This window comes from Macaca fascicularis, chromosome 12 (assembly GCF_037993035.2).
Source record: "Macaca fascicularis isolate 582-1 chromosome 12, T2T-MFA8v1.1".
NCBI classification, from domain to species: Eukaryota; Metazoa; Chordata; class Mammalia; order Primates; family Cercopithecidae; genus Macaca; species Macaca fascicularis.
In genome coordinates, this window is record NC_088386.1 from 4,247,753 (window position 1) to 4,390,066 (window position 142,314).

The window sequence follows — 142,314 nt, forward strand, 5'->3', positions numbered from 1 at the left end:
ACCTTTAATGTCCGTATTTCTACCAAGGCTCATCAAGACAATAGAGGCTTTTCTATCATGCGCCTCAAAATTCTTTCAGCCTCTATCAATTACCCAATTCGAAAACCACTTTCCCATTGTTAGGTATTTGTTACAGCAGTACCATATTTTCCATACCAAAATCTGTGTTACGTTCTCCAGAGAAACAGAACCAAGAGGCCCACTGAGCAAATGAGCGAGAGACATTTATTTTTAAAGAATCGCAATTGTGGGGGCTGGCAAGTTGGGAATTCAGGAAGAGTTGATGTTGTAGTCTTGAGTCCAAAGGCTGGAAACTCAGAACTTTCTATGTTGCAGTCTGGAGGCAAAATTCCTTTTTCCTTGAGAAACCTGTCTTTGCTCTTAAGGCCTTCAACTGATTTGGATGAGGCCAACCCGCATTATTGAGGGTAACCTGCTCTATTTAGGCTGAGCCAGGAGAATGGCATGAACCCGGGAGGCAGAGCTTGCAGTGAGCCGAGATCGTGCCACTGCACTCCAGCCTGGGCAATAGAGCGAGACTCCGTCTCAAAAAAAAAAAAAAAAAAAAAAAAAAATGTTGCCCAGGCTGGAGTGCAGTGGTGCAATCTCAGCTCAAGGCAGCCTTTAACTCCTGGGTTCAAGTGATTCTCCCACCTCAGCCTCCCAAGTAGCTTAGACTACAGGCGTGTGCCACATGCCTGGCTACTTTTTTTTTTTTTTTTCGTAGAGATGGGGTTTCACCATGTTGGCCAGGCTGGCCTTGAACTCCTGATCTCAAGTGAGCCACCCACTTCACCCTCCCAAAGTGCTGGAATTACAGGAGTGAGCCACCGTACTCAGCCAAAATTTTTTTTAATTAAAAAAAAAAAAATTCTTCCTTACCCATGGACTTAGGTCATATTCTCTTTCTCTCTCTTTCTGTCTCTATCAAATTTCTTTATTGCCCACATCGCTTCATTAAAATTTAAGTTCCGGGAGGATAAGGCCTTTCATTCGCGCACTACGCAGGTGCTCAACACACAGTATTTTCCTTCAGTTGTAAAGAAACGAGCGACGCCTGTGGCCGCCAGCTCCCCGCTCTTCCAGCCCCCGCCATCACGGCGCCCAGAGGCGGGACGTCCTGTGTGGACTACAAGGAGCTTCCGGATTGAGCCGGAAGTCCCCGACAGTGGATGCCGCGGCGTTGCTGCGGGAGCTTGGGCCTTCTCTGCTGCTGTAGCTGCCATGGGCAAAAGAGACCGGGCGGACCGCGGTGAGACGTGGCGCGGGCACGCTCAGCCACGACTGCGCTCGCCGGCCCTGCCCTGCGCTCTGCCTCGGAGCTGCTCTCGGCTTCTCCGCGCCGGCCGACCCTGCCGGCCCTCCCGCGCGCACCCCGTCGGGACAGGCCTTTGGGCGGGAGAGATGCTGGACCTGGGCGCAGCCCAGCGAACTCGGCCTGGGGGAGGCGGGTGAGGGGCGCAACGCCCGTGGGATGCTGGTGGCTCTTAGCTAGGAGTTTGCGGCGGCGGCACAGGTGAAATGCTGCCCAGCGGTGCGGAGGGAACCCGAGACTCCTGCTGGGCTTATTTGTATGCTGGTATCTTGCAGACAAGAAGAAATCCAGGAAGCGGCACTATGAGGATGAAGAGGATGATGAAGAGGACGCCCCTGGGAACGACCCTCAGGAAGCGGTTCCCTCGGCGGCGGGGAAGCAGGTGGATGAGTCCGGCACCAAAGTGGATGAATATGGAGCCAAGGACTACAGGCTGCAGATGCCGCTGAAGGACGACCACACCTCCAGGCCCCTCTGGGTGGTAAGCATGCCCTTAGCTTGGGCAGGGCCCGGGAGTGTGCGGAGCGGCGGCTAAATCTTGGGCATTCTCAGAGTCAAAACTGACATTCAGGCCACCGCCCCTAGAATCGGCCGGGAGAGAGCTTTCATCCACTCGGTGGAACGGCCCAGCAGTTGCGCACACGTGTGCCGGCCAGGCCTGGGCTTCCTCCGGCTCTAACCCCTCGGTTTACTCTCACTGCTTCCCCGCCCTACCCCATGCAGTAAATCCTTTCATCTGCCGAATCAATAGCATTTATCATGTAACAGTTTGTTTCCCCAAATAATGAAAGACATGTTCGGTAGCAAGCTTTTGCTCTACTTAAAATAATTAATGTTCTACATTTAGTTGAAATTTAGCCGAAAGGTAACTTGAGGATAGCCAGTAAGATGGGCTTTCTGTGTGCAGAATAGTGGGAAACAGCTGTTGACTTTGGAAACATTTTCTTCTATTTTTCTTTGCTCTTCTGTATCTGATTAAAGTAACAGGCCCCACGGTTGTCTGAAGGAGTGCTTGCAAGAATATCTGTGGTATTGGGCAGCTTATTCTTTCTTGATAATGATACGGGCAAGAGTCCAGTCGTCTCTGCAACTCATGTTTCCTTGTCCATTTTGTCCTTTTGGTGTCTCTCAGGCTCCTGATGGCCATATCTTCTTGGAAGCCTTCTCTCCAGTTTACAAATACGCCCAAGACTTCTTGGTGGCTATCGCAGAGCCAGTGTGCCGACCAACCCATGTGCATGAGTACAAACTAACTGCCTACTCCTTGTATGCAGCCGTCAGTGTTGGGCTGCAAACCAGTGACATCACCGAGTACCTCAGGAAGCTCAGCAAGACTGGAGTCCCTGATGGAATTATGCAGTTTATTAAGGCAAGTGGCAGCTGAGGTCAGCAATTCCACGTGCCCTGCTAATGTAACAATGGGCATAGTTGTTCCATATTGTCAGCCTGTGGCAGCCATGAGAATATGCCATTCAGATTTCCTGTGGGGAGCACAACGACCGATTACCCCAGCCGCTACACTCTGGATCCAGCATTGTGTTCTGGGTGAGGCCACGCTTCTCATGAGCTGCTCCCAGCCATGCGTATTAACACAGAGGGGCTACTAATTCAGGCCCAGTGTAACCAGGGAAGATTTGGGAATTGGGTGTGTTCCCCTCAGATTCTGTCTTCAAAACCTAATATCCAATGGTAATGTAATTGGAGTAAGAAAGTAGTTAAGACTAAATGAGGTCGTCCGATATGATTAGCGTCCTTGTAAGAAGAGACACTGGAGCATGCTTTCTCTCACCTGCCCTCCTTGTCATGTGAGTACACAATGGGAAGGTGGTCCATGGACAAGAGCCATCACCAGAAACTGAATCGGCTGGTACCTTGATCATGGACTTTCAACCTCCACAGCTCTGAAAAAATACAGTTCTAACATTGAAGCCACCCAGTCTGTGGAATTTTGTTATGGCAACCCAAGCTGACTAACACAGGTGGTAAAGTCTGTCTAAAGCTAAGTATCTGCAAGAGACCAACAGTCAACAAGTTCCATGAGGGAAAGTCAAAAACAACTTCAGATGTTGTTTTTGACAGAACAAAGAGGGTTCCATGTGATTAATAGTTGAACATGCTGGGTTTCTTCTGAGAGATGGGTGAATGCCATTTAAAAGAGATGGACAGTGGCTTTCATTGCCTTTGGCTGATCCAAAGGGAGTCAGATTCAGACCTTGAGATCTGGAGTGGCAGAAGAGTACCGCAGGAATTCAGTATGGCACTGCAAGCAGTCCCAGAGAAGCTGCAGGAGTCATCGAGAGAGCTCTCTTTTCCTGTGATGTGGAAGTATGCCCGGCCAGGCGCAGTGGCTCACTCCTGTAACTCCAGCACTTTGGGAGGCCGAGGCAGGTGGATCACCTGAGGTCAGGAGTTCAAGACCAGCCTGGCCAACATGGCGAAATTCCCGTCTTTACTAAAAATAACAAAAATTAGCTGGGCATGGTGGTGGGCGCCTGTAATCCCAGCTACTCAGGAGGTTGAGGCAAGACAATCACTTGAACCCGGGCGGCAGAGGTTGAAGTGAGCTGAGATCTCACCATTGCACTCCAGCCTGGGCAACAGAGCGAGACTCCACCTCAAAACAACAACAAAAAAGAAAGTGTGCCCAAGGAGAGGACCTTGTACCAACATTGTGGCTATGCTCAGTCTTGGCTGCGAATTGCCTGCAGGGATGTAGGTGTTGGCACACTGCACTGGTGGATCAGGGACAACAGCGGGAACAGGCAGCCACTTAAAGTCTGGCAAATTTTTTTTTTCTTTTTTTTTGAGACGGAGTCTTGCTCTGTCGCCCAGGCTGGATAGCAGTGGCACAATCTTGGCTCACTGCAACCTCTGCCTCCCGGGCTCAGGCGATTCTCCTGCCTCAGCCTCCCAAGTAGCTGGGATTACAGGCGCCCGCCACTACACCCAGCTAATTTTTATATTTTTGGTAGAGACAGGGTTTCACCATGTTGGCCAGGCTGGTCTCGAACTCCTGACCTCAGGTGATCCACCTGCCTCGGCCTCCCAAAGTGCTGGGATTACAGGCGTGAGCCACTACGCCTGGACTCAGTGGCAAATTTTTATTGTTGCCACACAGCCTCTACTGTATTCCTTCCTAAAGGTGGTTGGGAACCTGGGAGGATTTAAGCTGTATTCTCTGCCATCAAGATGCTTACATTCTATTTGGGGAAATAGGAGCATTGGTGAAGAGGCTTTGCGTTTTGTTTAAGCAGCAATTACTGTGCACATACTCTGTGCAAAGAGTTGTTGTAATACTGGTGTGGTCTTCAGGCTAGGGTGGGGGCTGTGGGAATAGAGAGGAAAGGCAGAATGCAAGGAGATTTTAAGCAGCGTTTTATAACTGAATGGATGTGCATCAGAATTAGCCAGGCAAGAGGAAGATTTTGTTCTCAGAAAGCAGAGGCCAATGGGAAAAGCTCAGTTTAGGCAGATCTGAACCCGTTAGGATTGTCCTAAAGTAAAATGAATTTTTCACTTGGTTGGTTGGGGTAAGATGTGACCAGTAGTGAATGTGTTCTGAGTTAGCTGCACATTTACCTATTGGGTGTTATCTCTATTTGCAGTTGTGTACTGTCAGCTATGGAAAAGTCAAGCTGGTCTTGAAGCACAACAGGTAAGAGATTCCGTGACAGGCCTGTCCCGAGTCATGGTCACTCTCTGCGCACCAGCAGGAATAAAGGGATATGGGAAGGACCTGATGTTTATGCTGTCTGCTCTGTGCCAATACCACACTCCTCTGAAGCACAGATAAGAGAAGAGGAACAAGAGGTGTGGCCCAGACTGGAAACTCGTCCACTGGCCACTGTATTTCCTCTAGCAATGGAGCTGGGCTCAGGCCCCCGCTTACTTGACCTCAAAGTGGGGCTTTGCCCACAACCCTCATATGTTAAATCATGGCCAGCAGCTCATAGTACAGATTGGGCGAAGGGTTGCGGGGAGAGTCTTGAGGCTTGTATTTCCAGACCGTCTGATTGAATGAGCAGTGGAATGAGGAGGTACCTGCTGGTCAGCAGACTGCTTCTTCCTCTCCTGCTTGCAGATACTTCGTTGAAAGCTCCCACCCTGATGTAATCCAGCATCTTCTCCAGGACCCGGTGATCCGAGAATGCCGCTTAAGGAACTCTGAAGGGGAGGCCACTGAGCTCATCACAGAGACTTTCACAAGCAAATCTGCCGTACGTGGACTCCTGGGCTACCCTTGGGTGGGGGCAGGCATTTAGGGTTTCAGTTCTCAGGTGACTTTTACCCAGCATTTACAACCTGGCAGCCCTGCTGGTTTCTACCCTTTACAACTTCACCCTTTGTTTGATACCAGCAGAATTAAATGATGTGTGCACATTCAGCACCTACCTCTCTCACAGATTTCTAAGACTGCTGAAGGCAGTGGTGGGCCCTCCACTTCCCGAGTGACAGATCCACAGGGTAAATCTGACATCCCCATGGACCTGTTTGACTTCTATGAGCAAATGGACAAGGATGAGGAAGAAGAAGAAGAGACACAGACGGTATCTTTTGAAGTCAAGCAGGTTAGTGTGAACGGACCTTCCTCCTGGTTCCCTCACTGAGTTGCTGTTAGAAGTTAGTCCAGCCCTGTGTCAACTCTGCCTGTAGTCTGTGTGAAAGAAAGGAATCCCTGTTGGTCCCTGCATTGCTTTCTACTTTTCATTATCTGTGGGCCATGGCATCACTCCTCTTGATGGATTTAAAGTCCCAGTGTCCTCTTTTTCAGGCTGGTAGGCTGGTCTTCACAAGTTGCTGAGGAGATGTGAGAAACAGTGCCTGAAAGTGTTACTAGTTTGGGTTGCTTTTCTGTGCTTTATCCCAGTTGTTAACTGAGCAAGATCTAAAACTGTAGAAGTTTAGACAGAATGCCACTTGTTTGACCATTAGACCTGTTACAAGATGTGATGTTTTTGAGCACACTTTGGAGTTAAGATTTTAAAACCTTTTTTGTGCCTACTTTCCAGGAAATGATTGAGGAACTCCAGAAACGTTGCATCCACCTGGAGTACCCTCTCTTGGCAGAATACGACTTCCGGAATGATTCTGTCAACCCTGATATCAACATTGACCTAAAGCCCACAGCTGTCCTCAGACCCTATCAGGAGAAGAGCTTGAGAAAGATGTTTGGAAACGGGCGTGCACGTTCGGGGGTCATTGTTCTTCCCTGCGGTAGGTGGTTCTGGAGTTAAGAAGGTGGCCAGGCTGCTGTGTCTGGATCTGCCAGCTGCCTCTTGCTTTCTCTCTGCGCATGTCACTAAATCACACTTTGCTAAAAAGCCAAGATCAGGTGACTCCCTGATTCATGACTTGACAAGTATTCTAGTGCTTGCTGTGCATGGGCCTTGGCCTGGACACTGGGAGTATTATGGTGGCTAGAACAACACTTCTGACCTCATGGAGCTCATTCTTCTGGGGAAGATACAGATGGTAAGCAGATGTGTACAATCTTGGGTGGTGCTAGAGGCAGTGAAGAAAAATGAGAGCAGATAAGGGGTGAGATTGTAATAATGGCAAGGGGCTGTTGCACATAGTGGCGTTAGGTTCTTGTTCTTGAATCAGCCTTAGGGGTTGTGTATTTGGAGACTCCCTAGCACAGAAACGTTGGTGTTCCTGGATGACTAGGATGGTGTGCAAGTCCAGGGAAAGGCAGGAGTGGCCCCCTGGGCACCTGTTTGACCACTTATCCTCAGTAATGTCAGATCCTAGCCTAGCTTCTTGGCCAGAGGCCACAGCAGACTCACCTTGGGACCCCACTGAGGACTTACAGAGGCAAGGTCTTCAGGGAAGGGGAGGTTCTTTTTTTCCAAAACTCCAAGGGTTTTTTGATGGTGTTTTTCTTTTTTATTTCACTTTGCAATTTTTTTTATTTGCATTTACTCCTGGTAACTCAACAGAATGTATTTTTATAATAAAGGAAGGATCTCTGTTTAATGGAAAAGCTTGATTTTTCTCTTGATCTTTAAATGGTGGATGGTGGTAAACTCAGAAGCTCCTGGAATTTCATCTTCTCTGTACACACGCAGCGCATCCCTGAAGTCTCAGCCCCGTTCGCTGTGTAATAATAATAGTGCTCTTTTGCCAAGTCCCTCCTTCTGTGGGCCAGGCATGCTGGGCCCCAGCAGTGTCACTGTCCCGTGACTGTGGGCAAGGCAAAGTACTCCTCTGCTTTAGTTTTTCAGTCTGTCTTTTTTCTTTTTGAGATAGAGTCTTGCTCTGTCACCCAGGCTGGAGTGCAGTGGCGCCATCTCGGCTCACTGCAACCTCTGCCTACTGGGTTCAAGCTATTTTCCTGCTTCAGCCTCCCAAGTAACCGGGATTATAGGCGCCCGCCACCACGCCTGGCTAATTTTTTGTATCTTTAGTAAAGATAGGGTTTCACCATGTTGGCCAGGCTGGTCTTGAATTCCTGACCTCAAGTGACCCACCCACCTCAGCCTCCCAAAGTGCTGGGATTACAGGTGTGAGCCACCGTGCCAAGGTGGCTCAGCCAGGTTTTTCTATCTTTAAAATGACAATAACAGGCATTTCTCTTTTCACCAGTTTGTTTTGAGATTTTAACATTTAAATGAGATGCATGTAAAGTGCTACAGTAGGCCCCAGCACCTGCTAATTCTCACATGTGTGTGTGAAGTGAGCATGTCTCATTATAAAGAAGAAAACAGGCTGGAGCAGGGTGTGTCACACAGATGTCAGCTGTGTGGACTATTGCAAGGCATTTTCCTAGATTGCCGTACTTGTGAGTCATTCTGCCTGTCCCTGTCCTTCATTTCAACCTGTCCTTGGGTGCACTCTTGTTTCTTGTAGGTGCTGGGAAGTCCCTGGTTGGTGTGACTGCTGCATGCACTGTCAGAAAACGCTGTCTGGTGCTGGGCAACTCGGCCGTTTCGGTGGAGCAGTGGAAAGCCCAGTTCAAGATGTGGTCCACCATTGACGACAGCCAGATCTGCCGGTTCACCTCTGATGCCAAGGACAAGCCCATCGGCTGCTCCGTTGCCATTAGCACCTACTCCATGCTGGGCCACACCACCAAACGGTCCTGGGAGGCCGAGCGAGTCATGGAGTGGCTCAAGACCCAGGAGTGGGGCCTCATGATCCTGGACGAAGTGCACACCATACCAGGTAGGCAGGCTGGAGCTGAGCTGTCCGCGTGCTGAACAGACAAACCAATTTCCAGTTGTTAGGTTGGGAGAGGGACTGCTGTGTAGCCCCCCCAACTGGCTACCTTGCTGGGTAAAGCTTTTAATAATTATTATTTTTTTTTTAGAGAGAGAGTCTCACTCTGTCACCCAGGCTGGAGTGCAGTGGCGTGATCTCAGCTCACTGCAACCTCCACCTCCTGGGTTCAAGCAGTTCTCTGCCTCAGCCTCCTAAGTAGGGGGGATTACAGGCGCCTGCCACCACTCCAGGCTAATTTTTGTACTTTTTGTAGAGACAGGGTTTCACCATCTTGGCCAGGCTGGTCTTGAACTGCTGACCTTGCGATCCACCCACCTCGGCCTCCCAAAGTGCTGGGATTACAGGTGTGAGCCGCTGCGCCCGGCCAATAATTCTGAAGTGGGATGCAGACAGGAGTGTTCACATTCATAGCTTGCTTCATCACTGGCTCAATAGTCATTTAGAAAATGATATTTTCTTCCCTCCCTCTTTCCTGTGCTGCTCAGCTTAATCCGTGTCTTAATGGCCCTCTAAGACCTGGGTTAGGGGCACTGAAAAACCCTTCTCGCGATGGGGGCGATGTGTTTTATTCGAAGCCCGGAATATTGATCCTTAGTCAATATGTAACAGAAGCCCTACTTCTCCCAGTATCATGGGCAAACCTTTTTTTAAAGCTGCTCTATTGATTTAATTTTTATACCATAAAATCACCCCTTGTAAATATATAATCCAATGAGTTTTAGTAAATTTGTGGGCCGGTGCAACCATGACCGTGATCCAAGTTTTCTTTTCTTTCTTTTTTTTTTTTTTTTTTAAAGATGGCGTCTCCCTTTGTTTTCCAAGCTAGAGTGCAGTGGTGTGATCTTGGCTCACTGCAACCTCCACCTCTTGGGTTCAACTGATTCCCCTGCCTCAACCTCCCAAGTAGCTGGGACTACAGGTGTGTGCCACCACACCCGGCTAATTTTTTTAATTTGAGACAGAGTTTCGCTCTTGTTGGCCAGGCTAGAGTGCAGGACCGCAAACTCGGCTCACCGCAACCTCTGCCTCCCGGGTTCAGGCAATTCTCCTGCCTCAGCCTCCCGAGTAGCTAGGATTACAGGCATGCACCACCACACCCAGCTAATTTTATATTTTCAGTAGAGACAGGGTTTCTCCATGTTGGCCAGGCTGGTATTGAACTCTAGACCTCAAGTGATCTGCCTGCCTGGGCCTCCCAAAGTACTGGGATTATAGACGTGAGCCATTGCATTCAGCCACCATTGATCCAGTTTTAGATTTCCTTTGTACTCATTTGCAGTCAATCTTTGTTTCTCTGTCTAGCTTCAGACGACCACTGAACTGCTTTCCATCACTATAGATTTGCTTTTTATGGAAAATTTATACAAACACAATCATACAATATATATTTTCTTATGTCTGGCTTCTTTCACTTCACATAATGGTTAATCTGTGCCCTAGCATTTATCAGTAATTTGTTCCTTTTATTGCTGTATAGTTTTTTGGCCAAATCTGTTTTGATAAAAACAGATTAAGGGATTAAGATTAACAGATTGGGGTGGGCATGGTGGCTGACACCTGTAGTCTAGCACTTTGGGAGGCCAAGGCAGGAGGATTGCTTGAACCCAGGAGTTTAAGATTAGCCTGGGTAACATAGTGCGACATGTCTCTACAAAAAAACTTTTTTAATTAGCCAAGTGTGGTGACGTGCACCTGTGGTCTCAGCTGCTGAGGAGGCTGAGGTGGAAGGATCACTTGAACCTGGGAGGTTGAGGCTGCAGTGAACCATGATTGTGCAACTGTACTCCAGCATGGGTGACAGAGTGTGAGACCCTGTCTCAAAAAAAAAAAAAAAAGATGAACAGATTAGGGTAGATTAAGAAGTCTAAAGTAGAGGTTACTATGAACAAAATGAAATCTGAGGCATTTTCACAGGTAGTGTTCAAAAGGTTGTCAAAATGGCCCCAGCATCTGGCTCTTTCTGTGCAATGAGAGCTCTGCAGTCCTGATGGGTTTCTGGAGATACCTGGAGATGTTCACAGCTGGCCAGGGAGGGGTCGGCGGTCTTTCTGATGGAAGCCCGGGGCGTGGGTCCTGCTGTGGGGAAGCACTCGGCATCGTGAGACAGCACACGATGGCCATGCGGCCAGAGGAGAGCATAGGAACGGTAGTCAAGGCTGAGGAAGGATAGCGGTATTGGGGCAGCTCTTGCAGGACCTTGTAGGTCCCGGCAAGAACTTTGGCTTGTACTCTTAGTGTGAAGCCGTCCGAGGGATTTGAGCAGAGCATGACATGAGCTGACTTTACACTGTAAAAATATCGCCCTGGCTGCTGAAGGAAGCAAGACAGAAGCGGTGAGTTGAGTTTGTGGAATCCCAACAAAAAGTGTGAACCAGTAAGGACGAAGGTGTGATCCGACTCTGGATATGTTGTGAAGCTTTAACTGACAGGTCAAATGTGGGATCAGAGGGAGAAATCAAGAATGACACTAAGATTTTTGACTTGAACGAAGGGAGGATAGAGTGGGCATTAATTGAGATGGGGAACGCTATCAAAGGAGCTGGTCTGGAAGGTGACTATCGGGAGTTGGGCTTTAGATGTGCGAATTTGAGTTTCCTGTTAGGCATTCGGTCAGTGGCAAAAAGGTTAAGAAATGGGCCAAAGAAATTGATAGACATTTCACCAAAAAAGGATATACATATGGCAAAGAAGCATTTGAAAAAAGCTTCAACCTCATTAGTCATCAGGGAACTGCAGATTAAACCCACCACAGATGCTCCCATATGCCAGTTAGAGTGGCCAAAATAAAAAATACTGATGTGCCAGTGCTGATGAGGTCACAGCAACTGAACTGTCACACATTCCTGGCGGGATGGATTGCGAAGTCTGTGGTCACTGTGGAAAACAGCTTGTCCGTGTATTATAAAACTACCACATGACCCATCGGTCCCATTCCTGGGTATCCTAGATACATGAAAATAGGTTTACACAAAATCCGTACACCAATGTTTATGGCAGCTCCGCTCATAATATCCAAACCCAAGTGCTCGTCAGTGTGTGTCTGGATAAACAAGCTGTGGTACATCCATACATGGGAACACTACTCAGTAGTGAAAAAGAACAAACTTGCTGCGTGTTGCAACCTGGATGAATCTCAAAAGCATGGTGCTGAGTGAAAGAAGTCAGCCTCAAAAGCTTCCATAGTGTGTGATTTCATGTATACAACGATCACAGTATAGTGGTGGCCAGCAGATCAGTGGTTGCCAGAGGTGGGGGGTCAGAGATGGATGACTGTAAAGGAGAGCACAGGGGAATTTTGGGGAGTGCTATCTTTATCTGTACCCTGATTGTGGTGCTGGTTATAAAAACGTAAATGTGTTAGAATGCATAGAACTGCCCCCCTGCCCCACCCCAAGTCAGTTTTACTGTGAGAATTTAAACACTCAGAAGAAGAAAGGTGGAAGGGTAGGTATTGGGTCTGTTAGGATTGAAAATGGATGATACAGAGAATCACTACCCACAAAGGAGTTTGGAATTGTTCTGTAGCAGTTTGGTTGGAAGCTGTGTTCAGGGCTTGAGGCATTCTGTCTGACTGTATGTTTGTACACGTTCATGTTTTTCTTTAACCCAAGCCCCGGGTCCCAGGTTCCAGGGGGCACCAGCACAGGTTTGGGATGGGTTATCTGATGAACAAGTACAAAAAGGTGCACCTCACACTCATGTATGTCTGTGAGTTTGTCTCTCTCTCATCTAGTTCACTGGATCAATTAGACTTTGGTCGAGTTGTGGAGTGAAACCAACGAGCTCTAAGGGATTTTTGAGTATAGGCCCCATAAGCCCAGTGGCCCGGCCATGCTCATTGTCCCAGAGAGCAAATGTTAAATAAGGGGATGCTGGGAAATCAGAATAAGTCTCCTGACTGTCCAGTGTCTGCTGTGTTGGGTTAGGTGGAGTGATCAGTCTTTTGAGATTTATCTCAAAGGATAAAGATTGCTGTGCTGTTTTACAGATTTTTCAAAAGGAGCTCTTTTATGTCTTTTTATTAATGTGAGATTCATATTATGGTACTTGTGTATATTAAGTGCTTCCTGTGTGCTAGGTACTGTGCCTCTTTCATTATTTCTACAGGTATTTATTGAGAACCTACTAAGTTCAGGCACTGTACTTGGCACTGGAGACAAAGTGGAAGGGACAGCCAAGTAACCACACAAATAAATGCCAAATGACAACCATGACATAATGTTGAGTGACACAAGCCACACACAAAAGTGCATACTATGATTTCATTCGTGCAAAGTTCAGAAAGAAGGCAGAGCCCTCTCAGAAGTCAGAGGAGTGGTTCCCTCGAGGGAGAGTGCTAGTTATTGACAGGAGGGGTCAGAGGAGAGACCTCTGGGTGCCTGATGCTCCATATCCTGATCTAGGTGGTTCCACAGCTGCGTGTCTGTAAAAATGTATTGAGTATTACGCTGCGAGGTATTCACCTGTGACAGCTGTCAGGGCTGTAGGAGAGTGTAATAGAGGGGTGTGATGGGGTCATGGGTGTCCAGGCAGAGTCCTGCCTGCCTTGTCCTTGCCTTGGGTCAATATGTCTCCTAGTGTCATCTCTCTGGGGCCCACACTGGGTTGGTGTTGCCATTGCCTTGACTACCATTTCCCTGTAACATGGGGAGCTTGGTCTGCGGTTCTTGGCTACTGTATTTTGGAGCCAGCACAGTCTTTCCTTAGAGATAAGCATGAGCTGATTTTGTTTTCTGTGTAGTGTTTGTGTGTTTGTGTTTGCATGTGGTGTTGTGTACAAACCATGTAGATGTAAAAACTAAACGTTTACTTAGAGTTAGGCAACCCTCTGTTATTTCACTGTGAACGTCTTTGTGTTTTGGTGCATTCAGGCCTCTTTTTTCTTAGATTTTTGTGTCCATTTTTTAATGAAATATTAGCCCTACTTTCAATTATATTGTAAGATAAGCATGATTCCAACATTTTAACCTTCCTTCAGAGCATTAGAATTTTTAAAAGGCGAGCCCGTGGAAATCCATAAATTAGGTTTTTTAAAAAAGAATATCTCATACCCATTTACGTGTTTGTTTTATTTGATAAACCAGAGAGAATTATAATGTTCAAAAGAAAGGAAGGAAAAGGAAGTTGCTGGTTGACCAAAGTGATTGAACTGGTGAAGTTTGGAGAGGGGAGTTTCCTAAGGCAGGCAGGAGTGCTTGGGCGAACGGTGCCTGGAGTTTCATCCCTCCCGTGGGCTTGCCTTTCTTCCCGGTTTCTGGGAAAACGGTGGGAAGCTGAGCAGAGCTGGCTTCTTTCATTTCTTCCTCCCGCTAGATCACCAACTGCCTTTTCAGTAACCTGGGTACAAGTTTTAGGGAAAAATTCCTTGCATAATTTAGAGCTTAATGGTATTAATAGTAAGTATTGCAGGTTGTATTTCAAATTGCCATTTGCACTTCTACTGATAACTGTTGTGAGGGGAATGCTGGGCCCATTAATTTGGAGATTCCTTAAGCTCATTTCACCCCCTTATTCTCCTTTTCATTTTCTTTTGTACAGATCTAAAAGTGATGGTGAAGCGTTTGCCTAGTCATTCTTGTCTAGAACCAGCTTCTGTGGTCCTGAAACCCGAGGGTTAGCTCAGGTGGTGTCATAAGCCAGTGTTAAGTTGCACAGCTATGAGCATTTGAAAAAGTGACAGTGTGGGCTGGGTGCAGTGGCTCACGCCTGCAATCCCAGCACTTTGGGAGGCCAAGGCAGGGGGATTGCTTGAGACCAGGAGGATTGCTTGAGGCCAGGAGTTCAAGACCAGTGTGGGCAACATAATGAAACCCCATCTCTACAAAAAATATTAAAAAATAAAAAATAAGAAAGAAAAGTGACCGTGTGAACGCTCCCATTGTTTCCTCAGCCAAGATGTTTCGAAGGGTGCTCACCATCGTGCAGGCCCACTGTAAGCTGGGTTTGACTGCAACCCTCGTCCGGGAAGATGACAAGATTGTGGACTTAAATTTTCTGATTGGGCCTAAGCTCTACGAAGCCAACTGGATGGAGCTGCAGAATAATGGTTACATCGCCAAAGTCCAGTGTGCTGAGGTAGCTGGGCCTGGGCTGGGGGTGTCTGGGATAGGGCCTCCTCCCGTGGGCCGGGGAGTGATCAGATCGATTCCTCATGGGCAGACACAGGTCAGGACTTAGGCTTACCTGCTACCACCTCAGGCAGGATCCTCAGTCACCCTGTGAGTGGGTGGTACTAGACCCACTTGCTGCATGTATTCTGCCTTGTCACATATCTCACATACCCCTGAATTTGTGATGATTCTTTTTGCTAACCACGGGGTTTACCAGTCATGGATTTCTGTGGGTGAGGATTAGCGTTCAGGGCACAGGGAATAATGAAGGCCCCCAATACCACAGTGCTGCCTGGGAGCCTGGCAGCAAAGGGTTTTGCTCTGATGGGCCCAAGGGCCTAACTGACATGCTCCTGGCCCTGCTAGGAGGTGTGTAAATAGGTGGCAGTACTCAGCAGCAGTGCTGACTTGTGTGTGTGGAGGAATTGCTGGTGCTACCGGCTAAGACGCTGGTTTCCCTCACTGGCAGCTGGTGTGAAAATAACTCCTGGGATATGATTGCATTTACACATCTTCTAAGTGGTTGACATGTGAAAGCATCCAGTTCAACAGGAGGTATTAGGTTGGGTTTAGTTTTGTGCATGTGTTTATTTTCAGTTGTATTGATTTCTAATTCACATACCATTGGTTTTGGTTTTTTTGTTTGTTTGTTTGTTGTTTTTTTTTTTTAAACAGGGTCTCTGTCACCCAGGCTGGAGTGCAGTGGTGTGATCTTGGCTCACTGCAGCCTCCGCCTCCTGAGCAAGTGGTTCTCCTGCCTTAGCCTCCTGCATAGCTGGAATTACAGATGTGCACCACCACACCCAACTAATTTTTGTATTTTTACTAGAGACTGGGTTTCTCCATGTTGGCCAGGCTGGTCTCGAACTCCTGGTCTCAAGTGATCTGCCTGCCTCAGCCTCCCAAAGTGCTGGCATTATAGGCATGAGCCACTGCACTTGACTGGTTTTGTGTTTTTTTTTTTTTTTTGAGACGGAGTCTCACTCTGTCGCCCAGGCTGGAGTGTCGTGGCCGGACCTCAGCTCACTGCAAGCTCCGCCTCCCGGGTTTACGCCATTCTCATGCCTCAGCCTCCCGAGTAGCTGAGACTACAGGCGCCCGCCACCTCGCCCGGCTAGTTTTTTTGTATTTTTTAGTAGAGACAGGGTTTCACCGTGTTAGCCAGGATGGTCTCGATCTCCTGACCTCGTGATGCGCCCGTCTCGGCCTCCCAAAGTGCTGGGATTAGAGGCTTGAGCCACCGCGCCCGGTGTGGTTTTGTTTTAAAGCTAATTCTGCTAGAGAAAGGTCTTCAAAAGTTTTTAATTATGTGATGTTTAAACTTGTAAAATGACCCCTGGTTCTTACTGCATCACAGGTTTGGTGCCCTATGTCTCCTGAATTTTACCGGGAATATGTAGCAATCAAAACCAAGAAACGAATCTTGCTGTACACCATGAACCCCAACAAATTTAGAGCTTGCCAGTTTCTGATCAAGTTTCATGAAAGGAGGAATGACAAGATTATCGTCTTTGCTGACAATGTGTTTGCCCTGAAGGAATATGCCATTCGACTGAACAAGTAAGAACTGAAAACTTGGAGCTTCCTCCAGGCCAGTTTCTCTTCCCCATTGAGAGTGCAGAAGGTGGCTGTTGTTTTGTTTTTTTGTTTTTGTTTTTTTGTTTTTCCTCTCAGGAACCTCTTGGGATCCAAAGATCTTGTTCTGTGGCCCTGGTCTCAGTAAACCAAGGAAGACTTAGAAGTAGGTGGTTGGAGTCAGAGGTTAGAGCATAGAGAAAAGGGGGCTGGTCACTGGAGCCCAAAGAACAGGGAGCAGAGACTTGGACTGAGCTGGGTGGGGCCCCCTGGAAGATCTGGGCTCCAAATGTGGGTGGGAGTTGGCATTTGGAGCTTTGGACTGTGGGAGCTCTGTGGGTGGAGAGGAGGCCAGACTGGATGGCCTAGGGGCTGGGAGGGCAAGACGGGCTGGGCTGGCATCCCACGTACAGACTGGCATCTGGAAGGAGCTTCTTAGAAACGCCCATGCAGTATCCTCATCAACCCATAGCTCCAGCCAAATATCTGCTTAAAACCCAGCTCTTGTAAAGCTCTGCCAGGTAAGGAGGAAGAGGCCTGCACTTGCTCCCACAGTGATACAGGACTTCAGGTGCGGTAAGTGTTGCAGAAGGCCAGGCCCTCTGTGGAGACTGGTCAAGCTGTCTGCTACGTGTACCATACATATGTTTTACTTAATCCTCACTTCAGCCATAGAAGATGTTGTTCCCATTTTATAGAAGGGAAAACAAAGGCATAGAAAGATTAAGCTTCTCAGGTTTCTAAAATTATACCTTTATTTAATTTAGAAAGACTTTTTAATCCAAGTCAACATTTAGATTATTATGAAAAACAGCAATTCCCTGCTTCTATTTTCCCACCCACAATTCTATTCCTTGAAGACAGCCACTTTCCACTCTTTTTTGTTGTTTACCTTCATCTTTCTTTCTTTCTTTTTCTTTCGCTCTTTCTTTCTTTCTCTCTTTCTCTCTTTCTTTCTTTTTGTTTTTTTTCTTGGAGTTAGGGTCTCACTGTGTCACCCAGGCTGTAGTGCAGTGGCATAATCACAGCTCACGGCAGCCTTGACCTCCTGGGCTCAATCAGTCCTTCTACCTCAGCCTCCAGAGTAGCTGGGTCTACAGGCATGTACCACCACACCCAACTAATTTTTATATATTTTGTAGAGATGGGGTTTTGCTATGTTGCCCAGGCTGGTCTGAAACTCCTGAGCTCAAGCAGTCCTCCTGCCTTGGCCTCCCAAAATGCTGGGATTACAGTCATGAGCCACCACACCTGGCCTACCTTCATCTTTCTAAGCAGTAGCTTATGTAGTAATTTCTTGATGATCAGTTATAGAAATTGCCCATTAACTTCCTACTGTAGGAGTTGAGGGTTTAGCTTTCTCACGTACACTACTCTCCCCACTCCTGTTTTCTCTCCTACCATTCTCCCAGTATGGGAATAGCACAAGTTGGGAGTTACGTTAATATTCACTGTTACATTGTTTTGACTGTGTAAGTATGTTTAGAGAGAGCCATATAGTGTCATTGTTCAGGCGGAGGTGTAGAGTACTATTACTTTTTTTTTTTTTTTTTTTGAGACGGAGTCTTGCTCTTTCTCCAGGCTGAAGTGCAGTGGTGCTATCTCGGCTCACTGCAACCTCCACCTCCTGGGTTCAAGTGATTCTCCTGCCTCAGCTTCCCGAGTAGCTGGGACTACAGGCACCCGCCACCACGGCCTGGATAATTTTTGTATTTTTAGTAGAGACGGGGTTTCACCATATTGGCCAGGATGGTCTCGATCTCTTGACCTCGTGATCTGCATGCCTCAGCCTTCCAAAGTGCTGGGATTACAGGCATGAGCCACCATGCCTGGCCCTACATTTTCTTTTTTGTGAATATTTGTTTGCCTTGGAGTTAATAATTGCCTTGTCATTGTTTTTGCTTGGTTTTCTGTACATTTAATTATTCCTCTCCAAACTCTTCACATAACCATAAACTCAGTAGGGTCAGGTAATTTCTCAGTTCTGTTTTTCTGTTTCCCCAGTGGGATGCCCACCAGCACTCCATCCCCCTACTCTGTTCTGACCTGCTTGCTGTCTGGGACTAGCGATGCCACCAGCTGTTCTCATGGGGTTTCCCTTGCACCACCCCATGAATTTCCTGGGCCTCTTTGTTGCGTTTCCCACCCTCAAGTCTCCACCCTCTTGGTGACTCATTTTGATGGAGCACATGTTCCAGTAGGTTCCTGAGAGAAGGGCTGTAGGAGGGGAAGCTTTGGAGACTTCACTTGTTTGCAGATGTCTTTATTTGACTTTACACTCGATCAGTAGTTTGGCCGGGTCCTAGAACTAACTTCGGAGCTTCCAGTGCAGCCGCTCAGCAGTCTGATGCCCTTTGCTGCCCCTCAGTGTGTTGTCGCTGTGGTGGCTGTGTTTTCCTTCCCTTGAAAACTGGTAGGATCTTCTCCCTTTTTGGAAATTTCAAAGTGATATTCTTAATGTTTTTCTTTCATTGTGGCACTCAGTGTATCCTTTCCGTCTGGAAACTCATGTCCTTCGGTTCTGAGAATTTCTATTTTTTGTTGTTGATCACCTTCTCTGTGTATTCCCTTCTTGGAGTCTTGACTCGTCAGCTGTTAGATCCTCTGAAGAGCTTCTGCAGTCTGTGTGTCTTTTTTCCACTTCTTTATCCCTTTGTCTTCTAACCCTTCTATTGAGACTTGTTAAATTTCCGAGAGTTCTTTCCTGATAACTGTTCTTGTTTTGTTTGTGAATAGTGTCTTCTCAGAGGCTGTGAAAGCTTTTGAAGCTTCCTTCTGTTTCCTGCCATGTCTCTTTTCTTCATTTTTTTGTCTTGTTTTTACCTGTCTTTTGAGTCGTTCTGAGTTTTGGTAATCCTTGACTGTATTTTCTTGTTTAAAGTCAGTCACTGAAAAGCTGGCAGGCCTTTCTGTATGGCTTAGTGGGTTTGCCAGCTTGTGGACTTCACCAGAGTGGCTGGGCAGGGCCTGGCTATTTCTTCAGGAGATTGCCCAATGCCAGTATCTCTAGGACTTTTCTCCTGGGCTAGACGGTTTCTTCAGTGAGGAATTTTCCAGTCTCCCGGGCACCACCGTGTGTTAGGGGAAGAGGAGGGCTTGCGGAATCTTTAAATTCAGTCTCGCCTTTGCCCTCAGCTCTGCCAGGCATCCCTGGAGGGTAAGTCTCTAGTGTCGCACCAGTGGAGGTGGCCTCCCTGCTGCTGGCCAGACCCAACTGCTCCTCACACTCACATGCTGCCAGTCCTCCTGTGTACCTCCCCACCTTCTCAGGCAACTGGTGACTAGTTCCTCAGCCCTCCTGCATGCCGCAGAGGACACAGAGGTGGCGGGTTTTGTATCGGTCTTCCCTCCTGCCGGCTCCAGCTTCTGCTTTCTCTAGTCTGTTAGCTCAGGTACTGTGCCTGCATCTGTCTGCTTTTCAGCTTCTGAAATGTTACCCACTTCTCTCATCTGCTGTTATTTCTTCTCCTGTTTTCTTTGTGGGTTTGTGTACTGTCACATTAGTGCCAATTTAAGCAGGGCAATGAGACAGTTCCTATATTTACTGTGCCGTATTTAAGAACTATCTTCCCTCCCCATCCTTCCTCCCACAGCAATGCTCCTCCAGAGTCTTCTGGAGCCTCACTCCAGGGGCCTCCCCCACCGACATTTGCAGCACTCCTGCGGCTGGTGCCTTAGCCGTAGCCTCCCGAGCATCTGCTTGGGCAGGGACGTGAATTTGCCTGGCACTGTCGACTCCGAACCAGTCTGGCACAGCGAAGGGCAGCAGACTGTGGCTGTCCCCTGTGTACTGGAATGATCATTACCATGTGTACTTCTTACCTTGTTTGTGCCTCTGGCCTTTAAATGTATGAAGTAGTTTTTTTTCTTCTTGGTTTTCTCGCTTCTAAAATAATCCTGTGTGCAGTGGCTCACACCTGTAATCCCAGCACTTTAGGAGGCCGAGGCGGGCAGATCACGAGGTCAGGAGATCGAGACCATCCTGGCCAACATGGTGAAACCCCCGTCTACTAAAAATACAAAAAATTAGCCAGGCGAGGTGGCGGCGCCTGTAGTCCCAGCTACTCGGGAGGCTGAGGCAGGAGAATGGCATGAACCCGGGAGGCGGAGCTTGCAGTGAGCCGATATCATGCCATTGCACTCCAGCCTGGGTGACAGAGCGAGACTCCGTCTCAAAAATAAAATAAAATAAAATAAAATGATCCTGTGGGCTGGGCGCAGTGCCCCACGCCTATAATCCCAGCACTTTGGGGGCCAAGGTGGAAAGAATCACTTGAGCCCAGGAGTTCAAGACCAACCTGGGCAATATAGTGAGACCCCATCCTTTAAAAAAAAAAAAAAAAAGTGATCCTGTGACTCCTGGGCATTGCTCCATTCTTAGGTCGTTTGTGGTGGGGATTCTTCAAGCTTTTGGCTCCTCCCAGCCTTCATAAGAAAGGCATTGCTATCACCAAAGCACTTTGCAAGAGAGACTTAGGGGTTATGTGGCAGTGTGGGGCCATGGGCAGAGCATCGTTTTGGGGATCAGACAGACTGGATGTGGGGAAGTTGTTTACCTCTGAACTCCTTTTGTACTTCGGTCACATGGAGCTACTGCCACCCAGTGTGTCCTGGGTCCTGGTGTCCCTTGATGGTGGGGAGTGGATTCTTGTCCTTGGCAGCTTGTAAGTGTTCAGTAAATGTGAAGTTCTCCACTTGGAGGATGCTTATCCTTCTATTTCATCTGTATGGGGGAACCTTCAGAAACCGAAGGCTCCCCACTGTGCAAGTAGTTTTTCCTGGTGATGGGGGAGGAGAAAACCACCTAAAACCCTGGGTATCAAGAGTCAGGCTGTTCTGATGAGTGGGACTTCTAACCTTTTTCACCTCATGACATGCACAGAAAATGATAAAAATCTGTGGTGGCCGGGACACTCCAGGCAGGGCAGCTTGTGACTGGGCTAACCAGAGGCCATCAGCCTGGGTATGCAGCTGCCCCAGACCCTGTCCAGCTTCCCCACAGGCGAGGGGTTTGCTCTCTGAGGCACACCCGTTAACAGGCACTGCTCTGGGTGCTAATGGACCTGGGCAGTGGAGCAGCCACTCCTAGGTTCCACCTGCTCAGGCTCCTCACCCTTGGTTTCCCACATGTAAACTGGGGAACATGAAGCCTGTCTTTTACAGTGCCTAGGAGTCTCGGCAGGACTGGCTGGATTTTTTCTTTTCTCTTTTCTTTTTTTTGAGATGTAGTCTCACTGTGTTGCCCAGGCTGGAGTACAGTGGTGCGATCTCGGCTCACTGCAACCTCCACCTCCCAGGTTCAAGTGATTCTCCTGCCTCAGCTTCCCGAGTAGCTGGGATTATAGGTGCATGCCACCACACCCAGCTAGTTTTTTTTATTTTTAGTAGAGATGGGGTCTCACCATGTTGGCCAGGCTGGCCTCGAACTCCTGACCTCAGGTGATCCACCCACCTCGGCCTCCCGAAGTGCTGGAATTACAGGTGTGAGCCACTGCGCCTGGCTGGATTTTTTTTTTTTTTTTTTAATGTAGTACTCAGCTTGGTGCCTGGTATTGGTAGGTCCTGCCTACCTGTACTTTGTCCTCATTGTCTTTGTTGTTGTCATCATCACCATCACTGTTGTTATGATTCTTGGGAAGCTACAAAAACTGTCCACCGTCACATTCCAAGACAGAAGGAAGGAGTGTGACATTCCCAATGCTATGGGATGATAACCATTGAGTTCATTGATAGAGTTGTGCCCTTTGGCAGGGAGCTGGAAAATTTCTTTTCTTTTTTTTTTTTTGAGACAGAGTTTTCACTCTTGTTGCCCAGGCTGAAGTGCAATGGCGTGATCTCGGCTCACCACAACCTCCACCTCCCGGGTTCAAGTGATTCTCCTGCCTCAGCCTCCCGAGTAGCTGGGATTACAGGCGTGCACCACCATGCCCAGCTAGTTTTGTATTTTTAGTAGAGACAGTGTTTCTCCATGTTGGTCAGGCTGGTCACGAACTCCCAACCTCAGGTGATCCACCCGCCTTGGCTTCCCAAAGTGCTGGGATTACAGGCGTGAACCACCACGCCTGGCAGGGGGCTGGAAATTAAAGAGAAGTTTTTAAAACTCAGTGTTATGGGAAATCAGCACAAAGATGGCTGAAGGGCACTTTTCTCCTTTCTGCTCATCTCTTGGAGCATGCTTGTGTCTTGGCAGACAGTTGCTTCTAGCCTTTTTTTGGAAATAGCAGTGCTTTCTTCGTCACTCTCTTTGGGATTCATGAAATCTGGAGATTCTCCTTGTATAGAATCTGTGCTGAGAGTGAGAGATGCTGAAGCAGGAAAAAGCATAGTCCAAAAGGAAAACGAAAAACGGAAAGGAGGGAATCCCGAAGAGAATGGTGGGCCTACACCTAGAATCAGTGGGGAAGGCTCGGGGGTGCGTCTGTGACCAGTCGCTTTTGTGGGTGTAACGATATTCCTGCATGACAGAGGGCTTTCTACTTGAGAATAGCTTGCCTGAGCTCCTTTTTCCCTCTGATGTGTTTTCAAGACAACTGAGGCGTGACTCTTGGTCTAACACAGCTTTGTTCTTCTTTAGACCCTATATCTACGGACCTACGTCTCAGGGGGAAAGGATGCAAATTCTCCAGAATTTCAAGCACAACCCCAAAATTAACACCATCTTCATATCCAAGGTTTGTGTGGCATATGGGGGGGAGGTGAGGCCCCTAGCACTCTGGGGACCTGGGGGGTACACTATGATTCCTGGACAGCGAATTCACGTCTGCTGAAGGAACTTCTCATGTATGTTTTCATTTCCACCGTGTCCAGGGATAGGGGATACTGCCTGGCATTAGTGGAAGGAGCAGATCGAGGGTTTGCATGCATCATGGGTAATCTATAAAGGCTCTTTGAGTTTTTTTCCAATTCTTTTTGGGATGTAGGAGTTTTAAGTTGTATTTCCTTGTTTATAAAAGGAAAAAATTTTCATTTCCCACTCTGGCAAAAGTAGGCATTCAGATGAAGTTCTCTTTACAAGTTGGAGGTCCTGTGTGTCGCGGCAGCCTCTGCGCTGGTTCCTGGTGTTCCTTGATGGGTGGTGGATGTCAGCACAGACTTGTGCAGGCCCAGCTCAGGGATGGTTTACTCTGAAATCAGAAGCAGTAGCCCCACAGTTTACAATAGTCACTCAGATTAAGACAGACCCGAAGCCCAAAATAAATGAGATTTTACAACTGGGCGGGGTGGCTCATGGGTGTAATCCCAGCACTTTGGGAGGCTGAGGCAGGTGGATCACCTGAGGTCAGGAGTTCGAGACCAGCCTGGCCAACATGGAGAAACCCCGTCTCTACTAAAAATACAAAACTTAGCTGGGTGTGGTGGCAGATACCTGTAATCCCAGCTACTCAGGAGGCTGAGGCAGGAGGGTTCAGTCGCTTGAACCCGGGAGGTGGAGGTTGCAGTGGAGCCGAGATTGTGCCATTGCACTCCAGCCTAGGCAACAAGAGCGAGACTCCGTCTCAAAAAAAAAAAAAAAGAAAGAAATGAGATTTTACGTGATTGTGGCTGGGCACATAAGCACCAAACCTTCATGTCTGTGGCTGGGAACCTCGATGTTTGCAGCCCCAGAGCTGAGGAATCCACCTACAGTTAGAATCCCATATGGGGCAGTTGTTCCTCCCAGGTCACATCCCATGTGTGCTGCTGGTGTCAGTGGCCACCAGGTAAGAGTATGGATGGTTTTGTGGAGACATATTTCTGTAGCCAAAAAAAAGAATGACTCAAAGTCAGTCTCTGTTGAAGGGCCCTCTCATCTCTGGGCTCCTGGCACCCAGCACTCTGAATGTCACTGATGCCTGGGATTAATTGTTTGGGATGACTCTTAGGAGAACTCATACAAGGTCCTAGAGACCCTGAGATGCCTTTCTGAGGTTTATTGCTTCACTTCTCTGCCTGTATCAGATAGACCCTGGTACAAAGAGGATAAAAGAATGATTATGTTTCAAAATTATCTACAGAACTTATTTAAATTTTGGATCCTGTGTGTCGCAGCAGCCTTTGTCCTGGTTCCTGGTGTCCCTTGATGATGGGGGTGGGTGTCAGCACCGACTTGCGCAGGCCTAGGTCAGGGATGGTTTGAGTTGATTTTTTTTTCCTCATGTATAAAAATCTTCTGATTTGTTTCTGTAGGTAGGTGACACCTCATTTGATCTGCCAGAAGCAAATGTCCTCATTCAGATCTCATCCCATGGTGGCTCCAGGCGTCAGGAAGCCCAAAGGCTAGGGCGGGTGCTTCGAGCTAAAAAAGGTAAAGTGGCCTTTCATCTTCTGTTGCAGGAGGTCACTCCTCCTAAACCACTTTAGTTAGGAAGACAATAGGGGTGAGAGCTGCCATGTGCCCTGGGGCTAAATAGACTCTGGAGGGAGGGGATCCCAAAGCAAAGACCTAGCTCCTTATGCCCATCATTATTTTTCATGCCTTGGGGGTGAATATGCAGGTGTTTTCCATGACAGCGGCATGGAATCCACACAGATGTGCTCTGTACACTGTGCAGCTGTGTTGGTGGATGGTAAGAGGGAGCCAGGGCAAGGCAGTGCTTATGGGCTAGATGTGGAAGGGAGAAAACAGAGCTGGGCCAGCAGTATAAGTGGAGGAGCTGGAAGCTGCTGCTGGAACTTGAACAGGAGGCAGGGAAAGGTTTGCTAGGAGCAGCTTGGGCAGGCACACAATGGACACATCATTCAAAACCTGTGCAGAGTGCTGCCCTGGTGGCAGCTTGTAGCAGGGGCAGGGCAAGCACAGTGAGTGAGGAGGTGCAAATCCACATTCCTAAGGAGGTGTGGCACCCCCGTGCTTGCTTCCTGCAGTAAAAGGGCCCAGACCGTCATTGTGGGCGTGGCAGGGACTGACGCTCTTGCTAAGAGGTGGCCATATCTGTCTTACTGGGACCAGAGCACATCCTGAGACAAGGACACAGTCCCTATCCTCAAGGAATTTGCTTATTCAAGGAGGCATCTGGACTGCTGGGATGTTTGAAAATGACAAGATTAGTGGGCATATGTTGGAATTGTACTGCATTCAAATGTGTTTAAGAAACATCTAGTAGCTTGTATTTAAAATGGAGATGAGGCAGATAGCATGGACTAGAAATAGCATGGACTCGGGCACCAGACCAGCTGTGTCACCTTGGGCAAATTATTTGCTCCTCTGAGCCTTGGTTTTCCCATCCAAAGTGGGGGTGACAATCCTATCTTGCCAAGACTGCTGTGAGGATTGAGCTTATAAATCATAAAATGTAGTGGACTGGCTGGACACAGTGGCTCACACCTATAATCCCAGCACTTTGGGAGGCCAAGGCAGGAGGACAGCTTGAGCCCAGGAGTTTGAGACCATCTTGGGCAATGTAGTGGGACCCCATCTCTACAAAAAATAAAACTAGCTGAGTGTGGTGGTGTGTGCCTGTGGTTCCAGCTACTTGGGAGGCTGAGACAGTAGCTTTTATAAACTGACAGGAATATGATCTGCTAGTAAATGTGAACGTAATTCATTACTTATTCCTTACTCTAATTTGAAAACTCCTTTATTGATTGATTGATTGATTGAGACAGTCTCATTCTGTCACCCAGGCTGGAGTGCAGTGGCACAGTCTTGACTCACTGCAACCTCTATCTACTGGGTTCAAGTGTGATTCACCTGCCTCAGCCTCCCGAATAGCTGGGACTACAGGCATGTACCACCATGTCCAGCTAATTTTTTTGTATTTTTAGTAAAGGTGGGGTTTCACCATTTTGGCCAGGCTTGTCTCTAGTGATCCACCCACCTTGGCCTCCCAGAGTGCCGGGATTACAGGTGTGAGCCACCGTGCCCAGCCTTAAAAACTCCTTTAAATGTGAATAGAAGGCCGGGCACGGTGGCTCACGCCTGTAATCCTCGGAGGCTGAGGCAGGCGGATCACGAGGTCAGGAGATCGGGACCATCCTGGCTAACATGGTGAAACCCTGTCTCTACTAAAAATACAAAAAACTAGCCGGGCGTGGTGGCGGACGCCTGTGGTCCCAGCTACTCGGGAGGCTGAGGCAGGAGAATGGCATGAACCCGGGAGGTGGGGCTTGCAGTGAGCCGAGATCACATCACTGCACTCCAACCTGGGCAACAGAGCGAGACTATCTCAAAAAAAAAAAAAAAAAAAAAAAAAGAATAGAATTGTTTTCTTACTCAAAACACTCTTTAACATAAGACACTTGGCTCCTGTCTTTGCATGTCTGAGCTCTTCTAAGACTGAGAAACAATTATATTCAAGGGCAGTATGCTTAACCTACTGACATTTGAACTACAAAGCAGAAATGTTCAGATTTTCCTGAAGGATCAAGTCTTCCAGGCCACAAAATTTTCTGTCCTAATTTCTTAAAACAGTAGTCCCCCCATATCTACAATTTTCCTTTCCACATTCAATTACCCATGGTCAACTGTAGTCTAAAAATATTAAATGGAAAATTCCAGAAATAAACAGTTCATAAGCTTTAAATTACACCCTATTCTGAGTAGCATCCAGGATGTGAATTCTTGCTTTGTGCAGCATATTCATGCTTAAATTCTCCCCACCCATTTGTCACTTAGTAGCCATCTCAGTTGTCATGGACTGTCACTGTGTTTCAATGCTTGTTTTCAGGTAACCCTTATCTTACTAATGGCCCCAAAGCACAAGTGTAATGATGCTAACAATTCCGATATGCCAAAGAGAAGCTGTGAAGTGCTTTCTTAAAGTGAAAAGGTAAAAATTATTTAAGAAAGGGAATAAAAATCTTATGCTAAGGTTGCTAAGGTCTATGGTGAGAATGAATCTTCTTACTGTACAAGATGATCATCCCCAGAGCACATAGCTGTCAGACTTTCCAAGGTCAATACAAAAGAAAGAATCTTAAAGACAGCTAGAGAAAAGGGTCATATAACTCATCATGCTAACAGCAGACTTCTCAGCAGAAACTTTACAAGTCAGAAGAGATTGGGGGACTGTTTTTAGCATTCTTAAAGAAACGAAAAGAAATCCTGGCCAGGCACGGCAGGTGACACCTGTAATTCCAGCACTTTGGGAGGCCAGGGTAGGCAGATTGCTTGAACTCAGGAGTTCGAGACCAGTCTGGGCAACATGACGAAACCCTGTTCCTACAAAAAATACAATTAGTCAGGTGTGGTGGTGTGTGCCTGTAGTCCCAGCCACTCGGGAGGCTGAGGCAAGAGAATCGCTTTAGTCTGGGAGGCAGAGGTTGCAGTGATCTGATATCCCACCACAGCACTCCAGCTTAGGCAACAGAACAAGACCCTGTTTAAAAGAAAAAAAAAAGCAGGCCAGGTGCAGTGGCTCACACCTGTAATCCCAGCACTTTGGGAAGCTGAGGCAGGTGGATCACCTGAGGTCAGGAGTTTGAGACCAGCCTGGCCAACATGGTGAAACCCTGTCTCCATTAAAAATGCAAAAATTAGCCGGGCATGGTGGCGGGCGCCTATAATCTCAGCTACTCAGGAGGATGAGGCAGGAGAATTGCTGGAACCCAAGAGGCAAAGGTTTCAGTGAGCTGAGATCATGCCATTGCACTCCAGCCTCGGCAACAACAGCAAGACTCTATCTCAAAACAAAAAAACAAAAACCGAAAAACCATAATGAGACCCAGTCTCTTTAAGAAAAAAATAAAAAAGGAAAAGAAATCCTAACCAGGAATTTCATATCCTGCCAAACTAAGCTTCATAAGCAAAGAAGAAATAAAATCTTTCCCAGATAAGCAATTGCTAAAAGAATTTGTTACCACCAGACTGGCCCTACAAGAGATGCTTGAGAGTTTTAAACATGGAAATGAAAGAATGGTGACACCTGCTACCACAGAAATGCACGTAAGCACATAGCCCACAGACCCTGTAAAGCAACTACACAATCAAAACTACAGAGCAACCAGCTAATGACACCATGATAGGAATAAAGCCTCATGTATCAATATTAATCTGAATGTAAACAACCTAAACACCCTACCTAAAAGACATGGAGTGGCAGATTGGATTAAAAACAAGACCCAGTGCCGGGCGCGGTGGCTCAAGCCTGTAATCCCAGCACTTTGGGAGGCCGAGCGGGCGGATCACGAGGTCAGGAGATCGAGACCATCCTGGCTAACACAGTGAAACCCCGTCTCTACTAAAAAACACAAAAAACTAGCCGGGCGAGGTGGCGGGCGCCTGTAGTCCCAGCTACTCGGGAGGCTGAGGCAGGAGAATGGCGTAAAAACCCAGGAGGCGGAGCTTGCAGTGAGCCGAGATCCGGCCACTGCGCTCCAGCCTGGGCGACAGAGCAAGACTCTGTCTCAAAAAAAAAAAAAAAACAAGACCCAGCCTTCTGCTGTCTTCAAGATACCTGTCTCACATGTAACAAGACCCATAGGCTCAAAGTAAAGGGATAGAGAAAAATCTGTCACACAAATGAAAAAAAAGAGTGGGGCAGGGGGTCACTATTCTCACATCAGATAAAACAGACTTTAAACCAACCACATTAAAAAAGGACAAAAAGGTCATTACACGATGATAAATGGTTCAGTTCAACAAGAAGACTTAACTGTCCTGAATATATATGCACCCAACATTGGAGCACCCAGATTCATAAAACAAGTACTTCTAGAGCTAGGAAAAGGCTTAGACAGCCACGCAATAGTGGTAGGAGATTTTGACACCCCACTGACAGCATTAGACAGATTATAGAGGCAGAAAACTGACAAATTCTGGACTTGAACAATTGGATCTAATAGGCACCTACATAATACTCTACCCAACAACCCCAGAATATATATTCTCATCTGTCCCCAGAATATACTCTTAAGATTGATCACATGGGCCGGGTGCAGTGGCTCACACCTGTAATCCCAGCACTTTGGGAGGCTGAGGCCGGCAGATTGCCTGAGCTCAGGAGTTTGCAACCAGCCTGGGCAGCACGGTGAAACTCCATCTCTACTAAAATACAAAAATTAGCCAGGTGTGGCAGCGTGCGCCTGTAGTCCCAGCTACTCAGGAGGCTGAGGCAGGAGAACTGGCTTGAAGCCGGGAGGCAGAGGTTGCAGTGAACTGACATCATGCCACTGCACTCCAGCCTGGGCAACAGAGCAAGACTCTGTCACAATTTAAAAACAAACAAACAAAAAAAAAGGGTGATCATATGTTTGGCCACAAAGCAATGTGAGACTTTAGGCTCGACTTTATTAAAGTCTCAATAAATTCAAAAAAGTCAAAATCATACCAAGCATATTCTTGGATCACAGTGGAATAAAAGTAGAAATCAGTACCAGGAGGAACTCTCAAAACCACACAATTGGCCAGGCACAGTGGTGCATGCCTGTAATCCCAGCACTTTGGGAGGCCAAAGTGGGAGGATGATTTGAACTCAGGAGTTCAAGACCATTCTGGGCAACACAGAGAGACCCCATCTCTAAAAAGAAAAAAGAAAAAAGAAAAAAAAAAAACCCACACAATTACATGGAAACTAAACAACTTGCTCCTGAATGACTTTTGGATAAACAAATTAAGGCAGGAATCAAAAATTATTTGAAACAAATGAAAACAGATACAACATACCAAATATCTGGGGTACAGCAAAGGTAATGTTAGGAAAGTTTATAGCAATGAACACCTACATCGAGAAGATAGAAAGATCTCAAATTAATTTGACATTTCACCTGAGGGAACTAGAAAAATTTAAAAAAAGCTAACCCCCCAAACTAGCCGAAGAAAAGAAATAACTAAAATCAGAGCAGAACTAAATCAAATTCAGACCCAAAAACAATACAAAGGGTCAGTGAAACAAAAAGCTGATTCTTTGAAAGGATAAATAAGGCCAGGTGCAGCAACTCACGCCTGTAATCCCAGCACTTTGGGAGACTGAGGCGAGTGGATCACCTGAGGTCAGGAGTTCCAGACCAGCCTGACCAACATGGTGAAACCTCGTCTCTACTGAAAATACAAAACTAGCTGGGTTTGGTGGTGTGTGCCTGTAATCCCAGCCACGTGGGAGGCTGAGGCAGGAGAATTGCTTAAACCCAGGAAGTAGAGGTTGCAGTGATCTGAGATGGTGCCACTGCACTCCAGCCTGGGCAACAGAGTGAGACTCCACCTCAAAAAAAAAAAAAAAATCTACCGACTAAAAAGTCCTGAACCAGATGTATGCAGTTCTACTGAAACTATTCAAAAAAATTGAAGGACTTCTCCCTAACTCATACTATGAAACCAGTATCATCCTGGTACCAAAATCTGGCAAAGACACAATGAACAAATAAAACTACAGGCCAGTATTCCTGATGAACATAGGTGCAAAAATCTGTAACAAAATGCTGACAAAGCAAATCCAGTGGCATATCAGAAAGTTAATTCACCACAAATAGGCTTTATTTCTGGAATGCAAGGTTGGTTCAACATGTGGAAATCAATAAATGTGATTCACCACATACATAATTAAAAATGAAAAGCATATAATCATCCTAATAGACACAGGAAAAGGTGGTTTTTTTGGGGGGTTTTTTGTTTTGTTTTGTTTTGTTTTTTTTTGAGGCGGAGTCTCGCTCTTGTTGCCCAGGCTGGAGTGGTGCAATGGTGCAATCTTGGCTCACTGCAACCTCCACCTCCCAGATTGAAACTATTCTCCTGCCTCAGCCTTCCAAGTAGCTGGGACTACAGGCATGCACCACCATGCCCAGCTAGTTTTGTATTTTTAGTAGAGACAGGGTTTTGCGATGTTGGCAGTGCTGGTTTAGAAGGCCTGACCTCAGGTGATCCACCCACCTCAGCCTCCCAAAGTGCTGGGATTAAAGGCATGAGCCACCGTGCCTGGCCTAGAAAAAGCTTTTGATAAAATTCAACATTCCTTCATGATAAAAACCCTCAACAAATGGCATTGAAGGAACATATCTCACAATAATAAAAGCCATCTATGACAAACTTACAGCCAACATCATACTAAACAAACAAAAGCTGGAAGCTTTCCCTTTAAGAACTGGAACAAGACAGCCGAGCACTGTGGGAGGCCGAGGCGGGTGGATCACGAGGTCATGAGATCGAGACCATCCTGGCTAACATGGTGAAACCCCATCCCTACTAAAAATACAAAGAATTAGCTGGGCATGGTGGTGGGTGCCTGTAGTCCCAGCTACTCGGGAGGCTGAGGCAGGAGAATGGCGTGAACCCGGGAGGCAGAGCTTGCAGTGAGCCAAGATCACGCCACTGCACTCCAGTCTGGGCGATAGAGCGAGACTCCGTCCCCCCAAAAAAAAAGAACTGGAACAAGACAGAGCCCGCCCTCACCATTCCTATTCAACATAGTACTAAAAATTCTACCCAGACCACTCTAGCAAGATAAAGAAATAAAAGGCATCCAGATAGGAAAAAAGGAAGTTAAATTATCTGTCTTCCTAATGAGATGATTCTATACCTAGAAAACCCTAAAGACTCCACCAAAAGGCTCCTAGACCTGATAGGCAACTGAGTAAGGTTTTAGAATTCAAAATCAGTGTACAAAAATCAGTAGCATTTCTATACACCAGTAACATTCAAGCTGAGAGCTAAATCAAGAACACAATCCAATTTATAATAGCTGTAAAAACAAAAGACAAAACCTAGGAATAACTACAGAACACTCCTGAAATAACTCATAGGTGACAGAAACAAATGGAAAAACATTCTATGCTCGAGGATTGGAAGAAACAATGTCATTAAAATTGCCAAGCTGCCCAATACAATCTACAGATTCAACACTATTCTATCAAATTGCCAACATCATTTTTCACAGAATTAGAAAAAAACTTATAAAATTCATTTGGAACCACAAAAGCACCTGAATAGCCAAAGCAAGCCTAAGCAAAAGGAACAAAGCCAAAGGCCTCACAGTATCCAGCTTCAAACTATGCTACAGGGCTTGCAGTAACCAAAACAGCATGGTCCTGGTACAGAACAGACACATAGACCAATGGAACAGAATAGAGAGCCCAGAAATAATGTCATGTACTTGCAGCCAACTAAGTATAAGGAGTACCCTCCCCACTGCATATTTTTGCCAATTCAACAAACTTGGCAAAAATATGCAGTGGGGAAGGTACTCCTTATTCAATAAATGGTGCTGGGGAAACTGACTAACTGTATGCAAAAGGATGAAACTGGACCCCTGCCTATCCCCACATATAAAAATCAACTCATAATGGATTAAAGACGTAAATGTAAGACCTCAAACTATAAGGATCCTCGAAGAAAACCTGGGAAATACCATGTTCACAAAGTTGTGCAACTATCACCACAATTCATGTTTAGAATATTCTCATGAGCTCCCAAAAGAAACCCTCATCCATGTACAGCCACTCCTAATTTCCTCTTGTTCCCTACCCCCAGCCCTAGGCAGCCCCTAATCTACTTTCATGTCTGTAGGCCTTTTCTGGACATTTCATGTAAATGGAATCAAACCATTTGGGGCCTTCTGTGACTGGTTTCTTTTCACTTAGCATAATGTTTTCTTTTTTTTTCCTTCCTTCCTTTCTTTCTTTCTTTCTTTTTTTTTTTGAGATGGAATCTCGCTCTGTTGCCCAGGCTGGAGTACTTGGCTCACTGCAACCACTGCCTCACAGGTTCAAGGGATTCTCCTGCCTCAGCCTCCCACGTAGCTGGAATTATAGGCATGAGCCACCATGCCTGGCTGATTTTTGTATTTTTAGTAGAGACAGTTTCACCATGTTGGCCAGGCTGGTCTCAAACTCCTGATCTCGAGTGATCCACGCCCACCTCAGCCTCCCAACGTGCTAGGATTACACGTCTGAGCCACCACACCCGGCAGCATAATGTTTTCAAAAAATTATCCATATTGTAGCATCTGTCAGTATTTCATTCTTTTTTATTGCTAAATAATATTCGATTCCATGGACATACCACATTTTATTTATCCACACATCTGTTGATGGACTTTTGCACTGTTTCCACTTTTTGGCTCTTAGAAGAATTCTGCTGTGAAATTCATGTACAAATGTTTGTGTGGATCTAGTTTCATTTCTCTTGGATTTATGCCTGGAAGTGGAATTGCCAGGTCACGTGGTTATAACATTGTGTTTAACATTTTGATGAACTGCCAGACTGTTTTCCAAAGCAGCTGCATCATTTGCGTTCTCGGCAGCAATGCATGAGGGTCCTAGTTTTTCCACATCCTTGACAACAGTGGCCGTTATCTGCTTTTTTGATTCTAGCCACCCTCGTAGGGGTGAGGTGATAATCTCGTTTTGGTTTTGAGTTGCATTTCCGTGGTGATTGATGGTGTGGAGCACCTTTTCCTGTGCTTATTGGCTATTGTTATATTGTTTTTGGAGAAATAATCTGTTCATATTCTTTGCCCATTTTATAATTAATTTGTTTTGTTGAGTTTCAATAGCTTTCTATATAACCTAGATACAAATCCCTTATCAGATACATGCTTTCCACATATTTTTTTGTTCTGTGGATTGTTTTTTCACTTTCTTGATGGTGTCCTTGGAAGCATAAAAGACTTCTAAATTTTGATGCAATCCCATGCCAAGTTCAGGTGGTAACCCCAAGTGCGGGGCTTTTCCACTGCAGTGCTTGCTTTTGAACCTGGGACCCTGAGCTCTTGGCATTCTAATGGCTAATGTTGTCTTCTTTCTTTCCTTTTCTCATTTTTTCCCACAGGGATGGTTGCAGAGGAGTACAATGCCTTCTTCTACTCACTGGTATCCCAGGACACACAGGAAATGGCTTACTCAACCAAGCGGCAGAGATTCTTGGTAGATCAAGGTTATAGCTTCAAGGTACATATCCATTTGGCCTCTGGTTAGACTAGGACCAAGGCCTTCTTGGTACCCTGGCCTCCAGGAGAAGTGAGGACCACTGTCAGCAGGCAGGCACCAAGCATTCGGGGATTAGAGGCCTTGCCTCAAACTCCGTTTATCTCTGCACGAATCACTGAGGGCAGCTGTTGGCGGGAAGCGTGCCGTCCTGGCAGGACTGAGGTGCCACGGCACTATGGCCAGCACTGTGTGAGTCTGAGCCACGGCACTATGGCCAGCACTGTGTGAGTCTGAGCCACGGCACTATGGCCAGCACTGTGTGAGTCTGAGCCACGGCACTATGGCCAGCACTGTGTGAGTCTGAGCCCCGCAGGGTTGCTTTCTCAGGGATGCCAATCCAGGTAGCTAGGAGAGCCCTTCCTTTCATCAGCTGGTAAGCTCCAGGCCTTAGTGTGCCTCAGTTTGCCTCCCAGACACCAGAGCCATCCCTGTACTACGAATCAGGTATTTTAATAATTGGGAAATTCTAAAGCTTTGGCTGACTTTCATTGGCTGAGGCATTTGCTTTCTTTCCTGTTACACAAATATTATTTTTATGTCAGTATTTGGTGTCCAGAAGGGCTTTATATTTTGGGGATAGATGGAGGGTTCTAGAAGTAGGGGAATTAAATTACCCCTATGGTCCACTAAAAGGACATCCCTAGAACATCAGACTCCCAGGTTCTTGATTGCAAAAGACTGCAATCCAGGCTGCCTTTTAGATACATTTTTAATGTGTCTCTTTATGCGTTGGTGAGAATTCCCATTATTGGCCTTAGGAGGACGGGGTTGTCTCGCCTCCCCTCTTTTAGCTAGAGGCAGGGACACTTTTCAGACCTCATGCTGGCCTAAAGGACAAGATGCTCGGGTTTTGAGCCCAGTTTTTTGGAGGATTTGCATTGTGACCGTTTTATCCATCCCTGAAAATCCCTGCTGGTAATAGCATTCCTACCTCCTGATTCCTGCCGAGCTGTGAGGGTCAGAGGAGCACCAAGTCAGAAGGAGCTACTCTGAATTCTTTGAAAGGTGACCTCGACAAAAAGGCACAATACCGTACCTTAGTAGTTTGTGTTGGTTGGAGCTGTGTCTTCGGTGCTGCCTGTTGAGGAGCAGTCGTTGGAGTTCCCCGAGTCATGACCTGGAGGGGTTGGGCCCTGGGCAGACGTGCACATCGTCTATACTCTGGATCCCTGCCCAGAAGGACTCAGATCCTTACTTCTAGGAATTTTCCTTTAATTAACGTTATGAGAATTGGAGGGAAGGAGAGTTCCCTTTACAGAATCAACCCAGTTTTCTGCGGGGATAGGGAGCCCTTGTAGTAAGTTATCCCCAGAGAAATGAAACCCAGTCTCCACCGTGCTGTTCTTACTGTTTCAGAGAAGTCCTGTCAATATCTTCCTGATATCCTATCGTTTTCATTTTCATGTGCTCATTCCTGCTGAAGCCCCAGTTGCTGGGCACAGCAGATGCCAGGGACCTTCTTAAAGGGCCACAGCATGTGCCTTCCAGTCTCTTGTCCGTTCCTCCTTTGCCTGCTCCAAGATGTGAAGGCTGCCCGAAGGAGCCTTTTACACTCACTAAGACTCTTCCTGTTCATCTTCCATACGTGATCATTTAGATGCTATGTGTTGGGGGCACATTTCTCTGAAATTCCTATGTCCCTCTGGTCTTGAGATCATTAGTCAAGCTCCGTGTTAAAAGCGGCTCCTGATGCTGGTCTCTGGAATTCTAGGGAGAAGCTCTCCATTGTTGGCCACCACGGTGGCTGGGCCTGGGGAGGGAAGTGAACAGAGCAGGTGGACCCAGGAGAAGGCAGAGGAGGGTTGGGGAGAGAGAGCAGAAGGGAGCATGTCTGCTGGCTTGGGCTTTGCAGGTGATCACGAAGCTTGCTGGCATGGAGGAGGAAGACTTGGCATTTTCGACAAAAGAAGAGCAGCAACAGCTCTTACAGAAGGTCCTGGCAGCCACTGACCTGGATGCCGAGGAGGAGGTGGTGGCTGGGGAGTTTGGCTCCAGATCCAGCCAGGTGAGTAAATGGGTAAGGAAGGTCCAGGTGTCAGTGCTCCCACAGGGCAGCGTTTGTAGACACAGACACAGACATGTAGTCTGTGGGCCCCTGGATGGGCCCATGGGATTTCTTTGGAAATGGAAAACACGGAAGAGATGAATAGAAACAACCCCTGTTGCCCTTTTGGTGTGTGCCCCTGGTCCTGTTGCATACAGCTGACCTCGCAGTGGCTGTGACTCGTCTCCTGCTTTACTCACACGAGTATTCGTTAGATCTTGATGTTGAAGCCCAGGATGGCAAGCAGGTGACCCCAGCTCACCTTGGTGGCGACTGGAGGGAGCGTGATAGGCCAGGGCATGTAGTTCCCCACCCAGGGCTGCCATTCCTGGTCGTGGGCACACAGTTCTCCTCTGGGTCCTCCTCAGTGGTAAAGCTGAGCCCTCTAGCCCCTAAGACAGCTCTGAGGTCAACTCTTGTGGTAGCTTCAATACTTAACTTTGAAAAATGTAGAGTTCTGTGAAAATACTCAACCTTTCATTTATTCTACAAATTTGCCTGCTGTAGAACAAGCAAATATATGGTCTAATTAGTGAGAGCATTATGGAGAATTATCAGGCTCCAAGGGGAGAAGCGCACTTCAGTCAGGTGCGTTTGAAATTCAGTTGCCATTAGAGCCGGAAGGTGAGCAACTGCTGGACCGAGGAAGCAGCTGTCCCTGCGGAGGGGCCGTCCTCCCTTGAGCCTAAGGCTTTTCTCCCCGACTAGGGAGCTCTCTCCATGGGAACCCAGGAGCGTGCTCTCACTGCTCTCACTGGTTGTGAGGAGGTGCCTGGTTCTTTCTCCTCACAGGATAGAAATGTCAGGATGGATATGGTTATCCCCATTTTACAGGTGAGGTCATTGAGGTGAGGTGCAGACACTAATTCCTTGCCCCAGGGTTACTCAGGGACAGGTGCAGCCAAGAGTCAAGCCCAGAGCTTTCTGTCCTTCCACTTGATTCAAAGCCTCATGGTGGTGTCTCAGGAGATTTTAAGGGACTTCTGCCCTAACTGTTAAAAAATTCTGTTCAGAACAGGTATAGTGGCTCATGTCTGTAATCCCAGCACTTTGGGAGGCCGAGGCGGGAGGATCAGTTGAGTCCAGGAGTTTGAGACCAACATGGTCAACATATGGAGACCCTGTTTCTCTCTTAAAAAAAAAAAATTGTTTAGAAGCTGTTGTTAAGTGAGGCAGTGTGCCTTATGGTTAAGAACAGTCTGAAGCCCGGCTACCTGGGTTCAAGCCCCATCTCCTTAAGAGCGGTGTGATCTTGGCGAGGTTACTTAATCTCTCTGTGTCTCAGTTTCCTCTTCTTTAAGGTGTGGATTATAATAGTTTTGAGGATTAGAGGAGATAATGCATGTCAAATGCTTAGAACAATGCCTTGAGACACAGTAAGCGATCTGTAAACATTATTTAAAATGATGTATTAAATTTATGTACGTCTTATAAAATTTGCTGTGATCATAAATATTATAAAAGGAGTGTCTTTTCTCCTGGAGACTAACATGGGCTGTTCCCGGCAGGCATCTCGGCGCTTTGGCACCATGAGCTCTATGTCCGGGGCCGACGACACTGTGTACATGGAGTACCACTCATCACGGAGCAAGGCGCCCAGCAAACATGTGCACCCTCTCTTCAAGCGCTTCAGGAAATGATGCTGAGGCGGGGTACTTCGTTCAAGACCGGCGCTTGGCACCCTCGTTGGAAAGGGATTTTCAGCGTAACGTTTTCCTTCGACCTCCTTGACCTTCCCTCCAGCGTTGGCCAAACTATGCTGAGGAAACTGCCTCAAGGGCTTGGCTCTGCCTTCATGGGTCATCTAGGGTTTATTGTCTCCTCTTGCCTTTATCATCTAGGAGGAGACAATATTTTTTCAAACTTTTTGGGGAGTGGGGTCATTTCTGTATATAAAAAATTTTAATATTTAAGGTGTATTTATCTTACTGTTCTGAATAAACAGAATGGACCATTGAACCACTCTTCATTGTACAAGTATTTTTATGCTTCGTCCTGGGCATGGGTTATGTCTGGATGACCAGCCTCCATCAAGGCCCCTACTTTGTAGCCAGCACAGATGAGTAAGATGGAGCCCCTCCCCAGGGAGCTACCAGGGAGATGTACCTTGAGATAGAAGAAGCGTCAGCAGGAAATACCTGGGGAACGGGGAGGGTGATCCAGCTGGAGGAAAGAGCCTGGGCAGTTGACTGTGGTCCCTGTGCACAGCTTAGCCTGGTGGATTCAGACTGGGGCTGCAACCGCACAGCTTCCTGCTGTTGTGGTCGTTACAGCTGTTCCTGCAACCTTGTCCAAGGTAGACACCTACATCATGAAGGCCTTCCAGATTGGCTCCTGGTGGCTCATCTTCTCTGAAAGAGTGACTTCTTGTTTCTCCCTCAAAGTACGTTTTTAGATATTGCTGAGGGGCTAGATTCCTCTTCTAATAGCAGTTTAGTGCCCTTGGGTGTTTTAATTGCTACTTTGTTTTTAATGGCTTTGGGCTTTTGTCTTCTGTTTCTGGTATGAAAGCAAAGGTGTTGAGGAAAAGACAGTCCAGGCAGGATTGCTCCTTGAAAGGTAGACACCCATGAGGCATATCTGCCTTGCAGAAAGACTTGTGATTCTGAGGAGGAGGCTCACTCCCTCGAACAGGAATCAGCGCTCACACTTGGGGAGGGAGTGTTGAAACCCTGGCTACATAAGGCTTCCGAGTGGAGTCCCTGCCCATCCCCACAGCTCGGCAGCAGCTTCCTGTACTCAGCTCCAGCACAGCTGGGCTGCTGTCTGTGATGCAGCCACAGACTGTCTGAGGAGAAGAAAGTATTAGGTTGGTGCAAAGGTAACTGCGGCTTTTGCCATTACTTTTTTTTTTTTTTTTTGAGACAGAGTCTCGCTTTGTTGCCGAGGCTGGAGTGCAGTGGTGCGATTTCAGCTCACTGCAACCTCTGCCTCCCAGGTTCAAGCAATTCTCCTGCCTCAGCCTCGCAAGCAGCTGGGACCACAGGCACCCGCCACCATACCCGGCTAACTTTTTGTGTTTTTAGTAGAGACAGCATTTCACCATATTGGCCAGGCTGGTCTCAAACTCCTGACCTTGTGATCCGCCTGCCTCGGACTCCCAAAATGCTGGGATTACAGGCGTGAGCCACTGCATCCGGCCACCATTACTTTTAATGGCAGAAACAGAATTACCTTTGCACCAACCTAATACCTCTTTCATCAGGGGGCTTTGAAGCAAGAGCCACCCGCCCCACATTCTGCCTCTCTGAGCTGACCTTTTGGTGACAAACACTCTCATAGTCTAGTCAGCAGCTGGTGCTGCCAGGCATCTAGCCACTCTTATCAGGGCAAACCCCAGGAACCAGTACCAGGGCCCTCACTAGGAGGAGAGGGCCTGAGCAGCCCCGTCTGAGGTGCACGCTTGAGCCCACAGACTCGCCTGTCATGTAACCCTGATGGGTTGGCACTCAAATGTTCAAACTTGGCTGTAACCATTACTCTTTTCAGTCTCGCCTCCTGTCATACCTTTACACTTGAGATCCTCAATACTGAGCACTTCCTGTATTTTCACATTTCTGGCCCCCGTTTTCTTCTCTATTGACAATGTTGAATTTTACCTGAACCCTGTGGTCCTAGGAAACAGACACATTTAAAGGAGTCCCTTGTCCTTGGTGTTCTGGAAAATAGTTTACTGCAGAGAACCATCCTTCCCAGTATGACTCATGAATGCTGCCCTTGAAGACCCCAGTCGAGGCCAGACACAGGCCTTCCAAATTCCCATTCTTTGCCTCATAAATTAGCTAAACTGCTTGTCCCCAGTGATCAGTGGGAACAAAATGCTTGTGAACCAGACTTTGGTTTAGATTCTCTTCTACCCCCGGACCCCTGAACTTTGGCTCACCCTCCCTTCCACCCCTGGAGAGAATAGACTGGACTCAGGGTAAGTCACTGATTGGATCTACTGTCCCACCATGCCACTCTCCTTCATCCCACTTCTTTTACTTACTTTCCCTCCCTATAAAAGAAAACCCCTTTGCCTAACCCTGAGACAAACAGATCTTATGTTCAGTGCATTCTCCCTGCTGCAGTAGTACGCCCCTCCCCACCACTTTGCAACCATCCTTTCAAATAGTCTCCCTTTACCAAGTCCAGATTTTTTCTTCTTATTTTTCTTGACATTGTCTGTTCTGTGAACTTAAGCTCCAGATTTTTTATTTGACGTCATGTAACAAGTTTTTATCTAAATGTCCAAATGTCATTGGTAATACACAAAAATACAATTCATTTTTATATATCAGTTTTTATATATCGTTTCTCAGTCATGCAGTCATGCTAAACTCAGTTCTAGGAAATTTTTCTGTAAATTTCTAGAATAATTCAGCTAAAATCAGTGAAGATACAGAAGACTTGAACAATACTATTAACCAACTTGACCTAATTGACGTTTACAGAATATTCTGCCGAGTAACAGCAGTGTAAGCATTCTTTTCAAATACACACATCACTTGCCAAGATAGAATCCATGTCAGGTCCTACAAGTCCTAATATATTGGAAAGTATTTAAGCCATACAAGCCGTAATCTGTGCCCACAGTGCGATTAAGTTAAAAATCAATAGAAAAAGAGTGGGAAACCCTCAAATATTTGGAAAAGGTAGTGGTTAATTTTAGGTGTCAGCTGAGTTAAGGGATGACCGCTCACTGGTTAAGCATTTTTGGGTGTGTCTGTAGGGGTGTTTCCAGGAACGAGGAGCATTTGAAGCTGTAGATTGAGTAAAGCAGATCCACCCCCACCAACGTGGGTGGGCCTCATATATCCATCAAGGGACCACCAGATAGAGCAAAAGGGTGGAGGAAGGGTGAATACAAACTGCAGAATACAATATTGATATATTAAAAAATGCAATTGGCCGGGCGTGGTGGCTCACCACGCCTGTAATCCCAGCACTTTGAGAGGCCGAGGCAGGTAGATCACCTAAGGTCAGGAGTTTGAGACCAGCTTGGCCAACGTGGTGAAACCTCATCTCTACTAAAAATACAAAAAAAATCGCTGGGTGTGGTGGTGAGCCCCTGTAATCCCAGCTACTCAGGAGGCTAATGTGGAAGAATCTCTTGAACCCAGGAGGTGGAGGTTGCAGTAAACTGAGATTGCACTACTGCACTCCAGCCTGGGCGACAAGAGCAAAACTCCGTCTCAAAAAAAAAAAAAAAAGAAATCTATTTGTATACTCAGCGATAAACATTTGGAAGTTGAAACAAAAAATACTATTTCCAATAGCATAAAAAATATGCAATGCTTAGGGATTATCTTATGAAATACGTCAATTCTGCCTGTATTAGCCTATTAATGTAATCTTTTTTTGAAACAGGGTCTCACTCTGTCACGCAGGCCAGAGTTCAGTGGCACAATCAAAGCTCACTTCAGCTTTGGCCTCCTGGGCTCAAGCGAGTCTCCTGCCTCAGCACCCCAGTCCAACCCAGTAGCTGGGACTACAGGCATGTGCCATCATACCCAGCTAATTTTTTAAAAAAATTTTTTGTAGAGACAGGGTCTTACTACGTTGCACAGCATGGTCTTGAACTCCTGGGCTCAAGTGATCCTCCTGCCTTGGCTTCCCAAAGTGCTGGGATTACAAACATGAGCCACAGCACCTGGCCAGTTTAACAAATTTTAAATCAAATCCTTAACCAGATTTGTCATGAAAACTTACAGACTAATGGTAAAATAAATGTCAAAGAATAAAGAAATAAAAATATCAAAGAGAATTTATAAGGACAGTGCAGTAGGCACAGAAAAATATACCAGTGGAATGGAATACAGAGCCTAGAAAAATATTATTGAGAACTTGATCTGTGATAGCAGTAGCATTATATAAGTTTGTATACACACACCTACACATCCTCCTTCAGCTATATCCATTCCAACAGTATCTTTCTATCTACCCCCAGGAGTTCACACTAAAATTTCTACACAGGGTTTGTTTATTTATTTTGAGATGGAGTTTCGCTCTTGTTGCCCAGGCTGGAGTGCAATGGTGTAATCTCGGCTCACTGCAACCTCTGCCTCCCGGGTTCAAGTGATTCTCCTGCCTCAGCCTCCTGAGTAGCTGGGATTACAGGTGCCCACCACCACGACCAGCTAATTTTTTGTACTTTGAGTAGAGGTGGGGGTTTCACTGTGTTGGCCAGGCTGATCTCGAACTCCTGAGCTCAAGTGATCCACCCGCCTTGGCCTCCCAAAGTGCTGGGATTACAGACGTGAGCCACTGTGTCCAGCCCACAGGGTTTATTTTATCCTGTATTTTATGTTCACAACTTCCGTCTTTGACAATGAGAAAACTGACTCCCATTTTACACAATATATTAAATATTTTCTTACTTGCTCCCTTGCAGAATGTACGAAAGTCATTTCAGACCTGTTAATTTATGCCTCTGTGAAAATTAGATTTTAATTTTAATTCGAGTTCTGATTAGATGACTCTAATTTTCATTTAACTCTAATTTTAATTCGAGTTAATTGTTTGTTAGGGACGTTTGGGTTTGTAACCTGAGGGCACAGGGTCTTAATCTTGTGTTGCTTGTGTTTTTCCCCAACCGTCCTTCAGTGTGGTTATGTCATTCATTTCATGATCAGTTTCATTCATTTGGCAGCTTTTTGTATCAAACTTTCATTTATATAAGATTGTCCTTATCCTTGTTGATTATTTATTTATTTATTTGAGACGGAGTCTTGCTCTCTCACCAGGCTGGCGTGTAGTGGTGCAATCTCAGCTCACTGCAACCTCCGACTCCCAGGTTCAAGCAATTCTCCTACCTCAGCTTCCCAAGTAGAAGGGATTACAGGCATGCACCACCATGCCCAGCTAATTTTTGTATTTTTAGTAGAGACGGGAATTCACCACGTTGGCCAGGCTGGTCTCTATCTCCTGACCTCGTGATCCTCCCGCCTCGGCCTCCCAAAGTGCTGGGATTACAGGTGTGAGCCACTGCGCCAGGCCGATTTTATTTATTTTTCTGTTTTGAGCATGTAAAACACTAACATGATTCCAAAGTCTAGACTACACAAAAAGTTATATTTAGGAAAGTGCCTTTCTCTTATCCCTGTTTCCTTTGTGTTTTTCATCCCTTTCTTGACATTCCCTGTAGGTATCTAATTTCAGTTTCTGGTTTATCTTGCCTGTGTTTCTTTTTAGCTGAAATGAGCAGATATATGCGTATTTTCTTATTTTTCCTTCTTTCTTATTTTTTCTTCTTTCTTACACAATAGATATTATACTGTAGATAATCTTTTGCACTTTGTCTTTCTTTCTTTTTTTTTTTTTTTTGTTGAGACAGAGTCTTGCTTTGTCGCCCAGCCTGGAGTGCAGTGGCCGGATCTCAGCTCACTGCAAGCTCCGCCTCCCGGGTTCACGCCATTCTCCTGCCTCAGCCTCCTGAGTAGCTGGGACTACAGGCGCCCGCCACCTCGCCCGGCTAGGTTTTTGTATTTTTTAGTAGAGACGGGGTTTCACCGTGTTAGCCAGGATGGTCTCCATCTCCTGACCTTGTGATCCGCCCGTCTCGGCCTCCCAAAGTGCTGGGATTACAGGCTTGAGCCACCGCGCCCGGCCCACTTTGTCTTTCTTTAACTTAATAAATTCTGGAAATTGTATCAATTCATTGAGGTTTTCCTCATTCTTTACAACCTCATAGTAGTCCATTGTGCGAATGTACCATAGTTCATTTAAGCACTGTTAGATGTGTGGCATTTAAGTTGTTTAAATTATTCTGCAATTGCAAACAATGCTTCAATAATAAACCTTGTGCAAATGGGTTTTCTTATTGTTGGAAGTATATCTTCAGGGTGAATTCCTAAAAGTAGGATTGCTGATTCAAAGGTAAATGCAGGGACAGGCTCAGTGGCTCATGCCTATAATCCCAGCACTTTGGGAGACCGAGGCAGGAGGATCACTTGAGGTCAGGAGTTCCAAACCAGCCTGGCCAACATGGTGAAACCCCATCTCTACTAAAAATACAAAACTTAGCCAAGCACATGCCTGTAGTCCCAGCTACTTGGGAGGCTGAGGCAGGAGAATCCCTTGAGCCCAGGAGGCAGAGGTTGCAGTGAGCCAAGATCTTGCCATTGCACTCCATCCTGGACAACAGAGACTCCAGCTTAAAACAAAATAAAACAAACAAATAAACAAAAAAACCCCCCAGCAGTCCAGATGTAGTGCCTCACGCCTCAGCACTTGGGAGGCCGAGGCAGGTGGATCACCTGAGATCAGGAGTTCGAGACCAGCCTGGCCAACATAGTGAAACCCCGTCTCTACTAAAAATACAAAAAATTAGCCAGGCATGGTGGCGGGTGCCTGTAATCCCAGCTACTCAGGAGGCTGAGGCAGGAGAATCACTTGAACCTGGGAGGCAGAGGTTGCAGTGAGCTGAGATCATGCCACTGCACTCCAGCCTGGGCAACAAGAACAAAACTCCGTCTCAAAACAAAAAAACAAAATAAACAAAACAAAAATGGTGAATGCATATGTAGCTTTTTTTTTTCTTGGTGTAGAACATTTATTTATTTTTCACATGAATCAAAGTTTAGTTCAGTGGGAAATAATTTTAATCAAAGAATTGTACATTTTCTTCCCACATATCCTGCTTTGTATTAGGAAATTACATTGTGATCTATTTCACTCTAAGTAAAATATTACAAAATACTTACAGGAAAATATTAAAAATAACTGAAACACAAAAGGCAAGATGAAGTAAACTGGTTTTTCAGAAATCTCTACTCCAATGCCCATAGCACACAAGAAGAGAGTCAAAACAATTAAGTAACTAAGATCCCCAGATCACAAATGTCCAAAGAACTGGAGAAGGGAAAGAAACGGTGAAAATCGTGGTGTGAAAGGGAATGGATCTTAGCAGCATTGCTTCAACAACCGATCTATTCTGAATGAAATACCTTCTTTTCTGTGCAGTGAATTCTGAACAAGGCTGCATTTTAGGATATTCCTTGAACTGAAATTAGAAAACACCCTGACAATGGAGGCAGCTCTTTCATCTAAGTTTAATAGGAGCCTCTTTCTCCACGGGCCACTGTTGTGAACAGAAGCCTGTTCGGGCATCAGAAGCTGTCACAGTAGCCCTTGCATCTCTTTCATGAAAGCCTCTGAGACATCATCCTTAGTTTGTACTGAGACAGAAACCGAAGGACCAGATTTGGGTGCTGTTTTGGAAAGAGGCACAGCAGAATCATCCTCTCACTTCCTTTTTTTTTTTTTTTTTGAGACAAAGTCTCACTCTGTTGCCCAGGCTGCAGTGCAGTGTTGCAATCTTGGCTCACTGCAACCTCCACCTTCTGGGTTCAAGCCATTCTCCTGCCTCAGCCTCCTGAGTAGCTGGGATTACAGGTGTGCATCACCATGCCTGGCTAATTTTTGTACTTTTAGTAGAGACGGGGTTTTGCCATGTTGGCCAGGTTGATCTCAAACTCCTGACCTCAAGTGATCCCCCAACCTTGGCCTCCCAAAGTGTTGAGATTCCAGGCATGAGCCACCACACCTGGCCCCTCTGACTTTCTCTGGAGGGCAGCAGTAGCCCCTTTATTCTCCCGACGTACTCTCAGTGCAGTGGGCACAAATTGAGTAATCTCTGCCTTGGGATTAGTGATCTGTGGCTTGACACTGATGGCTGCTGTGGCTTCTTCTCAATGGTGGCTGCACTCATATCATCTGTCTTGGGCCGCTGAATCAAGTTGGGTGGAGCACTTGAAACCCCAGGGTTTGGCCAGGGAGCTGGTGGGAAAAGCCCAGAGGGGGCAGGTCCAAGCCGAGGCACCAAAGGTGGGCGCATCATGCCAGGACGAGGTGGAGGAACACCCAGAGGTGCGGGGGGAGGTACTTTTGGTGGGAGTCCCCTAGGAGGGGGACCAGGAGGCAGACCTGGAGGTGGACCTGGGGGAGGGCCAGAGGGTTGGGCTAGTGTTGGTCCTGGAGGTAAAAGCTGGGTAAAGGCCCTCGGAATCCTGGCATTCCAGGTGATCTCAGGAATGGAGGAGGTGGCCCAGGAGGCCGTAATGGTGGAGCAGGTGGTGTCCAAGAGATGGTGGTCCTGGCATGGGATGTATTTGTATCTGAGACGGAGGAACAGACTGGGGCGGAGCCTGCCGCTGTGAAGAAGCAGTGGATGTGCCATCAGAGTGAGATTCTTCTTTATGCTGTTCTCGAGATTGTTTTTCTGATTCAGAGTTATCAGAATCATCTCCGTCATCGTCCACTGAAAATTCCTCTACTTCTGGTCCCTCCTCAGGAATTTCTTGACCTGCCATAGGAAGCATCATGGCTTGAAGAAGAGTTAACTCCTTCACGTTCTTCTTTTTCTTGATTTTCCAGGCATATCTGCGAACTGTATACTCAGACCTGAGTTCTTTTCTTCACTGCTGTCTCTCTCACCATCATCACGGTGCACAATTCATCCCCCCACTTTCTCCATCTGATCTGTTGGTGTCACCATCATCAGTATTGTTACCATGCTTATGTTGGTCCTTGTCCTCAGAAGGGCCATCATCTTCACTGGTGCTAGAAACAGCATCATCATGACCTTGCCGGGCAAGTTCAGGACTATATAACACGTCTTCTTCATCTCACCTACGAGGGGGAAGATCCAGGGCAAACCCACTTTACGGCTATACATGTGCACGACTTGAGGAGGAGGAGGTGGGCTGGGGGAGGGCCAGGCGGCTTTCTGCCAAGGGGCAAACGTGGAACGTTATGCCCAAGAAGAGGAAGGATAGAAACTGCCCGAGTTGGACCCAGGATATGGAGGTCCACAGGCTGCAGTTTTCTTAAGGATGGAGAGTGGCTGGGACCAGGGAGTGGAATGTCCTGGATCGAAATGTTGGAAGGAGCATGCGGCGTATCTTTCAAAGGAACGCTCTCCACTTCTACATGCTGAGCATTCTTGACGGCATCAACATGTTGGCTAAGTTGAGCCCTCTTCTGTTCATACTCTACTTCTAGCTTTCTCAAGTCCTTGCAAATACCTGGATTTTCTTTTTCATAGAGTTGTAAAATATGTTCAAAGGTTTCACACAGTTTTTTAAGCTTGTTTTTCAGTACTTGCTCATTTAATTGTGGCTGTTGCAGCCGGTTCAACTCCATTTCATCCAATTTATCCATGCCCCAGATAATCCGTTTGGGATCCTTCATTTTAAAAACCGCAGCTCTGGCCGGGCACGGTGGCTCACGCCTATAATCCCAGCACTTTGGGAGGCCAAAGTGGGCAGATCACCTGAGGTCAGGAGTTCGAGACCAGCCTGGCCAACATGGTGAAACCTCATCTCTACTAAAAATACAAAAATTAACCAGGTGTGGTGGTGCATGCCTGTAATCCCAGCTACTGGAGGTGGAGGTTGCAGTGAGCCACTGCACTCCAGCCTGGGTGACAAGAGCAAAAAACTCCATCTCAAAATTACCAAAACCAAACCAAACAACAACAACAACAACAAGCACTGCAGCTCGAACCATCATGTGCTGTTTTTTGTTCTTTAATTTTCTTCTGGGATTCCTTTTGGACTCGGTCTGTGGGGTTCATACATTTTCCACTCTTGGTGGATGATGTAGGTCTCCATCCTATGTGGGCAATTTGTATGGTTTACTGTTCATTTCTTAAAAAAAGAAAGAAAAGAAAGAAAGAAGAAAGAAAGAAAGAAGGAAAGAAAGAAAGAAGGAAAGAAAGAAAGAAGGAAAGAAAGAAAGAAGGAAAGAAAGAAAGGAAAGAAGGAAGGAAGGGAAGGAAGGAAGGAAGGAAGGAAGAAGGAAGGAAGGAAGGAAAGAAAGAAAGAAAGAGAAAGCAAGCAAGCAAGCAAGCAAGCAAGAGAGAGAGAGAAAGGAAGAAAGAAAGAAAAGACAGACTTCTGCTATGCTCCCAGGACTGCGAGAAGTGGGAGGTGGCGACTCCTGGCCTTGAACTTTCACTTTGTTTTTTTTTTTTTTTGAGACGGAGTCTTGCTCTGTCGCCCAGGCTGGAGCGCAGTGACCAGATCTCAGCTCACTGCAAGCTCCGCCTCCCGGGTTCCCGCCATTCTCCTGCCTCAGCCTCCCGAGTAGCTGGGACTACAGGCGCCCGCCACCGCGCCCGGCTAGTTTTTTGTATTTTTTAGTAGAGACGGGGTTTCACCGTGTTAGCCAGGATGGTCTCGATCTCCTGACCTCGTGATCCGCCGGTCTCGGCCTCCCAAAGTGCTGGGATTACAGGCGTGAGCCACCGCGCCCGGCCTCCTGAACTTTCACTTTGTAAGGGCCTCTTGGTCAACCAACTCCTCAGCCACTGCCATCTTGAAACCTCGCCCCTTTCCCGCATATGCGATTTTGTGAAATGCTGCCACATTACTCTTTACAGGGTTGTACTTATTCACATGTCCCCTAGCCATGCATGAGAGGCTTGTCTATCCACTGCATTACCATCAGAATGTATTGTTATATTTTTTAAATTCTGAAGATATTGGTTGGGTGTGGTGGCTCAAGCCTACAATCCTAGCACTGTGCTGCTAAGGCGAGTGGATCACTTGAGGAATTCCAGACCAGCCTGGGCAACATAGTTAAACCTCATCTCTACAAAATACAAAACGTTAGCAGGGTGTTGTGGCACAACCATGATCGCACCGCTGTTCTCTGGCCTGGGTGACAGAGTGAGTCTCTGTCTTAAAAAACGAAATAAAAGAAAAATATGATAGATGAGAAATGGTATTTTAGTGTAGTTTTAATTGACATTTCTTTTTTTCTTTTTTTTTTTTTTGAGACGGAGTCTCGCTCTGTCGCCCAGGCTGGAGTGCAGTGGCCGGATCTCAGCTCACTGCAAGCTCCGCCTCCCGGGTTTACGCCATTCTCCTGCCTCAGCCTCCCGAGTAGCTGGGACTACAGGCGCCGCCACCTCGCCCGGCTAGTTTTTTGTAGTTTTTAGTAGAGACGGGGTTTCACCGGGTTAGCCAGGATGGTCTCGATCTCCTGACCTCGTGATCCGTCCGTCTCGGTCTCCCAAAGTGCTGGGATTACAGGCTTGAGACACCGCCCCCAGCCAACATTTCTTTTATGAATTAGATTGAGAAATCTTTCATATGTGTGTGTATGTGTGTGTGTGTGTGTCTGTGTGTGTGTGTGTATAAATTCCCCATTCTTATCGTTTGCCATTTTTTTCTATCTGGTTAAAAAAATCTAAGCTGAGCGCAGTGGCACATGTCTGTGGTCTCAGCTACCTGGGAGATGGGAGGATTGCCTGGGTCAGGAGTTTGAGGCTGTAGTGCTCAAAGATGGTGAGATGGCACCTGTGAATAGCCATAGGACTCCAGCCTGGGCAACATAGCAAGACCCTCATCTCTAAAAATGAAAAAATATAAGTAAATAAAAATGTTTAAAAATAAACCTTTATTCATTTATGTGTTTATTTTGAGACAGGGTCTCACTCTGTCACCAAGACTGGAGTGCAGTGGCGCTATCACAGCTCACTGCAGCCTCCACCTCCTGGGCTCAGGCGATCCTCCCACAGCAGCCTCCCACGTAGCTTGAACCACAGATGTGTGCCACCATGCCTGGCTAATTATTTTTATATATATATTTTTTGTAGAGACAAGTTCTCATCACGTTGCCCAGGCTGATCTCGAACTCCTGGGCTCAAGAGATCCACCTGCCTCAGCCTCCCAGAGTGCTGAGTACTACAGGTGTGAGCCACAGTACCCAGCCTCTCCATTGGCTTTCAGGGGTAATATATATTGTAAATATTTTCTCCCAGTGTGCTGGCTGTCTTTTTACTTTGCTTATGGTGATATTTGCTCTGCCGAAAACCCTTGTTTTTTGTTTTAATTTAATCAGTTTTATCAATGTTTTTAGTGCATTTAGTGAATCTGGATTTTGAGTCATAATTAGAATGTCTTTTCCTATATGAATTTCCCTCTTAAAGAGAAATTCACCTCGTTTTCTCCTAATACGTGTGGGGATGTATTTTCCATTTAGATCCCTGATCATCTGGAGTTTATTTTTCAATAGCTGTGATAAAGTGGAGCTCAATTTCATCTTTTCCCCCAAATGGCAAACCAATTGTCCCAGCATCATTTATTTGAAAGTGCATTTTTGCCCTAGTGATTTGAGTTGCTACCTTTATCATACACTAAAGTTCCACATGTATTTTAAATTATTTCTGGTTTTTCTGCGACAGACTTGGCAAACTATAATAGGCTTGCGTACCTGTTCAAGTGCTAGTACTACATTGTTTTAATTATAGAGGTTTTATAGTATGCTCCAGCGTCTGATTGGGCTAGTCACCTTCATTGCTTTTCCTTTTTAGTGATTTCCTGGCTATTCTTAAATTACATGTTTATTTTTCCACGTGAAGTTTAGTATCAACTTGTCTAGTTCCATTTTTTCAAAAAGCTTGTTGGTGTTTTTTATTGGGATTACATTAAAGTTATAAGTTAACTTAGGGAGACCTGACGTTTTTGTTACGTTGAGTCATTCTAAGAACAACAAATGTCTTTCAATTTGTTCAAGAACAAATTGTTTTTAAGGTTTTCTTCATGTGGACTGTGTACATTTCCTATTAGTACTTATTCCTAAATACTTTATCTTCTTTGTCGCCATATAAATGGCATTTTCTGTGCCATTATATACTCTAACTGGTTATCATTTGTGTATATGAAGGCTATCAAGTTCTATATGATAATTTTACCTTATTAAATTGTTAGTTTTATTGATATTCTAGGGTTTTGTTTTGTAAGTACACTCATATCCTCTGCTAGATATAGTTTTACTTTTTCAAATCTCATGCATCTTACTGATTCTTCTTGTCTAATTGCATGGAGCTTATATCTCTAGTGTAATGTTGATTAGTAGTGGAGATGGTGGGAGAATTCATCTTGTTCTCGATCTTAGTGGAAAGTTTCTGGGGCTTCCCCATTAAAGCGTTGGTGGCTTTTTCACTAAAAGTGTATGTGTGGGGGTGGGAATGTGTGTGTATGAAAGCGCACATATGTGTATTTACATGTTAATAAAGGATAGGTCAAGTGCGGTGGCTCATGCCTGTAATACCAGCACTTTTGGAGGTCATGGTGGAAAGATCGCTTGACGCCAGAATTTTAAGAGTAGCCTGGGCCACATAGCGAGACCCTGTCTCTACAAAAACATTAAAAATAAAATTACTGAGTGTGGTGGTGTGTGTCTGTAGTCCCATTTACTCGAGAGGCCTAAGTGGGAGGATTGCTTAAACCCAGGATCTGGAGATTTCGGTGAGCTATGCTGACAGCACTGTACTCCAGCCTCGGCAACGGAGTGAGACCCTGTCTCTAAAAATATTCTAATATAACTTCCTATTTTCTTGAGGGTTTTATTTTTATTTTTATTTTTTTGAGACAGTCTCACTCTGTCACCCAGGCTGGAGTGCAGTGGTGCCATCTTGGCTCACTACAACCTCCGCCTCCCAGGTTCGAGCTCTTCTCCTGCCTCAGCCTCCAGAGTAGCTGGGACCACAGGTGCGCTCCACCACACCTGACTAATTTTTATATTTTTAGTAGAGACTGGGTTTCGCCATGTTGGCCAGGCTGGTTTTGACCTCCTGACCTCAAGTGATCCACCCGCCTTGGCCTCTCAAAGTGCTGGGATTACAGGCATGAGCCACCATTCCCAGCCATTTCTTGAGTTTTAAAATTTTATTTTCTTTTTCATTTTCTTGAGACAAGATCTCACTCTGTCACCCAGGCTAGAGTGATTGGCACAGTCATGGCTCACTGCAGCCTCCACCTCCTGAGTAGCTGGGACTATAGGTGCACACCTTCTGTAGTCCTGGCTAATTTTTATTTTTTATTTATATATTTTTTTTAGTAGAGAGGGGGTGTGGCTCACACCTGTAACACCAGGATTTTGGGAGGCTGAGGCAGGTGGATCACTTGAGTCCAGTAGGTCCAGACCAGCCTGGGCAACATGGTGAAACCCTCTCTCTACTAAAAAACAAAAAATTACACACTCTTGAGTTTTTTTAAACGGGAGTAGGTAAGGAATTTGAAAAGGCTTTTTAAAAGCATCTGTGGAAATAAACATAAGATCTTTCTCCTTAGATCTGTAAATACAGTGTGTTAGTTCACTTATTTATATTTAGTCAAGTCAGTGTGTATTCCAGGAATAAATCCCACTTCATTACGTTGTATCATTTTCATAGTGTGGTGGTGTATTCTGTTAAGTAGTGTTTTATTTAGAACTTTTGCATCAATATTCATAAGTGGTATCTGTAGATTTCTTTTTTTGCTGTTTTTGTCAAGTTTAGGTGTTAATGTTATACTTATTTTATAAAAACAGTTCAGGAATGTTCCTTCATTCCCAGTGATCTGGAAAAACTTGGGAAGTACTGTAACTGCCTGGTCTTTGAAGGTTTGGCAGAATAAACTTGTGAAACCAAGAGGGTTTCTTTCTTTCTTTTTTTTTTTAATGTGGAAGTACCTTGATAATTATCTCTGTTTCTTCCAAGTCAATTAGTCTGTTTAAACTGTCTCTAAATGGGGTCATTCTGTTTTAACACATTCTATTTCCCTTAAGGTTATCCACCTCATATAGATCGTCAGTATTTTTCACAGAGGTCTGAAAAGTAGTCCCTTAGGTTTTGAAAAATATCTTCTGTTTCTTTTTTTTCTTTTTTTTTTTTTTTGAGACGGAGTCTCGCTCTGTCGCCCAGGCTGGAGTGCAGTGGCCGAATCTCAGCTCACTGCAAGCTCCGCCTCCCGGGTTTACGCCATTCTCCTGCCTCAGCCTCCCGAGTAGCTGGGACTACAGGCGCCGCCACCTCGCCCGGCTAGTTTTTTGTAGTTTTAGTAGAGACGGGGTTTCACTGTGCTCGCCAGGATGGTCTCGATCTCCTGACTTCGTGATCCACCCGTCTCGGCCTCCCAAAGTGCTGGGATTACAGGCTTGAGCCACTGCGCCCGGCCGAAAAATATCTTCTGTTTCAATGGTTATTTCCCCATTTGATATTTCTTATTTTGTGCATTTGTACTTTTTCTTGAGTAAATATAGGTCGTAATTTGTCTGTTATTTTCCCCCCAAATTATAGATTTTAATTGGATCTATTATTTTAAAATTCTTTATCTCATTAATTTCTGCTTTCATTATTTATTATTAATGTTGAACATGATGATGATGATGATTTTTTGAGACAAGGTCTCACTCTATCACCCAGGCTGGAGTGTAGTGGCACAGTCTCGGCTCACTGCAGCCTCAATCTCCCGGGCTCAAGCAATCCTCCTACCTCAGCCTCTGAAGTAGCTGGGACTACAGGCATGCACCACCATGCAAACTAACACCAGCTAGTTTTTTTGTATTTTTTGTAGAGACACCCTGTTGCCCAGGCTGGTCTCAAACTCCTGAGCTCGAACAATCCACCTGCCTTGGTCTCTCAAAGTGCTGGTTTTCAGGCATGAGCCACCATGCCTGGCCTACTATGATTACTTACATGGTCCTATTAATATCTTACTACCTTTGTGATATGGTTTGGCTTTGTGTCCCCTTCCAGATCTCATATTGAGCTGTAGTTGCCATAATCTCCATATGTTGTGTGAGGGATCTGGTGGGAGGTAATTGAATCATGGTGGCGGTTACCTCCATGTTGTCCTTGTCATTGTGAGTGAGTTCTCGCAAGATATGATGGTGTTAAAAGGGGCTTCCCCGCCTTCACTCTACACTTCTCCTTCCTGCTGCCATGTGAAGAAGGACATGATTGCTTCCCCTTCCACCATGATTGTAAGTTTCCTGAGGCCTCCCCAACCCTGTGGAACTATCAGTCAATTAAATCTCTCTCCTTCAGAAATTACTTAGTCTCAGGTATGTCCTTATAGCAGCATGAGAACAAACTAATACAATAAATTTGTACCAGGAGTGGGATGCTGCTATAAAGATACCTGAAAATGTGGAAACTTTGGAACTGGGTAACAGGCAGAGATTGGAACAGTTTGGAGGGCTCAGAAGAAGACAGAAAAATGTGGGAAAGTTTGGAACTTCCTAGAGACTTGGAGGGCTCAGAAGACACGAAGAGGTAGGAAAGTTTGGAACTCCTTAGACACTTGTTGAATGGCTTTGACCAAAATGCTGATAATGATATGGACAATGAAGTTCAGGCTGAGGTGATCTCAGATGGAGATGAAAAACTTGTTGGGAACTGGAGTAAAGGTCAATCTTGCTATGCAAAGAGACTGGCAGCATTTTGGCCCTGCCCTAGAGATCTGTGGAACTTTGAACTTGAGAGAAATGATTTAGAGTATCTGGCAGAATAAATTTCTAAGCAGCAAGGCACTAAACAGGAAACAGAACATAAAAGATTGGAAAATTTGCTATCCAATGATGCAATAGAAAAGAAAAATGCATTTTCTGGGGAGAAATTCAAGCTGGCTGCAGATATTTGCATAAATAACAACGAGTCAAATGTTAATCACCAAGACAATGGGGAAAATGTCTCAAGGGCATGTCAGAGGTATTCATAGCAGCCCCTTCCATCAGACCTGGAGATCAAGGAGGAAAAAAAATGGTTTCATGGGCCGGGCCCAAGGTCTTGCTGCTTTGTGCAGTCTTGGGACTTGGTGCCCTGCATCCCCATGGCTAAAAGGGGTGAAGGTACAGCTTGGTCTGTGGCTTCAAAGGGTGCAAACTGCAAGCCTTGGCAGCTTCCACATGGTGATGAGCCTGTGGGTACACAGAAGTCAAGAATTGAGGTTTGGGAACTGATATAGTTTGGCTGTGTTCTCACCCAAATCTCATCTTGAAATGTAGCTCTCATAATTTCCACATGTTATGGGAGGTACCCAGAGGGAGATAATTGAATCATGGGGGCAGTTTCCCCCATAATGTTCTCGTGTTAGTGAATAAGTCTCACTAGATCTGATGGTTTCATAAAGAGTTTCCCTTTTCTCTTGGCTGTCATCTTCTCCCTTGCCACCACCATGTAAGGCGGTGCCTTTTGCCTTCTGCCACTATTGTGAGGCCGCCCCAGCCACGTGGAACTGTGAGTCCATTAAACCTTTTTTCTCTATAAATTACCCAGTCTGTGGTATGTCTTTATCAGCAGTATAAAAACAGACTAATACAGGAACCTCTGCCTAGATTTGTGAGAATGTATGGAAACACCTGGATGTCCAGTCAGAAGTTTGCTGCAGGGCAGAGCCCTCATGGAGAACCTCTGCTAGGAGAGTGTGGAAGGGAAATGTGGGGTCAGAGCCCCCACAAAATGTGGGGTCAGAGCCCCCACACAGAGTCCCCACTGGGGCACTGCCTAGTCGAACTGTGAGAAGAGTGCTACCATACTCCAGAACCCAGAATGGTAGATCCACTGACAGCTTGCACTCTGTGTTTGGAAAAGCTGCAGACACTCAACACCAGCCCCTGAAGGCAGCTGGAAGGGAGGCTGCACCCTGCAAAATCCTGGGGACAGAGTTGCCCAAGGAGACAGGAGCCCACCACTTGCATCAGCATGAGCTGGATGTGAAACTTGGAGTCAAAGAAGATCATTTTGGAACTTTAAGGTTTAATGACAGCCCTATTGGATTTCGGATTTGCATGGGGCCTGTGGCCCCTATGTATTGGCCAATTTCTCCCATTTGGTACAAGTGTATTTACCCATTGCCTGTATCCCCATTGTACCTAGGAAGCAACTAACTTACTTTCAATTTAGGCTCAGAAGCAGAAGGGATTTGTCTTGTCTCAGATGAGACTTTGGACTTGGACTTTTGGGTTAATGCTGGGATGAGCTAAGACTTAAGGGGACAGTTGGACGGGCATTATTGTGTTTTGAAATGTGAGGACATGGGATTTGGGAAGAGCCAGGGACAGAATGATATGATTTGGCTGTGTCCCCACCCAAATCTCATCTTGAACTCTAGCTCCCATAACCCCATGTGTCATGGGAGGGACCCAGTGGGAGGTAATTGAATCATGGGGAAGTTACCTCCATGCTGGTCCTGTGATAGTGAGTGAATTCTCATGAGATCTGATGATTTTATAAGGGACTTCCCCCACTTTGCTCTGCACTTCTCCTTCCTCCTGCCATGTGAAGAAGGATGTGTTTGCTTTCCCTTCTGCCATGATTGTAAGTTTCCTGAGGCCTCCCCAGCCCTGCAGAACTATGAGCCAATTAAGCCTCTTTCCTTCATAAATTAACCAGTTCTGGGTATGTCCTATAGCAGCAGGAGAACAGACTAATATAATTTGTTACTATTTTCTATTTGTTGGCCCTGTTCTTTCTTTTTGTTGTTGTTCCACTCTTTTCCTGACTTCTCTCTCTCTCTCTCTCTCTCTCTCTCTCTGCTGTGTGTGTGTGTGTGTGTGTTTGTATGTGTGTGCATGTGTGGCTTTTTAATTTTTTGTAGAGATAGGGTCTCACTTTGTTGAATGAGCTCAGGCTGGTCTCAAACTCTTGGCCTCAAGTGATCCTCCTGCCTTGTTCTCCCAAAGTGCTGGGATTACAGGTGTTGCTACCACCCCCAGCTCCTTCTCTGGTTTTAATTGAGTATTATATAATTCCATTTTCTCTCCTCTCTTAGCATATAAATTATACTTTCCTTTTTGAGACAGAGTCTTGCTCTATCATCTAGGCTGTAGCGGCACAATCTTGTCTCACTACAACCTCTCCTTCCTGGGCTCAAGCAATTCTCCTGCCTAAGCCTGCCAAGTAGCTGCGATTACAGGTGCTGCACCATGCCTGGCTAATTTTTGCATTTTTAGTAGAGACAGGGTTTCACCACGATGGTCAGGCTGGTCTCGAACTCCTGACCTCAAGTGATCTGCCTACCTTGGCCTCCCAAAATGCTGGAATTGCAAGCATAAGCCACCACACCTGGCCAAATTACGTTTTTTTGTTTGCCTTTTTAGTGGCTGCCCTTGAGATTGCAACACACATTTACAATGAATCCAAATCGTCTTTCAAATAATACTCTACCCCTTCACAGGTAGTGCAAGTACCTAACCACTGAATATTCATAATTCTTTTCTTTCATATCTTATGACATTGCTGTCATTAATTTCACTTATCCATAAGCTACAATCATTGGCTACTCTGTTGCTTTTTGTTTTGAGCAAACTGTTATGTTAGATCAATTAAGAATAAGAAATATAAGAGATTTTACCTTATCTTCATATGTTCCTTCTGTAATACTCATTATTTATGTAGATCTGAGTATCTGATTGTATTAGTCCATTTTCATACTGCTATAAAGAAGTGCCAAACACTGGGTAATTTATAAAGGAAAGAGGTTTAATTGACTCACAGTTCAGCATGGCTGGGTAGGCATCAGGAAACTTATAATCATGGCAGATGGCAAAGAGGGAAGCAAGGCACCTTCTTCACAAGGCGGCAGGAAGTAGAAGTGCCAAGCAAAGGGGGAAGAACCCATTATAAAACCATCAGATCTCATGAGAGCTCACTCGTTATCTTGAGAACGACATGGGGGAAACAGCTCCCATGATTCAATTATCTCCACCTGGTCTCTCCTTTGACATGTAGGGATTATGGGGATTACAATTCACTATGAGATTTGAGTGGAGGGGACAGAAAGCTTAATCATATCAGGAGGGGCAAAAACCCCTGGCCCCTCCCAAATCTCATGTCCCTTTCACATTTCAAAGCCAATCATGCCTTCCAAACAGTCCTCCAAAGTCTTCATTCATTCTAGGATTAACCCAAAAGTCCATCTTCAAAGTCTCATCTGAGACAAGGGAAGTCCCTTCTGCTTATGAGCCTGTAAAGTCAAAAGCAAATTAGGTACTTCATAGACATAATGTGGGTACAGGCATTGGGTAAGTATACCCATTATACTTTCCTTTTGGCCAACACAAAGGGACTATAGGCCCCATGCGGGTCTGAAATCCAGCAGGGCAGTCAAACCTTAAGGCTCTGAAATGTCCTCCTTTGACTCCATGTCTCACATCCAGGTCATGCTGATGCAACAGGCCTCTTCCCAGCTGCTTTCTTGGGCTGGCATGGAGTGTCTGTGGCTTTTCTGGGTACGTGGTGCAAGCTGTCAGTGCACCTACCATTCTGGGGTCTGGAGGATGATGGCCCTCTTCTCACAGCTCCATTAGGCAGTGCCCCAGTGGGGAATCTGTCAGGGGTCTGACCCTATATTTCCCTTTTGCACTACCCTAGCAGAGGTTCTCTATGAAGGCCTTGCCCCTGCAGCAAACTTCTACCTGGTCATCCAGGCATTTCAATACATCCTCTAAAATTTAGGTAGAGGCTTCCAAACCTCAATTTTGTTTTTGTTTTTGAGACAGAGTCTCACTCTGTTGCCCAGGCTGGAGTGCAGTGGTGCAATCTTGGCTCACTGCAACCTCCACTTCCCAGGTTCAAGTGATTCTCCCATCTCAGCCCACAAAGTAGCTGGGACTACAGGCACACACCACCACACCCAGCTAATTTTTGTATTTTTAGTAGAGACGGGGTATCACTGTGTTTGCCAGGTTGGTCTCGAACTTTTGACCTCATGTGATCCACCCCCCTTGGCCTCCCAAAGTGCTGGGATTATAGGAATAAACCACTGTGCCTGGCCCCAAACCTCAGTTCTTGACTTCTGTGCACCTGCAGGCCCAACAACACATGTAAGCCACCAAGGCCTAGGGCTTGCATCCTCTGAAGCCATGGCCCAAGCTGTGCCTTGGCCCCTTTTAGCCACAGCTGGGATGCAGGGCACAAAGTCCCAGGGGTGCATAAAGCAGCAAGGCTCTGGGCCCAGCCCATGAAACCATTTTTTCCTCCTAGGCCTCTAGGCCTGTGATGGGAGGGTCTGCTGTGAAGACCTCTGACATGTCCTGGAGACATTTTCCCCACTGTCTTGGCGATTAACATTTGGCTCCTTGTCACTTATGCATACTTCTGAAGCCGGTTTGAATTTCTCTTCAGAAAATGGGTTTTTCTTTTCTATTGCATCATCAGTCTGCAAATTGTCCAAATGTTTACGCTCTGCTTCCCTTTTAAACATTAAGTTCCAATTCCAAACCATCTCTTTGGGAATGCATAAAACCAAACACTTTTAAAAGCACCCAGGTTACCTCTTGAATGCTTTGCTGCTTAGAAATTTCTTCCATTGGACACCTTAAATCATCTCTCTCAAGTTCAAAATTCCACAGATCTCTAGGCCAGGGGCAAAATACCACCAGTCTCTTCACGAAAGCATAGCAAGAGTCACCTCTATTTTAGTTCCCAACAAGTTCCTTATCTCCATCTGAGACCACCTCAGGCTGGACTTCATTGTCCATATCACTATCAGCATTTTAGTCAAAGCTATTTAGTAAGTCTCTAGGAAGTTTTAAAGTTTCCCACATCCTCTTGTCATCTTCTGAGCCCTCTTAACTGTTCCAACCTCTGCCTGTTACCCAATTCCAAAGTTGCTTCCATATTTTTGGTATCTTTATAGTAGCACCCCACTTCTGGTAACAATTTACTGTATTAGTCTGCTTTTATACTGCTGTAAAGAACTGCCTAAGACTGGGTAATTTATCAAGGAAAGAGGTTTAATTGACCCACAGTTCAGCACGGTTGGGGAGGCTTCAGGAAACTTACAGTCGTGGCAGAAGGCAAAGGCGAAGCAAGGTGCCTTCTTCACAAGGAGGTAGGAAGGAGAAGTGCCGAGCAAAGAGGGAAGAACCCCTTATGAAATTATCAGATCTCATGAGAATTCACTAAGTATCATAAGAATAGCATGGGGGAAATTGCCCCCATGATTCATTTATCTCCACCTGGTCTCTCCCTTGACATGTGGAGATAATGGGGCTTACAATTCAAGATAAGATTTGGGTGGGGACACAAAGCCTAAGCAAATCACTGATGTATAGTATTTTCTTTCTTTCTAAAGAGTTTCAACATTTCTTGCAAGGTATGTCAATTGGTGACAAGTTTTCTCAATTTTGTTTGCCTGTGAAAGTCTTTATTTCTCTTTTACTTTTCAAGGATAATATTTCTGGGTAGAGAATTCTGGTGGCAGTGGTTGTTGTTGTTTCTGTCAACACTTAAAATATTTTGCTCCAAGCTCTTCTTACTTGAATGGCCTATGAAGAGAAGTATGATTAATTATTATACTTGCTCCTTCATAGGTACAGTGTTTTTTTCTCTTTGACTTAATTAAAAATTGTCTCTTTGTCTTTGATTTTCTGTGGTTTGAATATGCTATATCTAGGAGTAAACTTTTTTGGTATTTATCCTGTTTGATTTCCTGAGCTTCCTGAATCTGGGGTTTGGTGTCTGTCATTCGTTTTGGAAAATTCTCAGTCATTATTACTTCAAATATTTTTTCTGTTCCTTTTTTATTGTTTTCATATTCATTATGCATATGTTACACAGTTTAAAATTGTCCCACAGTTATTGGATGCTCTGTTCTACTTTTTAAAATTATTTTTTCTCTTACCATTTAGTTTTAGAAGTTTCTATTGACATATCTTCAAGCTCACTGATTCTTTCTTTGGCTGTGTCCAGTTTTATTTATTTATTTATTTATTTTGAGATGGAATCTTGCTCTGTCACCCAGGCTGGAGTGCAATAACGTGATCTCAGTTCACTGCAACCTCTGCCTCCCAGGTTCAAGCGATTCTCCTGCCTCAGCTTACTGAGTAGCTGGGATTACAGGCATGTGCCACCATGTCCAGCTTATATTTGTATTTTTGGTAGAGGCGGGGTTTCAGCATGTTGGCCAGGCTGGTATCAAAATCCTGACCTCCGGTAATCTGGCTTCCACAGCCTCCCAAAGTGCTGGGATTACTGGCATGAGCCACTGCACCCTGCCATGTGTCCAGTCTATTTAAAAGCCCATCAAAGGCATTATTTCCATTACAGTGTTCTTTATTTCTAGCATTTCTTTCCTTTTGATTCTTCCTTATTGTTTTCATTGCTATGCTTGCAGTATCCATCTCTTATTGAGTATGGTTCATTTTTTCTATTAGAGCTCTTAGCATATTAATTATAGTGCTTTTAAATTCACAGTCTGATAATCCCAACATCTTTGCCATATCTGAATCTTGTTTTGATGCTTACCTTGTTTCTTTAAAACATTTTTTGTCTTAGAAGATGCTTTGTAATTTTTTGTTGGAAGCCAGACATTAGGTACTAAGAAAAAGAACCTAGGTAAATAGGCCTTTGGTAGGATGCTTTATGTGTATTTGACAAAGAGTTAAGCTGTTTTGACTATTTGATGTAGCTGTATCAGAGGTATTAAATGTTCCTCTAATGTTAGTTTTGTCTCCTCTGTTGCACAGAAGCCCTGTTGATGTGCTGGTAAGATGTGGGGGCAGAGGAAACCTTCTCTAGTTCTTTGATTAAGTCTCAGTCTTTTAATGAGCCTGTGTTCCTGTGCTGTGACCTTCACAAGTACTTCTCATTTCTCCCCCTTTGTTGGGACAGGATAGCTAGAAAGGACTAGACTAGGATATTTCCCTTTCCCCAGGACAATTAGCATTAGTAAAACCTCAGTTAAGTTCTGGTAAAATAATTTCTCTAGAGGGCAGGCCTTATTAAGAATAGAATCCCCTGGCTTATTTCACCTTCCCCACTGACAGAAATATGAGGGGATTTTTCTCTTCACCTTGATGACCTGGTAAGTCTTCTGGAGGTAAAACTCAGAAAAGTGTTGGGGCCCTCCTAAGACTGGACTCCCTGGAGTTTTTAACTCTCAAGCAGTCCAAACAGAGCCTCCAGCAATTCAGCCATTGCACTTTCAGTTTTCCTACCCTGGTACGGTTCCCATAAAGGTTTCTGCTCTTGAGCTTCCACTCAAGTAGTGAATCAAGTCATGATTCTCTGTATCTGCCACTGTCTCTCCAATTTATAAGACAGTAATTTACCCTATGACCTATCGAAGAAGAGCGGTTGATTTTCAGCTTGTCAAGCTTCTTTCTTGTTGTTAGGGTAGGAATGATGAATCCCGAACTTTTTACACGCCAGACTGAAAACTGGAAGTCTGGTTGGCTTTTTTTCTTTTTCTTTTCTTTTCTTTCTTTCTTTCTTTCTTTCTTTCTTTCTCTTTCTTTCTTTCTTTCTTTCTTTCTTTCTTTCTTTCTTTCTTTCTTTCTTTCTTTCTTTCTTTCTTTCTTTCCTTCTTTCTCTTTCTTTCATTCTTCTTTCTTTCTTTCTCTCTCTCCTTCCTTCCTTCCTTCCTTCCTTCCTTCCTTCCTTCCTTCCTTCCTTCCTTCCCTCCTTCTTTCCTGTCTTCCTTCCTTCCTATCTCCCTCTCTCTTTTTCTCTTTCTTTCTTAGACAGAGTCTCGCACTGTCACCCTGGCTGGAGTGCCATGGCACGATCTCTGCTTACTGCAACCTCCACCTCCCGTGTTCAAATGATTCTCCTGCCTCAGCCTCCTGAGTAGTTGGGATTACAGACACGCGCCACCATGCCCTGCTAATTTTTCGTATTTTTTTAGTGGAGATAAGGTTTCACTATGTTGGCCAATTTGGTCTTGAACTCCCGACCTCGTGATCCACCAGCCTCGGCCTCCCAAAGTGCTGGGATTACAGGCATGAAGCACTGCGCCCGGCCCAGAAGCACAAAAGTTTTAAATTGTAGTGAGTTCCAATTTATCTACTTTTTCTTTTCTTTCTTTCCTTTTTTTTTTTGAGACAGTCTTGCTCTGTCTTCCAGGCTGGAGTGCAGTGGTGCGATCTCAGCTCACTGCAACATCTGCCACCTGGGTTCAAGCAATTCTCGTGCCTCAGCCTCTCCAGTAGCTGGGATTATAGGCACCCGCCACCACACCTGGCTAATTTTTGTATTTTTAGTAGAGACAGCGTTTCGCCATGTTGGCCAGACTGGTCTCGAACTCCTGACCTCAAGTGATCCACTCGCCTTGGTCTCCCAAATTGTTGGGATGACAGGCGTGAGCCACTGCGCCTACCTAGCCTTTCTTTTCTTGTATGTGCATTAAGTGTTTTGTAAGAAACCATTGTGTAAGCCAAGGTCACAAACATTTAGTCTTACATTTTCTTCTAAGGATTTTATAGTTTTGTCTCTTACATTTAGGCCTTTGGTCTATCTTGAGTTAATTTTTATATATAGTATGAGGTAGAAGCCCAACCTCATTCTTTTGCGTGTGGATATCCAGTCGTCCCAGTACCATTTGTTGAAAAGACTATTCTTTCTCCATTTAACTATGTTGGCATCTTTGTCAAAAATGAAATTGGGCCAGGTGTTATGGCTTACACCTGTAATCCCAGCACTTTGGGAGGCCAAGATGGGAGGATCGCTTGAGGCTAGGAGTTCGAGATGACCCTCGTCAACATAGCAAGACCTCATCTCTAAAAAGTAAATAAATAAATAAATGAAATTGATCATAGATCTATGGGGTTATTCTGGACTCTCAATTCTATTTCTCTGATGTAGATGTCTATCTGTATGCCAGTACCACATCATCTGGAGAATTGTAGCTATGATGCAAAATTTTGAAATGAGGACGTATGAGTCCTTCAACTTTGTTCTTCCTTTTCAAGGATGTTTTTGGCTATTCTGGGTCCCTTAGATTGCCACACATATTTTAGAATCAAATTGCCAATTACTGCAAAAAGGGCAGCTGGAATTGTGATAGGGATTACATTGAATGAGTATATCAATTTGAGGAGCATTAGTAAGATTAATAAGATTAGGTCTCCCAATTCATGTATTAAATGAGATATCTTTCCATTAATGCAGGTCTTAAAATATTTCTTTCAGCAATGTTTCATGGCTTTCAAAACCTACGTCTTGTACTTCTTTTGTTAAATTTATTCTTAAGTGTTTTATTTATTTTTTGATGCTATTGTAAGTGAAGTTATTTTCTTCATTTCATTTGCAGATTGTTCATTGTTAGTGTGTGGAAATACAACCAACATTGTTTACCGACCGTGTGTCCTGCAGCTTTGCTGAACTTGTTTATTGGCTCTAACAGCGTTTTATGTGTGTTTGTGAGTGGTTCTTACAATTTTATACATACAAGATGACGTTGTTTGCAAAACTGAAGTTTTAATTCTTCCTTTTCAACACTAATTTCTTTTATTTCTTTTGCTGTTGTACTCGCCCTGGCTAGGATCCCAGTACAATGTTGCATAGAAATGGCAACAGCAGAGGTGCCTGTCTTGCACCTGGCCTTGGGGGAAGCCTTCAGTCCTTCATCATGAACTATGACTCTGTGGGTCTATGGGCGCCCTCTACCAGCATTCAATTGTTACCATCTCCATGGGCCACACAAGGAGACTGCGGCTCAGAGAGGTCGACTAAAGTATCCAGCCCAATAGCTGGTAACTGAGAAGCTCAGGGTTTGAACCTATTGTGTGGTTTTCAAAAGCTCTTGGTGCTTTCCCCCTCTGCCTGGAAGTGGCCAGCAAGGAGAGAGCCCAAGAAGAAATGGGGAACAGTGAGGGCTCAGTGCTGAAAGGGCAGAGCTTCTCCGTATTACAGGTGCTGTTGGAAGTCATCCATCCCAGTAACGTGCCCACCTCCCACCAGGACCCCTGCTCCAAGACAGTGGTTGGCCTACCCTGTAGCCCATCTCTCTGCTCTTTTGTCAGCAGCAGCACTTGCCGGATGCCGGCAGCATTCGGAGCCATTTGAGGCACACTCTTGTCTGTGTTTCTGCCTCTTCCACGGAGTGTGGGGTTGTCCCGGGTAGGAGTACTTGCTAGGAAAGTCATGTGTTGGGTGTAAACAAATGATCTTTTACTCCTTCCAGTTTCTTATCTGGATTTTTTTTTTTCTTAAAATATTTCCACAGTCAATCTTTATTAATGATGAGATGTTCTACTGCCTCACAAGTTTCTCATCTTAAAGAAGGTTTTCAGCTGGGCACGGTGGCTCACACCTGTAATCCCACCACTTTGGGAGGCTGAGGTGGGCGGATCATGAGGTCAGGAGTTCGAGACCAGCCTGGCCAATATGGTGAAACCCCGTCCTACTAAAAATACAAAAATTAGCCGGGCGAGGTGGCACACGCCTGTAGTCCCAGCTACTCGGGAGGCTGAGGCAGGAGAATCGCTTGAACCCGGGAGGCGGAGCTTGCAGTGAGCTGAGTTCATGCCACTGCACTCCAGCCTGGGTGACAGAGCGAGACTCCGACTCAAAAAAAAAAAAAAAAAAAGAAGGTTTTCTCAGAGAGATGTTCAGATTTCATTTTGGAATTTAGATATGTTCTTCGGATCTTCCTTGTGCTCTGACCTTATAATGGAGAAATCAAATAGGAAATGGAGGCAAAAGGAGTTTGGGTGATTTCCCCAAGGTCATATAGTAAGGTACAGCCCTGCCACAAACTAAGATCCAGTCTTCCAATTTCTACACTGCTGTTTTTTCCAGTCACACTATATTGCATCACAGAATGCTAGGGTATTTTTGAAGAGACCATTTATTCCCCATACATTGCCCCCAGTGCTCTGGTATGAAAGCTTAGCTGTGAGTACACAGTGTTTGCTAAATGTCTAGGCTTGGAGCCCGAGACCTGGGTTTGAAGTTTGACTGTACTGCTTATTGACCGGGGCCATGGTCAGGCTAATGAGCCTCTGTGTTATTTTTCTCCATCTACAAAACATAAAATAGGAACGTTTGCCTCATAGGACTTTTATGAGAATTAATTGACAAACTGTAGTGTTTTGCATAATGCCTGGTATATCGTAAATGCACAATAAATGATAGTTATTATTATAACACTTTTCGTTTCATAGTTCAAAGGAGGCCAGTTGAGTTGTTAGTGGATCTGGCTCACCCTGCTGGTGGCTTACCTTCATCTATGCACATTTCAGCACCTAACTCCCTATCTTCAGGGCCCAGCCTAAGGCTGAGAAGACTTTCGTGGATGGTGGAAACCTATGTAGCTTTTCCCACTGGCCTAACAAAGATGTCAGGCTGCTGTAGAGTCAAGGTGATTTTATGGAGAGATATTGATTTTGATTCTCACTTCTAGGTGGGGGACTGTGGTCTTTACAAAGATTATAGGTAAAAGAATGCAATGGTGGATATAAAAGGCCTGAGCCGTAGAAGGTGACTGAATAGAAAGTAAGCCAGAATATTTTATCCTCCTCCAATTTCCTGCAGACACAGCTGTCCTGGGAGCACCCAACACTGCAAACCCCGGGGCTCCCAGGTTGCTGCTAGGCTCCTCTGGAAGCCTGTCCCTGGGCACTTGGGAAGGGAAAGGGCACTAGCTTAGTCTGTTTGTGCTGCTATAACAGGACATCAAAGACTGAGTCATTTTTTTTTTTGAGACGGAGTCTTGCTGTGTTGCCCAGGCTGGAGTGCAGTGGCGCGATCTCCGCTCACTGCAAGCTCCACCTCCAGGGTTCACGTCATTCTCCTGCCTCAGCCTCCCGAGTAGCTGGAACTACAGGCGCCCGCCACCACGCCCGGCTAATTTTTTTTTTTTTTTTGTATTTTTAGTAGAGACGGGGTTTCACCATGATAGTCAGGACAGTCTTGATCTCCTGACCTCGTGATCCACCCGCCTCAGCCTCCCAAAGTGCTGGGATTACAGGCGTGAGCCATCGCCCCAGGCCAGACTGAGTCATTTTTTTAAGGAACAGAAATTTACCTTCTCACAGTTCTAGAGGCTGGGAAGTCCGAGATTAAGGCACCAGCCTCAGAGGAGGGCCTTCTTTCTGCGTCCTCACAGGGTGGAAGGCAGAAGAGGTGAAACCACTCCCACAAATTATTTTTCAAACTTTATTTTTACTTTTAGAGACGGGGTCTTGCTCTGTTGCCCAGGCTAAAGTGTAATGGCACAATCACGGTTCACTGCAGCCTCAAACTCCTGGGCTGAAGCAATCCTCCTGCCTCAGCCTCCCGAGTAGGTGGGACTACAGGCATGTGCCACCATGCGGGGCTAATTTTTTTTTAATGAGGTCTCACTGTGTTGCCCAGGATGGTCTAGAATTCCTGGCATCAAGACACCCTTCTGCTTTGGCCTGCCAAAGTGCTGGAATTACTGGCGTGAGCCACTGCACCTGGCCTACAAACCCTTTTTTCATAGCAGTATTAATTCATTCATGAGGCTGAAGCCTCATGATCTAAACACCTCCCATTAAGCCCCACCTCCCAATACTGCTGCACTGGGGATTAAGTTTCCAATGCATGAATTTGGAGGGATATATTCAGACCATAGCAGTCAGGGATGGCAGAACCCTGGCTCCCATATCCAGCACAATGGTCATCCCTGGGCACCCCATGTTCTTGCCTAGAACGTCAGTCAGCCTGGTACGCTCTCTGCCCTGGAAGGTGGGGAGGGCCCAGGTCAGGAGTTAGCCTAAAAACCAAAAGGTGGTGCAGCCTGGAGCGTGTGGGAGGACAGGCCCCTGTCTGTTCTAAAGCCGAGTGCACTACAGCCTCATGCTACAGGGTGTTTGAAGTCCAGATATGCCACAGACAGATCTAACTTTGAAGCCAAATAAAATCAGCTTTCAGTGCCCAGCTGTGTGACTTGGGCAAATAACTACACCTCTCTGAGAATCAGTGTTCGCATCTAAAGAAGAGGGGACTATGGACTGTTAATGGGAGGCCTGATGGCATATGGTAGTGGGTGATCAGCAAATGCTACCTTCTCTTAGTCACTTAGCTTCTCTGGCCTCAATTTTCACATCTATGCAATGGGGATCCCAACCCTGTACCTACAAAACCCTCAAGGTTGAATGCAGAAAAACACAGACACCAGTCTCAAAGATGTCACAAGGTGGGATGGCAGAAGACTGACGCAAAGTGACTTGGAAAGAGAGGGCATGTGCTGTGCTGTGAGGTGGCCAGGAGGAGCTTCCCTGAAGGAGTGGAGCTTGACCTGCCCCAGTAATGGGAGTCATTAAACAGGCAGAGAAGACACCAGACATTACTTGAGTAACGAGGAACGGGACAGCAGGGCTCGGAAGCCGGAATGTGCACGCCCTGTTCTGAAATCAGTCTTCTCTCGCCTTGCCAGGAAGCCATGTAGCCTCTTGTGGGCTGAAGGCTGACACGTTAGTTGACTAAGATGAGATCAAAACATGATGAAATCAGTCCTAAACGGGGCAGGAAAGCGTTGAGGGAATAAAAATGTACTATGAGTCCAGCATTCTCACTCCTAGGTATTTTAGTGATGCAAAAACCTGTACATAAATACTTAGAGGGACTTTATTCATCGTTGCCAAGACTGGAAGCAATCCAAGTGTCCTGAGTTGATCAGAATGATCCACAAATGAGAGTACATTCCTATAATGAAATACTACTCAGCAATGAAAAGGGACAAGATCCTGATAAATGAAATAACATGGTAAATCCCAAATGCATTATGCTAAGAGCCAGAAGCCTGATTCAGGAGGTTGTCTCCTGATGATTCCATGCATAAGATACATTGGGAAAGGCAAAACTATAGGGGCCTAGCTGGGGTTGACGACAAAAAAGTATGAAATTTTTTTTTTTTGAGATGGAATCTCGCTCTGTCACCCAGGTTGGAGTGCAGTGGCGCCATCTCAGCTCACTGCAAGCTCCGCCTCCCGGGTTCACACCATTCTCCTGCCTCAGCCTCCCAAGTAGCTGGGACCACAGGCACCTGCCACCACGCCTGGCTAATTTTTTGTATTTTTAGTAGAGACATGGTTTCACCGTGTTAGCCAGGATGGTCTCGATCTCCTGACCTTGTGATCTGCCCAGCTTGGTCTCCTAAAGTGCTGGGATTACAGGCGTGAGCCACCTCGCCTGGCCTGAAAAAATTTTTTGAGGTAATGGAACTGTTCTATATCTTGACTGTAGTGGTGGATACACAACTGAATATGTTTTTCACAACTCATAAAACTGTACGCCAAAAAGAGTGAACTTGAAATTATACCACTAGACAAAGGACATGGGAACTGGTGTCTGGGTGGGCAAGCTCACATTCTAGTCAATTTACCTTGGTATCCTCCACATACAAAGAACTCAACAATCACAGATCACAGCAAATTGATTCCAGTCTCAACAAATTCTGGGGTGTTGAAATACATCAATAAGATATTTTCAAATCTAAGTTTGATTTCTATCAGAACACGTAAGGGAAGAGGAAAGAGCGTGGGACTAGGAGTTGGGAAAACTCGTCATCTTGGCTGCCTGCCTACTGTATGACTTGGAGCAAGTCGCTTGAATAATCTCTAGTAATTAGTCTCTGACTTGCCTCGTCAAAGGGTTGCTGAGAGGGTCACATGAAAAGAATGTACGTTAAAATAATGCATGTTGTAAATTATAAGTATTGCACACAAATCAGGTATTGGTATTGCCATTGATCATGTGTTTTCAAATAGGGAATATAAGTATCAGAATTTAAATGACATATCCAAGAAAAGAATCCCAAGATGAAACCCCATCCTACAGCATCTCAAGTCAAAGAGTTGACACTCTCAAGACAGAATTAAAATCAAGCCTTGAATGAATGATTTTAGGTAATTTAGAAGCCATAATTATAAGAAAACTACAAATTATTTAATCTACAAAAGCCTCTGTGCACTATTTGTTACAAGGGAATTCTTTTTTTTTTAACACAAAAGTCCGTTGCTCCATGAAGTGCCCGTGTCCTGTGCGTGCACCTTGTGTGAAGCATCAGGGTCCACCTGGAATGGGGGGCTAGCCAGTGGGAGCTCCTCAGGACAGGGGCCAGGCCACAGCTCCTGCCGCTCCGGGCTGCACCTGCACGATGACAGAAGGAGGCACTAGGCCTTGGAAAAGTCTGCACCACAACTGCTGTGGTCTGAATGTTTGTGTCCCCCAAATGTAATTGGTTAAAATCCTAACTCCCAAGATGATGGTATGAGGAGGTGGGTCCTTTAGGAGGTGATTAGGTCATGAGGGTGGTGCCCTCATGAGTAGGATTAGTGCCCTTATTAAAAAGGCTCAGAAAGCTCACTTGCCCTCCCACCATGTGAGGACACAGTGAGAAGACAGCTGTCTGCAGCCTGGAAGGGAGCACGCACCAGAACGCAACCATGCCGGTACCGTTCTCAGATGCGCAGCCTCCAGACCCGGGATAAATAGATGTCTGCCGTGTACAAGTCACCTAGTCTATATTACAACGGCTCAGACAGACTAAGAAGAGTTTTTTTTCAGTGGACAGTGAGATCATGAATCAGTTTAACCCCTGGGAAGTAATTTGGCTAAAGTTAAAGTCATGCTTTACCATTGCAGAACAAGTTTCCATTCGGCAAAGTGTTTTGTGGTTTATTTCTCTTGGTACTGGGGACTGGATTTCTTTATTTTGGTGACTCAAACAGAAATTTACTCTTAAACGTGTTTGAGTGTCACTAGGTTCCTGCTCTGCATTGGCTTGGGGAATCCAGCCATGAGTCAGACGCCACCCCAGCCCTCAAGATGTTTACGGCTGTCCTCTCTGGCTGGAAACATGTTATGTAAACAAGGGAAGCCTGGGAAAGAGTTAAAGGGTGACAGACCTATCACAGACAAGAGCCTGGGCTGGGCTTGCCAGGCACCCTGCCAATGTCAACAGGGAGGAAATAGGCTGGAAAAGGGCAATTTAGTGAGGCTGTCCCAGAACTGAATCTGAATCTGCAAGATTGAGGACCACGCCCTGAGCCATCAAGCTAAATGCCACTTTGGAGAGAGAGAGACAGAGAATGAATGTGCTGATTCACAAAACTGAAAGTTACAGAGCGGGTGGTAGATCTCCTCCAGGCACAGCTGGATGGCAGGCGTCTCCCATGAGGGTGTCAGAGGTTTCTCGATCAGGTGGTCTCTGGACAGATAGCTGCCTGCAGTCCCAAGCTTCCAGGGGCCTTCAGATTGCACTCCACAAACAAGAGCATGTCTGCACTGATTGCTCTAGCAGAAGTCCCATGGAGGACTCTGCTCCCAACAATGCCCCCAACCCCTGGGTCAGGGGCCACGGGCAGCCAGCCCCATCCAAACCCCTGGGACTGCCTAGCATTGCTAGGGAATGTGGGAGGAAGGCTTTCCAAATAAAGGTGAGTGAGCAAACCTCCACTCTTCCCCTGCGGCCTTTGCTGATGCACACCTTCCTTTCAGAATTCACCAGTGTCTCATTCTCAGTTATCTGTCCCATCATAGCATCTCAGAAACAGTGAGTGCCGTGCAGCACCGCCCCTACTCAGCGCCCACTCCAAATTCTCACTTACATGCAAAGCAGGTATAGTGAAAGGCATAAAAACCCTGGAAGCAGATTTGGGTTCAAGTATTAACTTTGCTCCTAACTTAACTCTTTTGGGAACGTCTCTTTAACTTGCTTCTTCATTGGTGAAGGAGGATAATGTGCCCAGGTCATAGGGTAGCTGTGAGGACCAAATGGATTCCCAGATGCTCAGGATAGTGCCTGATACTCAACAGATGATTAAAATGTAAACCAATATTTCATAAAGCTGGTCAATGACAATGATAGTTTTTCATCATGAAAAGTTAGCGCTTTTTGGCAGTGAAAAAACTGCTAAGTCTTTGCTGGTTGACAAATCCCACTGGAAAATGCCCACAGCCTTTGTAGGAAGAAATGTTAATTTTCTGCCTCCAGTGACCAGGATTATCATGGCTTCAGAAGCAACACCCGAGTCACAGAGAAGATGATCTGAGATCTCCCGGTTCTGTCTCCTGGTATAACTTTGTTTTGTTTTCTTTCCGTTCTGCCTTTTTATTGATGACTCTGGGGAAGCAACAAGATCATACTACTAAGTCTTTTTCCTTTTTACCCATTAATTCTTAAGTGGAAGCCAGTCAGCGGCATGGAATTGGAGCACAGGAAGCTGGTGTGGGTGACAGAATTTCATGCAGACGGCAGGGAAGCTGGGAAGATCATCCCTGTCCCACTGTGACCAGCAGGTCTGGGTTTCAGAATTCAGAGGCTTGCTTCCTAGAACGTCTTGTACAGCAGCTCCGTTTTCTGAGATCCAGTTTGACTATCCCTGTTCTCTTCCAGGAATATATACTCTGCATTACTCTCTGCTTACCTAACAGCCCTGACATCTCTCTTCCGCATGCTAGAGAGTTATCCGTGGTCATCTGGATTGGAGTTCTGGGAGGCGTTACAGACGTCTCTCCGTTTTACTTCCACAGACGGTCATTTATTGTGTATAGAGTTTATTTACCTTTTCGAGGGCAACCCATTTTCCTATTTTGCTGTTGTCGTTGGCTATTGTTGGCTGTGGTTGGGAGAAGCTCGTTGCTTCTCTATTACTGCTAACAAGCTGGTTTTCTTGCAGGAACACACCTGTACAAATCTCCTGGTTGAAGGTCAGACAGGGACAAGTGGTGCCCTCTGGTCAGAATCTCACTTCTGTTTTTCTTGCTCACCGGAAGGGAAAGGAACAAATAAATGGACAGTGTTTTCCTATTTTGGAAAAGTAGTTTTTCAGTTATTTTTGACTTATATTTAAGATTTCTTATAACATTCGATCCTTCATTCCCCCCATATTGAATCCCTCACAACTATGACAATCATTTACTTTTATTGTTTATTTTATTTTTTTTATTATTACTTTTATTATTATTGATTTTTATTATAAAGGCAATATTTTTATAGAAAACTCAGAAACCAGCGTAACATTATGTATACATATTAGAGTGAAAGAAATTCTTCCAATCAGGATTATTTATTCTATTTCTACGTTCATATATGTTTTCCACTAATAATAATTACCTACAAAACAGTAATAAGAAAGCAGCATACTGCTCTATTGCCGAGTTTCAGACTGATCACTTATACCAATGCACTGAGACTCCAAAATAGCCTTTGGCTTAAAGGATTATAAACCCTTCTACCATAAAGACACATGCGCACATATATTTATTGCAGTACTATTTACAATAGCAAAGACTTGGAACCAACCCAAATACCCATCAATGATAGACGTGGTGGATAAAGAAAATGTGACACACATCATGGAATACAATGCAGCCATAAAAAAGAATGAGTTCATGTCCTTTGCAGGGACATGGATAATGCTGGACACCATCATTCTCAGCAAACTAACACAGGAACAGAAAACTAAACACTGCATGTTCTCACTCATAAGTGGGAGTTAAACAATGAGAACACATGGACACAGGAAGGGGAGCATCACACACCGGGGCCTGTTGGGGGTTGGGGGGCAAGTGGAGTGAGAGCATTAGGACAAATACCTAATGCATTGGAGGCTTAAAACCTAGATGATGGGTTGATGGGTGCGGCAAACAACCATGGCACATGTATACCTATGTAACAAACCTGCACATTCTGCACATGTATCCCGGAACTTAAAGTATAATTAAAAAAAAAAAAAGATTTTCGCTTAATATCATTAGAGCTCGAGGCAAATTTCAAGAACTGATATATTTGTTTATTTATTTAATTATGGAAACTAGCTTTAGATATCAGCAAAGATGATATCCTAAGACACAGGGGAGTGGGGGAGCTGCAGGGAGCTCCAGAATGTGTGTTTAAATCTTCCCCCTGTCTTTCTCTGTATTCTTCCTTCTCTTCTTCCTTCCTTTCTTTACTGCAGTCTTTTCCTTAATTAGCCTTCATAGAGAGCCAGCTGCCTTTAAAATCTATATTTATCTATATTGAACAGCTTAATATATGATTGTTTAACAACCTAAAATCATTGTTTATCTATATTGAATAGTTTCACGTCCAGAATGGACTGAATTGACTTCTACATACGTGGTCCTTTAATGATTTCTTAAGGACCAGTAGCCCTCTGCAAAACTTTAAAAGACTCTCCTAGAGCAAGGCGATTGTGCCCGTCTTCAGCCTCTGCTGGCTAGCCGCCTGGCCACCCACTTCTGCCTTCTAAACGGGCCCTTTCTCAATCCCTGCCTGAATGCTACTTCCTTCAGGAGGCCTTTCTTTTGCACTGCTCCATCCTACTCCATAAGTAGATGGGATCGCTTCTTATCACAAATTCCAATCATATTCAGTACTTGTTTTGTGACACTTAGAGTAATCTGGCTTGTATTTGTGTACCTGTTTTATTCTTCAAATAGGTTATGGCCTCCTAAAGGCGGGTTCAAGGTCTTACTCTGAGTACTTTGCAGCTATCATGCCTTATAAGTAAGAGTTGCAAGGGCCCGGCGCGGTGGCTCACCGCTGTAGTCCCAACACTTTGAGAGGTCGAGGCAGGCAGATCATGAGGTCAGGAGATCGAGAGCATCCTGGCTAACACGGTAAAACCCCGTCTCTACTAAAAATACAAAAAATTAGCCGGACGTGGTGGCGGCGCCTGTAGTCCCAGCTACTCGGGAGGCTGAGGCAGGAGAATGGCCTGAACCCAGGAGGCGGAGCTTGCAGTGAGCCAAGATTGCTCCGCTGTACTCCCGCCTGAGCAACAGAGCCAGACTCCATCTCAAAATAAATAAATAAATAAATAAATAAGAATTGCTGAGTACTTATTAATCAAATTATTTTCTTTTTTTTAGAGACAGGGTCTTGCTCTGTTGCCCAGGCTGGAGTGCAGTGGCATGATAATGGCTCACTGAAGTCTTGACTTTCTGGGCTCAAGCAATCCTCCTGCCTCAGCCTCCCGAGTAGCTGGGACTATAGGCACACACCACCACACCCAGCTAATTTTTTTTTTTTTTTTTTTTTTGTAGTATCCAGGTCTTGCTATGTTGCCCAGGCTGGTCTTGAACTCCTGGGCTGAAGCAATCCTCCTGCTGTGGCCTCCAAAATTGTTGGGATTACAGGCATGAGCCACAGCACCTGGTGTTATTAATCAAATTCTGTAAGTTGAGTAACTATAGCCTTCTTTGCTTCACTTACATGATACTTCAACTATTCAAATGCAATGTAGATTTTACAGAGTTGTAAAGGTATAAACTACTCATTAAAAATAAAATATTTGGCTGAGTGCGGTGGCCTGCGCCTGTAATGCCATTTCCTTAGGGGGAAGATCGCTTGAGCCCAGGAGTTCAAGCGCAGCCTGGGCAACATAGTGAGACCCAGTGTCTAAAAAAATAAAATAAAATATTTTTTATCTGAGCATGGTGGCACGTGTCGGTACTCCCAGCTCCTTGGGAGGCTGAGGTTGGAGACGGCTTGACCCCAGGAATTGGAAGGTGTAGTGCCCAGTGATAGTGCCTGTGTATAGCCACTGCACTCCAGCCTGGGCAGCACAGCCAGACCCCTCTCTGCTCTTTTTTATTTTTATTTTTTTGGTGGTGGTGGTGGTGTTGAGACAGAGTCTTGCTGTCACCCAGGCTGGAGTGCAATGGCGAGATCAGCTCACTGCAACCTCCACTTCCTGTGGTTCAAACGATTCTCCTGCCTCAGCCTCACGAATAGCTGGGATTACAGGCGCGTGCCCCCATGCCTGGCTAATTTTTTATATTTTTAGTAGAGATGGGGTTTCACCATCTTGGCCAGGCTGGTCTCGAACTCCGGACCTCAGGTGATCCGCCCACCGAGGCTTCTCAAAGTCTGGGATTACAGGCGTGAGCCACCGCCCCGGTCTCCCTCTTTGCTCTTTAAAAAAAAAAAAAAAAAAAAAAAAAAAAAAAAAAAAAAAAAATGCTGGCCCGGCGTCTGTAATCCCAGCTACTCCGGAGGCTGAGGTAAGAGAATCACTAGAACCCTGGGGGCGGAAGTTGCTGAGCCGAGATCGCGCCATGGGCGACAGAGTGAGACTGTCTCAAAAAAAAAAAAAAAAGAAAAAAAAAAAAAAAGCTTAGTAACAATACTTTGTAAACTTAAACTTAAAAAAAATCTTATTTTTTAAGTTTAGATACATGAGTACAAACTGTATGAAATCTTCAAATAATGTTAACTCAGTGAGCAGTTTACTGACTAGGAAAAAGTTCCCTTCCTTGAAACCACATGGCACCCCTCTGGCCTTTCCCATGCTCTGTCCCTCCCTGTGCGGGCCGCTTTGTGCACCGAGGCACTGGGCTCTGAATCTAGGATGACGGGCTCCTCTCCTCTCCTCGGCATGGAGGTGGCTTCTCTTCTCCAAGCCTTGTGCAACAGGACCCGTCCTTGTGAGGGACCAGACAAACGCCCCATGCTCAAAGTCGCTCACCCTCACTTAGTCCTCACTGCTTCCCATGGTGTGCGGAATAAAAGCGATGAGCCCAGGGAGAGCCATCGTAAACGACCGTGATTGTCTTTATGAAAGCTTGTGGCAAGATAATAATGTGGTCATTTTACAACGGTAGGAACTACGTGCAAAATCGTCTCACGTTTGTTCCCCCCTTTGAACGCTGAGTTACAATGATTTAAGTTGAAACCATAAAGAACTGCTTCTAAAATGCCAAAAAGACCAAAGATTTATTTAGTATACCTTCAGTAGTCATTTCGAAGGACGGTCATAATTTAAAAAACCCCGGTAGGCTTTTCTTTCTTTGGCCATGGTTGGAAGTGGGGTTGACCTTAAAACTTGGTGGTTTCAAGCAACGCTGAAGTGTGAATTAATATGATGTGAAGAAATAATAATAGCCTCATTCTCTTGCAGTCTAATCACAGCCTTTTCCCCAGCCCCAGGGGACGGAGCCTTTAATAAGGGTCTGTGTAAACTGATGCCCAGGCAGCAGGAGTGCGGAGAAGCATTGCTCCGACAAGTTAAGACGCAGGAAACAGCAACCGAAAGGGCAGCCCCCGAAACAGAGTTGCTCAAACAAGCCGATGCAGACGCGCGCCATGGCCCTGCTGGCGCGGATCCTGAGAGCCGGGCTGCGGCCGGCGCCCGAGCGGGGTGGGCTCCTGGGTGGCGCGGCCCCGCGGCGGCCCCAACCCGCAGGCGCACGGCTCCCGGCTGGGGCGCGGGCCGAGGACAAAGGCGCGGGGCGGCCGGGGGCGCCGCCGGCTGGGGGCCGGGCCGAGGGTCCCCGGAGCCTCGCCGCCATGCCGGGGCCGCGGACCCTCGCCAACCTGGCGGAGTTCTTCTACAGGGACGGCTTCAGCCGCATCCACGAGATCCAGGTAGCGCTCGCCGCGCCGGGAGGGAGCCAGCCGGGGCTGCTGCCCAGAGGGCTGACGGCGCGGGCGGGAGGGCGCCAGGGAGGGGAGCCGGGTGAGGGAGTCCCAGGGAGGGGCGGCGGGCAGGGCTCCCCGGGCACGGGGCGCCGCGGTGGGTGGGGGGAACTGGACTGGGGTTGTCCGGTTAAGGCTCGCAGGAAGGGGCGCTGAGGAGAGGACGCCGGGAAGGCGATCCGGGGTGGAGGAGGCAGGAACCGGGAGCGGGGCGGGGGCGTTGGGGAGGGGTCTCCGAGACGGAGACCCCGGAGAGGGGCAGCAGGCAGAGGGAGCTCAGGAACGGGGCCAGAAAGGAACGGCTGGGAAGAGGCAGGGGGAATGGGTGTCTCGGGAGGTGGCGGCCGGGAGGGGTCCCCTGGAGGGGCCCCAGCAGGGATCCCTAGGGAGGAGGTTGCGGGGGGGGGAGTCAGGGATGGGGTTTCGGCGAGTGGTAGCCCGAGAGGCGGCGGGCAGTGTCTCCAGGGACGGGTCCCGGGGAGGGACCCAGGCCGGGGTTGCCTGGTTGGGGAACCTGGGGAGGGGGCGCCGCGGAGGGAAACCAGGAATGGGACTGCGGGGAGGGTACCAGAGCTGAGGACCCGGAGCGGGAGACTTGGGGAGGGGCAGCGGGCGCCTGGTGGACGCCGCCGGGGCCGGGGAGTGGAGCGCGGGCGGGACCCCCGGAGCCGGGGCGGAGGAGGCTGCGGCCCGGGGCCGGCCCGCGGGGAGCGCTGGGCTCTGCGGAGCTCGGTGTCCTTCGGTAGCCGAGACTGTGTTGTATTCATTTCTAGTCCTTTTTGTGTTTTGTAAAGGCGGGGGGAGAGGGGACGGAGCTCGGGGTTCCGTAGACTCTAAGCCGGAGTTGGGGTCGACACCTGGAGTTCGCGCCGGGACGGGAGGCAGGGACGCGGGAAGAACCCAGGGGTCCCAGCCACCCGCCCGGGCGTTCGGGCCGGCGAATTCCGCGCGCTTCCCACCCGGAGCCTGAGTGCTGCCCTTCCCACGCCCACCTCCGTTGCGCCCTTCGTGGCGGGGGCAGGGAACCCGAGTCGCGGCGGCGCCTTCCGATGCCTTTGCCCATCACCCGCCTCCCCGGGTGCCCGGCCCAGCACTCGCTGTTATTTCTGGGATGGGGGCTTTTGGCGTCTTCCGAGAACGCCCCCTTCTGCTCCCACCCAGCCCTGTCCTTCTGCCCAGAGTTCGTTTCAGTCATTCCTTCGTTCCATCAGCCATTCAGTCAATGAACGTGACGGAGAGGCCCCACACCTCATTAACGGAAAAACCGACGCGCGTGGAGCAATTTTAGTTCTGCCAGGAATTAAAATTTAATTTAATTTTTTTTTTTTTTTTTTTTTTTTTTTTTTTTTTTGAGACGGAGTCTCGCTCTGTCACCCAGGCTGGAGTGCAGTGGCCGGATCTCAGCTCACTGCAAGCTCCGCCTCCCGGGTTCACGCCATTCTCCTGTCTCAGCCTCCCGAGTAGCTGGGACTACAGGCGCCCGCCACCTCGCCCGGCTAAGTTTTTGTATTTTTAGTAGAGACGGGGTTTCACTGTGTTACCCAGGATGGTCTCGATCTCCTGACCTCGTGATCCGCCCGTCTCGGCCTCCCAAAGTGCTGGGATTACAGGCTTGAGCCACCGCGCCCGGCCAATTTAATTTAATTTTAATGCCGGGAAGTCCCAATCGTCCCTCCTCAAGTCCGCCACACCAACTCTACACAATTCCAAACCCCCGCCCCCACCCCAATGCTTAGAGGGCTCAAAAATGATCTTCTATGTAGAATCTGATAAGATATCAGGATGGCAACTTTCAAATACAGTAAAAAGTGTTTTCTTATTTGCTGTTGATGGGTTCAGTACAACCTACTTTCTGAAGTGTAATTTAATTTTTCTTTTATCCACCCTTACTGCCATCTGCTTTTATCCTCACACCTCACCCAGAGTTTGTTCGATGGGCACAGGTTTCTTTGAGAGGGACCCTGTTAAAGCCTGTATCCAGTCAGGATGTGTGGCAGTTCAGATGGGTATTTTCCATTCACCCGCCCTGCCGCCAGCCCTCACCCTGAGCTCAGCTCCTCCTGCCCGCTGCTCAGACAGCTTCCTTCACCACACCCAGGGCCCTGGGGCACAGAGCAGAGAGTCACAACTGACTCACTTGGTGCCTTCTCACCATTCGCAGACAGGACCTGGAGATTAAAGGAAATAAAGGAAAAATTCTTTTCCTTTACTCTCCGAGTGGCACTACCCCAACCCTCAAATAGGGTACTTGTGGGAACTCTCACCTTCTGGCCACCCCTCTGAGGAATCCCAATTTCGAACACATGGTTCTAGAAAAACCCTCTCTTCCCGCTCTCCAGATTGCTCATTGTTCTGTGACCCATCACATCCAGTTCACTTGCGCTCCCCTTGCAATCATAGAATGTTAGCAAAACAAGGGCTCTTAGAATTCACCTATATAGCTCACCTCTCATTTTACAGACGGAAAAAGCTGGGTGGTTACCTAAGCGACTTGCCTAAGGTCAGGCAGCTGGTGATTGGCAGAGTAGAAATCATAATCTGGGTCACTAGATGCTGTTTAGGGTGTGGTAGAGCGGCAGGATGGCTGATACCAGGAGTGCTGCCCTCCAATACTGGCCCTCTGCAGCCACCTGTGGAGCCTTGGGCTAGTCACTTATTCTCTCTGCACCTCAGTTTTCTCATCTGTAAAGGAGATTAGCAATCCCCATTCCTCTCGTGGGTTATGATAAGGTCAAATAAGCTTAGTGTTATGAAACTGTAATAATAACACGTAATAACCATCAGTATTTCTAGAATTCTTTTCATGTGCCAGGCACAGTTTCAAGTCTTACATGAAACTTATTTCTCCATTTTTTGGGTGAAGAAACTGAGGCATAGTGGGACCTAACTTCTAAAGGTTATTCAGGTAGTAAACTGTGAGCCCAGATTCAAACTCCAGAATCTGTGCTCTTAACATCCAAGCAAACTCTAAGTACTGTGCCCACCAGTACTAGTACCATGACCCACCACCAGAAAGTGATGAAAACTGTATCATTTCTACCTCCAGTTCACTTGTGCTGATTGTACCCAATTCAGTAGCTGGATTTGCTTGAGGTGTGGCCCATTTCCCAGTAGTTCTTGTTACCAGTCATTCCTTCAGTGGGCCCCTTTAGAGACCTGAACTCTTTGGGGGTCACTTATTTATTAGGCAGAAGTGACCCCTTGAAGATGGACTCATTTCAGTTTAGTCTGAGTGTCTTCATTTTCAGGTCTGCAGAAGGAGTGAGTAAAAGAGTAGAGAAATGACAGTGCTCCTGGCCTGCTGTTTCTGAGATTGAGAGTTGGAGTGGTAAGAAAAAAAATACAAAAAACTAGCCGGGCAAGGTGGCAGGCGCCTGTAGTCCCAGCTACTTGGGAGGCGGAGGCAGGAGAATGCGTGAACCCGGGAGGCGGAGCTTGCAGTGAGCTGAGATCCGGCCATGCACTCCAGCCTGGGCGACAGAGCGAGACTCTGTCTCAAAAAAAAAAAAAAAAAAAAAAAAAGAAAAGAAAAGAAAAGAAAACTGGGCTGATAGCCAAGAGAGTCTTAGTAACTTTCCCCAGCCCAGCCCTGTCTGTGTTATGCTGAGCCATGTTAGAGGCTCATTGCTTTGTGTTTTAATTGAATAATTTAGTCCATTTACATTTATTGTGATTTCTTTTTATGGAGGGGGTAACAGCTTTCTTAAGATATAATTAACATATCATATAATTCATTCATTTAAAGTGTGCAAAAATCACCACAGTCAACTTGTAGAACATTTTCACGACCTCAAAAAGAAATCCCATATCCATCAGCTATCGCCCCCAACTCTCCTATTCCCCCTGCTTTAGGCAACCATCAAGCTACTTTCTGTATCTATAGAGTGGTTTATTCTGGACATGTCATATAAATGGAATCATGTAATATGTGATATTTTATGGGTGGTTTCTTTCACTTTAAACATTTCAGTATAATGTTTTTAAGGTTAACCCATGTTGTAGCATGTATCAGTACCTCATTCTTTTTATGGACAAATAATTTTGCAGTGTATGACTATACCACATTTTACTTATCCATTCATCAGTTCATAGACATTTGGATTGTTTCCACCTTTTAGCCATAATGAATAATGCTGCTATGAACTCTTGTGTGTAAGGTTTTGTGTAGACATGTGTTTTCATTTCTCTTGGATATGTATCTAGGAGTGGAACTGTTGGGTCAAATAGTAATTCTACATTTAACCTTTTGAAGAACTGCCAGACTGTTTTCCAGAGTGTCTGCACCATTTTACATCCCCACCAGTACTGTAAGAGGATTCTGATTTTTCTACATCCCTGTCAACATTTGTTATTACTTGTCCTTTTGATTACGGCCATTCTAGTGTGTGTGAAGTGCTATCTCTCCCTGATGACTAATGATGTTGAGCATATTTTCATGTGCTTATTTACCATTTGTATATCTTCTTTGGAGATATGTCCATTGAAATCCTTTGCCCAGTTTTTAATTGCATTCTTTTCTCTCTCCTTCCTTCCTTCTTTCCTCCCTCCCTTCCTTCCTTCCTCTACTGGTTTGTAAGTTTTTATATATTCTAGGTACAAGTCGCTTATCAGATATGTGCTCTGCAAATATTTTCTCCATCCAAAGGCTTGTTTTTGCTTTCTTTTTTAAAATTTTATTTTTAGTTTTTAATGAGACAGGGTCTTGCTATGTGGCACAGGCTGGGCTCAAGCAATCCACCTGCCTTGGCCTCCTAGAGTGCTAGGATTACATACATGAGCCATCGTGCTTGGCCTTGTTTTCACTTTCTTAATAGTGTTCTTTGAAGCATAAAAGTTTTAAATTTTGATGAAGTCCAGTTATCAATTTTTTTCTTTTGTTACTTGTACTTTAGGGATCATATCTTAAGACATTATGCCAAACCCAAGGTCATGAAGATTTACCCTTATGTTTTCTTCTAAGAGTCTATAGTTTTAGCATTTACATTTAGATCTTTGAGATAATTTTTTATATGGTATGAGAAAAAGGTATAAATTGATTCTTTGCTTGTGGCTATTCAGTTGTCCCTGTGCCATTTGTTTAAGAGACTATTAAATCCTTTTCCTATTGAATTATCTTGGTACTTTTGATGAAAATCAGTTGACCATAGGTATTTGGGTCTTAATTCTAAGCCAATGATTATGCCATTACTGCACTGTCTTGGTTACTGTAGCTTTGTACTAAGTCTTTTTTTTCTTTATTTCCTCTAAAAAAAAAACCAAAACGAAACAAAGGATACATGTGCAGAAAGTGCAGGTTTGTTACATAGGTGTACACGCACCATGGTGGTTTGCTGCACCTATTGACCCATCTAAGTTTTCTCCCCTCAACCCCCACCCCAACAGGCCCTGGTGTGTGTTATTCCCCTCTCTGTATTCTTGTGTTCTCAATATTCACTCCCACTTATGAGTAAGAACATGCAGTGTTTGGTTTTCTGTTCCTGTGTTAGTTTGCTGAGGATGATGGCTTCCAGCTTCATCCATGTCCCTGCAAAGGACATGATCTCATTCTTTTTTATGGCTACATAGCTTTCCATGGTGTATAGGTACCACATTTTCTTTATCCAGTCTGTCATTGATGGGCATTTGGGTTGGTTCCATGTCTTTGCTATTGTAAATAGTGCTGCTGTAAAAATATGTGTGCATGTGTTTTTATAGTAGAATGATTTATATTCCTTTGGGTATATATCCAGTAATGGGATTGCTGGGTCAAATGGTGTTTCTGGTTCTAGATCCTTGAGGAATTGCCATACTGTCTTCCACAACGGTTGAACTAATTTACATTCCCAACAACAGTGTAAAAGTGTTTCAGTTTCTCCACAGCCTTGCCAGCATCTATTCCTGACTTTTTAATAATCACCATTCTGACTGGTGTGAGATGGTATCTCATTGTGGTTTTGATTTGCATTTCTCTGATGATCAGTGATGTTGAGCTTTTTTTCATATGTTTGTTGGGTACATAAACGTCTTCTTTTGAGTAGTGTTTGTTCATATCCTTTGCCCACTTTTTGATGGGACTGTTTGTTTCCTTCTTGTAAATTTGTTCAATTTCCTTGTAAATTCCAGCTATTAGACCTTTGTCAGATGGGTAGATTGCAAAAATCTTCTCCCATTCTGTAGGTTGCCTGTTCACTCTGATGATAGTTTTTTTTTTTTTTTTTTTTTTTTTTTTTTCTGTGCAGGAGCTCTTTAATTAGATTCCAGTTGTCATTTTGGCTTTTGTTGCAATTGCTTTTGGTGTATTTGTCATGAAATCTTTGCCGATGCCTATGTGTGAATGGTATTGCCTAGGTTTTCTTCTAGGGTTTTTATGGTTTGGTGTTTTATACTTGAGTCTTTAATTCATCTTGAGTTAATTTTTGTATAAGGTGTAGGGAAGGGGTCCAGTTTCAGTTTTGTGCATATGGTTAGCCGGTTTTCCCAGCACCATATACTAAATAGGAGTTCCTTTTCCCATTGCTTGTTTTCATCAGGTTTGTCAAAGAGCAGATGGTTGTAGACGTGTGGTGTTATTTCTGAGGTCTCTGTTCTGCTCCATTGGTCTATATGTCTGTTTTGGTGCCAGTACTATGCTGTTTTGGTTACTGTAGCCTTGTAGTATAGTTTAAAGTCAGGTATCATGATGCTTCCAGCTTTGTTCTTTTTGCTTAGGATTGTCTTGGCTATATGGGGTCTTCGATTCCATATGAAATTTAAAGAATTTTTTTCTAATTCTGTGAAATTTAAATAATTTTTTTCTAATTCTGTGAAGAATGTCAGTGGTGGTTTGATGGGAATAGCATTGAATCTATAAATTACTTTAGGCAGCATGGCCATTTTCACGATATGGATTCTTCCTCTCCATAAGGATAGAATGTTTTTCCATTTGTTTGTGTCCTCTCTTATTTTCTTTTTCTTTTCTTTTTTTTTTTTTTGAGACGGAGTCTCGCTCTGTCGCCCGGGCTGGAGTGCAGTGGCGCGATCTCGGCTCACTGCAAGCTCCGCCTCCAGGGCTTACGCCATTCTCCTGCCTCAGCCTCCCGAGTAGCTGGGACCACAGGCGCCCGCCACCTCGCCCGGCTAGTTTTTTGTATTTTTTAGTAGAGACGGGGTTTCACCGTGTTCGCCAGGATGGTCTCGATCTCCTGACCTCGTGATCCGCCTGTCTCGGCCTCCCAAAGTGCTGGGATTACAGGCTTGAGCCACCGCGCCCGGCCCTCTCTTATTTTCTTGAGCAGTGATTTGTGGTTCTCCCTGAAGAGGTCCTTCACATTCCTTGTTAGTTGTATTCCTAGATATTTTATTCTCTTTGTAGTGATTGTGAATGGGAGTTCATTCATGATTTGGCTCTCTGCTTGCCTATTGTTGGTGTAAAGGAATGCTTGTGATTTTTGCACATTGATTTTATATACTGAGACTTTGCTGAAGTTGCTTATCAGCTCAAGAAGTTTTTGGGCTGAGATGATGGGGTTTTCTAAATATACAATAATGTCATGTGCAAACAGAGATAACTTGATTTCCTCTCTTCCTATTTGAATACCCTTTATTTCTTTCTCTTGTCTGATTGCCCTGGTCAGAACTTCCAATACTATGTTGAATAGGAGTGGTAAGAAAGGGCATCCTTGTCTTGAACCAGTTTTCAGAGGGAATGCTTCCAGCTTTTGTCCATTCAATATGATGTTGTCTGTGGGTTTATCATAAGTAGCTCTTCTTATATTGAGATATGTTCCATCAGTACCTAGTTTATTGAGATTTTTTAATGTGAAGGGATGTTGAATTTTATCAAAGGCCTTTTCCGCATCTATTGAGATAATTATGTAATTTTTGTCCTTGGTTCTGTTTACGTGATGGATTACGTTTATTGATTTGTGTATGTTGAACCAGCCTTGCATCCCAGGGATGAAGCTGACTTGATCGTGGTGGATAAGATTTTTGATGTGCTGCTGAATTCGGTTTGCCAGTATTTTACTGAAGACTTTTGCGTCGATGTTCATCAGGGATATTGGCCTGAAGTTTTCTTTTTTTGCTGTGTCTCTTCCTGGTTTTGGTATCAAGATGATTCTGGCTTCATAAAATGAGTTAGGGAGGAGTCCCTCCTTTTCAATTGTTTGGAATAGTTTCAGAAGGAACGGTACCAGCTCATCTTTGTATTTCTGGTAGAATTTAGCTGTGAATCCATCTAGTCCTGGGCTTTTTTTGGTTGGTAGACTATTAATTAATGCCTCAATGTCAGAGCTTGCTATTGGTCTATTCAGGTATTAAATTTCTTCCTGGTTTAGTCTTGGTAGGGTGTATGCATCCAGGAACTTACCATTTCTTCTAGATTTTCTAGTTTATTTGCATAGAGGTGTTTATAGTATTCTCTGATGGTAGTTTGTGTTTCTGTGGGGTCAGTGGTGATACCCCCTTTATCATTTTTTTATTGTGTCTATTTGATTCTTCTCTCTTTCCTTCTTTATTAGTCTAGCTAGTAGTCTATTTTGTTAATTTTTTCCAAAAACCGGTTCCTAGATTCATTGATTTTTTTGGAGGGTAGTTCATGTCTCTATGTCCTTCAATTTTTCTCTGATCTTAGTTATTTCTTGTCTTCTGCTAGCTTTTGGATTAGTTAGCTCTCGCCTCTTTAGCTCTTTTAATTGTGATGTTAGGGTGTCAATTTGAGGTCTTTCTAGCTTTTTGATTTGGGCATTTAGTGCTATAAATTTCCCTCTTAACACTGCTTTAGCTGTGTCCCAGGTATTCTGGTACGTTGTCTCTTTGTTCTCATTGGTTTCAAATAGCTTCTTGATTCTGCCTTAATTTCATTATTTACTTAGGAGTCATTCAGGAGCAGGTTGTTCAATTTCCATGAAATCGTGTGCTTTTGAGTGAGTTTCTTAATCCTGAGATCGAATTTCATTGCATTGTGGTCAGAGTGTTATGATTTCAGTTCTTTTGCACTTGCTGAGGAGTTTATGTGGTACCCATCTTCTGAAGCGTACTTCTGTCAATTCGTCCATCTGATCCTCCATCTAGTTCTATGCTCTTGATGGAGAGACATTGTGATTATTTGGAGGAGAAGAGGCACTGAGGTCTTTTGGGTTTTCAGCATTTTTTTGTTGATTCTTTCTTATCTCCGTGAGTTTGTCTAGTTTCAGTCTTGAGGCTGCTGACCCTTGGATGGGGGTTTTGTGGGGGCCTTTTTGTTGTTGTTGTTATCGATGCTGTTGTTGTCGCTTTCTGTTTGTTTTTCTTTCAATAGTCAGGTCCCTCTTCTGTAGGGCGGCTGCAGTTTGCAGGGGGTTCGCTTCAGGCCCTATTCATCTGATTCGCTCCTGTGCCTGGAGATATCACTCAAGGAGGCTGGAGTGCAGCAATGATGGGTGTCTGTTCCTTCTTCTGGGACCTCTGACCTCAAGGGGTACCAACCTGATGCCAGTAGGATTGCTCCTGTATAGGGTGTCTGACAATCCCTATTGGAGGTTCTCACCTAGTTGGATGGCATGGGGAGCAGGACCCATTTAATGAAGCACTTTGTCCCTTAGTGGAGAGGGTGTGTTTTGCTGGGGGGAAACCCACTAGTCTGGGCTGCCTGGATTCCTCAGAACTACCTCGAGAAGAGGATAAAGCTGCTGGTCCACAGAGACTGTGGCCACCCCTTCCCCCAGGGGCTCAGGCCCAGGGAGATCAGGGTTCTGTCCCTGAGCCTTTGGCTGGAATTGTTGGAGATCCTGTTGGGAATTCCCCACCACTGAGGAGAAGGATGGATCAGGGTTAGACTTGAAGAGGCACTCTAGCTGCCGACTGCCACAGCTGGTGTGTTGAGCTGTGGGGATAAGTCTTGGGACCAAGCCATTCAACCTCCCTGGCTCCAGCAAAGGAAAAGTGCAGCCTGGAGCTATAGAAATGGGCACCACCCTTCCCCAACCCAGGGAATTTAGGCTGTTAGGCAGTTGTGAGTCCCAGTGCAGGCTGCTGCCCCTCCCCCAAGGAGCTCAAATGGCTTAGACAGCAGGCAGCTGCAGCTAGTGCTGGTCGCCCCTCCCCTCGGGAGTTCAGTAGGCTTAAGTGGATTCCAGCTGAGAGGCTGTAGGAATCTGTGCATACCAGGGTTGGGACGCTTGGCCCCGGTGGCATGGGTTCGAGAGTGGGATCTTCAGATCTGTGGGTTGCACAGTTCTGTGGAAAAAGCACAGTTTCCCCAGCTGGGTAGCCTGGTCACTCACCACTTCCCTTGGCTGTGGGGAGGGGGTTCCCTTCCCGTGTGGATCTCAGGTGGGCCACCGCACTACTGTTCTTCCTTCTCTCCGTGGATTATGCCAGCCTTCTAGTCAATTTTGATGAGAGAGCTTGGATACCCTGGCTACCAGTGAAGGATTCACATGCTTATTAAGGTTTTTTTTGGGGAGCCTCTGAGCATCACTGCTTCTAGTTGGCCATCTTGGCCCCTCTCCCATAGTACTAAGTCTTGAAACAGGAAAATGGGGGTCCACCAGCTTTTTTCTTTTTTCAAGATTGTTTAGGCTATTCTGGGTCTGTTGCATTTTCATATGAATTTCAGAATCAGCTTATCAGTTTCTACAAATAAATTTTGCACTGGAATTATGACAGGGATTGCTCTGAATCTATGTACACTTTGAGGTGTATTTTTATTTCAACAGTATTAAGTCTTCCAGTCCATGAACATGGGATGTCTTGCCATTTGTTTCATGTCTTGCCATTTGTTTCATGTCTTGCCATTTCTTTCAGACTTCTTTAAACAATGTTTTGTAGATTTCTTTAAATAATGTGTAGATTTCTTTAAATAATGTTTTGTAGATTTCTTTAGATAGTGTTTTGTAGTTTTCAGAGTATAGGTTTTACACTTCTGTTAAATTTATTTCTAAGAATTTTATTTATTTATTTATTTATTGTGACAGTCTTGCTCTGTCACCCAGGCCCTAGTGCGGTGGTACAATCTTCACTCACTGCAACCTCCACCTCCCGAGCTCACATGATCCTCCCACCTCAGCCTCCTGAGCAGTTGGGACTACAGGCTCACACTGCTGTCTCACTAATTTTTGTATATATATGTTTTTTTTTGAGATAGAGTTTTGCTCTTGTCACCCAGGGTGGAGTGCAATGGTGTGGTCTTGTGGCTCACTGCAACCTCTGCCTCCTGGGTTCAAGTGATTCTACTGCCTCAGCCTCCCGAGTAGCTGGGATTACAGGCACACACCACGATGCCTGGCTAATTTTCGTATTTTTTGTAGAGATGGGGTTTCACCATGTTAGCTAAGCTGGTCTCAAACTCTTGACCTCAGGTGATCCACTGGTCTTGGCCTCCCAAAGTGCTGAGAGTACAGGCATGAGCCTCCGCACCCAGCCATGTATTTTTTTTACAGACAGAATTTTGCCATGTTGCCCAACCTGATCTCGAACTCCTATGCTCAAGCAATCCACCCACCTAAGCCTCCCAAAAGTGCTGGGATTACAGACAGGCATGAGCCACTGCAGCTGGTCAAGTACTTTATTCCTTCTGATGCTATTGTAAATTGAATTGCTTTTTAAATTTCATTTTGGATTGTTCACTGCTAGTGCACAGAAATGCAATTGATTTTTGTATATTGATTTTGTGTCCTATTGAACTTGTTTATTAGTTCTAGTAGTTTTTTAGTAGGTTCCTTAGGATTTTCTATATGTGAGATCATGTCTTCTGCCAATAGAGATAGCCCGAGTTCTTCCTTTCCAATCCAGGTGACTTTCCCTTCATTTTCTTGCTGGGAGTCGGTTTAGAGGCTCGTTAGAGATTGTCCACAGAGGGCTTCCTCCGCACAGTTGGCTTGGTACTGCTTAGGTAGAGCTGTTGGGCCCATGGGAAGGTGCTGGCAGACAGGGCCCTGTTTGCTCTGGACATTTATCTTTTATAATGACATTTCTGTCTTGTTGCTTCACACAGCTAAGGTAGTTTTAAAAACATTTCCCTAAAGAATAAGAAAACTTCCATGATCATGCCTGTAATCCCAGGACTTTGGGAGGCTGAGGTAGGAGGATCACTTGAGGCCAAGAGTTCGAGACCAGCCTGGCAACATTGAGAGATCCCTGTCTCTACAAAAAATAAAAAATTAGCTGGGCGTGGAGGTGTGCACCTGCAGTCCTAGCTACTTGGGAGGCCAAGGTGGGAGGATCGCCAGGGCCCAGGAGTTGGAGGCTGCAGTGAGCTATGTTCATGCCACTGCACTCCAGCCTGGGCAACAGAGCAAGACCATGTCTCTAAAAACAAACAAAACAAACAAAAACAACAAAAAAGAGATGGTTGTGTGAAAACATGTTTATCTCAGCAATATGTAAGTTACTGCTCTGATTCAGTTCTGTATTAGACAGCACTTCCCTCTGCCCCAATTTTCTGCTCCTGTAGCACACAAGGATGTTTCTGTTAAAGGTATGTCATACCTATGTATTTTTTCCTTTTTCGATTTCTCCATGGTATTGCAGCAGAAGCACACACAGGAATATGGAAAAATCTTCAAGTCTCACTTTGGTCCTCAGTTTGTAGTATCTATTGCAGACCGCGATATGGTGGCTCAGGTGCTCCGGGCGGAGGGCGCTGCGCCCCAGAGAGCCAACATGGAATCCTGGCGGGAGTACCGAGACTTGCGGGGCAGAGCCACCGGGCTCATCTCGGCGTGAGTATGTGCGCCCGGGCTGAGCCAGGGGCTGGAGGGAGAGCTCAGGGGGAGGCCCCCTCTTCCAAAGCTGGTTCCTAAAATCCAGCTCTTAGAAAAGCACAGAACCCCCCCTACCATGGGTTGATATCTGACAGCCTGCTTGTGTGATCTCGCAGACACAGCAGCCCTGCTGGGTTTTCTCGCTCCTCCTCCGTGCCAAGTTGTCCCGTCAGGAGCCAGGAGGGGAAAAGCTGGCTCGGTGGTGGGCAGAGCTCTTCGGAGGCAGTGCTTTGTGGTGTCCGTTCGGTGATAACCCAGGCAGACAAAGCTCACAGCGCCCTTGTCTGTGCACAGGGGAAGGAGGTGGTCAGCCACTATTTCAGGAAAATCCCTTTGAGGGGGAGCTCAGAACCTCCAAACTTGGTCGCCACGTGGTGATTTTCCTGTCGCTCAGCAGACTGTGATTATTCGTTTTGAACCAGCGTCACTAACACCTCTGTGCCTTCCCAGAGATCATGGCCCGCGGCCAGGCAGGGAGGCCCAGGTGCAGATGCCCCGGTCCAAATCCCCGTGGAGTGGGGCTCCCGTTTGCAGCTCTTTTCATATCTATGTCCTTATACACAAATTGGGGAGAAATACAGCCCCCAATTTCTCAAGTAAGATAAGTAAGAATCGTGACCGGATGTCACCAGGGTCCCTCAATTTCCATCCTGAGGGGATAATTAAACAGCTCCTCCTGGATGTTCAGGCCTAGAGGGAGGGGCCCGAAGGCTGAGGCAGAATCTCTCTGCTGTCTGCCCCGTTAGCTGCGGGCTCAGGAGCCTGTGTGGGTGCCCGGACCCCTCTTCGGCTGAGATGGAGTGAGGCGGTGCTGGTGACCTCAGCACGGTGGACAGCAAAGGAAGGGCAGTGCCCAGGCCCAGGAGCCTGGCTGGCTTAGCTTGGGTCCCCCAAAGCCCATCTGGAGGCCAGGCTTTGAGTGCAAGCGGTCTCCTTGGGAATGGGAAGCAGGGCACGGGTGGGAGGGAAGCCATGCAGAGGTGTGGAGGTGTGGGTGACGCTTGTGGGTACTTGAGGCTCAGTTCTGTCACCACCCTCTGAGAAACTGCAGAACCCTCCTGAGACCTCCAGGGATTCCTTCAGCGTCCTGCCTTCACTGGGAGGGCTGTGCTGGGCCCACTACCTGAGTGCCCTCCGAGTGCAGCCAGGAGCCCCAAGGCCCCACACCCTGGTAACAAGCTGCAGTCTCTCTTTTCCTTCCTTCCTTCCTTCCTTCCTTCCTTCCTTCCTTCCTTCCTTCCTTCCTTCCTTCCTTCCTTTCTTTCTTTCTTTCTTTCTTTCTTTCTTTCTTTCTTTCTTTCTTTCTTTCTTTCTTTCTTTCTCTTTCCTTCCTTCCTCCCTCCCTCCCTCCCTCCTTCCCTCCTTCCTTCCTTTCTCTCTCTCTCTTTCTCCTTCCTTTCTTCTCTCCTTCTCCTTCCGCTTCTCCTTCTCCTCCTTCTTCTCTTCCTTCCTCTTTCTTTCTTTCTTTCTTTCTTTCTTTCTTTCTTTCTTTCTTTTCTTTCTTTCTTTCTTTCTTCTCTCTCTTTCCTTCCTTCTGTCCTTCTCCTCTTCCTTTCCTTTTTCCTTCCCTCCCTCCTTCCTTCCTTCCTTCCTTCCTTCCTTCCTTCCTTCCTTCCTTCCTTCCTTTCCTTCCTTCCTTCCTTCCTCCCTCCCTCCCTCCCTCCCTTCTTTCTCTCTCTCTCTTTCTTTCTTTCTTTCTTTCTTTCTTTCTTTCTTTCTTTCTTTCTTCTCTCTTTCTCTCTCTCTCTCTTTTCTTTCTTTCATTTTTGAGACGGAGTCTCACTCTGTCGCCTAGGCTGGAGTGCAACGGCGTGATCTCGGCTCGCCGTGACCTCTGCCTCCCGGGTTCAAGTGATTCTTCTGCCTCAGCCTCCCAAGTAGCTGGGATTACAGGTGTCCGCCACCACATCCAGCTAAATTTTTGTATTTTTAGTAGAGATGGGGTTTCATCATGTTGGCCAGGCTGGGCTTGAATCCCTGACCTCAGGTGATCCGCCCACCTCGGCCTCCCAAAGTGCTGGGATTACAGGCATGAGCCACCATGCCTGGCCCTCTTTTTCTTTTTTAATATCAATACTTACTTCATTTATATATACATATGTATGCATACATATATATATACAATTTTTCTCTTTTGCTAATTAGCAGTCTCATTTGCTTATTACAATACTATTTCAAGATTTTTTAAAGGAAGTGGTATTACTTTTACTAAAGATGATTACTTACCACTGGTAGTTTTTTCCTTAAAGTTTGCTTCAAAGGCAAGAGTGTAAGAAGCTCTAACAGGCTCCAGGGCTGCAGTTATTAACTCCTCTCTCCCCAGCAAAAAGTTTTTCCTGTCTTAATTCCAGTTTGGCAGCTCTTGTTGATTCTTTATGACTGAAAATTTTTCTAGAGGTTCCTTGAATTCTTTCCCAGAATGTCAGTGTAAGTAAGATGATTTGAAACTCACTTGATTCTTCTAGGGAAGGTGAACAGTGGCTCAAGATGAGAAGCGTATTGAGACAAAGAATTCTGAAACCGAAAGATGTGGCCATTTATTCTGGAGAAGTCAACCAAGTTATTGCTGACTTAATTAAAAGAATCTACCTCCTCAGGAGCCAGGCAGAAGATGGAGAAACCGTGACCAATGTCAATGACCTTTTCTTCAAATATTCAATGGAAGGTGAGGTGGAATCAGCAGGTGGGAAGGAAGGAAGAGTGGATGCTTGCCCCAAACCCGCAGATGTCATCTTGGTACCTAGGTCCCAGGCAGTGTGCTAAGTCTGGGACATACATGCGTATCACCTGCACGGTGCTACGTGAACCTGGTGTGAACCACTGTTGACCAATGAGGAAACTGAGATTTTTTTTTTTTTTTTTTCCTGAGACAAAGTCTTGCTCTGTTGCCTGGGCTGGAGTGCTATGGCATGGTCTTGGTTCACTGCAACCTCTGCCTCCTGGGTTCAAGCGATTCTCTTGCCTTAGCCTCCTGAGTAGCTGGGATTACAGGCACCTGCCACCACGCCTGGCTAATGTTTTGTATTTTTTTTTTTTTTTGAGACGGAGTCTCGCTCTGTGGCCCAGGCTGGAGTGCAGTGGCCGGATCTCAGCTCACTGCAAGCTCCGCCCCCCAGGTTCACGCCATTCTCCTGCCTCAGCCTCCCGAGTAGCTGGGACTATAGGCGCCCGCCACCTCGCCCGGCTAGTTTTTTTGTATTTTTTAGTAGAGACGGGGTTTCACCGTGTTAGCCAGGATGGTCTCGATCTCCTGACCTCGTGATCCGCCCGTCTCGGCCTCCCAAAGTGCTGGGATTACAGGCGTGAGCCACCGCGCCCGGCATGTTTTGTATTTTTAGTAGAGACAGTGTTTCACCTTGTTGGCCAGGCTGTTCTCGAACTCCTGACCTTGTGATTCACTCGCGTTGGCCTCCCAAAGTGCTGGGATTACAGGCGTGAGCCACCGTGCCCAGCTGAAACTGAGACTTAAAAAAGAACTTGCCCAATGCCACACCCCCATCCCTCTTTTTAGAGGCAGAAAGTTAGTTTCAAATTCAGGTCTTTTAAACTCAAGAAGCCATGTTCCTAATTACTACACATTTTGTTTGAACCTATTAAAAAGAAGTAAAGTTGAGAGGGCATCTACTTCAAACTCATTCTAGCTTTTAGTCATATTGAATGGGTGGTACATTCCTGTTCAAATAGCAATACCAAAAGGGGGTCAGTGAAAGTCTCCCTCTTTCCTAAAGGCAGCAAGGTCACTAGTCTCTCATGTATGTGTCAACAGATGGTTTATGCACATACAGAAAAATGCGTGTGAATATTCTATTTTTAAACAATAAATGGTTGTACACCAAACATACTGTTCTGCACCATGCTTTCTCTTTACTTAAGAATGCATCTTGGGGCCGGGCATGGTGGCTCACACCTGTAATCCCAGCACTTTGGGAGGCTGAGGCGGGTGGATCACCTGAGATCAGGAGTTCGAGACCAGCCTGGCCAACATGGTGAAACCCTGTCTCTACTAAAAATACAAAAATTAACTGGGCCATTGTGGTGGGCACCTGTAATCCCAGGGACTTGGGAGGCTGAGGCAGGAGAATTGCTTGAACCTGAGAGGCAGAGGTTGCAGTGAGCCGAGACCGTCCAATTGTACTCCAGTGTGGGTGACAGGAGTGAAACTCCATCTCAAAAAAAAAAAAAAAAAAAGCATCTTGGTCTAACATGGTGATTTCTGTGTAAAAAAAAAAAAAGAATGCATCTTGGAGGGCTTTCTATCAGCTTTCTCATCTTTTTTTAAAAAAAGCTTACCTCACTTCAAGCTTCACTCAGGTTAGCTTTGCAGAGTTCTGATATTAATTTTCTCTAAAATTAATAATAAAATAGTCCCAGAAGTGATTGGTAAACACGGTTCACAGCTCTGCCCAACACGGATTCATCCAGGCCACTTCTACTGTGCCTTTAGCTCTCCGGGCCTGGGCTCCCTGTTTTGGCCAGGAGGAGTCACTTCTCAATTCCTCGAGTTGGGCAGGTGGCTGGAAGGCGATCCCCAGTGGCCATGTGGGGCAGGAAGAGGCCCTGTGGGGTTTGCCACCTCCTTCCTGAGGGGAGGGTGTTAGGGGAGAGCAGTGACATGCTCAGTGATTGTCCCTTCCCTAGGGCTCATCATTTCAGACCATGCCCCTGGTCTGTCCCAGGATCCTCCTCTGCAGCCTTAGCCAAGCTGCTGAAACTCTGGGAGTCTTTGAGTTTCCTCCGGAGCCCGACAGAGGGCTTCACCTGTGCCTCCCAGGGCTGTGGGGCTCCTTAGACGAAGCAGCAACAGCGCCACCTGTCAGCCCTAAATGCCAGCACCCTGCAGCTCAGGACGCAGAGGAATCCTCAGAGTGACGACGTCTCATGTGGGACATTTGGACCACGTTTGAAAGTTGTTGCATTTATGGCCCAACATTGCCCGTTGGTATGGTAAATAATCTAGAAGAGGGTTTTCACATTCTCTTTCCTGTCTAGGAGTGGCTACCATCCTTTATGAGAGTCGTTTGGGCTGCCTGGAAAACAGCATACCACAGCTGACTGTGGAATACATCGAGGCCCTGGAGCTCATGTTTAGCATGTTCAAGACCTCCATGTATGCAGGCGCCATCCCCAGATGGCTTCGCCCCTTCATCCCAAAGCCCTGGCGGGAATTCTGCAGGTCCTGGGATGGACTCTTCAAATTCAGTAAGAGAAGAATTGAGAGCACCTTTTGCAGAAGCAGGTTGACCTGCCGTGTCGTGTGTCTAACTCTCATCCAGACAACGGGTGACCATAGCAGAGGATGCCTAGATGTAGTCATGTGTTGGTTTTTGGACCCATAACTTTTGGATTTGTTTTTGTTTTGTTTTGTTTTGTTTTGAGATGGAGTCTTGCTCTGTCACCCATGCTGGAGTGCAGTGGTGTGATCTCGGCTCACTGCAACCTCCGCCTCCTAGGTTCAAGTGATTATCATACCTCGGCCTCCCGAGTAGCTGGGATTACAGGCGCCCACCACCGTGCCTGGCTAATTATTTTGTGTTTTTAGTAGAACCGGAGTTTTACCATGTTGGCCAGGCTGGTCTTGAATTCCTGACCTCAGGTGATCACCCACCTTGACCTCCCAAAGTGCTGGGATTACAAGTGAGCCACTGTGCCTGGCCACGGATTTGTTTTTCAAAGAAGTAAAAAGCATGTGGGTTGTGACTACAGGCCACTTGATCAGGTTTTTCATTTTAAAATAATTTTTATTTTAACAGGCATGCTAGCAGGGACATGTACAAGTAAATGTCCATGCAAGATGATGTCTTTACTCCAAGTAAATTGGTCAGTGCTTAAACTGTAGAGTTTCAGGCCCATGCACATTTATTTGAACGTTACAATTTTTGTTCCAATCCAAGGTGAGATTACAAAGAGATTTGTTTTCTTATGTGACTAAAATTTTTACTATAAAAGCATTTCCAGAAAGCAAGAAATTATTTTCAAAATGCTTAGAACAATGTTCTAGAGCAATGCTAACACTGAAGAAAGTGTTTCATGGTGTCTTTTCAAGATCAATATTTAGGCTGGGCACAGTGGCTCATGCCTGTAATCCCAGCAGTTTGGGAGGCTGAGGCAGGAGGATCACCTGAGGTTAGTAATTCAAGACCAGCCTGGACAACATGGTGAAACCGCATCTCTACTAAAAATACAAAAATTAACTGGGCGTGGTGGTGTGTGCCTGTAATCCCAGCTACTCAGGAGGCTGAGGCAGGAGAATTGCTTGAACCTGGGAGGCAGAGGTTGCAGAGAGCCAAGATCATGCCACTGCACTCCAGCCTGGGCCACAGAGCAAGACTCTGTCTTAAGGAAAAAACAACAACAACATTTATTTGAATATATAAGCCCTGAAGTCTGTGCTGCACGGTAACATCCCAGATAATAATGCATGGCCTTTTCCCCTCCATTCATTTTCTCTTCTGAAAATGTGGTAGATAAAAATAAAAGAGTTTGCGTTTTTGTTACTTATATTATATAAATAATATATTTGGCTATTGGATTAGTAAAGCAAACATTTGCAAATATCTTACAGCTTATTTTTAAGAATTTCTTTTTTTTTTTTTTTTTTTTTTTGAGACGGAGTCTCGCTCTGTCGCCCAGGCTGGAGTGCAGTGGCCGGATCTCAGCTCACTGCAAGCTCCGCCTCTCGGGTTCGGGCCATTCTCCTGTCTCAGCCTCCTGAGTAGCTGGGACTACAGGCGCCCGCCACCTCGCCCGGCTAGTTTTTTGTATTTTTTAGTAGAGACGGGGTTTCACCGTGTTAGCCAGGATGGTCTCGATCTCCTGACCTAGTGATCCGCCCGTCTCGGCCTCCCAAAGTGCTGGGATTACAGGCTTGAGCCACCGCGCCCGGCCACAGCTTATTTTTAAAAAGAAAGATATGTTTAGCTTGTCTTTTAACTTTTCATTCATTTACATAAGCAAGTGTATGAGTGAAACTCCCAGGTTGACATTAGATAAGTTGGGTTTCCTTACCCTCTCTCATCTGCCCCTGGTTTAGTTAAGCTACTGGGAGGACAGAGGGCATTGAGACTGAAAAGATGATTGTCAACCCAAACTCCTTTCAAAAGAAATACTGTTTTCAAACAGGCCAAATTCATGTTGACAACAAGTTGAGGGACATACAGTACCACACGGACCGAGGCCGGAGGGCGAGCGGGGGACTCCTCACATACCTCTTCCTTAGCCAGGCGCTGACGCTACAGGAGATCTATGCCAACGTGACTGAGATGCTGCTGGCCGGCGTCGACACGGTGAGTCTGGGGTCCTGGTTCTCAGCAAGCAACACACGATAACCCCTTCCTCACCATCTCGCACACGTTGTCTACTTTTTTTGCGGGGGAGGATGGAGTTTTACTGTATCGCCCAGGCTGGAGTGCAATGGCACGGTCTCGGCTCACTGCAAACTCGGTCTCTCAGGTTCAAGTGATTCTCCTGCCTCAGCCTCCAGAGTAACTCGGATTACAGGTGCCTGCCACCATCCCCAGTTAATTTTTTGTATTTTTAGTAGCAATGGGGGTTTCACCATGTTGGCCAGGCTGTCTCGAACGCCTGGCCTCAGGTGACCCACCTGCCTCGGCCTCCCAAAGTGCTGGGATTACAGGCATGAGCCACTGTGACTGGCTGTTGTCTACTTTTAAGGCAGATTTGTTTAGCACACTGTTCATGTTTGTACTAGGCCTGCTGCACTGCTGAGGGGCTCCAGGAGGAGAAAACTGCATGAGTAGTCACGCATCACTTAATGATGCAGATTTGTTCTGAGAAATGCGTTGTTGGGTGGTCCTGTCATTACGTGAACATCTTAGAGTGTATTTACACAAACCTAGATGGTAGCCTACCAGACACCTAGGCTGCATGGTCGAGCCTATTTCTCCTAGGCTACACAACTGTACAGCATGTTACTGCACTGAATACTCTGGGCAGCTGGAACACAGTGGTAAGTATGTGTGTATCCAAACATACTCAAACACTGGCAAGCTACAGTACAAATGTGGGATTATAATCTTATGGGACCACCGTTGTATATTGGGTCCATCATTGACCAAAACATCCCTATACGATGCATGATTGTATATTAAATGTAAGGTGCATAATGATTTCTGTGAAAAGCGTAACCAAAATGCCACATCACACACACAAAATTATAATAAATGTTTACAGTTTACAAGTCATTCCTAACATTTTGTCATTGTTTCATAATTTCACAAATGAAGAGGGTACGGACATAAAAACCTTATTAGTTATCATTTGAAATATTCCAGGCTGTGGAATTTATTTCATAAAGCCAAGAATTCATTTCATTCACCCCTCAATTTGTTATATAAAGCCAACATAACTTCAAAACCAAAACCTGCTAAAGAGAGTGTGAAGAAAGTAAACTTAAGCAGTTTGGTTGATGAGAGAGAGAGAGAGAGAGAGAGAGAGAGAGTGTGTGTGTGTGTGTGTGTGTGTGTGTATCAACAAATTCCCTGTGAATGCAGCCCAGTAGTGTGGCAGATCAATGATACACTGGAACCAGGGAGGGTCCATATCAGAATGAGAACAGAGCACTGCCCATTAACCTGGGGGCATCCCACAGGCTATCCCATGGGAAAGGAAGAGGCAGACCAGCGGGTATACCGTGTCCTGTGAGTAAGACGCAGCGGCACCGCCCCCTCCCAGCTGTGTGCATGTGCACATCTGTCCGTGACTGCGTGAACGGCACCGCCCCCTCCCAGCTGTGTGCATGTGCACATCTGTCCGTGGCTGTGTGAACACAGAGCAGGGCGTGGAGGGAACACACTAGGTAGTTAACATGGGTTTCTTGGCTGGATGGGAGCGGCATGGTCCAGGGGGGATAAGGAGCCAAGTTCCTTTCAAAAACACATGTATATGATACAATTAATAGGATATGTGTGAAAATGATCCCCATGTAGGTACAGGTGCAGAGCAGTTGTAAAATTTGGTAAAAGGAAGTGGCAAAACGGGGAGGAGCTAGGCTGATGCTTTCAGTAGGTGGAAGATAATGAAATTTCTGGCCGGAAACTGGGGAAGCTGCGGGCTGGGGTGCTTCTGGTGGCCGGGTGGAAAGTGAGAATTTAGATTGTGTGACGCTTCGCTGTTTCCAAAGCATTCCATGCACACCCTGCCTGTCTCACAGCTTCCTCTAAGGTAGGAGTCGTTGACTTCATTAACAGGTGGCAAAACTAAACAACCAAGCTCATCATCTGAAAGCTTTTCCTTTGCGCAGGTGCTTCCCGGCCTTGAATAAGGCACTCCCTGCACAGACCTCCATCTTAAAGGGACGAAGAAGCCTTAAAGCTTTCTTCTTCTTCTTATGATGTCACTTAAGCATGTAAAAGCAAAAAACGAAACAAAACAAAAACACACACACAGCATAAACTCCTTATTCTTTTGGATCTTGTGCAACAATAAAACAAAAAGTATATGAATTCAATGCAAACTAAATGATACAATCAATGAAGATTCTAATTAACTATGTGAATGTGATGGTGTGGATTTGCTCAAATTGAGACACCGCTTGAAAGGTGAAGAAATGAATGAATGGCCTGGTCGCTGAGCTTGTGCCTCCTGCCCCCTGGTGGTAACTAAGAACATCACAATGAGGTGGCATTCAGAAGGAAGCTGTTCCGTTTAGCATCCTGCAATAGAAGCCAGGGGACAAATTCTTACAACTTCATACTGATTTTTAAAAATTAGTATGATTTTATTGCAGCATAATTTATGCACAGTCAACTCCATTTAAACTGCCTAATGCAATACAGATTGTTGACAGATGGAATCATTTATGAAACCACTGCCACATTTTTCTAAACATTGATGAAAATGGAGTCATATGGTATGCTGTCTTTTGCATCTGGCTTCCTGAACTCAGAAGAATGACTCAGATTCATCCATGTAGTGGCATATAACAGTAACTCATTCTTTTTTATTACCGAGTAGTATTCCATTGTATGGATATACCACATTTTTTCCGTAAAAATGTGATTTTAATAGAAATTTTCTATTCTCTTGATAGGAAGCATCTAACTAATCTTTTATAATTTATAAGAGCTTGCACATTCTATTATATATACAAGTGGCCTGCCCTCCAAAACACGTGATATCTTCTACAAGAAAATGATATCAATATTGCCTGCTTAAATTAGGTTTTTTGTTTTTCTTTTTTTGGTGAAAGAGAAAGGCCTTTATACTGTGGCATTTCCTTGTTTACAAGAGAGTGAAATGTAGCCCCATAGATGATACTATTGATTTTAGTGAAAATCTTGGGACCTACGAGAATAAAACAATGATTTTCAATAAGTAGAAAGGTTTGAGGAGAGGTATAAAAAATGACATGGCTGGCCAGGCGCCATGGCTCACGCCTGTAGTCCCAGCACTTTGAGAGGCTGAGGTGGGCAGATCACAAGGTCAGGAGTCTGAGACCAGCCTGACCAACATGGTGAAACCGCATCTCTACTAAAAAATACAAAATTAGCTGGGTGGGCGTGGTGGCGGGCGCCTGTAGTCCCAGCTACTCAGGAGGCTGAGGCAAGAGAATGGTGGGAACCCAGGAGGCGGAGCTTGCAGTGAGCCCAGATCGCACCACTGCACTCCAACCTGAGCAACAGAGCGAGACTCTGAAAAAAAAAAAAAAAAAGACACACTGCTTTGTATAGACAAGCTATTGACTTGCTCTGTGTGGACCTTCCTTGATGAAGGCAGGACACGATGGCTAACTAGTGATCCCCTGTGCACTCCAATATCTAGATTAGGGCAGCCAGAGTGGGCTGGGCCCAGCTTCCTGGGCCTGGGGATGCTGGGGGGCAGCCTGAGGCCCTTTCTGGCACACAGCGAGTAAGCCCTGCAAAGAAGGTCACACGAAGTCCCAGCAGATCCTCCAGGCTCCACAGTGTCGCTGACATACTGCTCTTCAGTGATTAAAAAAGCTCCAGGATCATGTTTCCTGTGGTTTTTCATGACAGGAGCATACGAATCATAGAGTCCATGTCACTTGCCAAATATGTTCGGTTATTATTATTATTATTTTTGCCATGAATTAAGGAAACAGTCTTTCATTTCAGTAAGACATTAAGTGCTATATGGAATTGGATGAGTTTGACTTTGCAGCTGTGTGTATTCCCAGGGGACTTCATACCTGCCACCGCGTCTGTTTCGGTCCTGGTGTTACTCACTGCCTGCCTGTGTCTGCCGCTTTCTCTCCTTAGACGTCCTTCACCTTGTCCTGGACGGTGTACCTCCTGGCAAGGCACCCAGAGGTGCAGCAGACGGTGTACCGGGAGATCGTCAAGAATTTAGGGGAAAGGCATGTTCCAACTGCAGCTGATGTCCCCAAGGTCCCGCTGGTCAGAGCTCTCCTTAAGGAAACCCTGAGGTAAAAGGCTCGCCAGAATCTATCAACAAACTGTGTCCCTTATGTCCCTGGTTCTCTATCATAGCAAGTTCTCCAGCTGCCTTCCATGACTGACTTGTTTAGGATGAGGATGTTCGTGACTGTTATTTTTCCTCTGCTCTTGTCAGAATAGCAGAAAGACCATTCTGTTTTATGGGTCGACATAATCCTTGTTCTCTGTAAATATCTTTGGGCTGGGCACAGTGGCTCACACCTGTAATCCCAGCACTTTGGGAGGCCAAGGCAGATCACCTGAGGTCAGGAGTTCAAGAGCAGTCTGGCCAACATGGTGAAACTGCGTCTCTACTAAAAATACAAAAATTAGCCAGGTGTGGGGGTGGGTGCCTGTAGTCTCAGCTACTTGGGAGGCTGGGGCAAGAGAATCACTTGAAGCCAGGTGATAGAGCCGAGATTGCACCACTGCACTCTAGCCTGGGCAACAGAGCGAGACTGTTTAAAAAAAAAAAAGATTTTTGGAGCAGTCATTGAATATTGTCACTGCTTTAGCCAATTGGCTTATCGGGGGTTTCCCAACATATGCCTGGGTCAACGGCCTTTGACTTTGTTCCTCTGAAGATAACACTAAACAAGATCGATATGTCAGGAAAACAGTTTGGGCGTTCTGCTGATTTCCAGACCTGGGTACAAACCTCATGGTTCTTATGCGAATGTCCTCATCTGGGTTGAGAAGCCACCCACTGAGGCTCATTTGCTCCCAGACAGGGCTTTCCTGACAAAGGGGAAAGCCGGAGGGATGTGGGCTGTCCTGGGTTGAGGGGATGGTTTGGGTAGGAGGTGGGATTAGGGACAGATGACATCCCTTCCCCAAAACGCAGCATCCTCTGTGAGGAAGTGCTGTGACAAAGAGCAAAGCTTGTTTTCTGCAGTATGTACTAAAAAATTCTTTCAAAGCTGACTTGATAATGACCCTCAACCTATAGAGCATGCTGTTCAATCTCAAAATTTAAAAAAACAAAACAAAACAGGAGCTGGCTGTGGGGTTTTTGGTATTTATTAATTAAAGTTTTATTCAGTGTTTTCTGAGATAACCTGATGGCTGAAATGCCGTTTCTCCAAATGCATTTCATGGGGCCTTAGGTCCTATGAACTATTCCTTGATAAAGTGGTCCCATGGTCACATAAAATATTAGAAACCTGGAATTTTCCCTTCTGGGAACACAATGGCATGTGAAAGACTTGGCTTTGTGTTTTGCAAACGTTTTGCTTTGGGAATCTTTTCCACATTCCTCAGAATACTTGCTGGCAAAGCAAGACAGCAAAGAAGCCGCGAAGGTCCTTGCAAAATGTTTCAGTTGAAAAAGTATCATGTGTTACTTTTTAAGAATTTTTAATGGAAATGGGAATATATCTGAGGTTCTGAATGTTCAATAAAATATTGTGAAAGTCACCACATCGTTCCTGTCCCCGCTGGCTCTTCTGCAGGCTGTTTCCAGTGCTGCCAGGGAACGGCCGGGTCACCCAGGAAGACCTGGTTATTGGCGGGTATCTGATTCCGAAAGGCGTGAGTTTGGGGACATAGGGGTTGGCCAGGCCTTGCGGGTTGGGGCTGAATTGGAATCTGCTTCTACCTTCAGAGAGTCTTTGTCCCTAAGCAGAGATCAATAGGTTTCCTTTTCTTTTGCATGTATTTTAAGATGAAGATGGGGTGTTGGGAGAAAGGAGGGGAATGATGTGATCTCAAAGTTCTGGAAACTTACTGCTTACCAGCAAGGCCGCCCATGCTCCTTGGCCTGCTCCCCGGGCCGTGTGGAAGTAGCCAGTCACTGCGGAGAGTCTGCAGGGCTTGATGTTCTTGTCAGTGGTTGCAGTGACATTTGGTGTGCACTGTGGAGAGGGAAGGGAGGGAGCTGCTGCCATCCTGGGTGTGAGTGGACCCAGGCGGCCCCCGGGAGGGAGCATCCCGGGAGACTGTCCTGCTAGGGCTCTGGGCCCTGCCCTGCTCTCGTGTGATTCTGCTCCTTATCCTTTCTGTGTCATCCCTGATTTCCTCAGACCCAGCTGGCCCTTTGCCACTATGCCACATCGTACCAGGATGAGAACTTCCCTCGGGCCAAGGAGTTCCGGCCTGAGCGCTGGCTGCGGAAAGGAGACTTAGACAGAGTTGACAATTTTGGATCCATCCCCTTTGGTCATGGGGTTCGCAGCTGCATAGGGCGGAGGATCGCAGAACTGGAGATTCACCTCGTCGTGATCCAGGTAGGGCGTGGAGGCCAAACGTTGGCCTTTGGGTTCGGCCTCTTTCTACTGGGCTCAACTGGATAAAGACTTCCAGGTTAAAAAGAAAACACGATTTTGGAAACTTAAGAGCAAGAGCTGTCAGTGTGGCTCACGCCTGTGGTCCCAGCTACTCAGGAGGCTGAGGCGGGAGGCTCACTTGAACCTAGGAGTTCAAGGCTGCAGTGAGCCTTGATCACACCACAGCACTCCAGCGTGGGCGACAGAGTGAGACCCTATCCAAAAACAAGAGCTCTGCATGAAATCCCTTGAAAATGACTCCCCATCTCCCGTGCCCACCCTGCCCCCCAACCATGGCAGCCACTTCAACCCCATGGCCTCCTGCCTTGCTTCACTCCTTCCTTGGAATCGTGTGGGTGGACGATAGGCCACAGCCTGAAGATTTGGATGGGGTGTGTGTCACTGGGGGTGTCGGGGGCCCAGAGCCCAGCTCTCCTGCCATCACACAGCAGGTTGGGAGAGAGGGGAGCGGGGGTCAAATGAGTGGTCTTCAAACGCTAGGGAGCATAAAGCCAGCAGGGAGGGCCTTACAAGGCAGACTCCTAGCCCCGCCTGCAGAGTCGCGGGTTTGGTGGGTTAGGGGTGGGGCATCCACTGCTGCCGCCGATGACGGTGGTGTGGTGCATGGCTACAATCTGAGAAACGCTGGAGGTCTACGCGAGGCCCTATGGGGTTTGGGGACCCCACCTCCACCTCTAGTGGCCGGGTCTGCAGTTAGGAGCTGGCGTCTCAGGCACCCTCAGCAGCAGGCCCCCCGGGAAAGGCACAGTGGCCCTCTTGCTGGTCTCCTTTGTTTAACCGAGCCAACCATTTACACGGAGCACTGGTTCTCGAGCTTCTTAGGTTGCGAAACATCAGAAGCCCTGGGTGTCGTTAGAGAACACCTCACACGTGAAGATACGTAATTCTGGGTTTTCACCGTATCTGGGTTCAGGCTGTAGCAGGAACTAAGTAACACCTGAAGGAAATTTTATAAAAGAAAAGTCAATGGCGGAGAAAATTCCACCCGTTAGCCTCTGCTGCAAGTTGGAGAAGACTGTTTTCAGCGACGGGAAACCCTGGCCCGAGGTTTGGGGGCTCCATCGTTGCCTGAGCATTGAGAGAACGTGGGGAGTGCCTGGTGACCTCATCTCCCCATTTTACTGATGAGGAAACCGAGGCTTAGAGAGCAACAGCCACTTGCCAAGTCCCACAGTGGCAGGTGCAGGGTGGGATCCAGGTGTCTCGACTTTTTCCCTACAAGTCATACAGGTGCCTCCTCCCGGCTCACTGGGAGCCCAGAGTTGGGCAGAAGGGACAGTAAGGGACCAGGGAAGCCTGGTTGACTGGAGGAGGGGGAGAGGGATTCTCGATGGTCAGGCTTAGGGTGGGCACCGGAGCTGGAGAAGGTAAGGGTCTACTGCCCAGAGAGGAGGCACAGAACGAGGTGTGGGGAGAACCCCCACTGGCTCAGAGCTGGTTCTGGAGGCACAGGTGGCCCACAAGGCTCAGCCTCTGGAGTAGCTGGGGTTACAGGTGCCTGCCACCATGCCCAGCTAATTTTTGTATTTTTAGTAGAGATGGGGATTCACCATGTTGGCCAGGCTGGTCTCAAACTCCTGACCTCCAGTGATCCACCATCTCAGCCTCCCAAGGTGCTGGGATTACAGGTGTTAGCCACCGTGCCTGGCCCATGATATTTTTTTTTTTTTTTGACAGAGTCTCACCCTGTCGCCCAGGCTGGAGTGCAGTAGCACAATCTTGGGTCACTGCAACTCTGCATCCTGGGTTCAAGCGATTCTCCTGCCTCAGCCTCTGGAGTAGCTGGGATTACAGGCACCTGCCACCATGCCCAGCTAATTTTTTATATCTTTAGTAGAGACGGAGTTTCACCATGTTGGCCAGGCTGGTCTCAAACTCCTGACCTCAAGTGATCCACCGCCTCAGCCTCCCAAAGTGCTGGGATTACAGGTGTAAGCCAGCATGCCTGGTCCATGATTTTTTAATTGTTAAGAAAAAAGCCAGGCACATGGCTCACGCCTGTAATCCCAGCAGTTTGGGAGGCTGAGGTGGGCAGATCATGAGGTCAGGAGTTCGAGACCAGCCTGACCAATATGGTGAAATCCCATCTCTACTAAAAATACAAACATTAGCCGGGCCCGGGGGAGGGTGCCTGTAATCACAGCTACTTGGGAGGCTGAGGCAGGAGAATTGCTTGAACCCAGAAGGCGGAGGTTGCAGTGAGCCGAGATCAGGCCACTGCATTCCAGCCTGGGTGACAGAGTAAGACTCTGTCTCGAAAATAAAAAAGAAAAAGAAAAAGGATTAAAAAAGAGAAGGCACAAATAGTGCGAGGAATGAGCAGGGAGGCACAACCGTATAGGCAGGAGATGATTTTTGTTTTAATCAAGAAAATACCTCTAACAGTTTTTTGCCAATGAATTTGAAGACTTAGATAAAGCATACTATTTGCTAGAAAAAATATAAGTCATCCAAATGGACTAAAATGAAAGAGAACAGACCTAAGATATCCAATCAGTGAGAACAGATCAAAGAAATGAGTCAGTGGTAAAAAGATTTACCCCTAAAATGTCCTGAACCTAGACAGGATTATTGACAAGTTTTATCAGAACTTCAGGGAACAGGTAATCATCGTCTTATATAAGTAGAGAATAGAAAAAGGAAGTCTCGTTTTGTGAGACTTGCATAACCTTGACATTCAAACCTGGAAAGGATGATATGGAAGATAAAAACTACAGGCCAGCCTGACTGATTAATCATTGAAGATGAAAAATATGCAAAATGAACAGTTGGCAGGCTGAATGTATAAAATACAAAGGCATCTTCACCCATCAGGTGTATTCAGGAATGCAAGGATGGTCTGCCTAGAGAAAATCTGTCAGTAGAATTCACCACAATAAGGAGAAAAATTACACGAGCGTCCCAAAAGATAATGGATAAAACTCAACCCCAATTAATGAAGAAAGTCTCTTAGCACAGGAGCAACAGTGGGGCCTTTCTTTTCTTTTCTTTTCTTTTCTTTTTTTAAAAATTTTTCTTTAAGTTCTGGGATACATGTGCAGAACGTGCAGGTTTGTTACATAGGTATGCATGTGCCATGGTGGTTTGCTGCACCCATCAACCTGTCCTCTAGGTTTTAAGCCCCCGATGCATTAGGTATTTGTGCTAATGCTCTCCCTCCTCTTCCCTCCACCCCCTGACAGGCCCCGGTGTGTGATGTTCCCCTCTCTGTGTCCATGTGTTCTCATTGTTCAATTCCCAACAGGGGGGCCTTTCTTAACCAAATAAATGGCGTCTGCCTCAACAGTACAGGGAACATGCCTGAAGGCTACTGGGAAGGAAGGGGACAGCTTTCATGGTGTGATATTCATATGTTCCCTTAAAATGAGGAGAAAGATACTTGATGGAACAGGAGCATGTTTGGAAGATCCACCCCAACTCCCTGGGAACTGGAAACTGGATGTGGTGGGGGCGGGTCAGGGGGAGCAGTGTTTTTTGTCTTTTGTCTCCTGCATAGTTTTAATTTTTTCAACAAACAAACCACTCAGAAAAGAAAAAATACTGTGTGGCACGTTGGCCTTGATGTTAGGAGACCCACATGTGAGTCTTCCCTCTACCACACGGGAATGAGCAGGCGTTTCTGAGAGGTCAGCGCGAGGGGTCAGAGGTTGGGTGTTTAGGCTGATTCACCCAGATGCCAGCACGTGATGGAGCTGCCTGAAGACATGCTGTTCAGCTCATTTCTTTAATAGTGACGAAGGCGTGAGTTACGCCTGTGTCCCCATTGCAAGCCTTGACCCTCGAGCCCTGGTGCCCTGCTTGACTCTTAATTATCTTAAAAGAGATATCTTAAAGAGATTATCTTAAAGAGATGGTCGCTTTAGGGCGATGGATACTTTGGTATTCTTTCAAACTCACCGTGCAGGTACATTCCAGTTTTACCCTGGGAGGCAGGTCTGCTTCTGCTTTTGAACTATAGAAATGAGAAATGGAATCAAAGGTACGAACCAAGATCAACAATCTCATCATTCTTTCCTTTTTCATCACTATTCACTATTACCAGCACAACTGATTGTAAATTAGGCTCTGCGGAGAGCTCTACGTCGTCCCCTTCTAATAGTGTTAGAGGCCGGGCGTGGTGGCTCACACCTATAATCCCAGCCCTTGGGGAGGCGGAGGTGGGAAGATCGTTGGAGGTTAGGAGTTCGGGAGCAGCCTGGGCAACAAAACGAGTCTCTGTTTCTACAAAAAAGTAAAAAAATTAGCCAGATGTGATGCATGCCTGTAGTCCCAGCTACTGAGGAGGCTGAGGTGGGAGGATCACTTGAGCCCAGGAGGTTGAGGCTGCAGAGAGCCGTGATCACACCATGGTACTCCAGCCTGGAGCCCTAGCCCATCCTGGCTGCAGCTTCTTTGCCTGGGAGACAAAACTGGAGAGAGAGGAAGGGCAGGGTGGGGACTGCCTGGGTCTTAAGTAGGAGTAGGAGACTATGGTGTCACCAGCTCATCTGCCCCCTGCCCTGTCCAAATGGGCTGAAAGCAAGGCCCCCTCCCCCCAGGAGCCTGTCTGTGGACAGAAGTCTTTAGAGCAGGTTACCTGTATTCCTAAGCCCAGGGCTGACTTTGAACATCAAGCCCTGGCCGGCCGGTGGGGGAGATAATCGCTTTAGGGTGATGGATACTTTGGTGTTCTTTCAAACTCACCATGTAGGTACGTTCCAGTTTTATCGTGGGAGGCAGGGCTGGTTCTGCTTTTGAACTGTAGAGATGAGAAATGGAATCAAAGGTACGAACCAAGAATATTTAAATTCAGGATGTTAGCACGATGAAGTCTTTTGGAGGATTCAGCTCTCTCCGCCTCTGTTTCTGGCCGGGTCTGAAGTGGCTGCAGATTCAGAACCAGCAGGAAACCCGGAATTTCTCTTTGTTCTGCATTTCCCCCTGCTCCTTTGACGCCTTCTTCATCTAGACCTGCAGTGGAAGCAACAGAGTTCGAATTTGAAATGGCAAATGAAACTTAAGTCATCTGAGCATCTGCCTGTATCTCTGTCCCATGGCTGCACGGCTGCTCAGTGGACATGAATTCTGTTTCCAAACAGCGGGCTTCCCGCTCACCCAGAGGTTCTGTAGCCTCCAAAAGCTGGATGTGGGTGCTCCTTGCCTGGGCTCTCTGCAGCCCGGTGCCGCCACAGGAAGAGTAAAAGCATTCAGGGAGCACTGAGAATTTTCTGCTGTTCCAATTCTGACCCCTTCTCTCTCTTTCTCTTCTTAGTTGCTTCAACATTTTGAGATCAAAACATCTTCTCAGACTAAAGCCGTTCACGCGAAAACCCACGGGCTCCTGACGCCAGGGGGGCCCATCCACGTACGATTCGTTAACCGAAAGTAAGCCTGGATTTTAAACCTGGGCTGACGGAGCAGACCAGCTCGCCGACACACAGTGGCTGTCTGTGTGTGGCTGATCACCGTGGAGAAGGAAAGCGAAGTCGCTGGGGGCCGTCTTGTTATAGACTGGCTTCCCAGGTCCTGGGACACTTATAAATCTTTATGCAAAGTAATGAAAAAAGGTTGCTATTTTACTGGTGCAGGCCAGAAGTTGCCCTTTCTCTGGGGGAAACAGCTGTTTAAAAACCAGTGGCACTGAATTTTTATGCTTCATACATTGTGCTAGACTCAATATTTAATGACTGGCAGTATCCTATGCATTTACTTGTATAGGGAAATGGTGGTTTACTTACATATTCAGTTCTTCAATATATGTTCTCTAATACTGGCATCTGGGCTCGAATTGCCATCAACAGTAAGTTGAAGGCAATTTCAACTTACTGTTTCTGATTTGAAGAGGGAACATTAAGAATGCCTCCGTAATACTGTCATTTTGGGAAGAAAGCACCAGAGGCAACATTTTATCCTGAGCACCAGATTTAGATCCTGTTAAAGGGCTCAAACTTAAAAGGGCTGGCTGGGTGCGGTGGCTCATGCCTGTAATCCCAGCACGTTGGGAGGTCAAGGTGGGAGGATTGTGTGAGCCAGAAGTTCGAGACCAGCCTGGGCAACATGGTGAAACCCTGTCTCTACCAAAAATACAAAAATTAGCCAGGCATGGTGGTGCACACCTATGGTCCTAGTTACTCGGGAGACTGAGGCAGGAGGATCGTTTGAGCTCAGGAGGTTGAGTCTGCAGTGAGCTATCTATGATGGCACCGCTGCACTTCAGCCCGGGCAGAGAGTGAGACCCTCTCTCAAAAATAAAATAATAAAATAAAATGACTGTATTCTTTCTTTTCTCTCCGCGAGTGCTTAATTTTCCAGTCATAATGCCTGATGAAGTTGACTATTAGTTTTTATTTGGAAGAAATAAAAAAGAAAGCTCCTGGTGAAATCAAGAATAATCAGATTTTCTAACCAAATCGAAATACAGAGTAGAGCAGACGTATAAGAACTGGAAATATGACTATGTAAAATTTTGTTGCGTAAGTTGTGAGAGGTAATACAACAGGCAGCATGGAAAACAATGTAACTTTAGAACATTTTTATTTCAAGGAAAAATAAATACACAAATAGAGACGCTACAGATACGACAATAGTTTTATCTTGACGCTGTTGTTTTAAATATCCACACGAGAACCCTGACCCAGCTGTGTGCTGTGCCAGGCTCTCAGGGAAGCCGTGGCTCCAGGAGTGCTGGGTCCTGCTGAGTTCTGTTGCCTTTCCTGCTGCTCAGTGGTTGCTAAGAGGAAACACCGTAATTTCCTGATGCTCTTGCCTTGTCGTCATGCCTGAAACAGCTCATTCCCAATTCCGTAAGTCCTTTTACATAATCCTTCTCCAAAAATGACTTTCCTACTAATATAGGCCATGTAGGTTTTCTTTTACCATTTAGTAAGTCATTCCAAAATAACCCTTAAGTAAATAGACATAATATCCATTTCACATACCATTTTTGTTAAAGTATATAATAAAGTTGAAATCTGCATGATAGCAGAATCACTCTAGTATGGATACTGTAAGTGTACAGGTAAATGTGAAATTAGGTCATATTAACTGGCCAAGTGTTGGATTGATTACTTTGAGGTGGCAGTATATGTATATTAAGTTTTATAAACTAGACGAAATTGCATTCTGTTTGAGACTGAAATTTAAAATATTGAGAATAAGCGATTTGAAGTGACCTCTTATTCCCCGGATATATATACAGTGTGACCCTCTAGTGAAGTGTCTCTGCCTGGGGATCAGCACAGGGTGAATAGCAAAGTGTGGGCTGGGGGTAGCACCTGCGCCCGCTGCTCAGTCTCACTGAACAGGAAGGGAAGCAGCCAGAGCCAGACATGGGGGCCTCCTGGTGTGATGTAGCAGGAAGTGCAGGGTGCCACCCAGGAAGCATCCGTGCCAAGGAAATGGAGATTTAGCTGGACAAGTTTCTAGGTTCACTACTGGTTTATAGGAGACGTGGTATACAAGGAGATGTCAAAACTCCATAGGGGGCTGGGCGTGGTGGCTCACACCTGTAATTCCAGCACTTTGGAGAGGTTGAGGTGGGAGGATTGCTTGAGGCCAGGAGTTTGAGACAAGCTTGGGCAACATAGTGAGATCTTGTCTACTAAAAATCAAAAAACTTAGCTGCGTGTGGTGGTGCATGCCTGTAGTCCTAGCTATTTGGGAGGCTGAGGCTGGAGGATTGCTTAAGTCTGGGAGGTTGAGCCTGCAGTGAGCCGTGACCCGCCACTACACTCCAGCCTGGGTGACAGAGCAAGACTCCATCTCAAACAAACAAATAAGCAAACCCCATGGGGATGCAGTCAGCAAAATCCAGAATAAAGTGAGTTTTATAGGACCAATGTCTCGGGTTTCCAACAAAACAAATATGTGACAGGCAAAAAACAAGAGGAGGGGCCGAGCGAGGTGGCTCATGCCTGTAATCCTAGCACTTTGGGAGGCCAAAGCGGGCGGATAACCTGAGGTCAGGGGTTTGAGACCAGCCTGGCCAACATGGTGAAACCCCATCTTTACTAAAAATACAGAAATTAGCCAGGCATGGTGGCAGGCTCCTGTAATTCCAGCTACTTGGGAGGCTGAGGCAGGAGAATCATTTGAACCTGGGTGGCGGAGGTTGCGATGAGCTTAGATCACGCCACTGCACTCCAGCCTGGGTAACAAGAGCGAAACTCCATATCTAAAACAAAAAACAAAAAAACCAAGGGGAGGGAAGAACTGTTACAGATGAAGCAATATAGGAGACATATTAAGCAAGTACAATGCTGGACTTCGTTTGAATCAGATTCAAATAAACCACTTGTTAAAAAGACATTTACGAGATAATTTTTAAAAATCAAATAAAAACCAAAAATATCGATTCTTCCAATCCATGAAAAAAGAGAGAGCAATTTGGGGAAATGTGAACGCTGACTGTGTGTATTTGATGATATTTGGGAATTACTGTTAATTTTTTTTGGTGTGATAATGGTAGTTACGTTTAAAAAAAGAGATCTTATCTCTTGGAGATATCTCTTAAAGATATAAATGTTTATGGCTGAAATGTTATAGCATCTTGGATTTGCTTTAAAATAACCCAGCTTGCTGCAGGGGGTGGGTAATGTGTGTGGGGGGAGGTGGGGAGCCTGCGGGAGGAAGAAATGACCCAAGGTTAGGCAGATGTGCTAACTGTGGGAGCAGGGTGGTGAGCGGGGCTCATGACACTGTGCTCTCTACTTTGTGTACGTGTGACCATTTCCATAATAAAAGATGCCTTCAGAAACAAAAGACTGATCAATAATATCATCATGCATTCCTTTTTCATTACTATTCACTATTACCAGCACAACTGATTGTAAATTAGGCTCTGCGGAGAGCTCTACCTTCCCTTTCAATAGTGTTGGAGGCTGGGTGTGGTATGAGCCACTTGGGGAGGTATGAGCCACTTGGGGAGGTATGAGCCACTTGGGGAGGTGGAGGTGGGAAGATCGTTGGAGGTTAGGAGTTTGAGAGCACCCTGGGCAACAAGGTGAGTCTCTGTTTCTACAAAAAAAATTTAAAAATTAGCCAGATGTGATGCATGCCTGTAGTCCCAGCTACTGAGGAGGCTGAGGTGGGAGAGTTGCTTGAGGCTGCAGAGAGCCGTGATCGCAGCATAGTACTCCAGCCTGGGTGACAAAGTGAGGCCCCCATCTCTTAAAAAAAAAAAAAAAAAGTGTTAGAAATGATTGACTTAGGCTGGGCGCAGTGGCTCACGCCTGTAATCCCAGCACTTTGGGTGGCTGAGGCGGGTGGATCACGAGGTCAGGAGGTCAAGACCATCCTGGCTAAAGAGGCGAAACCTCGTCTCTGCTAAAAATACAAAGAAAAAAAAAAAAAAGATCGACTTAACACACTGCAATAGTACATGGGTTGTGCTAGGGTTTGGGGGACCTGCTGGGGCTCAGGTAGCCTTTGCAGCTGAGAAGGAAAGACAGGACAAGTCAGACAGCAGGAAGCAAAGGAGAAGCAGGACCCTGTGGTCCCAGCAGGGGCTTAAGTGGGTCAGACCACAGGGTGTGACAGCGGGCGGTGGTGTGGCCCATGGGGGCACTCCCTGCCTGAAGGTTTTCAACCTCCATTTTAAAGAATGCTGGGCAAATGAAAGGGCTCAGCTGCTGGCCAGGTCTTGGAAGCTGGCCAGGGGTCATGAGTGAGCCATAGGGCCCAGCACAAGCAAATGCCAGCGTGAGGCGGCTCCACAGCCCCTTCCTGGACGAGGCAGGCATGCCCATCAGAAAGGTGGGGGACTAGCACAGAAACAGCAGAGCCATTTAGGTAAAAGTAAAAAGGAACTAATCAGAGGGACACTGGGCATTTGTCAAACAGAAGGACCAGCAGACCAGCTAAGCATCAGCCAGGGCCATCCAGGAACCTTGCCTGAGGATCTGGGGCCTCCTCAGCTCCTGGCTCACGTTTCTGCGGCTCTCCTGAGGGGCTTGGCCTGGGATGGACAGGTGCTCTGACAAAAGCATGGGGACTGCTGAGCTGGCAGCCCCAGGCATCCACTGGCCAGCATCGCCAGTCGCTGGGCCGCACGTCCTCTGTCCTGTGTGTCCAGCATCGCCAGTCGCTGGGCCGCACGTCCTCTGTCCTGTGTGTCCAGCATCACCAGTCGCTGGGCCGCACGTCCTCTGTCCTGTGTGTCCAGCATCACCAGTCGCTGGGATGTACGTCCTCTGTCCTGTGTGTCCAGCATCACCAGTCGCTGGGATGTACGTCCTCTATCCTGTGTGTCCAGCATCGCCAGTCACTGGGCCGCGCATCCTCTGTCCTGTGTGTCCTCTTTCCCTTGGGGTCCCTGCACACTTGTGTGTCATTTCCAGCCCCTCCCTCCTCCACCTCCGATGAAGACTTCGGCCATTTACAATACTTTTTTTTTCTTTCTTTCTTTGAGACAGAGTCTCATTCTGTGGCCCAGGGTGGAACACAGCAGCACCATCTTGGCTCACTGCAGCCTCTGTCTCCCGGGTTCCAGTGATTCTCCTGCCTTAGCCTCCCCACATAGCTGGAATTAAAGGTGTGTGCCACCAAGCCCAGCTAAATTTTTGTATTTTTAGTAGAGACAGGGTTTTTACCATGTTGGCCAGGCTGGTCTCGAACTCCTGATCTCATGTAGTCCGCCCACCTTTGCCTCCCAAAGTGCTGGGATTACATGCGTGAGCCACCATGCCCAGCCTCAATACATCTTAGGTCACTTCCTGGAAAGAAAAACTTCTCCAGTGACTTTTAGCCACTGCCACACTCTCATTTAATAACGAAAACATCCAGTCCAGTGTAAAAATCTTCGCTTAAAGCTGAGCATCTCTCCTCCCTCAGCTCAGGGCGGCAGAGGCTGGATGCCGGCAGGGCTGGGTGCTGTTGACCTCTCTGTTTCCTGGCTTGCCCTACCCCACTCTCACCCTAGGCTCTCAGGCTCCTCTGGTTTGGAGCTGGGGGTGGAAGAAGAGTTGGGGTGGGACAGGAGCCGCTTGACTGATGCCTCGGAGACCTGGCCTGAGCCTCTTCAGCCTGGGCAGACACTGATGCAAAACAGACCCTCCCTTCTGGGGGTTCTTTCTCAGGGGTTTTCCTAAACAAGGAGCCTCCAACCAGACTTACCAAGAAACAGGCAGTGCCTCTTCTCCAGGCAGCTTATGACTGCCCGTCAGCCTTGGGCATCCAGGGGCCACTTCTGCGTGGGAGCTAGGCCCCTCCAAGTGCTCCTCCGGGGCAGAACCTAAAACCCTCCCACCAACTCCCTTGTGTCCCACCCTCTCCCTACCAAAGATCAGTGACTGGAAATGGGAGGTCTGGTCACTGGCTTTTCCTAGTCATTTACAGAACAAGAACAATGAAGAGAGAGTGATACTATAAGCAGCAGAATTGCAAACAGGCAGTGTGACTCAGTCTCGGGGCTTGACTTCTCCGAGGGTCCTGAACTTTTATTTTCTTTTGCAATATAAATAGTGTCATACTGTATCATTCCAAAAGTTGCTCCCCCATCATTGTTTTAAGTGATTTATTCATGTTGCTACAAGTGAATCTGCTTCTTTACTTTTAACTCTTCACAATATTTCTTGATATTGATATAGCACCATTTACTTACCCATATTCTTGGAAGAAGTCTTTCTAACTAACACTTTCTTTTATTATAACTACTATTATTTTTATTATACTGATACAGAGGAAAACTTCAAACAACCACAAAAATAGAATAATGAACCACCATGTATCCAACCTCAAAAATGTTTAACACCTCATTGCCAATCTAGTTTCATTGATATCTCCATCTACTAGTTTATTTTGAAGCAAACACCACAAAACACAACATGACATTTATTAAGAGTTCAATATATACCTCTAAAACATATGGATTCTTTAAAAAAAAAACCCATAATACCATAAAAATAGCTAAAAATTTATCAACTGTGCATTATAATTATCAAATATCCAATCAGCATTCAAATTTTCATAGTCTCATAAATATAAATTTTTAAGTAGTTTGAATCTATTCAAATAATGTTTATTCCTTGAGATGGACTGATTTGTCTCTTAAATATCTTTTAAGGTTCTCCCTCCCTCTCTCTCTTCCTGTGTCTCTATTAAAATTTTTTCTTGCAGTTTATTTCTTGAAGAAACTGAATTGTTTATCCTGCAGAATTTCCCAGAATCTGAATGTTGCTGATCTCGTTCCTATGGTGTCATTTAGCATGTTCTTCTATCCCCTGTTTTCCCTGCATATTTGTAGTTAGATCTAGAGGTCAGAGGTTACCCTCATTCTAAAATAATTTAGTTGAGTATAGAACTCTATGTTAGTGGTTATTTTCTCACAGCACTTTGAAGATATTATTCTGTTGTCTTTAGACTTTGGTTATTGCTATTGAGAAGCCTGAGGTCATTCTATTCTCACTCTGTAGGCAATTTACCATTTCCTTCTTGCTGCCCTTGCTCTTGGTCTTGAAGTCCTGTTATTTCATTACTTTTATTTATTTTACTTACAGCTCATAAAAAAACCTCCCTGAATTAGAAGATGCATGCCCTTCATCAATTCTGGAAAATTCTCAGCCATTATTTCCTTGAGTATTGCTTTTTTCCGTTGTCTTCATTTACTCATTCAGGAGTTTCTAGTGAACTGAAACTGGATCTTCTTTCTTCATTCTATGATTCTTATCTTTTCTTTCAAACTTTTCACCTATTTGTGTCTCTTGAGTGGCATTCTGGGAAATTTCTTCAATCTAGTTTCCAGTTCACTATTGCTCTTTTCAGCTATATTTAATCTGCTACTAAACATGTCCATCATTTCAATAATTGTTGTTTTCCATTCTATAAACACCATTTGGTTCATTTTCAAACAAGCCTGGTCCTTATCTTAACAATGTCTTGCTCCTATATCATCCCTTGACTCCTTTTATTGAATGATTATAAGCATGCTTATTTTATAATCTACCTCTGTGTGTTCTGTTGTTTGGAGTTCTCAGGAGTTGAGTTCTTTGGCTCACTGTTGCTTGCACTGTTGCTCCCCATGGCTTGTTTCTCATTTGCTTTGTGGTTTTGGGGCGTGTGTCCCTGTTGGTGGAACTTTACTTGTAGAACATGTGCAGCCCAGACTGGGGGTATGTTCCTCAAAGGATCTTTGGATTTGCTCTTGCCAGACACCCCAGGGGTGTTAACAGCTTGGAACTGTTATTTTCTTATTATTTCTCAACAGTGGGATTCCTTGACAATGCTTTCAGGCAGGCCCGAGGCTGCACATTCTCATGGAAACATTTTGAGACAATCTGAGACAGACACCGTCTTTTGTGGCCACTTTTGGCCAATGAACAGATTTCTATTTATTCTCCGAAAGTGTAGCCCTTGGATGATCCTCTTTGTGGGGTGGCCTTGTTTCTAACTCCCCTCCTCTGGGCCACATTGCTTGCCTTCATGGTTAGTGAAACAAGCCCTTTGGAAACTGCTAGCCTCCCCGTCCAAGGCAGCCGAAGTGTCAGCCCCACTTACTTTTATGATTTTCAGTTTTTTCTCAGTGGTAGGTAGAGTAATGCCCCCCTGCCCCAAAGATGCCCACATCCTAGTCTCCAGAACCTGAGAATATGCTAGATGGCAGGTAAATTGCAGATAAAAATACCATTGGTAATCATTTAAGATGGAATGATTGCCCTGGATTATCAGAGTGGGCCCAGTGTCATCACAAAGGTTCATACAAGTGAAAGAAAGAGGCACAAGAGAGTCAGAGGAGGCCGGGCATGGTGGCTCATGCCTGTAATCCCAGCACTTTGGGAGGCAGAGGTGGGCGGATCATGAGGTCAGGAGATCGAGACCATCCTGGCTAACACAGTGAAACCCTGTCTCTACTAAAAATACAAAAAATTAGCCGGGCGTGGTGGCGGGCGCCTGTAGTCCCAGCTACTCAGGAGGCTAAGGCAGGAGAATGGCGTAAACCCAGGAGGCGGAGCTTGCAGTGAGCTGAGATCACACCACTGCACTCCAGCCTGGGGCGACAGAGCGAGACTCCGTCTCAAAAAAAAAAAAAGTCAGAGGAGATCTGATTACAGAAGAATGGCCAGAGATGCACTGCTGCAGACTCTGAAGATGGAAGAAGGGGCCACAAGCCAAAGAATGTTGGTGACCCCTAGAAGTGGAAAAAGCTATGAAAATGGATTTTCCCTTAGGGAATACAGGCCAGTGAGACCAGCGTCAGATGTCTGACCTCCAGAGCTGTAAGATACTAAATTTGCATTATCTTAAGCCACTAAGACTATGGTGATTTTTAAATGGCAGTGTAGAAAAATAACACTCTCTCTAACATATTTGGCCTTCAGTCTTTTTACTTTTCTAATGGACTCATACATGCATTTAAAGGGACACAGATTTTATCCAGCATGTCTAGGTGTTTTGTACTGGGAAATTTTGTACTGGGAAATTTCTACCATATAGCTGCAAACATAAGCTGTGCCTTAAGTTTAGAAATATTCCTAATATCTTTCATTCTCAGGCTTTTTATTTGTTTGGGTCCTTCTGCTGTGTTTCTCTTTCTCAATCCACTAATAGTTTTCATCATGAAGTATAAAGAATGAGGGGAAGAGGGACCCCAGTGTCTCACACGAGACACCTTTTGGGACAAACACAGATTTAGGCAATGAAGCTTGGATAGGAATGATCTTGATGGGCCAGGGGTGGTGGCTCATGATTGTAATCCCAGCACTTTGGGAGGCCGAGGTGGGTGGATCATCTGAGGTCAGGAGTTCAAGACCATCTTGCCCAACATGGCGAAACTCCATCTCTACTAAAAATATAAAAATTAGCCCGGTGTGGTGGCATGCGCCTGTAGTCCCAGCTACTCAGGAAGCTGAAGCAGAACCGCTTGAACCCGAGAGGCAGAGATTGCAGTGAGCTGAGACTGCACCATTGCACTCCAGCCTGAGCAACACTGTGAGACTCTGTCTCAAAAAAAATTTAAAAATAAATAAAAAAATAAAGGCATGATCTTGATGGGTCCCGGGATCTGTGCAGCCCACGAGGACCCTGCCCCGAAGCACCACACTGTGTGTCTCTTGGGATGAAACACAGCAGAGGAGGAGGCATTTTAGTCCCTGCCAAATGCTTTGTTTTATATACAGGCTCTGATTTATAATTTAGCTCTTATATAATAAACACTTTCCAATAGAACTATACTTAGAACCTCACTGGCCTGTTTCATCTCAGACTCTCTGCCGAGGACCCAGATCTGCTGTGGCCAACGCGTGGATGTGGACAGTGGATCGGGAGGCTCTGCAGAGAGGGCTACACCATCCAGAGAGCCCTGTCGGCCTCAGGGCGGTGCAGCAACACCACTGCCATAGCCCAGGGACCCGGCGTGGGATTTTAAATGTCAGCTACGTGGTAGGCAATCGTGTTCATATCACCACACATGGATTTCTAAATTACAGCCTTCGTGAAAGCCTAGGATCACCATGTCGCTTCCAGAGTGTCTCCTGGTCCCCTCAAGTCTGAGTCACGAATGGCATACGTGGGATTGGAGCAGCCATGGCAAGTGGGCACCCTCCACGGACCCTCAAGGAAGCCTGAAATTGCCTTCTGAGTGAGAGGAAATGTGGCCAGAACGTATTTCGTTTGTAGCCAAGCTTTTAAAAAGAGAGCAACAGCAACAAAGTGTGTGGGCTTTTAGCAGACATAGACAGGAGGAGAAGTAACACCCTGTCAGCGTGTGGAAGCCATTTCCATCAACAGATGATTCCAGAGGCACACGGGGTGGGTTCCCCGAGGAGGCAACACCCAGCCGCTCTGCCTCCGGAGGCCATGCAGAGGGCACCGGGAACACCATCCAAGCATCTGCACTGTGGGCACAGGAGGCTGCTGGAACCAGAGGCCCCGATCTCCCCTTGTTATTGTCCTGAATATCGCTGCTGGACTGTGCATCCCCAAACACTTCATTCCTTCACCCTGCCTGAAGCTCCCAAAATGAATAGCAGGACACGTGGGGTCCTCTGGGCTTCCGATGCAGGCAGACAGTGCCTGGGTCCGTCCAGTCCTCCATGCTGTCCAGCGCTTGGCTTTGGCAAGCACTTGAGGGCCCTGAGGTCTTCCCTCAAAGACCAGGGATAGCCACAGCCATCCTGCTTGAAAAGGATTGGATGTGCTCATGGACACACGGCCTCTGGCACACGGCTGGGCCTCTGTAAAGGGTGCCTCTCGTGTGTCTGCCTCACACTGTGGATGAAGCAGCTTGCCACAAAGTGGCTGCCCAGCCCTATTGCAGTGCATTCAATCCAAGGGTGGGGAAATGGCTTCAGTTCTGAGCCCCAGTTTAGTGTGGTGCCAGGAAGTCATCAGGGAAGCGAGGACTGGAATCGTGTGGATTGCACCATTACAGAAGGGAGCGCAGATTGGGGAAAATGCAACAGAAGCGGAAATGAAGTCCAGGTCGCAGTGGGGAAACATGTGGCATGGTGTGCAGGCTTGGGTGTAAATGCTGGCTTCCTCGCTGACAAGCAGCAGGACTTTGTCAAGCAGCTGGACCTCGGTGCCCCAGGCTCTCCAGCTGATGACTATGCTGACCTCTTGGAGTTGTCCTGGGGTGGTGCCTGGCCCATGGGAAGAATGTTGGGCCTGTTTGCACCACTAATCTCTGAGCTGGCTTCCCTCCCCACTCCCATCTACACATCTTGTCTCTATCTCAGAGCCTCTGCTGACTGAGCCTCCTCCGACGCAGCTCCTTTCTTTCTGTGCTTCTTCCCTTATGCTCCTGACTGCTTCCCGGGGCTTCTGTCCCCGCCTCCTTTCAGCTGTGTTGGAGCCGCTCAGCTCTGCCCCCACCCGGCCGTGTGCTGGCGCTGGTTCATGCCACGCTGGCTTGGGGGAGCTGATCATTCTGTTTTAAGCGAGCATTGAAACAGTCGTGGCAGGAGTGTTTACACGATGGAAATCAGCAAGCACTGTTTCGGTGACATCTGGGCCACGCCTCACAGGTTAAGGACACATGCCCCGTAAGACTGCCTTCCTACAGACCCCAGCCACAAGTTTGGTCCCAGGTCACCCTTGGGTGGTTACATATTGAGGAATCCGCGTGTGATAATTTACTGAATAATTTACTGGAATGACTCACGGAACTCAAGAAAGCACGATGCTTAGGATTACAGTTTTATTATAAACACAAAGATACAAATCAGAACCAGCCGAAGGGAGAGATGCCTGAGTGAAGCCTGGGAGTGTCCCAAACAGGAAGCTTCCGTCCTTCCCAGACACGACTGTCTTCCCGGCACATCGTGGGTGACGGTCCGCAGAGTGCTGTCACCCGGGGAAACTCACCCAAGCTGTGACATCTGGAGTTCTCACCGGGTTTCATTACGTAGGTGTGGTTAATTAGGTCACTGCTCACCGGTCTCCATCTCGAGCCCCTCTCCCTTACTCCGGGTCAGGCTGACATCTCAAAGCCCCAACCCTCTCCTCGCACGGTTGGTCTTTCTGGCCTGATGGCCCCCATCCTGAGTCACCTTGCTAGCAAAATCCATGGGCTGTGGCTCAAGGATCCACCATGAATAATTAGGGTTTAGAGGCGACCTCCCAGGACCTAGGGACGAGGACCAGCCAAACTGTCAATTACACAGCGACAAACCAGCGTCCACTGCCCCTCCCCCAGCCTCTGCCTCCCCGTGTTCCCATTCCTGTCTCCGAGAGCAGGCCTCGGACAGGCCAGACTCATCTTTTCCTAACAGGCAGCATCACCAACTCTAACAAGCCTCTGGCCAGGTGCCACCCAGCCCAAGCTGCTGGAGAAAAATTCACCCTTTGCCTTTCCTCCCGTGGGACCTGCTCTTCTCTTCTGCTCCCCTACCCCACATTTAGTGACCTGAATCTCTGGCTTTCTATTCGTCCCTGCCAAATGTTATCTTTGCTGGTTTTAGCCTGTTCTTCCGCCTGTTGGATCATTTTAATATCCTGGTTTCGTTAACTCAGACGTGGATTGACTGCATCGTGCCGTTCACAGTTTTGGCAACTGCAGTTCCCATGTTTATGCAAGTCGTTGGCAAGACCCTCTGTAACTGATTGCTGCGGCCCTCCCAGCCTCTGGACACGGGTTTGGGCCTGCTGGTAATATATTGTCCCTACACTTCACTGCTCTGAGCCCTCCTCCCTGCCGAGCCTGCCAGGCCTCACACGTGCCTAGAGGACATCTCCAGGGTTACCGCTCCCAGACCACGTGTGCAGGCCCCACCCACTGGCAACTCCCACAGCCTGGGGGATCCCCGCCTTGCATAGTGAGACCCGTTGTCTCTGCCTTAGCGGGAGCTCGGTGGAGCTCTCCTGGGTTTGGCGCAGAAGCGAAAAGGAGGCTCCTCTTTCCCACCCTGAGTTCATCTTGTCTCCTCACCCCGCGTCCTTGAAAAGAGGGTGCAGGCACCTTCCCTCCTCCCCACCTCTGCCCCAGGGACTTGCACACACTTTTCCTCAAGAGCCTTCTCTGGGGACTTCTCCGGCTGCCTTTGCCCACCGCCTGTAGTTTCGGACAACCACAGCTGAGGAGTGCCATGTCCCAGGGACATTTTCCTTCTCCCTGTCTCTCAGTCTTCACCACAGCTCCCTGAAATGCTGTTACTACCCTCCATTTTTAGATAAGAAAACAGGGGCTTGGAGATAGTAAAAGCTCATTCAAAACCATCGTGAGCATACGTCGTCGCAGGTCTAGGTTTGCACCCCAGCTGTCCACACATTCAGCAGGTGTTTACGGAACACCTACTGTGTGCTGTCTGCCTCTGGAGCTCGCGTGTCTTCTACACCACCTGCCGCCTCTCATGCTGCTGAGGACCCAGGACTGGTGGGAGTGCCAGGTGGGAAAGGGAGGGAGTGGGTGGGTGCCAGGGCCCTGGTGGGGGCACGGAGCGGGGGGTGCTCGCTGCTCCTGTCTCCCCACTAGATGGGACTGCTTGGCTGGATGTCCCAGGCAGTGCTGGGTCAAACTGTCCATTCACACTTTGTAAGCTTTAGGGCCCTTCTCCAAGCCCAGGGATGTCCAGCCATGTCCAGAGAGCCCTCGAGAGTGACCAGGAAGCTACCTAGAGAGGTTCCCACATAGTGCTGGGATGTGGAGGGGGCTGGAGCCAGGGGGGACTTGGACACCCCCTGACTCATGACCTACATTTTGATTTCTCAGAAGTTGCAGCTATGGAAGATTCTGGAAGGTTGATGGCCCAGGAAGACACAGGAGGATGGACCCCAGAGGCAGCTTCTATGAATGGAGACATGCCTGGAACTGTGGGGTTCATATTTAGTTAACATTTTTTTAAGTCTAAAATTTTTAAATTTTGTGGATACGTAATAGCTGTACATACTAGTTTTCTCCCTGCAAACTTAATTTTGAAAAATTGCAAGCCTACAGAAAAGTTGAAAGAATAGGTACAATGAACACCTGTTTCTCTCTCACCTGGAGCCACTACTTGTTAATATTTGGTCACTTCGGCCCGGCGCAGTGGCTCACGCATGCAATCTCAGCACTTTGGGAGGCCGAGGAGGGAGGATCACCTGAGGTCAGGAGTTCGAGACCAGCCTGACCAACACGGAGAAACCCCGTCTCTACTAAAAATACAAAATTAGCCAAGCGTGGTGGTGCATGCCTGTAATCGCAGTTACTTGGGAGGCTGAGGAAGGAGAATCACTTGAACCCGGGAGGGAGAAGTTGTGGTGAGCTGAGATTATGCCATTGCACTCCAACTTGGGCAATGAGAGTGAAAATCTGTCTCAAAAAGAAATTTTTTTGGTCAATTCTGCTTGGTTTCTTTCTCACACTGTGTGCTTGTGCATGTGTGTGCATGTGTGCACGTGTGAGTCGTTGGAAAATCAGTGGCAGACAGCGTGTCACTTCCCCCTGAACACTCCAGCAGCATCTCCTAAACACAGGCACATTCTCTGACATAACCTCAGTGCTGCTCTTGGTGCTATTATTCTTTTAAGAAAAGAATGGAAGGGAAAATGTACTTGGCTTAGGAACGTGACAAATCCCCAGTGAGGCCTGGCTGCCAAGAGTGAGAACATGAGGCAGCCAGCTGGGAGAGTCTCCTTCCCTTGCTTTGAGGGAAATCCGAGGCTGAGCTTGTATTCACATCATGACTTGAGCTTTACTTTGCTGTGCTTTCCAGGTGATTCACATGGGCAGGCATGATTTCATCTGGATGTGGAGGACCATCTCTCAGGGACTCTAATTCCAGTGAACCAGTGAGAAACTCAGTCATTTGTCTTTTGTTCTTTTTTTTCCTCTTTTTACTTCACTGTCAAGTTTTGAACAAGCATAGACATTGAGGAAGTCTCATTCTTCTCAGACAGGCAGTCACTGCATACCGTGTGGTTACATCTTGCTGGTCATCCAAAAAAATGCAAATTCTTACCGGTGAAGAGATAGCTTAGGGCCACATTAGTAAGTGTCCCCACGTTAGTGTCCACAGTGCGTGTTTGGTGGATGGTGAGGCTTGGTCCTTTGAAAGGAACAGCAAGCCCCGTGGGCACCCTTCGTGCACAGGAGTGCACGTTTAGGTCATACTAGTTTTCGAGAACAATTCCAAAGCGTGCCCTGGGACCTCCAAAACTACATTGAAACCAGTGAGCTACAACACTCCATCATCCCTCCAAACAACAACGAAGAGTTGATGAAGCAATGGATACTAAAGACGGAAAACTGCAATATGTTCCTTTTTTAAAGCTATTTTCCTTCTGAATAATTTTTTTTTTTTTTTTTTTTTTGAGACAGAGTCTGGCTCTGACATCCAGGCTGGAGTGCAGTGGCATGATCTTGGCTCACTGCAGCCTCAACTTCCCAGGCTTAAGCCATCCTCTCACCTCAGACTCCCGAGTAATTGGGACCCCAGGTGTGCGCCACCATGCCTGGCTCACTTTTTCTATTTTTTCTAGAGACGAGGTCTCACTATATTGCCCAGGCTAGCCTTGACCTTCTAGACTGAAGCTATCTTCCCCGCTTGGCCTCCTAAAGTGCTGGGATTACAGACATGAACCACCATGCTGGGCTGTAATTTTTTTTTAAGCAATTGGTTCTTCACTCTTACTTTTGTATACATATTTTTTGTTATGTCTTTCTACTGCTGGATATGGAGGTGTCCCTGAAAATGGAACATTCCAGCTTTTAAAAACTTCATCATGTGCTTTTTCGTATGGCAGAAACTGACCTCTATTTTGAAAAGATAAAAAGTTTTTTGGGAGGCCGAGATGGGCAGATCACGAGGTCGGGAGATCGAGACCATCCTGGCTAACACGTTGAAACCCCGTCTCTACTAAAAAAAATACAAAAAACTAGCCAGGCGAGGTGGCGGGCGCCTGTAGTCCCAGCTACTCGGGAGGCTGAGGCAGGAGAATGGTGTAAACCCGGGAGGCGGAACTTGCAGTGAGCTGAGATCCGGCCACTGCACTCCAGCCTGGGCGACAGAGCCAGACTCCATCTCAAAAAAAAAAAAAAAAAAAAAAGTTTTGAGGCCAGGCATGGTGGCTTATGCCTGTAATCCCAGCACTTTGGGAGGCTGAGGCAGGTGGATGACCTGAGGTTGGGAGTTCGAGGCCAGCCTGACCAATATGGAGAAACCCCATCTCTACTAAAAATACAAAAATTAGCCGGGCATGGTGGCCTATGCTTATAATCCCAGCTACTAGGGAGGCTGAGGCAGGAGAATCGCTTGAACCCGGGAGGCGGAGATTGCAGTGAGCCGAGATCGTGCCATTGCGCTCTAGCCTGGGCTGCAAGAGCAAAACTCCATTTCAAAAAAAAAAAAAAAAAAAGGGTTTCAACCAAGTGGTAGGAGAGGGATTTTAACATTCACTTTAGAATCTCTTGGTGCCATTCCCCACAGCATCATCAAGATGCCACAGTTGATCTCACGTCAGAGGATAGTGTAGCAGGACGAGCCGCAGACAAAACCCCTCAGACACTGAGTTAAAGAAGGAAGGGCTTTATTCGGCCAGGAGCATCGGCAAGACTCACGTCTCAAAAAACTGAACTCCCCGAGTGAGCAATTCCTATCCTTCTTAAGGGTTCACAACTCTAAGGGAGTCCGTGTGAGAAGGTCGTGATCAATTAAGCAAGCAGGGAGTACGTGACCGGGAAAGAATGGAACAGAACAGGACAGGGATTTTCACAGTGCTTTTCCATACAATGTCTGTCATCTATAGATAACGTAACTGATTAGTAACTGATTAGGTCTGTCGATCTTTAACTGCCAGGCCCAGGGTGTGGCGCAGGGCTGTCTGCCTGTGGATTTCATTTCTGCCTTTTAGTTTTTACTTCTTTTTTCTTTGGAGGCAGAAATTGGGCATAAGACAATAGGAGGGGTGGTGTCCTCCCTTATTCAGTGAGCTGGTTCTGCCCGAGTGGAGTTCGTCAGTGCTGTTAGACGGGAGCAACAATCCCCAACTCTACATTCAGAGCCCTTTCTGCTATTTTTCACGAGTCCAACACAGCATAGCACCGACCTGGCACGTGCGGCCGACAACTTTCAGGGTACCTACCCAGCTCATTTCCTCCTGGCAAGAGCCATGCTTTTAATGTGAGAATGAACCCATGACCTCACGGCTAGGTGATCAGCTTATCGCACAGCTATGGGAAGAGAGATGCCACCTGGGCAGCCTTGCCAGCTGTTTGGGCAGATGCCTGTGAACTTGGGTACCTGAGATGGCTGCAGGCCACCATGAGCACAGGGAGGCCAGACACTTTGCTCTGCCTCCCAAGGGCAGCAAGATCTGGACAGGGATGCTCTCTACCCCATATGGACTGCAGAGTAGGGGCTGTGCTGGCTCCTTTCTGCAGAAGGAAACTGCGCTGGCTACTTTCTGCAGGACGAACTACTCATCTGGTGCTATCACTCCTCCACTCCCTCTGGCTTCTCTCACATGGAAGCACTGCAGCCATTGCCATTTAGATGGATTCTGCAATGCGATCCCTGACCTTTGATGCTATCCCCACTGCCCTCACGGTAAATTCTGAACTTGCTGACTTAGAAGGCCCTCGGTAACCTGACCTGAAGCCTCTTCCTGCTCCCTCCTCTCTTGCTACTTTTCCTCACATTCTCTCACAGCCAAAATCATATAGCCCAGAGCCTGCTATGGGAAAAGAAAATATCTTAATTTGAACATGCAGTTGAAGTTCACATATTCCTGGAATTTTGGTTAAATGTAATCAATACGTGGTGACTACGGCTGGGATTGATTGAACAGCAACACCCCATCGTAGAGAGGATATATGATAGTGCCCAGTTCTTTGGTTTGGCATTCACTGTTCCTCAGCCAGGAATGGTCTGTCTTCACTCCTGTCCCCTTCACCTGGCTCGCTCCTGTTTAGTCTCCAGGTTTCAATGTCAATGCTACTTCCTCAGAGAAGCCTTTCACAGCCCATAAGGATGGATTAGCTGCTCCTCCCGTGTGTCCCCAAGGTAACTTGTTCGGTTCCATTGAGGGTAAAAACAGCTCTCAGGCTGGGAGATTTTAAAATTCCAATTAGAATCTGCCTGCAACATACACGGAAGTCCTCGCACCATTCTGTAAGAGTCATCCCAGAGATGACGTGGCATGTCCAAGCAGCTGGGCACGCCGCCCTTCCCACCACAGTCACCCCCCAGCAGCAGGCACCCAGGCAACCCTGCAGTAAGACAGGAGCACTTACACTCCAGGAGTCTCTCACCACAAAGGCAGTTGTTCGTTGTTTCAGCAACTATCCTGGAAACAGCCTCAGACTCAAACTCCACAAATGCTTAGGCTTTGTGAGTTGCAGTCTGCAACAGAAAATCCACGAGAAATAGACCAATCATCAGAGTCCTAAATGCCGTTCATTTAAATTGTGTATGTTTTTAAATAGAGAGTATCGTTAGCCTAATTATCAAATGACATTATGTCACCTTGTCATTCCAGTTCCAAAATCATATAGCCCAGAGCCTGCTATGGGAAAAGAAAATATCTTAATTTGAACATGCAGTTGAAGTTCACATATTCCTGGAATTTTGGTTAAATGTAATCAATACGTGGTGACTACGGCTGGGATTGATTGAACAGCAACACCCCATCGTAGAGAGGATATATGATAGTGCCCAGTTCTTTTTTTTTTTTTTGAGAGGGAGTCTCGCGCTGTCGCCCAGGCTGGAGTGCAGTGGCCGGATCTCAGCTCACTGCAAGCTCCGCCTCCCGGGTTTGCGCCATTCTCCTGCCTCAGCCTCTCGAGTAGCTGGGACTACAGGCACCTGCCACCTCGCCCAGCTAGTTTTTTGTATTTTTTAGTAGAGACGGGGTTTCACTGTGTTAGCCAGGATGGTCTCGATCTCCTGACCTCGTGATCCGCCCGTCTCGGCCTCCCAAAGTGCTGGGATTACAGGCTTGGATAGTGCCCAGTTCTTTACCCATTATCCACTTATTTGATTTCACTGACAGCTGTATTATTCATAATACTCCAGAGATAGTATAATGCTCAGTGAAGGACGAAGATAATATGCCCGTATTGTTTATATGTGAGAACTGAGATGAAACAAAAACAAATCCTCAGTATCTCCAGGCAAATCCATGAAACACTGCTCATTCTCATGCTCTGACGCGACCTTCCCACCTTCCCAGCAGGAGGCACAGGGACCCGGCCAGCACTCTTTGAAATGCACATCCGGAACTCTCCACTCGGCACCCTAGCACAAAGTGGGGTTTCTCACCTATCTTAGTAACAAGTATGTGGGTTTTGGAGTTCAAAGACTCAGGTTTGGATCCTGACTCTGATAAGTAAGAGTAAGTAACACTTACGCATCATGAGCCTCAGTTTTCCATTCTGTAAAATGGGGATGATAACCACCCTCATAGGGTTGCTGCGAAGATATGAGATTGTTCACAAAAGCTCAACATGATGTGTATCCCGTACTCCATAAATGTTACCAGTGATTGGTGGTAATAACCAGAAAGGTTTTCTTTCTTTCTTTCTTTCTTTTTTGAGACGGAGTCTCGCTCTGTCCCCCAGGCTGGAGTGCAGTGGCGTGATCTCAGCTCACTGCAAGTTCCGCCTCTCGGGTTCATGCCAATCTCCTGCCTCAGCCTCCCCAGTAGCTGGGACTATGAGCACCCGCCACCATGCCCGGCTAATTTTTTGTATTTTTAGTAGGGACAGGGTTTCACCGTGTTAGCCAGGATGGTCTCAATCTCCTGATCACGTGATCCGCCTGCCTCGGCCTCCCAAAGTGCAGGGATTACAGGCGTGAGCCACCACGTCTGGCCCAGAAAGGTTTTCTAACCTTGCATTAGACAACATAGTTTTGGCTATGGATCAAAATTGGTGATGTGACTGGAGAAAATAAACCACCTAAAAGCCGTGTGGCTTAACAGGGTGGGAGCCTAGTACCGGCTGTGTCACTAATCAGCAGGTTGGACACACCCACCTCTGGGTCTCAGGTTGGTTGTCCACAACAGAAGCATTCTGGTAACATTTTTTTAAAAAATTTTTTTATGTATTTATTTTTTTTTTGAGAAGGAGTCTTGCTCTGTTGCCCAGGCTGGAGTGCAGTGGCCCGGTCTCAGCTCACTGCAACCTCCACCTCCCAGGTTCAAGGCTACTCAGCCTCCCGAGTAGCTACACCTGCCACCATGCCTGTCTAGTTTTTGGTATTGCTAGTAGAAACGGGGTTTCACTATGTTGGTCAGGCTGGTCTCGAACTCCCGACTTTGTGATCCACCCGCCTCAGCCTCCCACAGTACTGGGATTACGGGCGTGAGCCACCATGCCCAGCCATTCATTCTGGTAACAATTAAACTGCCTGTAGCTGGGTGTGGTGGTGCACGACTGGGTCCCAGCTACTGAGGAGGCTGAGGCAGGAGGATTGCTGGGTCCAGGAGTTTGAGACTGCAGTGAGCTAGGATCACACCATTGCACTGCAGCCTGGGCAATGGAGGGAGACCCTGTCTTTTAAAAACATATTAGGCTGGGTGCGGTGGCTCACACCTGTCATCCCAGCACTTTGGGAGGCTGAGGTGGGTGGATCACAAGGTCAGGAGTTCAAGACCAGCCTGGCCAATATGGTGAAACCCCGTCTCTACTAAAAATACAAAAATTAACTGGGCGTGGTGGCGCATGCCCGTAGTCCCAGCTACTCGGTAAGCCGAGGTAGGAGAATCACTTGAATCCGGGAAGCAGAGGTTGCAGTGAGCCGAGATCGCACCACTGCACTCCAGCCTGGTGACAAAGTGAGACTCCATTAAAAACAAAACAAAACAAAACAATGTCATGAAAAACAAAAAGCAAAGACTGTTCTAGATTAAATAAGTAGCTTCCTACCTCCCACCCTCCCTGTAAAACCTAAAGGGTGAAAGCATTTCGAGGATATCAGATTAAGCTCTATGTAGTGACACAGTCTCTAACCTTCCTGTCCACTTATGTCTCCTAGAGTAGCTCCCTTGAACCTCTGTTAGTGTGACATGTCACTCTTGCTCAAAACTATGTTACATAATGGCCCATTAGACTTCAGCCACATAACTGAGTCCTTCCTTTTTCCTCTACCTTATCTGTAGGAAAAAACACCTGTAAGACATTTTTTTGGGGGGAGAAAACTAGAACATTTGAAAGATGGGTGGTATATCATATATTGTGGAATTACTGTTATTTTTCTAGGTGTGAGAGCAGCATTGTGATTAGGTAGGAAAACACTCTTGTTTTTAAGAGCTGCATCTTGAAGTACTTAAGGATGAAGTACTATGGCGACACACTCGAATGGCTCAGAAAACAATGTGTGTGTCTGTGTGTGTAGATAGGGGCCGAGGTGAAGCTCATGTGTCTGGATATTAACAGTGGGTGACGCCAGGTGACAGGTGCATGGACATTCATCAGGCTGTCACTTTACCTTCTCTGTAGATTTGAACATTTTCAAAATCCAAAGTTGGGAAAAACAATGATGACTATACAGCAGTATGAATTTTTTTGCAAAATAATGTCACACAGAAGGTAGAAGAGGTAGAATAATTTTTAGGATGAACAGTCGATTTGTAGTGGCTGCTAAACAGAAGGTACTCAGCCTCACTAAGAATAAGGCAGGTACAAAAACACTGACCGTTCTATACACAGAGTGACTGGCTAAGTGAATACTGCACAACTTGGCAATCTCATTTCTGACTGTATATTGTAAAGCAGTGGTTTTGAAATTCAGGATTTGACCTGAGGGAGGAGAGGGGTGGGGCAGGGATGGGGCAGGGCTCATGGTCCGGATTACTAGTTCCTTCTTTCACTGTCTCTCAAGGCAGTCTACGGGGTCTGGGTCTGGCGCAGGGTCCCCAGAAAAGCTGCTTCTGCTGGTACAGCCCCTCCAGGACCAGTACCTTGAGAGCCTCTTGCTGTCAATGACCCCTCCATAGCCCACAGTCCATGGCTATAATCCTCAGGCAGCCAGGACCCTTCTGTCCACAGACTGCCGAGAACACGGGAACATTCCACTTGGAACCAAGCCAGATCTCATCGAGGTGGGAGTGTGTGAAACGTGCTTCCCAACCTTGCTCTCCATCCGACAACACAGACTCTGATAAGAAATAAATCCCTCCTCCCACAACCCCAGGGACACAGTCAGGCTGCTGCAGGCTGAGATGACGGCCTAGGGGCCCTGGCCGGTTGCCGTGAGAAATGAGAGAATCAATGCATTTTCACAGCCCCAACCCATTGAAGGGTCACAGGTTGGGAAGCTCCTCTGAGGAGAATTGGTAGGCCGTCAACACCGGTGATGATCTTTCTTCTTTGGCCTCAGCTCTCCTTCTGTGGCCCCCCGGAGGCCTCCTCCTGCCCACAAAGGCCGCAGAACACTCGTGACTCAGCCCCTCCGTGGTGTGCATGGAAAGGGTGTGAGACCATCCTGGAGGGCTCCACTAAGGGTTTCAACTTCTTGGATTTCACCTCCAAAAACTAAGGAAGAAGTAAATGGGATTTCCAGCTTTCACATTTGAAGATCCTGCCATCCCACAATGAGCATGGCAATCAGGATTTTCAAATTCCTCCTGCACGGAGTGAAGCGTGTGACGACACGGAAGTCCTTCGGGGCAATGCTGTCCAGAGGTGCGCTCTTAGGGCTATAAGAGGCTGTATGGGGCGTGCTCCAAGGGCCACCAGAGTTCCTCTGCGATGCGGGGCCTGGTCATTTTGCCGTGGGGTCCCAGGCCTCGTCCACTCACTGAGCAGCTCAGTCTTGTTGGCAGCAAGTCTGTAGGTTGCCTGGGGCTTGGCTGATTTTGCCCGGTTGGCTTCCGCTGGTGGCTCTGTTGATTTTAGCTGGATTCCCTGTGGTGTCAGCTGAATGTCAGCTGGGCTTTGTGGCAGCTGTTATAGGGCAGTGCTGCTGGTCTCTGCCTGGCTTGCTCATGCATCTTGGGGTCAGGCGAGGGCCAGCCGATCCCGAGGAGGCTGGGTTGGGCTGGGTGGTTCTGCTGGTCTTCACTGGGCTTGCTGGTGCAGCCCGGGGTCATTTGGAGTTTGGCTGGTCTAGGCTGGGGGCAGCTGGTGCTCAGTTCGCTGCACGTGTCTTCTCCTCTTCCTGAATGGCAGGAAAGCCCAGTCACGGCTTCCTGTGGCCACAGAAGAGGCACCAAGGAGCCAGCTGAGAGCAATTCACCAAGTTGCAATTTCAAAAGCTCCCCCAGACCGCTGCAAAGAGACTCAGCTGGAGGAGTAGGGGTGGGCCAGGGGGCTCTGTTAGTGAGTTTTAATGGTTTCAAGGAGAAATGGTGATGGCTTGACCAGGGTCTTGACTGTGGACTAGGCTTCTGAGGACAGGCCTGTGTCTGCCCTACCCTTCAAATGGTATCTGGTGTGAAATTACAAAAGATACAGCCCCTGGGGCATTTTCCTGGCTGTGGAGCTGAGTGTGGGCTGCCCTGGCCTCCTGGGCGGGAGCTGTGTGTAGGACGGTGGGCACAGGCTGCAGCCCTGCCTCGGCTCAGCACCAGGCCAGTGACCCCAAGCCCAGCAGTCAGGAGCCATCTGAAGGTCAGGACAAAGCCCGCACAGGCTCCCAGCGCAGTAGATGCTCTGCTGCCCAGGATGTTCAGAAAAGGGCGTGAGGAGGGGGACTCTCACGGCCAGTGGTGGCTGGGGTGGCATGAGGGTGGTGTTAGTGGCAGTACTTCCCAGACCTAGACCCCCATGGGCTGCCGTGTGAGATTCGCAAGAAGGAACTAGTAATTGGGGCCAGGAGGCCAGGGCCCATCCCTGCCCCACCCCTCTCCTCCCTCAGGTCAAATCCTGAATTTCAAACCAATGCTTCACAGTATAGCGTCAGAAATGAGATTGCCAAGTTGTGCAGCATTCACTTACCCAGTCACTCTGTGTACAGAATGGTCAGTGTTTTTGTACCTGCCTTATTCTTAGTGAGGCTGAGTATCTTATGTTTAGCAGCCATTACAAACTGTTTCTTCACATCCTAAAAATTCTTCTACCTCCTCTACCTTCTGTGCAATATTATCTTGCCAAAAATTTTCATACTGCTATATAGTCATCATTGTTTTTCCCAACTTTGGGTTTTGAAAATGTTCAAGTCTACAGAGAAGGTGAAGTGACAGCGTGATGAACATCCATGCCCCTGTCACCTGCTGTCACCCACTGTTAACATCCAGACATACGAGTTTCACCTCGGTCCATATCTACACACATAGGCACACACATTGTTTTCTGAACCATCTGAGTGTGTCACCATAGTGCTTTACCCTTAAATACCTCAGGATGCAGCTCCTAAAAGTAAAGATGTTTTCCAACCTAATCACAATACTGCTCTCACACCTAGAAAAACAACAGTAATTCCATAATATAGAATCTCAAAGAACCAGAGTAGGAGGTTAGTGGTCAACACAGCGATGCTGAGCACTGCCCCTGCTTGAGAGGAGCTGGAGTGGGGCTGTGGAGAGGAGGTTTGGAGCAAGATTGTTGTGCTGACACAGCGTCAAACTCTGTAAAATATTTGGAGATTTATTTTGAGCCAAATGTGAGTGACCGTGGCCTGTGACACTGTCCCAGGAGGTCCTGAGAATATGTGCCTGAGATGGTTGGACTACAGCTTGGTTTTATTCATTTTAGAGAGACATGAGACATTGATCTACACTTGTGAGATACACATCAGTTCAGTCCAGAAAGGTGGGACAACTTGAAGGAGGACTTTCAGGTCATAGGTAGATTCAAAGATTTTCGGATTGGTTGAAAAGAGTTTATCTAAAGCCCTGGGATCAATGGAAGGGAGTGTCTGGGTTAAGATATGGGATTATGGAGACCAAGGTTCTCCAGGCAGCAGGCTCTGGAGATAATAGATTGTAAATGTTTCTTTTTTTTTTTTTTTTTTTGAGACGGAGTCTCGCTCTGCTGCCCAGGCTGGAGTGCAGTGGCCGGATCTCAGCTCACTGCAAGCTCCGCCTCCCGGGTTCACGCCATTCTCCTGCCTCAGCCTCCCGAGTAGTTGGGACTACAGGCGCCCGCCACCGCGCCCAGCTAGTTTTTTGTATTTTTTAGTAGAGACGGGGTTTCACCGTGTTAGCCAGGATGGTCTCGATCTCCTGACCTCGTGATCCGCCCGTCTCGGCCTCCCAAAGTGCTGGGATTACAGGCTTGAGCCACCGCGCCCGGCCTGTAAATGTTTCTTATCGGACTTAAGAGACACCTTTGCAGGACCATTTCAAAATCTATCAAAGCAACTTATTCTGGGGTAAAATATTTGATTGCTTGCAGGGCCTGCTATCTGTCATGTTGGTGTCGTATTGTTGCAGAGTCTGTTGTGTCAGTGTTAAGGACTCTGTTTTAATGTTAATGCTGGCCAGCTGTGCCTGAACTCCAACGGGTAGAGGGTATAGTGAGGTGTGCCTGACCACCCATGACACCCTGAACCAGTGTTTCAGGTCACTTTATTTATTTGTTTACTTTTTGAGCCAGAGCCTTGCTCTGTCACCCCAGTTGGAGTGCAGTGGTGCGATCTCGGCTCACTGCAACCTCTGCCTCCTGGGTTCAAGCGATTCTTGTGTCTCAGCCTCTGGAGTAGCTGGGATTAGAGGCGTGTGCCACCACGCCTGGCTAATTTTTTTATTTTTTGTTTTTAGTAGAGATAGGGTTTTGCCATGTTGGCCAGGCTGTTCTTGAACTCCTAACCTCAGGTGATCCACCTGCCTTGGCCTCCCAAACTGCTGGGATTACAGATGTGAGTCACTGCGCCCGGCCTCAGGTTTACTTTAGAATGCTCTTGGTTGAGGGGCTTATAACTTTGTTTTTGGTTTATAGTCTTTGTGGAGAAGATGAGGGAGAGGGGCAGGTGTGGGTCTGGGCTGAGGATCTCTGTTCCAGACCTTGGGCTCAAGCTGGGCTTGCACAAGGGCTAGGAAAGCATGCCCCCATGCAGCCCGCGTGGACCCCAGCTTGAGTGGAAGCTTCCAGAGCCTTGCCTTGGCCAAGAGGGCTGCCTGCTACAACAGTAGGGGTCTTGCTGGAGGACAGGTGGGCCCTTGGGAGGTCAGGGCCCCTCTCTAGGTTGCTGTCTGCAGGTTCAGTGACTTCTGAAGCTGAGTGTCTGGCAGCTTCCTTGAACCTGTCCTGGTCAGTCCTCTCGATCGCAGGCCATGGCCCTCCATGAGGCCGAGCCTGGCTTCAGACCTCCTGAAATTTGAAGGCAGCCTGGGCTGAGCCTGGCCCTCCACCCTGGGGAGGGGACACATACCCTCAAACTGTTCTAGGAATAAAGAATACCTAGGCACATGCGGTCAAGCAACCAGGTACCACAAAATGACCAGAGATGTGTTCAAACTCACTGGACACTGATCTTTGGCAAAGATGCCACATCCCAGAGGTGGGAGGGGGCCTTGATGGCATCTTGTCCAACCTCCGATCCACAGCAGGAGGGGCACTGGCTGCCCAGCTCCATGGATTCCTGGGCTCTCAGTGCCCTGGGGCGCAACTGGCCCCACGTGCTTTATCCCACAGCCATCGAGATGCCCTCATCGTCCTTTGCTGGTCTCCTCTCCAGGGTGAGGGAAAGGGGCCGCCTTTGAAATCTCACGGGAGCAGGGCAGATGCTGTGGGTGCGGAGGGCGCGGTGGCACTGGGCCTCTCTGTGAAGACGCAGGCCTGTGTTTCTTTGCTCTTTTTCAGCAAAGTCACCTGTGCTAGAGTTTTTTCCTGAGGTCCTTTTTCTAAGAACCAGCCTGGGGCTGCCGAGCGGCTAGGTGTGTTTCCTTCCTTTGCGGCCAAGCCCTCACTTCTTCGGAAACACGCTGGCATTCACTTCTGCCCTTCCCTTATGACCAGCAAGATCCGTGGGGAATTCAGTAACAAGCTTTCCTGCATCCGCGTCTTGCTGGGCCCAGCCATGACGGAATCTCAGGGGCAGATGGTCGAGTCACCGCTCACGCCTGGGAACAGCTGACCTCCCTGTAGAGGTACCAGGTGAAGCTGCTGAGCAATCCCAGGGCCAGAAAGAGACCTAAGGATGCTGAGAGCTCATTACACTTCTAAACATTGTAAAAGACCCTAAAGAGCTTTAGCTTATAGGGGTTATATGTCTAGATAGTCAGCATGTTAAAAATTAAAATAGAGCATTTAAAAACATTAATTTGTTTCACTGAGTGCTTTTACTCTCCGGCCTTTGGTGCCCTGAGCTGCTTCCAAACTTGTCCTGTGCCATGCCCATCACAGCTGCTCTCCTCTAGGAAGTCTCAGACTTTAAGCCTTGCACTCTGCCCCTTCTGTGCACGTGTCCATGCAGTGAAAGCCTTTCTCCTCCAGTGGAGCTGGTCTCAGCGAGAAAAAGCTATAAAGAGTTTACTTAAGCATGTCTCACTAAGGTAAAAATGACTGCTTGCCCCACAGCTTCCAGGAAAAAACCTGATTGAAAGCAGAGGTGGATAATACAAAATTCTCTCCATCTTTGGTTTTTCTAGCAACATGACAGTAACCTACACATTCCACCCACCTCCGTGGGGGCAAACGTGGCGTCCTTAGACTCCAAGTTCCCAGCCTCTCTCTGCTCTTCAGAGCTGTTGCTACGCTTCCATCTCTAAGCCCTTAAAACAATTCCCCCAAATCCTCAGACTCAGCGGGATCTTCAACAGTGAGGAGCCCCAAATAAGGGCAGACTTGAGGACTGTCTGTCTGCAGAGTCCCAAACGTAACATTACCGTTTGCTCTCTGCGGGTCTGTGTCCCTGTATAAGTCGGGTACTGCAAAGAAATAGACCAATAGGACAGATAGATAGATAAGCTCATACCTACCTATTTATATAAGTATCTCTGTCTATTATCTATCTATCTATCTATCTATCTATCTATCTATCTATCTCCCATAGAGAGATTGATTATGACAATCAGCTCATGAAATCGTGGTGGATAAGAAGTCCCACGATCTGCCATTTGAAAGTTAGAGACCCAGGAAAGTTGGCAGTGTAGGTCTGTCCAAGTTCAAAGGCCTGAGAACCAGGGAACTGAGAGCAGAAACCCAGTCTGAGGACAGCAGAGGACGAGACGTCCCAGCTCGAGCAGTGTGGCAGAAAAAAAGGGTGATTTTCTCCTTTCTCTGCCTTTTGTTCTGTTCAGGCCCTCAAGGACTTGGATGAAGCCCAGCCCCATGGGAAGGGCTTTCTACTTTACCAAGTTCACCCATTTCAATGCTAATCTCATCCAGAAACACCGTGGCAGACACACCTGGAAACGGTGGTTAATCTGAGTATCCCGTGGCCCAGTCAAGTTGACACCTAAAATTCACCATCACTGCCCTATCCTGGGCCTTGAGCCCCCACCATGTCTAGTCATGTTTGGATGTGTAACACTCGGCATCACGGTTGGCACAAGGTTGGCACCCAACACACAGCTATGGAATGAATGAATGAATATGCCCATAGCACTTCAAGTCATTTGCAAGGGCTCGGCTTGGGGTCTGACTCCTAGCCCAACAGATTCAGGTTCGCATGAAAGCGACTGGTCCCAAACTTTTGGCCTCAGGACCTCTTTCCAGCCTTCAGAATGACCGAACACTGCAAGGAAGTTTTGTTTTAGTGGGTTACATCTATCACTTTTCCTGTCTGAAACCGAGATAGTTTTACATATACATTTATTAATTCATGTAAATAATAAAGTCATTGGATGTAAACATAATTAACATTTTTATAAACAATAACTACAGGTTTCAAAAATAAATTTAGTGAGCCAACCGACATTGTTTTACATTTCTGCAAGTCTCTTTAATATCTGGCTTCAAGCGGCATGATGGCCCATGCCCACAGTCTCAGCACTTTGGGAGGCCGAGGCGAGTGGATCACCTGACATCGGGAGTTCGAGATCAGTCTGACCAACATGGCAAAACTCCATCTCAACTAAAAGTACAAAAATTAGCTGAGTGCGGTGGCAGGTGCCTACATTCCCAGCTACTCAGGAGGCTGAGGCAGGAGATTCGCTTGAACCCAGGAGGCGGAGGTTGCAGTGAGCTAAGATCGTGCTATTGCACTCCAGCCTGGGCAACAGAGTGAGACTCTGTTTAAAAAAAAAAAAAGAAAAAATCTGGCTTCGTGGAGGACTGCTGGAGTGTCATCTCTGCCCCCACACTCAACATGTTGTGATATATTGTTTTCACTGAACATATGAAGAGAGTTGTAGCTGGAACAGCGAGGTGCATTTTCTTTCCCAGGCTTTTCATGTAGTTGTAGATGTGTGTCTTTGTTCTGGCACCAAAACATGACAAGTAGTCATTTCTTAAAGACTAATTTCAGTGTGGAATCTGAAACAGTTTATCTTCTGTTCTTAAACCACTGGTCTAATTTGCACTTCATGCAGACCTTTTACTTATATTTGATTTTGTAATGTCATGCACCGATCGCTGGGAAAACACCGGTTCACTGAGTTGTGGAGTTTTTCCCACTGTCGACACCCTCCATCCTACAACATCACAAAATCAAACTTAGTAACGTTGCTCCCCATCTCGTCGGAAAAGTCTTCAATGATTCGGGAGCTGTCAAGCTCAGCATGGGGGACACAAGTTTTGCAAAGTTCTAATTTTTACTTGAATGCCTACATTTTATCATTGGCAGCAAAGACAGTCACTGCTTCCTTTGAAATGAGAGGCTTACTTTGTTTATTTTCCAAGAAATATCTGTCAAATACTCCAGTCTGAATAACCATCGCTTGTTTGTCAGCCATTCTTTCAGGTAGAATGGCATTTTACTCTTGCAAGTAGAAAGAGTATTTCATGAAAGAAGATGTGTCCAGATCACCTGATGCTCCAGCAATTCTACAGGGGGTTTCCTCCAAACGACTGTCATACTCGATGTGCAATGGAAGTTCCGCACGCCAACTTCCCATTTTGTCACTCAGGATATAAAAAAGGCCATAATCGAAGGGATGAGACCCGTAACAATTAACACTTTGTACTGCTTCCTCAAGGACAATCTAATGAGAAATTGACACTTAAAGAAAAACGCGAGCGTGCGTGGTGAAGAATCACGCCACAGCCGGCTGCCGCTGTCTTGGGTGGTGTGAAGGCATCTCAAAGCCAGTGACAGGTGCATTCTTTCAGTCTCTTCCTCCCATGGCCCCTAAGTCCCCATGGACTGAGCACCCAGCAGAAGTTCACTACCTACCTGCTGGCTGAAGGGTTGGTATCTCTGTGATGTAAATTTAGGCAATAGGGTCCAGATAGAGGTGCTTGTGTTTGGGAAGTTAATGTTAAGAGCTCTTGGGACTGGGCATGGTAGCTCATGCCTATAATCCCAGCACTTTGGGAAGCCGAGGTAGGCGGATCTCTTGATCTCAGGAGTTGGAGACCAGCCTGGCCATGATGGTGAAACCCCATCTCTACCAAAAGTACAAACAATTAGCTGGGCGTGGTTGTGTGCACCTGTAATCCCGGTTACTCGGGAGGCTGAGCCATGAGAATTGCCTGAACTGGGGAGGCTGAGGTTGCAGTGAGCCGAGATTGAGCCATTGTACTCCAGCCTGGGTGACAGAGCAAGACTCTGTCTCAAAAAAAAAAAAAAAAAGAAAAAAAAAAGAAAAAAAAAGAAAAAAAGAACTTGGGGCTGCGCGTTGGAGGTTGATTACACTGGGGCAGTGGCCAGGCGTTGGTATTTTAAAATCTTGCTGCGAGGAAACTGCCGAGCATGAACTTAGCTGTCAGGCCAAGAGCAGAAAGGAGTCCTCACTACAGGGCAAGTCCACAGGCATCTCTTTCCCCATCCGTGGTTTCTGCTTAAAACAATCGGGATGGGCGATCTTGACCTTGCACCGCAGACCCGGGCTGTATTGCCCTCCCACAGAATGGACTGGGAAGGGCTAGTCCCCTGGAGGGGACTAGGGGCTGGCACCTCTGGGTGTTGTTGGAACTGGGGGAGGGGAACAAGCTTCTGAGCTGGGAAGGAACTGGGCCACTGGGGCATGTGCCCTTGCTCTGTTGCAGAGTTTTGGAGTCACGCTGGGCACGGTTAGGAGGCCAAGGTCCCTACTGATGCAGCCCTCTGGCCCTCCACTGGGGGTCTCCTTGCTCCTCTCACTCGGAGAAAGGCCATCTTTGGCATTGCAGGTCACTGCTGTGCCTCTGAAGGGGCAAAAGGATTCCAGGTGTTGTGCCCCTGGCCAACCTCACTGCCCTCCAGCCCTGGGCACTCTCTGTCCAGGGACAGTGCTAGAGGATGGGGCCTGCAGGCCGTGGCCATCCATCTGTGAGCCTCTTTCCTGGCGTGTTTCTGTGGCTGTGAAGAGGTGGAAGCGCTAAGGAGGACAACGCTGTCCTGGCTTCTGGTGGTACTTTTGATTTTGGCATTTGCAAGTGTCCTCTGCCCTCCAGGGAGCACCCATGGGCTGCTTGTCTAAACATCTCCCCAGGTGTTTCTAATGCATGGCTAAGCAGAGATGCTGGGTTTTTGGTCGATATTTATTTATTTATTTGAGATAGGGTCTCACTCTGTCGTTCAGGCTGGAGTGCAGTCTTGTGATCAGGACTTACCGCAGCCTCAACCTCCCTGGGCTCATGTGACCCTCCCACCCCGGCCTCCTGAACAGCTGGGACCACAGGCACTTGCCACCACGCCCTGCTAATTTTTGTATTTTTTTGTAGAGATGGGGTTTTACCATGTTGCCCAGGCTGGTCTTGAACTCCTGAGCTCAAGTGATCCTCCTGCCTCAGCCTCCCAACGTCCTGGGATTATAGGCATGAACCACTGTGCGTGGCTGGTTTATTTACTCTTTAATATTGACTATTCAGTGGGAAAACCAGAGATGATGTTTCGAGAGCCAGGTGGAAGGCAGAACCATATGCTGGTTGGAATTTTTTTTTTTTTAAAAGCAGTATTTCATTGTAGCCTGCATATATAGCTTATCAAGCCAGAACTGTATTTGAAATCTGAAAAGTACTTTCATTGATTATGTTCATTTTTCTGTGATCAATTCCAAAATGGCATTTAAAATCTTGAAGATCAAGTTCCTCAACAGCACTAGGGGCCTGTAAGAAAAAAAGCATTATTTTATAGTGCTGTGGGGTATACAAAATCTTTTTGTGTTTCTGCCAGATCTCTGAACAAAATCTGCTGAAACTTGGAATCCTGGGCATTTTCATGCAGGCTGCCATAACGAAATACCATAGACTGGGTGGATTAAACAACAGGAATCAATTTCTCACAGTTCTGGAGGCTGGGAAGTCCAAGATCAAGATGCTGGCAGCTTCAGGTGAGGGCTCTCCTGCTGTCTTGCAGACAGCTGCCTTCTCACTGTGTTTTTGCATGGTGAAGAGAGAGAGCAGGCGGTTTCTTCAGTGTCTCTTCTTATAAGGACATTAATCCCATCATGAGGGCTCCACCCTCACAACCTCATCTAATCCCAATCACTTCCCATAGTCCTTGTCTCATAGTACCATCACGCTGGGGTTTAGGCCTTCAACATGTGAATCTGGGGAGGACACAGATGTACAGTACAGAACACTGGGCTACAATCAAGCCTTAAAAGTTAATTTACAATTGTCTGGGCACAGTGGCTCACACCTGTAATCCCAGCACTTTGGGAGGCTGAGGCAGGCAGATCATGAGGTCAGAGGATCAGGACCATTCTGGCTAACGCAGTGAAACCCCATCTGTACTAAATATACAAAAAATTAGCTGGGTGTGGTGGCGGGCGCCTGTAGTCCCAGCTACTTGGGAGGCTGAGGCAGGAGAATGGCGTGAACCCAGGAGGCGGAGCTTGCAGTGAGCCGAGATCGCACCACTGCACTCCAGCCTGAGCGACAGAGCGAGACTCTGTCTCCAAAAAAAAAAAAAAAAAAAAAGTTAATTTACAATTATAAAGATAATGAAGAACTCTAGAAAAGTTTACCTCACTCTGGAGTTATGTGTTTGCAAATCAAGGGGAAAACTAGCTCTAGGTTATTTGGTCCCTAGAGAAATGTCTTTACATTCCAAAGAGCAGAGTGAGAATTCAGGATTCTAGCCATGCACTCTCCAAAAAGCAAGCATGTCTTCCCTTCTTTCCGGAGAGGGGGGCTCCCAGTGCTTCTCCTGGGTGTAACTGGCCACAGCCCATTGCTCTCAGTCCTCCCTTAAGGAGTGTCCGGTTGCTTGTGGAGAGTTTCCATTTGGCTCTTACTGCCTGGCCCACAAGCACGGAGTGGAGCAAGGAGGGGCCCTAGGCTTATGATTTACTGTAAGGTCACTGGGGAGGAGTCCATCTCAGATCCAGAGCACCTCATGTGCACATTCAGGATAAAATTAAGAAACATTAAAACTCAAAAACGTTAAGTAAAACAAAACAGAAAAATGTTATATATACAGAATGACTGACTACAACTTTGGCAAAAACCAAAAAAAAAAAAAAAAAAAAAAAACCCTCAGTAGAGGAAAAAATAAACAAGAAACAGATCAAATGATTAACGCAATGACATTTGAATGGTGACAACATTGGTGATTTTAGTTTTTCTTTCCTTCGAAAATGTGTTTAAAGCGCATATATTCATTCGGCAATGGAAGAAATTAGAAGGAAAATAACTTTTTCATG

At 46.6% G+C, this 142,314-nt stretch overlaps 2 protein-coding genes and 1 pseudogene across 11 annotated transcripts; 2 read left to right on the plus strand and 1 right to left on the minus strand.

Moving 5' to 3' along the window:
- Window positions 1-1,144: 1,144 nt before the first annotated feature.
- On the plus strand, window positions 1,145-38,064 carry ERCC3 (ERCC excision repair 3, TFIIH core complex helicase subunit). 5 transcript variants are annotated; one of them, XM_045366891.3, is made up of 15 exons: window positions 1,145-1,516; window positions 1,591-1,796; window positions 2,448-2,684; window positions 4,921-4,970; window positions 5,397-5,532; window positions 5,719-5,883; window positions 6,325-6,529; window positions 8,165-8,479; window positions 14,427-14,611; window positions 16,004-16,206; window positions 22,796-22,892; window positions 24,388-24,505; window positions 33,899-34,017; window positions 35,909-36,061; window positions 37,609-38,064. In XM_045366891.3, exons 2-15 carry the CDS (start codon window positions 1,755-1,757, stop codon window positions 37,738-37,740), a joined length of 2,157 nt encoding a protein of 718 aa, XP_045222826.1. In that variant the 5' UTR covers window positions 1,145-1,516; window positions 1,591-1,754; the 3' UTR covers window positions 37,741-38,064. The 5 variants fall into 5 exon arrangements, with proteins under 5 accessions (XP_045222826.1, XP_015287401.1, XP_045222825.1 ...); XM_015431915.3 differs by having other exon boundaries at window positions 1,145-1,451; XM_045366890.2 differs by having other exon boundaries at window positions 1,145-1,252.
- Window positions 38,065-38,744: 680 nt separating this feature from the next.
- On the minus strand, window positions 38,745-67,988 carry LOC102119225 (WW domain-binding protein 11-like; annotated as a pseudogene).
- An 8,637-nt stretch (window positions 67,989-76,625) lies between these two features.
- CYP27C1 (cytochrome P450 family 27 subfamily C member 1) lies at window positions 76,626-109,617 on the plus strand. Of its 6 annotated transcripts, none has more exons than XM_065525351.2 (9): window positions 76,626-76,920; window positions 89,440-89,630; window positions 92,138-92,337; window positions 94,662-94,871; window positions 96,792-96,955; window positions 100,910-101,076; window positions 102,538-102,616; window positions 103,108-103,311; window positions 108,623-109,617. In XM_065525351.2, the coding sequence occupies exons 1-9, from the start codon at window positions 76,639-76,641 to the stop codon at window positions 108,737-108,739; spliced, it is 1,614 nt and encodes a 537-aa protein (XP_065381423.1). In that variant the 5' UTR covers window positions 76,626-76,638; the 3' UTR covers window positions 108,740-109,617. The 6 variants fall into 6 exon arrangements, with proteins under 6 accessions (XP_065381423.1, XP_065381421.1, XP_065381422.1 ...); XM_065525349.2 differs by having other exon boundaries at window positions 76,735-76,920; window positions 89,501-89,630; XM_065525350.2 differs by having other exon boundaries at window positions 76,735-76,920; window positions 89,513-89,630.
- Window positions 109,618-142,314: the final 32,697 nt, after the last annotated feature.

Excerpts from the sequence above, each read along its gene's own strand:
- CYP27C1 (XM_065525351.2), top strand. The coding sequence starts at position 76,639 with ATGGCCCTGCTGGCGCGGATCCTGAGAGCCGGGCTGCGGCCGGCGCCC. Across the intron at positions 102,617-103,107 it reads GGTATCTGATTCCGAAAGGC|ACCCAGCTGGCCCTTTGCCA; the intron begins GTGAGTTTGGGG and ends TGATTTCCTCAG. Across the intron at positions 103,312-108,622 it reads TTCACCTCGTCGTGATCCAG|TTGCTTCAACATTTTGAGAT; the intron begins GTAGGGCGTGGA and ends TTCTCTTCTTAG.
- ERCC3 (XM_045366890.2), top strand. The coding sequence starts at position 1,225 with ATGGGCAAAAGAGACCGGGCGGACCGCG. Across the intron at positions 8,480-14,426 it reads CGAAGTGCACACCATACCAG|CCAAGATGTTTCGAAGGGTG; the intron begins GTAGGCAGGCTG and ends TTGTTTCCTCAG. Across the intron at positions 22,893-24,387 it reads ACACCATCTTCATATCCAAG|GTAGGTGACACCTCATTTGA; the intron begins GTTTGTGTGGCA and ends TTGTTTCTGTAG.